Source organism: Panicum virgatum, chromosome 3N, assembly GCF_016808335.1.
Source record: "Panicum virgatum strain AP13 chromosome 3N, P.virgatum_v5, whole genome shotgun sequence".
NCBI classification, from domain to species: domain Eukaryota; kingdom Viridiplantae; phylum Streptophyta; class Magnoliopsida; order Poales; family Poaceae; genus Panicum; species Panicum virgatum.
Genome location: NC_053147.1, coordinates 14,445,625 through 14,584,085, shown reverse-complemented (window position 1 = coordinate 14,584,085; position 138,461 = coordinate 14,445,625). Strand labels below are relative to the sequence as shown.

Sequence of the window (138,461 nt, the reverse complement as noted above, 5' to 3'; positions counted from 1 at the left end):
GAGCGGAGAAGATCGCGTGGAATCGGGACGCGGCTGACGGCACGATCCGTCGACCTTCGAGTTCCCGTAGTTCTTTGGAGCCACGGTTGAAGGGAGAGTCGTGTCAGTTCACTGGCCCCCGCACGCCCTGCTTTTCATCACAGACGGTGTGCCCCCGGCTCAAGAACTGCGCTGGCTGATGTATTCGTGTATGATTACGAGAGCCTTTTCTTCCTCTTCGACTTCGACACACTACTCTGTAGTCGTACCGCTTGAGTGCCACGAGAGCATGAAGTATCCTGTAATGATGCCTGAGGAAATTTTAAAAGGGTTAGTTGGATCCATGCCACTACAACTTCTTGAAGTTGGATTTCATGTTGAAATCCATGCTATTGAGTGGCATGATTTTGAACGTGAACCCCAAATTCACGGAGTTGTGGTGGCATGAATCGAATTTTCCCATTTTAAAAATGGTGCCACCCCATCCATGACCCTGCTCTATAAAGTTCAGTTTCAGTTTCAATTCTGTCCCTGCACATAATATTTCTTAATGCCACCGCAAGATGGTGCTCGAGATGTTTCCTATCTTGTTCACACAGACCCAATTTGCTTCTTACTACTAGTTACAATAGATTATCGAGGATCCAAGGCTCGGACCTTGATCGATCTTGACATGTGCATATTTACTCCCTGGATCCGCCAGATTCCCTTTGCTTTTCCGAGAGATCGAAGCCTGCCGCAGTGCCCCGCAGGCGGAGAGCGGACCGCGCGGAGTGGAGCACGGGGAGCAGGCTGCCAGGCTCTCTGGACTGGACGAGTGATCCTGCTGCGGCGGCGGGCCGGGGAAGATGGCCCACCACGCCATATATTTTTTATTTTTATATTTTATATTTTCGTTTTTTACAAAAATATATTTTCGTTTTCGAAATTTACAAGAATATACCCGGCCGTCCCGCTGCCGGGCGGCCGGGACCTGGTTGCTCCGCTGCGGGGCGGCAAGAGCTTTTGTGCAAAAACTTTTGCGAAAATATTTGCACACAGGTCCCTGGGGGCCGGTCGCCCGGCAGCGGGGCGGCCGGCCCTGGCCGCCCCGCTGCAGGGCGACCGGATCTAGGGTTGGCTGGTCCCCCCACCCCTCATTTGCATCACTATAATTCCCAGAAACAAAGAAAAAAGAGAGAGGGAGGGAGGGAGGCGAAGCCCTGCCGAATTTTCGAGCCGGCGACTGCAGGTAACCAAAATTCTTCTACGCTTTACAAATAGATTATGTTGTAATTATTTTTGTTGAAACAGTAGATTAGCAATCAATTTAATATCATGATTGTGTGTTCAGATATATCGAGCAAGCTTCATTTTCAAGTTCATTATGGTGACTACTATATTTCTCATGATGCGTATGGAGTAGATATATCAGCTTTTGAACGAAGAGAGTGCGGAATAGATAAATCCTTAGAGAGGAGTTTTGATTCCATACGCAAATGGCTTCACGAGATATTCAATGTGAATCCAAAGACTCATTTCCTAACCGTTCAGACTGTGACGAATTGGGGAACTGAAGGGGATTTTTGGGAGTTGATGCTTATAGCAAACACCGAAGAATGACGGACTTACATGCAAGCAGCTCTTGACCGCGGGTGGCCTCTTGCAATGCTAATTTAGATTCACCAGAAGGCAGCCCATTTCGGTGAAGGGTCAACAAGTACATCATCTCATATGAACCAAGTAGTGGAATAAGAAAATGAAGATCAGAACATGCATGTCACAGAACCTGAGCCGCAAGGTATAGCTGATCAGGTAGGAGAAAAAGAAGATTAGAACATGCATGTCATTCAACCTGAGCCGCAAGGTTTAGCTGATGAGGGGGGGCGGATACCTGGAATAGTGGAAGCTGTACATAATGAAGACCAAGAGGCTCAAATGATGGAAGAATGTGGGGACTCATCAGACGATGAGGACTACCCGTTGCTAGGTGAATGGCGAGACAAGAGTTTTGGAAATCCAGTGATACATGATATTAGGAGTAATGAGTACGAATACAGAGAGAATGAGGTTGTGCAGGGGGCAAAGTATCCTAGCATTGAAGCTGTGAAAGATGCTGTGAAGCTTTGGGCTATATCGTTGAGGAAGGAATTCAGAGTTGTGAAGTCTAGCAGCAAAGAATATGAGGTGAAGTGTGTCAATGACGATTGTACATGGCGAGTACATGCCTACAAGGGCAAGTACAAGACACACATGGAGTGTTCAATTATTACACCACATATATGTAGATTAACTGCTATTGCGCAAACTCACCGTAACATCACATCCACTTTCGTGGCCAAGAATATGTATGGGGTGATTCTGGATAAAATTGATTATGAGACAAAATTGATAATTAGGGACTTCGACTACCGTTTTCAATACAAAATCAGCTATACAAAGGCTTGGCGGGCAAAACAAAAGGTGTTTGAGATGAGATTCGGCACATATGATGCATCAAATGATAACCTGTCTCACATGCTGTCAGCAATTGTGCAGAGAAATCCTGGAAGCGCGACTGATACCTACATTGTACCGAGTTTATATGAGGGACCTGAGTTTCTGCTTCGTGCTTTCTTCTGCCTTGGTGCATGTGTGAGGGCATTTATGTATTGTCTTTCTGTTCTATGTATTGACGGCACATTCTTGACAGGAAGATATAATGGGACAATACTGACAGCGATTGGAGTTGATTGTAATAAGCAGGTGGTTCCCATCGCCTTTGCTTTTGTTGAGAATGAGAACACAGAGAGCTGGTACTGGTTCCTTGAACGTGGGAAGATTCACGTTGTTGCTGGAAGGCCTGATGTTTGCCTCATCAATAACAGACATGCAGGTTTTCTAGAAGCAATAAGGCAACTACATGAAGGAAGTCGAGGACAACCTCCTCTATGGCCAGATGTTGTGAGTAGGTGGTGCATAAGTCATATGGGTGCAAACTTTTATGAGCGCTTCAAGAATAAGGAACTTATGAATTTGTTTAAGAGGTTGTGCACTCAGAATTAGCAGCGGAAGTTTGATACATTGTGGCAGGTGCTAGATAATATGTGCGCCGAGCTGCTAAAGGAACAGGCCTCAACCTCCAGCCGGAGACGTTCAGGATTGCTTGATAACGCCGGAAGGCAAAGTTTTTTGCAGATGCAAGAAGCCACAGCTTCTTCACTTACCATGCTCTCATGTCATTGCGGCAATTTCAGAATCTAGGTTGGATCTTGGGGTTTTTGTTTCAGAATATTACAGAAAAGAAACCGATGTGCACACTTGGGGCCATGAGATATATGGCATAGGCAGTCTGGGATCATTCACTACACCAAATATCTCTCCAATGTACATTCCCAATCCAGATGCTAGGAGAGGGGTAGGTCGACGGCAGACACTTCGTATCCGTAATGGAATGGATGAGTCTGAGGCAGGAAAGAAGAAAAAACGATGCAACCTGTGTGGAGCAGATAGTCGCACTTACAAGAAGTGCCCTAAAACGCAAGAAGATAATGTTGGTGCTGAGGTTGGACCTTCTGGAAATCCCACCGATGGATTGCCTCCGGATTTTGGAGCCCGCCGTGTCTAGATTTCGTTATGTGTGCATATGTATTTGAACCAGATGTATGGATATGTATTCCGACCTGTATGTGATAATTACATTTCGTTATGTCTGGATATGTATTTGCACCAGATTGTAACATGTAATATTACGAATGTATTTGTGTAGTAAGATTTCTTGGTTTCTATCGGTGTCCTGACCCGGGGGTCCCGATCCCAACTAGTAAATGCTGCGTGTTTCCTCGTCCCAGATGTTGATGCAAGAGGCAACACAGTAACGCACGGGTTTATCCTGGTTCCGGCCGCGGGGCCGTACGTCCAGCAAGAGGGTGTGCGAGGGCACTGTATTATCTTGCACCCGGAGTGCTTGTAGTAGGGGGTACAAGCGAGGCGAGAGAGGGAGGGAGGCTCCCAAGTCTCTGCTAGGGGAGAAGCTGAGCGTGGCAAGTAGCGTTGTTAGGGCTAGGAGCGAGTGTGTGCTTTGTGAGCGATGTAATGCCTAGAGAGCCGACCGACCCCCTTAAGGGAAGCCCGCCTCCTCCTTTTGTAGGCACAAGGAGGGATGGGTACATGTACAGGGGATCGCGGAAGTCGTCGTTTCTCCTCGAGCTGTGGGGATACAACAGTCGAGTACTGTGGGAAGCACACTGTAGGGTATGGCGTCCGGCGTGGTGGTCATGCTGGGCGTCGTCCTTGACCTCGCGGAGATCGCGCCGGCGTCCTACCAACCCCAGCAGGCGGCGTGGTCGTTGCTGTAGGGTGTACAGTCCTCCAGATGTGGCTTGATGTCGTTCCGTGAGCCCTGCAGGTCAGGGTGTTGCATATATACGTGCATCAGCGGTAGCAGGGCGCGTGGCGGTCCCGGACCCCCTGGATGGAGTGCTGTCGTATGCACTAAGGAGGTCCGGGAGTCATGTGGAGGTCCCAGACCCCTCGAGGGGGAGGTCCAGGCCTCCGGCTGCTAGTGCTGGGCACCCCTCTCCGAGGGGGCGCGTGGTGACACCGGACCCCACCCCGAGCAGGAGGTGGGTCCGGGGCCATACGTGTGATGAGGTGGAGTCTGAATGGTCGGAGTTGGCAGAATAGTAATGGGAACAGTTCCGAGCCCGTCTCGTCCCGCGTCGCAGGTTCCACAGTGCTGCCACAGCGTCCGGGATGGCGGAGCAGTGACCGGAGTTGGCGGACGAGACGCCGGTCACAGCCACTGTGGGGAATGGCGGCCTGACGCCGTCTGTCCTGAGCGCTGTGGAGGAGTAGTTGGCACTTAATGCCTCCGTACGACGGGCGGGTGAGCGGCAGGGCCGTTTTTCCTTTACGCCGAGGGGTGGCCTCGAGCGAGGTGGAGATGAGTTGACTGCTCGAGGGTAGGTTCGCTACCCTCGAGCGAGGCGGAGATGTTTCGCCCGCTCGAGGGTAGATTCGCTACCCTCAAGCGAGGCGGAGATGCGGGGTGCAGTCGAGGGTCTCGATGGGAGCCCTCGAGCGATTCGGAGATCGCCCCGCGGGTCCGAGGGGTGCGAATGGGCCGCATGCTGGGCTTCTTTGAGCCCTTTCCTTTCTTCCAGACTGGAAGGAGGCCATGGGCCTTTGTGGGCCCCGTTGCCTTAACATGTGCTTTGCGTTTTTAGAGTGATCTTAGTACCCCGATTAGGGTGTCCCTAATCGTGGTACCCGACAGTAGCCCCCGAGGCTTTGGTCGAGCCATGGGATTCGGCCAAAGGGTATTTCGGCGATTTTACCCCTTGACGTGATCGATCGGTGCTGTGCTTCCGCCAGGCGCACCTGGGTGCCAGCCCAGTGGATGTGACAACTCGTCGGTCGGGGTAGTGCACCTGCAGGGAGAGTATTTCGAGGCGGTGCCTTTTTTGGTTCGTTCCGGGGACAAGACGCATCCGCGTGCTGAGTGGGGCAGGGCGACGATGGCGCCTACTGCTCAGCAGCTGGCGCTTTCGTCGCGCTTGTGGCAGAACAACCTGAATTATCCCAGCTCAAGTGCGCAGGCCATCACCATAAAGGCAACACTGGCTCAAACGCACTTCAAACGGAACAATTCTTGGTCTGTCGGGTAACGTCCCGATACAACCACCGGTTCTCGGATCGAACAAGCATACCCCGCACAAAGGTGAGTCCAGAGATATTACAACCACAATTTTACAACACAGGCAAAGTAGTGATTACAGCCAGTTTAAGACATTATTACAAAACCAAACTTAGTAAACCAGTTATACAAAACATAAGGGTAAAGCTTTAGAGTTTAAACAGCGAAAGATAACACACGACAGCTACAACACGTCGCAAAAGTATACCAGGCTAGCCCAAGCAAGGTATCACTCGTCAGGGTCAAAGCCGGCCGAAGACATATCCCACTCTACGGACCAGCCAGGAGGCAACGAGCAAGGCCAAGATAAACTAGCGATCTGATCCTCCAGACTCATACCTGAAAAGGGTTTCAACAGCAAGGCTGAGTATTCTAATACTCAGCAAGACTTAACCGTCAACGGGTATACGTAGCCCACTTTAGCTAGACTATGCAAGGTTCTGTGAGGCTCTGGTTTTCCTTTTGCTGAAAAGCAATAAAGAGTAGGTCCTTACTTTCAAGTTTTAGCTTCCAAGATTCTAGTTGATTAACCATTCTATGTAAGCAACTACTATCCAATCATGGTAGAACTTTAGTCAAACATCAAGATTGATCATAGTAATGTTGCTCTTATTACTCTGTGTGGCAAAGAGATCAAGTAGTCCCAAACTGTGGGAAGCAGGCGATTCGAATCGAATTTGTTAACCTGACCAGGCAGACCTAACACACACGTTTGGAACACCGTCGGGTTGTTCCCAAACAACCGTTTGCCTTTCTTCCCGGCTTGTGGATAGGAACACTCTCCCCGACTACAGGGCTCCAAGGTCCAACCTTGTCCCTCCTAGTCGTGGTGTTGATCAACATAAACATAAAAACCTATCTCTAAAGAGAGAGTGTTAGTATATCCACTCCTCGGTCCAATCGGTTACTAGGCTTACCGCGTACCATATTTACGGCATGTGGCTAGTACGTTCAAAAACTTAACCAGCACTACCACACACCGCGACCTTAGCAAGTTCATCAACACAGATGGGGTCTCACACAAGGTCATGATATCGAACACAACCCCGTCCGTCGTCCTTATATTGATAACATAAAGTAAACAAGCAATTCCTATAGAGCTCGCGAGTGACAGGAAATCACTCGACTTTTACCGGTCCTATAAGCTTAGCAATTATTCGAACTCAGGTCTAGTGTTCAGTACATAGATTCCTAGGATCATGCATCTAGGGTTTCAATTCAAATCCTAAGAACTGTAAATGCACAAGTAAGTAATAACAGTAAATGATATTAATTTGAAATATAGGTTATGTCCGGGGCTTGCCTTCTCGGTAGTCACTAACTATTTCATCCCTGGGCTCTTCTAAACTTTGGTCCGGGGCTTCAATTAATACAGCAGTGTTCACTTGAGCTTCGAGATCACCTCCTTCGGAATCCGGGATCAGCTCGTATGTCCCGTCCGATCGAGCAGTCGTATCTATATGTGATGCAAGAACAATATTATAAACACGCTCACGATGTGGTGAAGCTAAGCAAACAAAATTTTATACACACATGGGCAATCGTTTATAGAGTAGTAACTCAACATATCTAACTACACAAGGCATCATGATCAACAGCACAAGAAAGCTATAGTAACTTCCTAAACAAGTGGGAGTAGTTCCTATAGCAATTAAATCATGGTTTGTTAATAAATCAACAACTCAGAGTACAAATAGTAATAAATTTAGAAAAATTACACTAAACATAATATGAATAGAGTAAGCTATCCTGTAAATTTCATGCCAAAACATGTAGCCATTTATTCAGAAAAATTCATTCATTCAGACAATACCTAGAACAAGATTGAATTCTACAGAACAAAACACAATATTATGAAGCTCAAAAATTTTCAGAACAGACTTCATATGATTTTAAACACCTCATAAATGTTTCGGAAGTTATTCTGGACAGAACTAATTATGGGAAAATAAACAAAACCGACATCAATTTAACAAGATTGATTTTATCTTCTGTTGTAGTCAAGAATTAGGGCTAAAACTTCATGGACAAGCTAAACTATTGAAAAATAACACTCATAAATATTTTCATAATTTATCATCAACATAAACTATTTATCATAATTAAAATCTACTAAACAAGCATTAAATCAAATAAATAGCTAAACATGAGAACTAACCACGAAATTTTTATAGAAAAACTAGAGTTACATGAACAAAGCGCCATAAAAATTTCACAGCAAGATAAGGCTTCAAACATCAGTTATGGAAAAGGTAAAAATAACTAGCATTTAAACACTAGTAACACAAATCTACTTCTACAGCAAAAAATTTCAATTAACACTCAGCATATTATGATTCTACTGCATAGAACTTTACACAAGGATTCCAGAACAACTGGATTTGCTATTTTACGAATTTTCTACAAATTTCTATGGAATTTCAAAGTTTACAGCAAAAATTACAAAGGGGCCCTTGCTGCTACTATTCAAATGAGTCTAGGGCTATTCAGATAACCCCCCGGGTTTTCGTTTCTTTTCACCCGAGGTCCCTGGCTGAGGTCAGTGCAGGGGCGCGGCGTTGACCGGCCAAATCCCGGCGAGGGGGTCGTCGACGGTGAGGGGAAAGAGGAGTGGGAGCTTCACCGGGTCAAGGCGCACCCCTGGGTGGTCTTGGGTGCGGGGAGGTGCTCGGAGGCGGCGGCTCGACGGAGCAGGGCGGCGGTGGCGGAGATTCAACAGTGGCTAGAGTGCTCCGGTGAGGATTGGGCGAGGAGAAGGGTGGGTGAGCTGCGCGGGCCCACGGTGGAGCTTGCTAGGGGGTCAGCGCGGGCGGAGCTGCTCTGAAATGGCGGGGCGACGGCGGCTTGAGCTCGCCGGCGTTCGGGGTGGAGCGGCGGCAGCGTTCTGGAGTCTGGGGGCTAGGAGACGGCAAAAGAGCGAAAGGAACAGCTTTCTGGGGTTCTTGTAGTACTCATGCGCGCGAGAGGAGAGAGCGGCGGAGGCGACGGCCGAGAGGAAGAGGAAAAGGAAGGAGAGGCACGACAAGGCGTGCAAGATTGCACGCGCGGAGGGGAAACCGCGGCCCGCCACGCCCGAATCCATGGACGACGAGGAGGAGGCCTCGGATGCCGAGGTTCACCCCCCGGGCGACGACGAGGCGGCGGCGGCGGCGGTCGCAAGTTCCCCGCCGGTCTATCAGGGGGATGGCGACGAGGCGCCAGCGACGGCGGAGCGGAGATTGCCCACGCTGGCGGCGGGTCGAGGGTCACCCTCGCCGGCGGTGGGTGGAGAATCGTCTGCGCCCGCGATAGAGCGGAGGTCGCCCCAGCCAGCGACGGGCGAGGGGGTCTCCGCGCCCACGATGTCGACGTGCGGCGATGGGTCCGCGACGAGCGCGGAGGCATTCGTGCAGATTGCCCTGAGGCCTCAGCCTGCTCCGAGGGTGACACCCTCAGATCAGGCATCGAGGGGCGTCGGTGTGCCGCGGGCCCGAAGGAGCGGCACGGGCAAGCGCAGCATGAGTGCCCGGTAAGTGTCTCTGGTTCTACTTGTCGTGTTTATTTGATCGCTCCCCCAATCCTGCTAACCTCGACCTTCCTTCCCTGATTTCCAGCTCCGGGGCCGCTGCCAAGGACGCAGCCCCTCTCGCGCTGGTCAAAGCCCTCAAGACCGGGGCACGCGCCACGCCGCACATGACGCCGCAACCTCTGCCCGTCGTAGATATCGTGGCGGAGGCCGCGAAGCTGCGGGCGGCGATGGCTCGAGGGACTCAAGTGGCGCAACAGGCTCTAGCACCGGGGAACGAGGGCAACGCTGGCCAGAGCGGAGCCGAAGCAACCGCTCCGGTCTACGCCGCGGGGGATGCCGGCCGGGGCGGCGCAGATGACGTCGCCCGGCCGGTCATCGAGGAAGGATCTGGTGGGGGTGCGCAGGAGTGCCCCGCTGGCCAGGTGGAGGTGGAGACCTTCGTCCCTGAGCCCCCGAGGGCTGGGGTCGAGGGAGTCGCAGAGGAGTCGGCGCAGAGGGCGCCGATGGTGGAGGAAACCCGCGTCTTGGCGCCCGGAGAGGCCCAGGACGGGGGTGTTGTTGCGGTAACGGCGGCACCGACGGTGATGGCACAGGCGGTGACGGACATCACGATCCCGGTGGTGCAGCTGCCGGACAGCAGCGGGGAATACGGGGATTCGAGAGACATCGACCCCGCTGCTGCGGCGAGCGCCGCCGACAAGATCGCCGAGTTCACGTCGGCCTGCGCAGAGATGCTTGACGAGGGGGCATCCAGGGGGCCCCAGCATGGGGCAATCGTTCAGTCTGTGGTCCCCCCGGAGGTCCTCTGCAATGAGCGAGAGGAGGAGGCTGTCTGGCAGGCGTAGTACGAGGCAGGTTCTCAGATTTAGAACCTCCTCGAACGAGCCCTGGAGCTCCATTGAACGACGGATTACCAGATTAGCCAGGTAAGCAGCTTCTCCCCGAGAATTGTTCATTTTTTTGGCCCTGACTTTGCCTGCTTTACCCATGCCTTCCCTTCCGCAGCGGCTGAAGGATATCTCGCGTAGAAAGAGTGCCGAGATGACCCGACTGCACTCCCAGATAGGCTGGCTCGGGCAGCACAATGCCGAGTTGGTGCTCAAGAACATCGAGGCCAACACAAGGATGACAGATCTGGGGGCGCGTCAGCGGGCGCTGGAGGAGGAGTTAGCACGTGTTACCGGCGAGCATGACGTCCAGAGGGTCGCAGCGGAGCAGAAGGCTCGGGAAGTCGAGGAGCAGAATGCCGAGCTGCAACACCTTAGTACGGCGCTTGAGCAAAAGGAGACCGAACTTCTCCAAAAAGAGGTGACCGTCGTCACGCTCTATGGGACCCTCCAGGAAAAGGGCGAAACCCTCGAGGAGAAGGAGGTGGCCATCCAGAATGTGGAGGCCGCCCTCAGGGAGAAGGAAAACTCCTTGTCCTCGCTCGAGGAGGCCGCCCGAATCCAGAGGGAGGAGGCGCAGAAGAGCATCGTGGGTAAGTACTCGAAATTTCGCAGTAGTTGGATTTTACTTTTTCGCAGCTGATCTTGATTCCTTTGATCAGAGCTGAGGCAGAGGGTGGCGGACGAGACCGCGGCGAAAGAGGCGGTAGGCACCGCGCTCATGGCGGCTCAAACGGAGTACGCTGACCTCGAGCGGACCGCCGTGAGCGTGTCGCAGATCCATAGAGGGGGGATGACAACCTGTAGATAGGCTGGGCCTCGAAGCCCATGTAATAGATTAGTGTTCGTTGTAATCGCACTTTATTTTTGTGAATAAAGAAATTCATTTTCGTTAAATCGTTGAAATCGACAGTGTAGCCCATCGAGGCCTTGTGCGTTTGAGCCTTTGTTTTCTTTACTCTACTTTCGTGTTCTCGTACGCGACTTAGGTAAACTTCTGCGAGGAATTTCGCGTTCATAAGCGACGTAGGCGTGGGGTGGTGAGGGGGGTGCCGTATCCTGGAGGCGTAGGCAGCCCCACGACTCGGCCGTTGTAAGAATCGATGGACCAAGAGGGGGTAAATTGGGGCTTTTTCAAATTTCTAAGATAGATAAAACAACCTTAACCTATGCAATGCTAGTAAGGCTCAATTCACCAACCGGCTAAACAAAGCAAACTACACAAGCTAACAAAGATATGAAACTAAGCAAGGTAGAGCTAAGCTATGATCTCTAAGGTCAAGCACATGAAAGAATGCATGAAAGTAAGTGATTGAAATGAAAGAGAGAGCAAGAGACAACCGGATTTTTTCCCGTGGTGTCGATGTGTTGGCACACACCCCTAATCCACGTTGTGACACTCACTAAGAGTCTTGTCACCTCCCATGTCACCGAGACTTGGGCGCTCACTAAGAGTCTCCGTTCACCATCCCGGCGTGGTGGAGATCAAGCCACGTACAATCTTCTTCTCCGGGCTCCCACAATCCTTGGCAAGCTACGCGAGAAACACCTCGATCACCAAGATCGCCTAGGTGATGCCAATCACCAAGAGTAACAAGCTAAGGCCTTCACTTGAGCAAGACCCGATCACCAAGAACGGATGCACACAAGCTTCTCTCTACTCAAGTCCTTAATCTTGCTTCTTGATTGATTGAATGAACAAGTATGTGAAAGATGAAGCTCAAGGTGGCTCTTGACTATAGTATTGAGTGTATGGATGTTGCCTGGTGTCAAGAGTGGCAAAATGACCCATTGGAGGGGTATATATAGGCAGCTCACACGAATAGAGCCGTTGGAGAAAAGCTGCTAGAAAACTGTGTAGCGCCGGTTAATCCGACGTACCTCCAATAGTCATCGTCGGTTTAACCGATGAATGTAAACTGCCCCTTCTGAAAACTAGCCGTTACAACTTGGGCAGATTAACTGACGTATCATCGGTTTAACCGGTGAGTGTAGTTATCCACTGATCAACTGAAAAACCAAGTCTCTGGACTACTGCACCGACGTTAACTCAAACCTATCATCGGTTTAACCGGTGAGTACAACTTCTGAAGTCCTTGGAAAAACCATCTCACTGGTCAATTGCACCGACGTCCCATTTCAAACATTGTCGGTTTAACCGGTGTATAGAACTTGAAATACCCTGGAAAAACCAACTCTGTACTAATGCACCGACGTTAAATTCAAACACGTCGGTTTAACCGGTGTATTGACTTGTCCAGACTCTGCTGACTTCGTTTAACCGACATATAGAAAATTGAGGTCGTCGGTTAAACCGGTGTTAAAGACTTTTTCTGATTTTGCCTTTTCTAATTTGAGTCTTGAATGAAATCCAAATATTCTTGAGATATAAGTTGAGAACCACTTATTTGAACTTCTAGAAACCTGAGTGACCATAGTGTGCATCCATTTTCAAATGACCATGTCCATGCTCAAGTTACTTAGCCTTAACCCCTCTTAATAGTGCGATCACTAAAAAACTATAAAACCTATACTAACCTAAGTGTCCTTCTCAACCTTATGACACTTAGGACTAGAAAGATCCTTAGTCTTGACATATAATTGAGTTGAATACGGAGATTGTCTTTTTGAATAATGAAATTGAGGGGCCTCTTTTGACATATGACCAAATGAGCGATAATGATCTATTAAGCTGCACAAACTCATTAGTCACAATAATGGTTGTCATTAATCACCGAAACATACCTTGAGGGCCTAGATGCTTACAATCTCCCCCTTTTTGGTGATTGATGACAACACAAACATAAATAACGAGAGAGCGAGAAAGATAACGCAAGATAAACACAAGCAAACTCGAAAAGAAGGACCAAAGAGCTCAACGGCTCAAACGAAATCCATAGATATGTCTCAAAGCACGGCATACTCAAGCGACAAATGTACATATCCATGAACTAACACCAAATGTGATACAAAGAATCAAAGTCCTGATAACTACGAGCTCTCTCTAGCTCTACCCTCCCCCTAACTCTGTGGCTCCCCCTAACACCTCTCCCCCTTTGGCATCAAAGCACCAAAAGGCGAGCTACGGGTCGTGCTGTCGTGGTACGGCGAGGAAGCGGTCCGGGTCGTCGTCGTCGTCGTCGGAAGGAGAACCCTCACCCTCGGTGACAGACGGAAGCTGCTGGTCTGGGTCTGAGCTCACTGGGGGAGTGACTGTCGTGGAGGCTCTCGTGCTGGCACTGCCTGGTAGAGGATCCATAGAAGTCGTAACCGGGCCAGCAGAAGAAGTATCAACATCTGAAGAAGTGACTGCTGAGGCTGCCGGCTGCGTCGACTGTGGAAGCAGGGACTCCTCTACTGCTCCTCCCCCTGAAGGTGCTGCCTGAAGTGAGGTAGGGAGGGCGACCGACTGAACTGCTGGCGGTGAGTCCTGAAAGAGTGTGGTCGCTGGCAGTGGTGAAAAGAGCGGACGACCGGCAGATCCAAAGAGTGCGGACATCGAGAACGTGGTCTCTGATGTCGCTGTAGTGGCTGGAGCTGCAGTAGGGGCTGGAGGAGGAGGAGCTGGTGTGACTGCAAGCTGAGGTACTCCAACACCCTGAAGTCCGGGCTGCTGCTGCTGTGGGGCGAGTCCGGTGTGAGAGTAAAGCTGGGAGATCATCCCGAACATCGCCATTATGCCCTGCTGCATCTGCTAGAACTGAGCGTCTGTCCTCTGTGAAACTCTGTCAATGAGGCCGACAAAATGCTCCTCTGTCGCTGCACACTCTCGGGCTGCCTCTCTCTGAATAGCCGCAATCTGAGCCTCATGGGCTCTCCTGGCCTCCTCCTGAGCAAGTCGGTCCTCCCTCTGCTGAGTCACGAGCTGCTGTAGTAGTGCAGTGAGCTCGGACGGCTGAGTCACCTGGGACTCAGAGACTGTAGCAGCTGCTGAAGTCGGAGGAGCTGGCTCTCCGGACCCTCTTGCCTCGTGGTCGTGACTGGCTGGGGCAGCTGGAGGAAAGTACTCTACGTCCTCGGAGGAGTCTGACTCAAGCTCAGACCAGTGAATCTCATCATCTCCCCCGGGAAGCTGTGCCTCCGCTGCCAGGAGTGCCTCATCCTCCTCTGCCACTCGTGCCTGTACCTCCCGTGACAGTCGAGCCATCGCAGCTCTATCTGCGTGTCTGCCCCTCCTCCTGTCCTGTGGAGTTGTGGGTCGGTAGACAGGGAACCTGGGAGCCTCGTCGTGATGGTAAGGGGCGCTGATGGTTGACTCTGCTGGCACTATCATAGAGCATATGTAACTGATCCAGTGCCCATAAGGAAACTGTCGCACCACACCCATCCCATCAGTGATCACATCCTCGATCTCAGCCAGAATAAAGTCAACTATGTCAAATGGCTCGTGAGTGAGGATGTGTAGGAGCAAGAGCTGCTGCAAACTTGTGAACCCCTCTGGGTAGCCACTCCTCGGTAACAGAGTCCTCCGGAGTGCCATGTGAACAGCGTATGCCTCTGGAGTCAGCAAGCTCGGCACTCTGGCGTAAGAGGCTGGGAACGGCTGGCGGAAGCACTGAGAGATCGCCTCGTGAGAAGGAGCAATCCCGCCAACCATCGCCCTGCGAGGTGGATCTGAGTCCCCGTAAACCCTCTCGTGCAGCGAGACGTCGACCAGGTCAACTCCAAGTATACCAGCAATGGTCGCCCTCGACAAACCAAAAACCTGCCCTCCAAACATGAAGTGCACGGCTCTGCGCTCGGGAGCTATCCATGCTGTGGCGTAGAACACTTGACCCAGTCCTCGATATAATGATTCTGCTCCATCTTTAGCAGCCTGGGCAGTCCTCTGAAGTGAGCGAAGTGTGCTCTCACGTTTGCTCCCCCTGCGGCTGTCCTCAGTGAGACCCAGTCAAGAACCCTGTGCGGGAAGATCCGGTGGCCCCTCCGCTGGAAAGTCTCGTAGAAGCTGGCCTGTAGCAGAGTCCAGAACCTCCTGTCGACTCTGCTGTCTCGGGTCACTGGGAACCAGACCTCCTCCTCAACACTCCACCTGAGCATCTTGACCTTGGCCGCATTGGCTCGGGTCAAGTTTTGGAGCATCACACCTGGCTCCAGACGCACAACAGTGTCCATACGGAACACTGCGCGCTCGACCTCTAGGGCCTCGGCTCTGCGAGCTGCTGCTGCGGACCTGCGGGGCTCCTGTGGCTGGTGTCCTCCCCGAGTCCTCGGTCCAGTGCGACGCTCTGTCGCTGGCGGGGAACCTCCCTCAGACGACTACTGTGGAGAACTCTGCCCCTCTGACTGTCCTGCCTCTGAGTCAGAACCATCTGAATCTGTCGCTGCTGCTGCTGCTGTCGCGGCTCTGGTGGCCCTAGCACCTCTGACTCTGCCCATACCCCTGCCTCTGCCTCTGCCTCTGCCTCTGCCTCTGGGGTCCTCCCTGATCTGAAACGGACGAGCACGGCCTGATGCCTGCTCCTCGGCGGCCTTGGCCACCATCTCGGCCCTCTCGGCCTCCTTCTCTGCACGAGTCCGCTTGCGAGCGGGCTTCTCGACAACGACTTCCTTCCCCTTCCTCTTCTCGCGACCCATCTCTATCAGTCAAATCCTCGAACACCTGGTGAGCGCTAATCGGGTGCTGCTGCGGCGTGAAAGGCGTGGAGGCGCGGCTGCGTGGGAGCGGCGGCTCAGAACGCGGCGGTGGCGCGGAGTAGCAGTACTGGTGGCGGCGGTGGCGGCGCGAAGCGGCGATGACGCAAGGCGGCGGTGGTGCACAGCGAGGAGTGTGGGCAGCGAGGGCGAGCGGCGGCGCGGGCGGCGCACAGCTGCGTGCGGGGGTGCAAGGCGTGACGACTGTGGCTTGGCGGCGTGCAGACGGGCGGCGTGTGGAGTGTGCGGCGGCGGCGTGAAACGGCGGCGGCGGCTCGAGTTGGGAGTGACACGGGCGAAACAGAGAGGAAGGAGGCTGGTGTCCGCGGGCAAAACACATATATGACAGGTGGGACCCGCGATTTTCTTTAACACCGGTCGATCAGACGCCTAGGGTTTGAGCGCCGGTTGATTGCGTCGGTGCAGTTCACCCGAGACTCATGCAGATCTGAAACTGAACGCCGGTTGAACCGATGATTTAAAATTTGTACTCATCGGTTGAACGCTGCTAACACCGGTTGATTGCTTGGTCTGATATGTATTTATGATCACCGGTTGATCCGATGCTCTGAAATTTGTATACGTCGGTTAAACGCCTGAAACTGCCTGAGCTGAGACCCAACTTTAGTAACGCTGGTTAAACCGATGGGTATAAATCCATTGAGCGTCGGTTTAACCGGTGAAGCCGAAAACCCCTCACTCAGCTCACTCTTCTATGCTTAGTCCAATAAACTTATAAGATTCAAATAAACTCAAGTTAATGGACTTGCATAGGCGACTTTACCCCTCAAAATAAATAGGATAGCACACTTGCTTAAATAATTTTCTTTTCAAACACAAGGAAAAGCCGCAAGAGAGACAAAAACACCAAATAAAAAGTATGAGCCATGTCATAGGAATATTGAAGATAGAAAGCTTCAAACTCATCATGACATTGCTCACTAGGCAATAATGCACCTAACACTTTGCTCTTTTCACTTTTCATGAATTAAGATCTTGTATATGAAACAAGTCTCATTTTCATCAAGTGATCTCCTTTGTGACCCTTACGCATGCAATGATAATGCAAGCTACAACCACATGCGAAAGTAAGGTAAACATGAAGTGCACATCTATATGACAGGTAATGCATAGCAAGAATTTAAATTCTACTTGTCAAGTTTGAACCCACGGGAAGCTTCTTCATGATGAGCCTTTCTACAAGCCTAGAGGAAAACAAGTGGACCACCACCTCTAGCTAAACCCTTGCTCATCACTATCTTACCATGGTTAGACAAGTGTCCTATATGTATGCATTTTTCTATATGTCATGGCAACTTACATGACATTTGCCGCATCTAACACATTAAGCTCATTCCTTAGCCTAACAAAGGTACTCTCGTCTAAAGGTTTTGTGAATATATCCGCCAATTGCTCCTCGGATCTCACACCTTGAAGGGAAATGTCCCCCTTGGCTTCGTGATCACGCAAGAAGTGATGGCGAATATCAATGTGCTTTGTGCGAGAGTGTTGAACCGGATTCTTGGCAATTTTTACGGCACTTTCATTGTCACAAAGGAGTGGTATCCTATCTAGTTTCACACCAAAGTCCAAAAGGGTTTGCTTCATATATAGAATTTGGGCACAACATGCACCGGCCGCTATATATTCCGCTTCCGCGGTGGACAAAGCCACGGAATTTTGCTTCTTACTTGACCAAGAAACTAGAGAACGCCCAAGCAAGTGGCAACCCCCGGAGGTACTCTTGCGATCCACAAGGCTTCCGGCAAAATCCGAATCCGAGTATCCCAAGAGATCTAAGCTAGCGCCTTTGGGGTACCACAAGCCTATGCTAGGGGTGTGCTTGAGATACCGAAGGATCCTATTCACAGCCAAAAGGTGTGATTCCTTTGGGTTAGCTTGAAAGCGGGCACACAAGCACACACTAAACATTATATCGGGCCTAGATGCGGTAAGGTAAAGCAAAGACCCTATCATAGAACGATAGAGGGATTGATCAATCGGTTTACCGTCCACATCCAAGTCGAGATGCCCATTGGTAGCCATGGGTGTCTTGATTGGCTTGCACTCATCCATCCTGAACTTCTTCAAGATATCTTTAGTATACTTTTCTTGATGGATGAATGCCCCTTCCTTCATTTGTTTGACTTGAAAACCAAGGAAGAAAGTCAATTCGCCAATCATGGACATCTCGAATTCCCTAGACATCATGGTAGCAAACTCATGGCTTAGGAAATCATTAGTTGAGCCAAAGATAATATCGTCAACATAAATTTGACAAATAAAGAGATCCCCGTTGACGTCTTTTGTGAACAACGTGGTGTCCACCCTCCCGATCTTGAAGCCTTGCATGATTAGGAAGTCATGAAGCCTCTCATACCAAGCCCTTGGATCTTGTTTGAGCCCATAGAGTGCCTTGTGCAACCTATAAACATGGTTAGGATTCCTCGGATCTTCAAACCCGGGAGGTTGCTCAACATAAACAAGTTCGTTAATAACGCCATTTAAGAATGCACTTTTCACATCCATTTGATATAACTTAATGTTATGATGTGAAGAGTAAGCAAGAAGGATACGGATAGCTTCAAGTCTTGCGACCGGAGCAAAAGTTTCACCAAAATCCAAACCTTCGACTTGAGAAAACTCTTTTGCCACAAGTCTTGCTTTGTTGCGTATCACCACCCCATGTTCATCTTGCTTGTTTCGAAAGACCCACTTAGTGCCAATGATATTCTTGTCTTTCGGAGGAGCTTCGAGGACCCAAACTTCATTGCGGGTGAAGTTGTTCAATTCTTCTTGCATGGCCATCACCCAATCCGAGTCCTCAAGCGCTTCCTCTATGCTAGTGGGTTCAATACAAGAAATAAACGAGTGATATTCGCAAAATGAAGCATGCTTAGAGCGAGTTCTTACTCCCTTTGAAGGACTACCAATGATTTGACCAATTGGATGATCCTTGGAGATGCGACCATGCTTCACTAGCGGTATTTGCATGGATGCTTGTTGGGGTGGATCATGGGTGACTTGTGCTTGTGGTGGAACACTTTGCTCTTCTTGTTCTTGGACTTGGGGTGTTGGCGTTGGCACATCTTCTTGAGGTAGTGAATCATCTTTTTCTTAATCTTTATCCGCTTGGGGTGCCGTGGAGGTGCTTGGTGTAGATGAGGAAGGTCCTCCCCCTTGATCATTGACTTCATGCTCCTCTTCCGGCTTGATATCCCCAATGGACATATTCTTCAAAGCTTCATCAATCTCTTTATCACCTACATTTTCATAGCCAACAACCTCCTCTTGGGAGCCATTAGATTCATCAAACTCCACATCACATATTTCTTCAACTAACCCGGAGGTTTGATTGAATACTCTATATGCTTTGGAGTTTGATGCATAACCAAGAAAGAAACCTTCATCACATCTACTCTCAAACTTACCGAGCCTTTTCTTCTTATAGATGAAGCATTTGCAACCAAAGACTCGAAAATATGATATATTTGGTTTCCTCCCGGTGATGAGCTCATATGGAGTTTTCTTGAGGAGTCGGTGAGGATACACTCGGTTGGATGCATGACACGCCGTGTTGATTGCTTCCGCCCAAAATTTCTCGGACGTGCCATAATCATCCAACATTGCTCTTGCTAGGGTGATGAGTGTCTTGTTCTTTCTTTCCATCACTCCATTTTGTTGAGGCGTGTAGGTGGCGGAAAACTCATGCTTAATGCCCTATTCATCGCACCATTCTTCAATCTTCATATTTTTGAACTCGGTGCAGTTGTCACTCCGGATCTTCACAATTGGGGAGTTGTACTCCCTTTGAGCTCTTCTTGCAAATGTCTTGAAGATTTCCGGAGTTTCACCCTTATCGCCTAGAAACATAACCCAAGTGTAACGTGAAAAATCATCAACAATTACTAGGCAATAGAGGTTACCACCAAGGCTCTTGTATGTAGTTGGACCAAAGAGATCCATGTGTAGAAGCTTGAGCGGCTTGGAGGTAGACAACATCGTCTTGATGGGATAATGTGTTGCTACTTGCTTCCCGGCTTGACATGCTTTGCATAATTTGTTCTTGTCAAATGTAACATCCTTCAAGCCGGTGATCATCCCTCTCTTGTGGGCTTTCTTGAGGTTGCTCATGCCAATATGAGCAATTCTTCTATGCCAAAGCCATCCAAGAGAAGACTTGGTGAAGAGGCATGTCATGGTGCTTGTTTGCTTTGAAGAGAAATCCACCAAGTAAATGTTGCCATGCCTAAACCCCGTGAATACCAATGACTTGTCTTTTTCATGAGTTACTACAACACCATTCTTGTCAAAGGCACACGTTAGTCCAAGATCACACAATTGAGCAATTGAAATAAGATTAAAACTAAGTGCTTCTACAAACAAAACATTAGAAATAGATAAATCTTTAGAAATTGCTATTCTACCCAAACCTAAAACTTTTCCCCTTGAATTATCACCATAGGTGACATGTTCATGATCTCCGGGGTCTTCAAGAGTGGTGAACATGCTATCATTGCCGGTCATGTGTTGAGAGCAACCGCTATCAAGTACCCAATGTTTTCCACCGGCTTTGTAGTTCACCTACACACATGAGAATCACTTTTGAGTTTTAGGAACCCAAACAAGTTTTGGGCCTTGCACATGTGTGACAAGAGCTTTTGGGACCCAAAGTTGCTTGGGGAGCTTCTTCATTGACTCCTTAGTGAGTTTGCCAATGAATTTGGCCTTCACCTTGCCCTTCACTTTACTCAAGAGAAAATGATTATTTTGAAACATTGATGAGTAATTCTTGGGTAAATTAGGAAGAGGACGTGATGGTAAAGTGCACTCCCTAGTGTGGTGCCCGGTGACTTGGCAATGTTGGCAATATGAACCAACTTCCTTGATGAAGCTAATCTTGATCTCCGGAGAAGGAGTAGTAGCTATGTTTGGCTCCGGAAATGAACCAAGACCTCTCTTGCCATAGTCACGGGCATTATTGAAGAGAATCTCCTTGTGGATGTATTCTCCTCTTGAGAGCTTCTCCACACTACTCTTGAGGCTTGCCACTTGATCCATCAATTTCTTTTCCCTAGAAGGTGCAAGCTCGGGCAAAGCATTAGTAGCATTTGCATTAATGAGTAGGTCATCACATGAAGTAGAAGCATTGACCTTCTCAATAGTTTCATGAGCAAAGTTCTCAAGACTTGGGTCAATTGCTTCATAGGCAAATTCAAGTTCTTGGTACTTGTGAGCCAACTCCCTATGCTCTTGTTTAAGCTTTTTGTGGCTCTCTTCAACTTGCTTAGTAAGTACAAGTGACTCATTGTGCTCTTTGAGCAAGTCATTGTACTTGCCAAGCAAGTCGGAGTGGGCAAGCTCTAACTTGGCATGAGTGCTCTCAAGAATCTTGACTTTGCCCTTTTCCCTCTTGATGACGGATGTATACTCATTAATGAGGTTAGTGAATTCATATAGGTCAATCTCTTCATCACTATCATCTTCACTATCCACCTCACTTACCTTGGTGTTACCTTTTGCCATGAGGCACATAGGAGGCGGAGGTGGTGGTGGTGGTTCTTCATTTGTGAGGGCGATGGTGACGATGTCTTCTTCATCACTTGAATCTTCGCTTGATGAGACATCGGTCACCCACTCTTGTTTTTCCACCAAGAAGCTTCTCTTGGTGTGCCCTTTCTTCTTTGGGAAGAGCTTGGTCTTCTTGTCATGACTCTTCTTCTTCCCAACCTTCTTGTTCTTGTTCCTTTTTTCATCCTCTTCATCATCGCTTGAATCATGGCGATGTTTGCCTTTGTTATCCTTCTTTCTCTTGTCCGGCTTGGGGCAATCGGGAGAGATGTAGCCTTTTTCTCCACAATTATAGCAAGTTTTGTTCTTGACATCTCCCCATGGCCGGAACATTCTTCTTTTGGGGTCAAAGTTGAAACCCTTCTTGTTGATCTTGTCATTCAAGCGTGTGAACTTTCTCATCATGAGAGCAAGTTCTCCATCATCTTCTTCATCGGATGAGCTCTCATGATGATCCTCTTCTTCATTGCTTGAGCTTGATTCTTGCTTGACCATCTTGAGCTTGCGGGATTTGTTGGCCTTGGTTTTGAGAGCAATTGACTTGCTTGTTGTTGGCTCTTCGGACATACCAAGGATACCAATTTCATGAGCGCGAATTTCGCCCACAAGCTCTCCCACTTCCATTGCATCAAGATTCTCTTTTTGAAGCATAGCATTGATAATGTTGTACTTGGGCTTCGGAAGGAGCATGAGAATCTTGCGGTTGATGGAGGCACTGTCAATTTTAGAAACTTCAAGAGCATTAATGTCCTTGACAATGACATTCAAGCGAGAATACATATCATTGCAATTTTCATGAGCAAGCATCTTAAAAGAATCATACTTTGCTCTAAACAAGTGATATTTTTGTTCACGGACTTTTGTGGAGCCTTCATGAATTTCAATTAGCTCTTTCCATATCTCACTTGCTAAGTCCATGCCATTTACTCTAGCAAAGACTTCCTCACTAATGGCTTCGAAAATTGCATTTCTAGCCTTAGCGTTCCATTTTAATTGCTCCGGGGTGGGAGTTCCGGTGAATCCGGTCTTTGTTGCCATCCACACTTCGGGGGCAATCGCATCAAGGTATGCGGCCATACGAACTTTCCAATAGGCAAAGTTCTTACCCTCGAAGTGCGGCGGCGAACCTCCCATCTTGGCCATAGCTCTAGGCGGTGAAGCCTAATGATCCAAATGAGCAACGAGGCTCTGATACCAATTATAAGAATCGATGGACCAAGAGGGGGGGTGAATTGGGCCTTTTTCAAATTTCTAAGATAGATAAAACAACCTTAACCTATGCAATGCTAGTAAGGCTCAATTCACCAACCGGCTAAACAAAGCAAACTACACAAGCTAACAAAGATATGAAACTAAGCAAGGTAGAGCTAAGCTATGATCTCTAAGGTCAAGCACATGAAAGAATGCATGAAAGTAAGTGATTGAAATGAAAGAGAGAGCAAGAGACAACCGGATTTTTTCCCGTGGTGTCGATGTGTTGGCACACACCCCTAATCCACGTTGTGACACTCACTAAGAGTCTTGTCACCTCCCATGTCACCGAGACTTGGGCGCTCACTAAGAGTCTCCGTTCACCATCCCGGCGTGGTGGAGATCAAGCCACGTACAATCTTCTTCTCCGGGCTCCCACAATCCTTGGCAAGCTACGCGAGAAACACCTCGATCACCAAGATCGCCTAGGTGATGCCAATCACCAAGAGTAACAAGCTAAGGCCTTCACTTGAGCAAGACCCGATCACCAAGAACGGATGCACACAAGCTTCTCTCTACTCAAGTCCTTAATCTTGCTTCTTGATTGATTGAATGAACAAGTATGTGAAAGATGAAGCTCAAGGTGGCTCTTGACTATAGTATTGAGTGTATGGATGTTGCCTGGTGTCAAGAGTGGCAAAATGACCCATTGGAGGGGTATATATAGGCAGCTCACACGAATAGAGCCGTTGGAGAAAAGCTGCTAGAAAACTGTGTAGCGCCGGTTAATCCGACGTACCTCCAATAGTCATCGTCGGTTTAACCGATGAATGTAAACTGCCCCTTCTGAAAACTAGCCGTTACAACTTGGGCAGATTAACTGATGTATCATCGGTTTAACCGGTGAGTGTAGTTATCCACTGATCAACTGAAAAACCAAGTCTCTGGACTACTGCACCGACGTTAACTCAAACCTATCATCGGTTTAACCGGTGAGTACAACTTCTGAAGTCCTTGGAAAAACCATCTCACTGGTCAATTGCACCGACGTCCCATTTCAAACATTGTCGGTTTAACCGGTGTATAGAACTTGAAATACCCTGGAAAAACCAACTCTGTACTAATGCACCGACGTTAAATTCAAACACGTCGGTTTAACCGGTGTATTGACTTGTCCAGACTCTGCTGACTTCGTTTAACCGACGTATAGAAAATTGAGGTCGTCGGTTAAACCGGTGTTAAAGACTTTTTCTGATTTTGCCTTTTCTAATTTGAGTCTTGAATGAAATCCAAATATTCTTGAGATATAAGTTGAGAACCACTTATTTAAACTTCTAGAAACCTGAGTGACCATAGTGTGCATCCATTTTCAAATGAACATGTCCATGCTCAAGTTACTTAGCCTTAACCCCTCTTAATAGTGCGATCACTAAAAACTATAAAACCTATACTAACCTAAGTGTCCTTCTCAACCTTATGACACTTAGGACTAAAAAGATCCTTAGTCTTGACATATAATTGAGTTGAATACGGAGATCGCCTTTTTGAATAATGAAATTGAGGGGCCTCTTTTGACATATGACCAAATGAGCGATAATGATCTATTAAGCTGCACAAACTCATTAGTCACAATAATGGTTGTCATTAATCACCGAAACATACCTTGAGGGCCTAGATGCTTACAGTCGTCCCCGTACCGTAGTTGCTTATGCCTCGCGTCCATTTTTCCCAAGTGTACGAGAAGCTTAAAGACGAGACAAAAGTTTTTCGAAAAAATGTTGGCGATTTTTGGGGACGTTCGGGGGTTCCCCCCGTAGTAGCGCCCCCGAGGGAGGCGTGGCTTTGCCGAGGGTAAAGCCAGATGTACCTCAGTGTTCGTGCGCATCCGAGCCCTCGAGGGTCCGGAAGGTTCCCAAAAATTAACAAGTAAAGCGTACTTGTTTATTATTTCGGGAAATTGAGAATGCGAGTACAAACGATGTACAAATAGCTCGGAATTCTAAGGATAGAAGCGACGTAGCTGCTGTATGTTCCAAGCGTTGGTGAGGACTTCGCCTTTGTTGTTCGCCAGCTTGTACGTGCCGGGTTTGAGCACCTCGGTGATTATGTACGGGCCCTCCCATGGTGGTGAGAGCTTGTGGCGGCCCCTGCTGTCTTTTCGAAGCCTTAGCACCAAGTCCCCTTTGTTGAGGTCTCGGCGTCGGACTCTCTGCGCTTGATATCTTTGTAAAGACTGCTGGTAGCGCGCAGAGTGTAGGAGTGCCACGTCTCGAGCCTCGTCCACTTGATCCAACGAGTCTTCGCGGGCTCGCTGGTTCTGCTGCTCTTGGTATGCCTCGAGCCTTGGCGACCCGTACTCCAAGTCCGTGGGGAGTATGGCCTCGGCGCCATAGACGAGGAAGAACGGGGTAAAGCCCGTGGCTCTGCTTGGGGTCATCCTCAGGCTCCAAATGACCGAGGGTAGCTCCGTGAGCCACCTCCGGCTGAATTTGTTCAACTTGTTGAAGATTCTTGGCTTCTGTTCTTGGAGGATCATGCCATTAGCACGCTCCACTTGGCCGTTCGTCTGTGGGTGTGCCACAGCCGACCAGTCCACACGTATGTGGAAATTGTCGCAGAACGCCAAGAACTTCTTGCCTGTGAACTGGGTGCCGTTGTCGGTGATGATCGAATTCGGGACCCCAAACCTGAAGACGATGTCGGTGAAGAATAGAACCGCCTGCTCGGATTTGATCTTGCCGATGGGTCGAGCCTCGATCCATTTGGAGAATTTGTCGACGGCCACCAGCAAGTGGGTGAAGCCCCCGGGCGCCTTCTGCAGCGGACCGACGAGGTCCAGTCCCCACACAACGAAAGGCCATGTGATGGGGATGGTCTGCAGAACGTGCGCGGGGAGTGTGTTTTTCGAGCGTAAAATTGGCAACCCTCGCAGGTCCGCACGACGTCGGTGGCGTCGGCAACTGCGGTGGGCCAGTAAAAACCTTGCCGAAACGTGTTACCCACGAGGGTACGTGGCGCGGCATGGTGGCCGCAGACGCCAGCGTGGATGTCGCGGATCAGCTCCTTGCCCTCGGCGATGGGGATGCATCGCTGTAAGACTCCCGAGGGACTGCGCTTGTATAGCTCGTTGTCGATTAGGACGAAAGACTTGGCCCGCCTAGCGAGGCGCCGCGCCTGAGCGCGGTTCGAGGGTAGGACCCCTCGAATCATCCAGTCAAGGTACTGGACGCGCCAATCTTGCGAAGTGGGGGCCTCGTCGATCTCCATTGCTTCGGTCTCGTCCGTGGAGGAGGTCCCGAAGTCAATATCCATGGGCTCGACCTCGTTCGCCGGGGGGTTCCCACCGGAGGGCCCGGTGGACGAGGGGCCTGGCTCGTCGGATCCTTGAATTCGACGGAGAGCTTGGTGATGTCGTGAGCGAAGATGTTCGGGGGGACGGTGGTCCGCCCCGACGCGATATTGGCTAGTTCGTCGGCGTCCTCATTGTACTTGCGCGGGACATGATTGAGTTCCAGGCCATCGAATTTATCTTCGAGGTGGCGCACTGCTTTGCAGTATGCCTCCATCTTCGGGTCGTGGCAGCTAGACTCCTTCATCACTTGGTCGATGACGAGTTGGGAGTCACCGGGCATGTCGAGGCGTTTGACGCCGAGCTCGATGGCGATGCGGAGGCCACTGAGGAGGGCCTCATACTCCGCCATGTTGTTCGATGCAGGGAAGTGCAGGCGTATCACGTATCACATGTGATCTCCAATGGGTGAGATGAAAAGGAGGCCAGCACTGGTGCCGGTTTTCATCACCGACCCGTTGAAGAACATGGTCCAGCATTCGGCCTGGATTTGTGGTGGGGGTAGCTGAATGTCCGTCCATTCAGCCACGAAGTCGGCCAAGATTTGGGACTTGATCGCTTTGCGGGGGGGCGTAGGTGAGAGTTTCTCCCATCAGCTCCACAGACCATTTGGCAATTCTACCATCGGCTTCCCTGTTGCGGACTATCTCTCCCAAAGGGAAAGACGAGACCACGGTGACGGGATGGGCCTCGAAGTAGTGGCGCAGCTTGCGCCGAGCCAAAACCACTGCGTAGAGCAGCTTCTGAATCTGCGAATAGCGTGCCTTAGTTTCAGACAACACCTCGCTGATGTAGTACACCGGCCGTTGGACGGGTAGAGCATGGCCCTCCTCTTGTCTCTCGACAATGACCACCGCGCTGACCACTTGGGTCGTCGCAGCTACGTACAGATAGAGGGGCTTGCTATCCGTGGGTGGTGTGAGAATGGGGGCGTGAGTGAGCGATGCCTTCAGCCTGTCGAGGGCTTCCTAGGCCTCGGGGGTCCACGTGAAGCGCTCGGTTTTCCTCAAGAGTCGATACAGGGGTAAGCCTTTCTCGCCGAGGCGCGAGATGAACCGGCTGAGGGACGCTAAGCATCCCATGACCCTCTATACCCCCTTTAGGTCTTGGATTGGTCCCATCCGAGCGATGGCCGAGACTTTCTCAGGGTTGGGTTCGATGCCCCGCTGGGAGACAATGAAGCCCAAGAGCATGCCTTGAGGCACCCCGAACACGCACTTCTCGGAGTTGAGTTTTACCCCTTTGGCCCGTAGGCAATCGAATGCGATCCTGAGATCGGTGACCAGGTCGTCCGCCTTCCTGGATTTTACAACGATATCGTCGACATATGCCTCTACGTTCCGCCCGAGATGGTCTCCGAAAACATGGAGCATACACCGCTGATATGTAGCTCCGGCGTTTCTGAGGCCAAAGGGCATCGTAACGTAGCAGTACATGCCGAATGGTGTGATAAAAGAGGTCGCGAGCTGGTCGGACTCTTTCATCTTAATTTGGTGATAGGCGGAATAAGCATCAAGAAAGGATAAAAGTTCACATCCTACAGTTGAATCTATAATATGATCAATTCGTGGCAAAGGAAAGGGAACCTTCGGACATGCTTTATTCAAGCTAGTGTAATCTACACACATCCTCCAGTTTCCATTCTTTTTCTTCACTAATACAGGATTAGCTAGCCACTCGGGATGGAATACCTCCTTGATGAACCCGGCCGCCAGAAGTTTCTGCAACTCCTCGCCGATCGCCCGGCGCTTGAGCTTGTCGAAGCGTCGCAGGCGCTGCTTCACCGGTTTGGAGTTGGGTCGGATATCAAGGGAGTGCTCGGCGACCCCCCTCGATATGCCAGGCATGTCCGAGGGGCTCCACGCGAAAATGTCTGCATTGGCGCGGAGAAAGTCGACGAGCACCACTTCCTATTTGCTGTCGAGGGTGGCACTGATCTGGAACGCCTTGTCGTCGGGGTGGCTCGGGTCGAGGGGCACCTTCTTGATACCCTCGGCGGGTTCAAAGCTTCCCGCGTGTCAGTGCGTGGAGTCCAAGGCCTCGCCTGCCATTCTGTCGAGGGTGGCTGCGAGGGCCTCGTCCTCCGCTTGAGCCTCCGCGTGCTCAACGCACTCGACGTCGCACTCGTAGGCATGCTCGAACGAAGAGCCGACAGTGATGACGCCCTTCGGACCCGGCATCTTCAACTTGAGGTAGGTGTAGTTGGGCATGGCCATGAACTTGGCATAGCAGGGACGTCCAAGAATGGCATGATAAGATCCCCGAAACCCCACCACCTCAAAGATGAGTACTTCCTTGCGAAACTTGGCTGTCGTGCCGAAGCAGACAGGCAGATCGATCAGGCCGAGGGGTTGGACGCGCTTCCCCGGCGCAACGCCATGAAATGGCGACTTGCTGGGGCGAAGCTTGTTCAATCCAATCCCCATGAGCCCCAAGGTATGGGCGTACATGATGTTTAGGCTGCTGCCTCCGTCCATGAGCACCTTCGAGAAGCGGGTGTTACCGATGATGGGGTCGACAACGAGCGGGTACCGTCCCGGATGCGGGACGTAGTTGGGGTGGTCCTCGCGGCCAAAGGAAATGGTATCCTTCGACCAGTCGAGGTAGGATGGCGTGGCCTTGGTGACGGAGAAGACTTCCCGGCGCTCACGCTTGCCCTGCCGAGAGGTCATGTTCGTCGTTGGTCCTCCGAAGATGAAGAAGGCGTTCTCCACCGGGGGGAACTCGTCATCTCCACCTTTGTCGCCAGCATCCTTTCTCTTGTCCTCGTCGCGATGCGTGACGCGGTTGTAATACCTCTTGAGCATCTCGCACTGCTCGAGGGTATGATTGACCGAGCCCTGGTGGTAAGGACACGGCTTCTTAAGCATGTCGTCGAACAGGCCGCCACCGCCTCGGGGGGGGCCTCGAGGTCCTTTGTGGTCTGGGGCGGCAGCGAAGGCCTCCTCGGAGTCCTCTGCCTGCCCCGATCCACGCTGGTTCGGTGGGACCAGCTTCTTTCCCTTCCTCCCCCGCTTCTGTTTCTTGACGGGGGCGTTGGGCTTGGCATTGCTGCCCTCCGCAGGCGCATCTTCCTTGCGCTTGTTCGGCTTATCGTCGAAAATGGCACCAATAGCCTCCTCGCCGGCGGCGTAGTTGGTGGCGGCGTCGAACAACTTGTTGGTGTTGGCGGGTCGGCTTCTCGCAAGCTCGTGCACCAGGTTCCTGCACGTCGTACCCTCGAAGGCGTTGATGACCTCGACGTGGGTGACGCTGGGGAGCTCGGTGCGCTACTTGGAGAAGCGCCGCAGTAGTCACGCAGGGACTCATTGGGCTTCTGGCGACACCCTTTGAGGTCCCAGGAGTTCCCAAGGCGCACGTATGTGCCCTGGAAGTTGCCCACGAAGATCTTGACTAAGTCGGCCCAGTTGTGAATCTGGTCCGCGGGCAAGTGCTCGAGCCACGTTCGTGTGGCATCTGCAAGGTGAAGAGGAAGGTTGCGGATGATGACCGCGTCGTCTGTCGCACCACCCAGCTGGCATGCTAGGCGATAGTCATTGAGCCAGACCGCGGGATCTGTCTCGCCCGAGTACTTGACGAGGGTGGTGGGCTGTCGAAAGCGCGGGGGAAAAGATGCAGTACGAATCTCCCGGCTGAACACCCGGGTGCCCGGAGGCTCCGGTGACTCGCCCCTGTCGTGCTCGGGGTCGAAACGTCCACCCCGTCGAGGGGTGTATTTCCTGCCGCCGACGATGTAGCGGGCGTCGCCGTCATCGGCGTGCCCGCGCGTGTCGTGGAGTTGCTCCCTTGCAGGAGCCTTTCCGATGCGGTCGTGGACCGAGGGTGCCTTCGCACCGGGTGCTACGGCTGCCTTGCCCTTCCCTACTGGTGGAGTGTGCACCGAAACCTCGTGGTCCTGGCGTGCAGTCCCACCGGGCTTTCGAGCGCATACGAGACGCAGAGCTCTCGGCCTGCTGCACAGCAGCTTGCTCGATGAGCGCCTGTGCCTCGCGGTGCAGGTTGCGACCCGAAGGCGGCGACGGCTTGGGCATGGCTTGGAGTAGGTAGGCCATAGCGACGAGTTTTTCGCCGGCCGTCTTCAGTTCTGGAGGTTTGTCGACATTGTCGTCGGCCAGGATGCGCTCCCGGGCAACGCGCGTCGCCGCCTGGGCATGTGCACCACGCGCGGTGCGGTGCTGCTCGAGTGCGGTGCGCAGCTCCTATGTCTGCCGGCATTGCTCGTCGAGCTTGGCTTGAAGCTCTTTGAGTTGTGCCAGCTGTGCTTGTCGCGCCGCCGAGCTTGACAAAGAAGAAGGGGTCGCAGGCGGCACCACCGGTTGGTTTGCCTGTGCGTCCGCCCCGCCGTCCCCATCGTCGCCCGAGGCGTTGTCGTTTTGCCCGTCCGCAAGATCGGCCATGAAGCACTCCCGAGTGGGATTGTACTCCCCCTCACTGGAGTCCTCAGAGCAGGTGAGGCAATAAGCCATCGCGAGCTGGAACGAGCGGAAAGCGTCGGGGTCGCGGACCCTGGAGTAGTCCTCGGTCTCCTCGGCCATGAAGATGTTCATGAAGAAGTTGATTTTGTCGGCAATCGAACTCGCCGTTTCGGGGTAGGATTCGTCAGGAGACGACGCGATGAGGTTGCGGATCGACAGAAGATGATGACCCGGCAGATCCTCATACTCGGTGAAGTTAGTGCTGATTGAAGAGGCGTAGGTGGCAGCGTTGCGCATCTCGAAGGGAAAGGGCGACGGCGAGGTCGAGCCCCCCCTGGGAGGCACTGGTACTGCAGCAGATGATGGTGCCGGCGCAGATGACGCCGAGGCGTGTGATGACGAAGCGGTGGCCCCATTGGCTGCGATGCTGAGTTGCGACATGCCAGCCTCAACCCATATGTGGGAGCTATGGCGTGCCGCACGGCTCCGCTCCGCGCGTGCTTGTCGCGAATACTGGCCCGAGCGCCTGTTGCGCTGGGCTGGTGAAGTCGGAGTGACGGGGTTGCATCTGGGCGAGAGGAGCTCCATGAGGTAACCGTTGCCAGTCGCTCTGAACTCGAGACTCCCGATCCAGATCACGTATCCCGCTAGGAGCGGATCCGAGACGCCCATGGGGAATGGGTTGGATCTGCCCGCCATCCCTGGAGATCAAATGGGAACAAGAGAGAAAATGTCACGCAGCGTCCCCTACCTGGCGCGCCAACTGTCGGTGTCCTGACCCGGGGGTCCGGATCCCAACTAGTAAATGTTGTGTGTTTTCTCGTCCCAGATGTTGATGCAAGAGGCAACACAGTAACACACGTGTTTATCCTGGTTCCGGCCGCGGGGCCGTACGTCCAGCAAGAGGGTGTGCGAGGGCACTGTATTATCTTGCACCCGAAGTGCTTGTAGTAGGGGGTACAAGCGAGGCGAGAGAGGGAGGGAGGCTCCCAAGTCTCTGCTAGGGGAGAAGCTGAGCGTGGCGAGTAGCGTTGTTAGGGCTAGGAGCGAGTGTGTGTGCTCTGTGAGCGATGTAATGCCTAGAGAGCCGACCGACCCCCTTAAGGGAAGCCCGCCTCCTCCTTTTATAGACACAAGGAGGGATGGGTACATGTACATGGGGTCGCGGAAGTCGTCGTTTCTCCCCGAGCTGTGGGGATACAACAGTCGAGTACTGTGGGAAGCACACTGTAGGGTATGGCGTCAGGCGTGGTGGTCGTGCTGGGCATCGTCCTTGACCTCGCGGAGATCGCGCCGGCGTCCTGCCAACCCCAGCAGGCAGCGTGGTCGTTGCTGTAGGGTGTACAGTCCTCCAGATGTGGCTTGATGGCATTCCGTGGGCCCTGCAGGTCAGGGTGTTGAATATATACGTCCACCAGCGGTAGCAGGGCGCGTGGCGGTCCCGGACCCCCTGGACGGAGTGCTGTCCTATGCACTAAGGAGGTCCGGGAGTCATGTGGAGGTCCCGGACCCCTCAAGGGGGAGGTCCAGGCCTCCGGCTGCTAGTGTTGGGCACCCCTCTCCGATGGGGCGCGTGGCGACACCGGACTCCTCCCCGAGCAGGAGGTGGGTCCAGGGCCATACGTGTGATGAGGTGTAGTCCGAACGGCCGGAGTTGGCAGAATAGTAATGGGAACAGTGCCGAGCCCGTCTCGTCCCGCATCGCAGGTTCCACAATGCTGCCACAGCGTCCAGGATGGTGGAGCAGTGACCGGAGTTGGCGGACGTGACGCCGGTCACAACCACTGTGGGGAATGGCGGCCTGACGCCGTCTGTCCTGACGCCGAGGGGTGGCCTCGAGCGAAGCGGAGATGAGTTGCCTGCTCGAGGGTAGGTTCGCTACCCTCGAGCGAGGCGGAGATGCGGGGCGCAGTCGAGGGTCTCGGTGGGAGCCCTCGAGCGAGGCGGAGATCGCCCCTCGGGTCCGAGGGGGTGCGAATGGGCCGCATGCTGGTCTTCTTTGAGCCCTTTCCTTTCATCCAGACTGGAAGGAGGCCGTGGGCCTTCGTGGGCCCCGTTGCCTTAACATGTGCTTTGCGTTTTTAGGGTGATCTTAGTACCCCGATTAGGGTGTCCCTAATCGTGGTACCCGACAATTGCAGTTCTAAATGTGTAGGTTGGTTCAATTAGATTGCTCACTGAATGTAGTGTACTGAAAATAGAATGGTAGTTACGAAACATAAATTTTCGGTTTGCAATACAGTTTTGTAAACAATGCTACGATTACAAAGCAGCGGGCTAAGGCGTTCGTACTACTAGGTACTTGAACAATGAAAAGCATGGCATGTGCAACACGATAACCTCGTGTTGTGAGTAAACCGAACATGCCTTAGGAAATGTAAAATGTCGGGATTACATGTTGGTACTTTACTGAGTGCACCGGGGATATTTTCTCTTCCTAATAGCTTCAGACCCTGCTTCCTTAGCACGGCGGGCCCTCTCTCGCTTCCTCTCCCTATCAGCTTCACGTTCCTCTGCCTTCTGACGTTCCACTTCTGCAATCCTCTTCTGAATCTCTTCCTGGTTTTTCTTGCGCTTCTCCTCCATCTGTTTTTCATGCAGCATTCGTTGCCACCTTTGTGCAGCCCACCTTGCTTGACGCTCCACGTGGTCCTTATCCTGCTGAGATTGCTCGGTGTCTAACCACTGCACGAAATCGCATAGAGGCGGTGGAGTCTTTCCCCAAATCATGTTAGAAGTCATTACTAAATGTGAAAGTGACAAACTCTGATAGTGTTTTGTAGTACCTTTGCTCGGTCCTTGCCGTAATGTTTGGTCGGGTCGTACTCGTAATTCTCACACATGAAGAACCTCTTGCCAAAGTCGTCCCCCAAAACCCTTGATTTCATTAGTTTGCACAAGGATCCGCAAAAACACATAGGCACCTAAACTCCTTGGGGGACTGTTTCCGTCACCTTACTCTATAGAATGTAGGTGGATCATCATGATGCCATGGTGTTGAGCCCTAGCAATCACAAGTGAGCAATCAGATTGCTAATATACTATATCAACGCTAATCATTATTAGTAACTACACCTAAATGTACCACTAATCACTCCTAATAATAATTAAACTGATTGTTAAACTACTGTTTCAACAAAATACTTTCTACAATTTTCTAACATTTTCTAAAAAAATTTAATATTATCTTCCAATTTTTAAGACTTTCTAATACTTCTCTAACAATTTTCTAGAACTTTCTAATACTTAATCTAACACTAAATGTACTGTATCAACGCTAATCATTACAAGTAATTGCACCTAAATATACCACTAATCACTCCTAACAATAATTAAATTGATTGCTAATCTACTGTTTCAACAAAAATAATTACAACATAATCTATTTGTAAAGCGTAGAAGAATTTTGGTTACCTGTAGTCGCCGGCTCGAAAATCCGGCAGGGCTTCGCCTCTCTCCCTCCCTCTTTTTTCTTGGTTTCTGTAATTTTAGTGATGCAAATAAGGGGTGGGGGACTAGCCAACCCTTATATAAGGGTGGGAGAGCCGGTCGCCTTGCAGCCGGGCGGCCAGGGCCGGCCGCCCGCTGCCGGGCGACCGGCCCCCCAGGGACCTACGCGCAAATACTTTCGCAAAAGTTTTTGCACAAAAATCCCTGCCGCCCCACAGCGGGCGAACAGGTCCCGGCCGCCCGGCAGCGGGGCGGCCGGGTAATATTCCTGTAAATTTCGAAAACGAAAATATATTTTTGTAAAAAACGAAAATAAAAAATAAAAAAAACCGCTCCGGACAAAGGCGGTTGGACCGCCCGCGACTCGCCGGCCGCCACGAGGGCCCGCGCGTGGCATGGATCCTCGGCGCTCGGCAGACGGCAGGGAGGCCCACGGGCCCCGCGGGCGGAGTACGTGGTACACTGTGTCGCTGTGCCGCGCGCGATTTCGACCGTCAGTGCCGCGCTGATGTGTGCCCCCACTGTACTGTGCTATGTTCCCTCCGGTTACTGACACGGGAGAAATGGACACGGCCACTTGCACTTGGCGAGGAGAGAATCACTGCACACCGGCCGCCTGCCCTCAATCATACTACTAGGGGACTGGCGCCTTCATTTTTTTACAGAAGTAAGTTTGGTGGCACGGCAAATACGGTCAAGTATTTGGCATTCACATGTGGATGGAAGAATAATCACACCCATATAATCCAGTGACTAGTCTGCACATTCTAGAATCTATATATAGAAAAAGAAATGATACTATTATTATTCTCTCGTAGAAGAAGAATGGTAGCAATACCAATTAACATCAAAATTTTCCTCTTTACTCATCTTATTTTGCATGTTTGTGTATCTATTGTAGCCTAACTCGTAAAAAGTAAACTTGACCCCGAATGGTGGTTAGAAGCCTTTGTTAAGAATATCTCAAAACTCATGACCTTGTACCAAAAGCGGCACGATGACCCAGAATTCAAGTAGGAACCTGCAAAAATAAACAATAAACCATCACACGTTTGAGACGGTTTTTGGACCCTTTTTGTGAATGAATGAACGATTCGAAAACCTCCATCTCGCTCTCACGTCAGGGCTAGGCGACGACTCGACACTTCGAGCTGGAAACGCAGAAATGGACATTCCAGCCATCGGACGGTGGAGAAAAACCCACCGCTGCGCCGCGATCAAGGAGGGAAAGGCAAAGACCAACCGTGAAAGCGAAGGGGACGGTGCCCCCGGGGTGGCGTTACCGTGAGCCGGGCTCCTCCCCCACATGGGCATTGGCACGGCACGGGGGCACGCGTAGCGCCAAGCGAGGCCGCGGCCACCTCCACGCTCGCTGCTACCCCTCGCACCGTTCGTCCGTCCATTGCCTCGTCTTATATATGCCACCGCCCGCTCCACATCACCACCGTCTCGCACCGTCGCGGCCACCCACATCAGCCTCCCAAGGGCCGGACCCCTTCGTTCCTCCGAGCGCAGTCGATCCGTCGTCGGCTCCGCCTCCTCCGTTCGCCGATCCGTTCCTAGGTGAGCCTCCCTTCGCTCCTCCCTTCACGATTTCTCGCGCTGGGGTGTTGCGGGTTGCCGTGCATTTGGGTTCTCTGTTCTCGAAATGGATGTATTTGTCCGTGACGCTGATCAATGGGTGCTGCGCGCGTGCAGATCCCCCCCCCCCCCCCCCCACTTTCATTGCATTGTTCACTCGATTGTGCTCTGTGTGTGGTGTTATTCGCTGTACGGAAGTTTGGCGCTGGAGATAGGAGGACGGTGGATCAGGTGGGCGGCGGGATTCTGAGTTGCGCCGGTGCGGGCACCGGCGATGTGGTGTTGGCTGGGAGTGTGGCCGTGAAGAAGGGACCAGCGCTCGGCGAGGGAGGAAGCGATCTGTTTAGAATTCTTCAGAGGAAAAGTGAGGTGGCGGCTAGAATCAGTCCTCAGTTTTTCGCGCTGTCTGAATAAATTTCCCTGAAATATTTTTTTACGATTATATTTGTCTGAATTGATGCTATTTGAGTTGATGTACAGTCTCTCCACGATTTCGTTCTTGGTTGTCGCTCCTTGAAAGGCTGTACCGGGCCTGTTTCTTGGTCCTCGCGGGGGGTGGGGGAGTCGACGTGTTCTTCCGCCATTTCTTTTCGTCTTCCAACAAAAAGGGGTCCTCCGTTTTGTTCTTGGATCCTGCGCAGCTCGTTTTAAACTTGTATTTGACTTGTGGCCAGCTCCGTTTCATCATTGTTTTGTCCGTAAACAATTCTAAAAAATGCCGGCTTTTCTTGCGTCTCTGCAGTCGTCCCATTTTTTGTGTGAACTTATTTTTGCAAATGTTCAGGTCAGCTGCACTTACTTTAGGTGACTGGGTTGCTATTCCGGGGACTGGTTGTGAGTTTGTGACTATTCAACCTTATGATTTTGTCCCTGTTACTTTTCATCACTCAGCATGTGGAGTAATTTAGACCCTTCAAGAGCTTGAATATCATTTTCATTTGAAGAGTTCTCTTATTCTACTTTGCTTCGGTTCGAGTTCAGAGGATGAAGACGGGATCCCAACCCAACCGGGGCTGAGATCTTGTGATTCACATGCACATGCCCTGAAAAGAAGGCAGAAAATCTTTTTTATGGCTTTCTCGGCTGATGTGTACTTCCATCCTTCGCTTTCAAAATCTTCGATGTGTAGGCATCATTGCACAACGCCCTTTATCCTGTCCTTTATTCCGTGACTACGTTGATGATCCTTTCTCATCACACTAGGAACTGTGAAAAAAGTGTGGTTCATATTCTTCTTCATGTGGGGATTATCAGGAACTAGGCAAGAAAGTCAGTTGCTTATCTTGTTCCAATCCAGTTCTGGCCCTGCGTTGTCTTGTACACAGTGAATAAATTTCCAAGACTGCTTGATTGCTAATGGTTGTGATATTGCAGGTGTGCTTCAGCTATGCAGTTCAGCAGTGTTTTTCCCCTGGAGGGAAAAGCATGTGTGAGCCCAGTGAGGAGGGAAGGTTCTGGGAGTGAGCGGGTGAGGATTGGGGATTGCAGCAGCACCAGGCAGAACAGGGCATTAAGGAGGATGTGTTTTGGTGCTAGGGGCACCACAAATAGCGCTCAATGTGTGCTCACTTCAGATGCTGGCCCAGACACTCTTGTAAGTTTAATACCATTGATGATCTTATTGGTGTTTCAGCACTGTCATTTGTAATTTATATTAGTTCCTTGCATCTCAAACATCTTGTATGCAAAAACTTGCAGGTTGTCCGAACATCCTTCAGAAGGAATTATGCTGATCCAAATGAAGTTGCCGCTGTCATACTGGGTGGTGGTACTGGGACTCAGCTTTTCCCTCTCACAAGCACAAGAGCCACTCCTGCTGTAAGATGATACTTTCATTTAGTTTCAACTTGATGCACCTCGACTGCAGACACAAATTTAAAATCTATGCAATTTCCATGGTGTCAATTTAACTAACCATCTTTAGGTTTATGGTATCCAATGATCTCTGTTTAACTTTCAGTTTTATTTAGTTTCAAATTGATACATCTAATTATCTCTATTGCAGATGAGAAAAAAAGAATATGTTGCTTTGCAAGAAATGTTCAATTTTATTCGCCAGTTATAAGTTTGATATGTAGACAAGAGTCTGATCTCTGTTTATTTTCAATTTTCCGCTGCACATGGTAATTGGTTTGGATTAAGTCAGTTAAAGTATAGCTCATTCAATTGCAATGTTTCTGCGTCGTGTTTAAATTATCGGTGGAAGGGGGCCAGGGGCTTTTATAGCCTCCCCCCCCCCCCCCCCCCCCAACACACACAAAAAAAAGGAACAAGAAGAAAGAAAGAGAGAAAAAATAAAAAAAAACAATGATGCCCTCCACCAACCGACATGATGTCAACTCAAGGCCATCAATGACTATCATCTATATAGTCATTTCAGCCATCTTTTAATCAGTGGTCTGAATCTTGTTTCTTTCCTTTTGTTGCATTACTTAGGTTCCTATCGGAGGATGTTACAGGCTTATTGATATCCCCATGAGCAACTGTTTCAACAGTGGCATAAACAAGATATTTGTTATGACTCAGTTCAACTCAGCTTCTCTTAATCGTCACATTCACCGCACATACCTTGGTGGGGGAATCAACTTCACTGATGGATCTGTTGAGGTAAGCCACCTAAAATTTGATATGGTTTAGTCAAGAGCTTGCAACGCATATTCTTTTCACAATTTCCATCAAATTTCTTTATCTGAATACAGCATTACTGATATAACTTTGCCATTGAATAGGTGCTGGCTGCAACGCAAATGCCTGGGGAGGCTGCTGGTTGGTTCCAGGGCACAGCAGATGCTGTTAGAAAATTTATCTGGGTACTTGAGGTAATAAATATGTCTAGTGGCTGATGGTACTTGTTGCCTGTACTTATTTGGATTCCTGAACCAATGCATCTGATGTTGTGCGTACTTCTTCAGGATTATTACAAGCACAAAACTATAGAACACATTTTGATTTTGTCAGGAGATCAACTCTACCGTATGGATTACATGGAGCTTGTGCAGGTTGGTGATTTTCTCTTGTATTCTATTGTAGGAGTATGTTTTTTATTTTAACTACCTGACCCCTGGCATTTGCCGTTTGCAGAAGCATGTAGATGACAATGCAGACATTACTTTATCATGCGCTCCTGTTGGAGAGAGGTATGTCACTACACTACATCAGGTTTCTAATTTTTATGAGCACTTCGTCCTTCTCATCAGAAATAATTGCATATGCTGATTTTATTTTCTTTGTTTTGCAAGCCGAGCTTCTGACTATGGGCTAGTTAAGTTCGACAGTTCAGGCCGTGTAATTCAATTTTCTGAGAAACCAAAGGGCGCTGACTTGGAAGAAATGGTTAGTAATCACCTTACCTCAGGGACTCAGAATAACGTATCTTACAAAAATAGCACTATCTGAAGTGTAAGCTGTTCATTGCAGAAAGTGGATACCAGCTTTCTCAATTTCGCCATTGATGACCCAACTAAATATCCCTATATTGCTTCAATGGGAGTTTATGTTTTCAAAAAAGATGTTCTTCTAAACCTTCTAAAGTAAGAACTTTGTCTTTGTGGTAATACAGTTCCCATGTAGTTATCTGTGTTCTAACTTAGCATTCTTAGGTCGAGGTATGCTCAACTGCATGACTTTGGTTCTGAAATTCTGCCCAAAGCTTTACATGACCACAATGTGCAGGTAAACCCTCTCCTTTATGATTCACTTTCATTGTTTGATAATCATGGCCCAGTTCCCAGATTTGTCACTAGTTCAATCTCTATTAGGTTAGCAGTACACTTATAGTTCATCTGACTTTGTTTGTCAGGCGTATGTCTTCACTGACTACTGGGAGGACATTGGAACAATCAGATCATTCTTTGACGCAAACATGGCCCTCTGTGAGAAGGTACTTTTTTTGTTGTTTCCAAGTTCTAATATGCTTTAACTGTCCGTGCAACTAGATTGACAATTTTTAGATTAGGGGAAACCGGCCTCAACTACCACAAGATGATAGCTTACAGCCACAACTAGATTAACAATATCTTCAGATGATAGAGTTCCATCCAGACTCTTGAAATAATTTCCATCATTGATCTCTCTAATTTGTCCATGGCAGCCTCCAAAGTTTGAGTTTTACGATCCGAAAACACCCTTCTTCACTTCACCTCGGTACTTGCCGCCAACAAAGTCAGATAAATGCAGGGTACGTGTCCCGTGGAATGATGATACCTCAATTACCTGCAATCCGTTAACTATAGTATGAGCTGTGCCTATCTGAGCTTTGAATCCATATGCAGATTAAAGACGCGATCATTTCTCACGGCTGCTTCTTGCGTGAATGTACCATTGAGCATTCTATTGTCGGTGTTCGTTCGCGCCTAAACTCTGGATGTGAGCTCAAGGTAGGGGTGTACATTGATGATTGAATTCACTCGCACGACAATGGAACAGGCGAACAGCTGAGATATGCAAACTATGCTTGCAGAATACTATGATGATGGGTGCAGATTTGTACGAGACTGAAGACGAGATTTCGAGGCTACTGTCAGAGGGCAAGGTCCCCATTGGCGTAGGGGAGAACACAAAGATAAGGTGAGTGCTTGACCTGAAACACTGTGCGCTGTTACAACTTTTGTATTATGATAATCTAAGCCTTTTCGTTCGTTGTTTTGCAGCAACTGCATCATCGATATGAACGCTAGGGTTGGAAGGGACGTTTCCATCACAAACAGTGAGGTAAGCAGATCAGAGAGGCGTAAACATTTGGGAATTCACTTTTCAGTATTCCTACCAACACGACACTGTCACACTGCTCGTCACCAATGATGCAACCGCAATGCTTCTGGCAGGGCGTCCAAGAAGCTGACCGGCCGGAGGAAGGATACTACATCAGATCCGGGATCGTGGTGATCCTGAAGAACTCAACCATCAAGGACGGGACCGTCATATAGGTGCCACCCTGGGTACAAAATTCGGCCGTTGTCATGAGAATTTGGGGTGTGTGACCTTGAATTCAGATGAGGAACAAGTACAGATAAAGGAAGATCGGTTAGAGCTGGCCAGATTGATGATCAAGAGAAAGATGTTGCGGTAGTGTTGGCACTGGTCGTTCTTCCTCGGTTACATGTCGTAGCAACGCAAAATAAGCTGGCCGAGTAAAGGTGCAGCGACTTTTGGGGGATCGGATCGTTGGTGCATCGTGTAGATAAACTCGGACGCAACACATGGAATTTGCCTGTCATCTTCCCATGTCTGTGATTCTGTTCATCCATATTCTCTGAACCTTCCCGTGCCTGTCATACTCGCTGTAAACGTTCGTTGTTCTGTCTCGCTGCCGCGCGGTAGGTGAGCGCGGCCCAGCGCGACTAACCAGAAGGTGGTTCGGGCCGCGAGCTGGCGCGGAAACTTTGGGCCTTTAATGTATCGGGCCTGACTATGCCGAACAGCCCACAAGGGTGGCGCCACCGTGGCGGTGGCAGGCACGCCGTGCGGCCGTGGCGCGGAACGACCCCGATAGATTACCGGTTTTGCCCTCTAAGGCTATTCCCAGTGCAACGTTTCACTTTGCAGTTTCCAAGGCCTGGGTAGCAGCCCGATAAGCCCCAGTTCAGTTTCTTCCGCGTACCAAGGTCTGGTAACAGTGCCGGCCTCGTTTCATCTGGACGAAACTTGTATCCTCTCTCTCCTCTTCAATTTCTTGCCACATCATCACAAAAGCTGATGTGTCATCCATGAAACGCTGAAGACATCCCGCACTGGGAATAGCACGATTTCTCGTTTCGATCCCATTTCTCCCCTCACGAGACAAGCACAAGCTCCTCCTCTCTCCCAAAACCACCACTCCGAGTTGCCGACCACCAAAACCCCACTTGGCCTCTCTCTCGCGGCGTAGCGCCGCCGCCGCCTCCTCCTCTCTCGGCGCGATCGAGAATGTTCTACTCGCACCAGCTCCTCGCGCGGAAGGCGCCGCTCGGCCAGATATGGTGCGCCTCCTCTTCCCTCCAGTCCGCGCGTCCCAATCGCCTCGTTGCTGCTCTAATTTTCTCGTTTCCCTGGACTCCTACGTGTCGCGACGCGCTTCTCTGCGATTTTCCGACAAGTTGCGCTTAATCCGCTCCTAATGCTGGCTCCGCGGCTGGTGGATTAGCCCACTAATCGCGCCCTCTGTCGTTGCAGGATGGCGGCGACGCTCCACTCGAAGATCAACCGCAAGCGGCTCGACAAACTCGACATCATCAAAATCTGGTGAGCGGATTGGGCCCACCCGTTCGAATTCCGTCCGGTTTTCCTTGGATTCTATGTTTGTGATTTTTTTTTTCTGCGATTGTTGTTTTAGTGAGGAGATTTTGAACCCGTCGGTGCCCATGGCTCTGAGGCTCTCTGGGATCCTCATGGGTGAGTTCGACTTTGTTTGCGTCCCCAGCATTTATCCTCGCATTTTTGGGATGGGTTTTGATGTGCTGTGCTGTGCTCGAAATGAGCGAGCAGGTGGCGTGGTGATCGTGTACGAGAGGAAGGTGAAGCTTCTGTATGGTAATTTATTTCCTCTATTTGCTGGATTTTTTTTACAAGTGCTCATGCTTTTGCCATCTCAAATTAAATGGGTGTTTCCTTTTGTCGCAGATGATGTGTCTCGGTTTCTGGTAAGATTAGTTGAAGTTTTGTCAGATTATTTCCTGCGTCCTGCTCGATAGATTTGATTATCCTTGTGAGTTCAGTTGGAGTTATTCTTGTGCTAACTTCTCGTGCAGATTGAGATCAACGGGGCATGGCGGATCAAACAGGCCACGGACCCCACCGTCCTCCCCAAGGGTAACGTCCAAGCTAAGTAAGTGTGCTCTCGATCTGCATCCGTTCCAGAAGCTTCTAGATGTTACATGCTGGGGTTGGGGGTCTTGTGCTTCGGTTTGAGGAAAGTTGCTTGTATGTGCATACTCGTGATGTTGTTACTGAGGAGACTTGGTGTTTGTTTCCCAGCTCCCCGTAAATGGAGATTGCTGTGTGAGTTCAGGCTTTGGATTGGCAACTGCTGTAATCCGGCTGGGATGTTCGTGGAAGTTCATAGTAGAGCGATGTCGGTTTGTTTGGGTTGAATTGGTATGTATTGCAGTGTGTGTACCGTGGGAAATGGAAATGGGATTTGCATATAGCTTGTGGTTGCAGTGGTAGCCTACTGTGCCCTTACTCACATGGCTCTTGTTGTGCTTGCTGACGGTACTTCCATCTGTTGTCTGATGTGAATCAAAATGATCTTCTCTTGCCTGGCCTAATCACCCAACTGTTTGCTCAGATTTTATCTCGGCAATGCCTATTTGGTTAGAGACTTAGAGTTGAGACGCGCTGTCTGACCTTGGGTATTCTAGCTGTAGGTATGAGGGTCTCAGCCTCTCAGGCAGGCATTATCAGCCTCTGTGTTTATTCAAATGCATCGAACATTTGCCAATCTCAGTTTCTGCTCGTAACCTCTTTTCGAATACCTCAGTTTCTCCCTTCTGTAAATAGCATGGAATAGCTATGAACTGGTGATATATGGAAGATTGTTCTTTGCTAAGAGTAGGAAAGTAATGCGGCTTTCAATATAAAGAAAGAATGAAAGAAAGTAATGTGGCATGCTTCTCTGAATTTGGAACTTCTTACAGGTACGAAGCAGTAACACTTCCAGAGAAACTTATGAATATGGAGGTGGAACAGCCCATGATTTTCTCAGAGGCTGATGCTACCAGGTTCCGGGGAATGGTAATCCCTGTCACCTATATTTCAGAAAAATGATTATATTCATACAGTATAATAATCACCACAATGCTCGCAATTTTTTTATGTGTCTACCTGATTGTCTCCAGTCTTCTAACTAAAATTCATGCCTCTTCAGCGATTGGATGATTTGGACGAACAGTATGTTAATGTCAACCTAGATGATGATGACTTCTCTCGTGCCGAGCATCATCACCAAGGTTTGTCTTTGTGCTCTTATTGATTTCTTTTGTGTTTGCTTTATGGAGTACTTTCTGACTCTAGGATATCTTCTCAGCTGAGGCTGTGAATATCACCCTGGTCGATAATTTCGAGTCTGGGCTTGCAGAAACTGATGTGTTCAACCGTTTTGAGAGGTAAAGCAAAGCTAAATATTTTTATTTACATTCTCTTATCATTTACTGTTGTATGCTTCTTTTTCTTATCTTGTGTACAGTACAAATATAATTATGCAAAAATGCCTTGTATACAGATTTGACATAGCAGATGATGAGACCACAGTCAATATCAGTCCTGATGGACACCCACAGGTTCCAAGTATGCTGGTTCCCTCTCCTCCTAGGCAGGAAGACCCTCCTCAGCAAGAAGAGCCGTATTATGCTGCCCCATCCCCTGTTCAAGAAGAACCTCACCAAGGTTAAATCAAGCACATGATTCTCTATGGTTCTATATGGAAACAAGACTCGAGTTTTTTAAGACTAGAAATTATTTCGTTTTTTTGCCAAATGATAACTCATGTCAATTATTCATTGACATGCTGTTTTAGTTGAGTGAAACTTGCATCCGAATTTTTTCCAGTTCATGGTTCTTCCTGAAAGCTAATGACAATTTGCAGACTTTGTTAGGATATTTTGGAGAATATTTTGTTTAATGAAATAGCTAAAACTATTGATGTTTTATCTCCCATTGACTATGTACATACTCAAATGGCTACATCAGAACTCTATTTCAGAATAAATGACTAGGTAGGAGGTAGCGCACTCTTGGTTGCAACTACTGAGTCTGCTAACTGCTATACGGAATATCTTACCTTTTTTTGGCACGCATTTAGTTCTCCTTCGTGATTTGTTTTGGATTTACAAGCTACCTGATACTTTTGACTGCTGAAGATAATTTGACTACATGTGTTGTTGTATTTATGCCATGTTTGAAATATCTTGTTGCAATTATTGATGGTTCTTTTGCATGGGGTTCAAGTAGAGGGGCAAGAGGAACAGAAGGTGAAGGTAAATATATCAAGCCTGATTACATCTATGGTATAATATATAGATGGAGAAGGGGTTGTTTAGTTTGTTCTTGTTTAACTGAGCTAGCACTTTTTTCTGACACAGCAACAGCAACCACCTAAAGCATCAAAGCGGAAAGCACATAGGAAACTCCCCCAGGTGATTATGGATAATGATCAGATAATGATCCCAGGAAATATGTATCAGACATGGCTGAAGGACACATCTAACCTTGTCTCAAAAAGGCGTAAAGTTAACACCGTAAGTTTTGTTTGATTAACCTGTTTTCCTTTAGATTCCCGTACCAATTCTAATAAGGAAAAATGATTTTTATCTTACTTGCAGAATTATGGTTTTATTCGATCAACCAAGATAAGTGATCTCATGAACATGCCCCCGGTTGCTCTAATATCTTACTGGGGCAAGTCACCCTCAGAATTATATTATCCTAAGCCACTTATGCAGCTGTGGAAGGAATGCACTGAAGTCAACTCTGCAAAAGCTTCATCTTCAGGTCACTGCATTATTTCTAATTTTGTGTCACTTGAAGAAATTCTACTATTTTAACATGCTAAATGCTAATTTAAAAACCTTCACTGTTTATTAATTTCTCAAAGCAGGCCAGCCATCGTCATCACAAGAAGAACATCCGAGAAACTCGCCACCTCATGAATTTCCACCTCAGGTTATTTCAGACTCTTTCATTTTCTACAAAAATAGCAGCCCTTCCCTATGAGCCAGTCATCCTGATGAGTGGTTGCATTTGCAGCCCGAAGGAGAATATGAGATGGAAACAGGAGCTCACCCAATGGACTTCACAGATGGCCTCGAAAAACGCAGAGGAGACATGAGTGCAGAGTATGACAGAGCTTATGAGACTTTGCTTAGTGACCATAGTGTTACTCCTGGAGGTCCTGGTAAGTTGAGAAGAGAATAAGTTTAGATTCGTGCTTATATAGATAGTCAGTAACATAAATCCTTCACCAGGGTTAAGTCGGAGGTCTGCTTCGAGCTCTGGTGGTTCTGGACGCGGGTTTATACCATTGGATCCAGAAGTGCAATTGCCATCAGGAAGTGGAAGGTTACTGTCCACTTATAGTAATAGCAACATGTCACCTATATTGGTACTCTGAACTATGGCTATGTGATCTTTTAGCACTGAAAGAACTTGGCCATCTAAAGGATGTTTTCGTTTTCACAAAAAAGAAACCTCCTTCAGTATATGCTTGAAAGGGTAGACACTGAAGTGTAGTGTCTCCTTGATGAAGTGTCAGGCAAACAGAATTGTTTAGCTCCGTAAGGTCCTTCAGTATCTTGGTTAGGTTCTTATAGTGCCCCGTGCCATGGTTATTGAGCAGGTCCAAGAGGCAATATTCATCTGGAAGAAGCTTGGGGAATCTTGATCCAGTTGATGAAGACTTTCCACTGGAGCAAGAAGTGAGGGGCTTCAAGATGAGAAGGCTTTCAGATTTTGGGCCAACTCCTGGTTGGTTGCATTTCTGTCCTTTATTCGCTCTGTTATATATAAACATGTGAAATTGTTTTCTCGAGCATGTGAAAATGTTGCAACCAACGTAGAATTTAACAGTTAACATTTGGTTTAGACCTTCTGGAAGAAACACCGACTCAAACCCCATACGAGAAGCGCTCTGATCCTATCGACAAGGTCACAGAATCAATCCAGTCGTAAGTATCCTGAACAAAGCTCATAGTGCCTGGGTAACTTAAGTTTGTTAAAATGAAGTACAGCAGATGCACATACATTATCTGATGCTAGAGTTATATTCATGCAGGCACCTCAAACTACACTTTGATGCCCCAGGTGCCCTGCAATCTGAATCACTAAGTCTGCTAGCTTCTGGGATGACCACAGCCAGGGCAGCTCGATTATTCTATCAAATGACCGGTATGTGTTCCTCTGTTTGCTTGTACCAGAAAAAAAAGTGTGGTTGCTCGAGTGAATAAGAACACTAGCTTTGTTGGCTTACTGACCATTCATAGTTTCTTTAATTAGTTTGGCCACACTTTGGACGCTATGCAAGATGCTTTCCTTTTGGTTACATCATGGTTACTAAGCTGATATTGCTAGGAAATTTAGCATCCTTACTTTGAATCTATACGTTATTCCACAGCTTTCTCAGAATGGTGGCAAATAATAGTTCTGATAAGTTTCACACTGTCCTACGCTATCCCAGCCAGATAACTTTGGTTTACTGAGTTTGCTTGAAATGTTTTACGCTAGAGCAATGTCTAATGGGAAGTTTATCGTAGCACTCATTCAGTTTTATTGTATTGCTTTAATGGAACATATTATTTACTGAGGAGTGCTTGTTCATGCAGTTTTGGCAACTTCTGATTACATCAAGGTTACACAGCTGGAACCATACGGGGACATCTTGATCTCCAGGGGAGCAAAGATGTGAATGTGACTTGGTGCTGAGAGTCGGGAACAGTTTTGCTGCCGAGGTTCTTGCAGTGCATACATCCGTGTTGATATTATAATTTATACAGCGCTTACATTTTGCACAGGAGGTCTGTTAGGTCATATTATTGTTTCTGCTGAAGAGAGTGATAGGAAGCAAGTTATAAGGCAGTAGACTTGTGTTTTAAGTCAAAGGAATGTTGATATTAGACGTTTGATAGGAAAGCGAGTTATTATATAGGATTGAAGTCCCATCACACACACACACACACACACACAGAGAGAGAGAGAGAGAGAGAGAGAGAGAGAGAGAGAGAGAGAGAGAGAGATGGATTTACTGCGCTACGGCTACACATTAGATTTCGTCTATATTGTATGTACGGTTCAGGATAGTTTATGTGTACCTGATCTTACCACTTTACCTTTTCAAAATATGATTATGCATGTAACGAATCTGAATGCATATTGTCAAGGAGGTATTATCGACCTGATACTCATCGATTGCTAAAAAAAACCCTTGTGAGGTCACATCACCTGATAAGGTTTATAGTGATCTCGACCATAGGTTCTTAACCAGCTAACCTTATCTGTTTGTCCATATATTATCGCTGACCAATCTGTCTTATCCACTAGTAATTCATTCAAATAATCCATTAATCCTTTAAAGCCCTAACGACGCCTGGAGCTCTTCACCGACAACAGCCAACGCGGCCGTGCCAGCCTGCCAGGACAGGTTTCTCTTCAACGACAGCGCGCGCGCGCACGTGCATGCCCCGTCATCTGTGATCAGCGTCACGTTTTGTCGGAGCAAACCGTTTTCTCATGCCTGAAGAAGGGTCCGGCCCCGAGGTAGGCCCGTGAAACAAGGATATATCCGCTTACAACTCTTCATTAATTTTTAATTGCATTAATTAACTACCTTCCTACTATATATGTGACCGTTTAAACCTTAAACCAACCTCTCCCTTGTCTCTCTCTTTCTTTCTCTTCTCTTGACCTCTTTCCTTTCTTGGCCTCCCTCTCTCCTAAGTCCTAACCCTTCCCGTTCTTGGCCTCTACTCAACCTACTTTCCGATTTCCATGGGGGGCACTGTCACTGCCAGGCCGCAGCCGCATGAGCTGGTCCGGCAGCTGCAGTTCCCTCCTGGTTACCACTTCGTGCCGACCGAGGCGGAGCTCGTCGACGTCTACCTCCGCGGCAAGATCGAGGGCCGGGAGCCGCCGCTCAACGTCGTCAACGAGGTCGCCGTCCTCGAGTGGCAGCCCGGCAGCCTCGTCGGTAAGCAAACCCGGCCCGGCCGGCGTTCAATTCTCTCTCTACTTAATAATCACCTCAGCGAGCAGGCATGCATATATCTAGTCATCATCAGTCGAAGGGTTTATTTTTAATGAGATAGTTATACGCAGATCGATAATCTTTTCATTAAAAATAAATCCTCCTACAGATGATGACCCGATACATGCATGACTGGCTGAAATTATATATATTAAACTAGTGAGGTGACTGCATTTGCGCAGCTAGTATTGATATTGTAAATATATTTTGCATTTTTTATTTAATTATTATTTATAAATTCAAATCTTTCTCATCACATGCTACTTGTTTCAGTGCTAGTATAGTTGTGTCTCCTTTTGTTTATATCTTTCTTTATTAGTGATATGGCCACATTGCAAGTGCACAGCCCTATATCACAACTGCCTATCTTCTCGATCTTAGCTACTACCATTCACTAGTAGTGGTAGTAACATGTTCCTTATCTACCAGCCCTTGCAGTAATGCTGCCCACTGCTCAGTTTATCTGACTCAATTGTTCTTTTGTTAGCTTCCCTATTTTATGATCCTCTTAGTCGTCTGTTGCTACTATGTTTAATTTTTTCGTCTGTTTCATGGCGCCATGCCTCCATGACCTAGTTTCTGTTGAGGAACAATCGATCCAAATTTCTTGTTTTTTGAAAGCCAACAAATCGCCATAGTGCAAATCGCCATAGTGCAGAGCACAAGATCCCGTTCAGAATTTTAGCAATCTATGTTCATGTTCAAGCATGATGAACTTATATACCAATCATGGTCTGATCGATATTGTCCTGATTTCTGATCTGCTTGTGGTGTTATTTTTTTGAGTTTGTGGTGTTAATTGTGAGGTACGGTGTCTTGTAGCAATGTCAGCAACAAACCTTTGGAGTAATGTCAAGGACCCTCCCTCGGCAAGGACCGGGATGCACGATACGTATCTTTATATGCAAAATGATGGATAGATTTATATTTATAAATAGAAATATATTTTAATGGCATTGTGGATAATTTATAAACATGTGTATGTGGTTTTAGGCTAAATTTTTGTGATGGTAGTGGTGCGTAATTTTAATTTTTTTTTCTCCGATTAACGTGTGAATTTCTAAACTTTGACAGCGAACGTGCAGGCTCTGTTTGTTGGCCAAATAATAAGATAACAGATAGAGCTACCTTTCGTACTGATATTAATAATTAATCTGATAGATGTTGCGGATTAGTAGCGCAGCTTGTTTTGTTGATCTCGCGCTGACCGTAAAAACGTACTGCGTGTAGAGGCGTACAAGGGGTACGGGGAGAACAAGTGGTACTTCTTCACGGCGAGGGAGCCGTCGTCGTCGAACAAGGAGGAGGAGCCCAACCGGAAGGTGAGGGTGCCGGGCGTCAAGGCGACGTGGAAGGCGACGGGGAGCCTTGTGCCCATCTCGGCGGAAGGAGGCGCGCGGCAGCGGGAGAAGGTCGTCGTGGGGACCAAGAGGGTGCTCATCTACCAGTCCAGCGACGCCGAAGAGGATGGCAAGTGGAGCATGCACGAGTACATCCTGAAAGGCCACGCCAAGGTACGCATGTGTACAAATGTACATGCATGCTTGCATGCATATGAACATATATATTAGACCATTGATTTTTCTTACACTATATTGGAAATTATTACAAAATCAGTATCTCAATAGTGATCTGAATACAAATCTATTGATGTAACTTTTGTGCACTAATATATGCATATAACTAATAATTACTGGCCTGGTTAAAATTTTTAAAGTTTGACTTTTGCAAAATACAATAAGCCTTACATTAATGTGCCTAGATGTATTACTATGTAATTTTTTTCTTGACATTTGGGTATGGTCTTCAACACGTCTTCGTCCATTACTTTTTCTAAGAGTTTTGTTGAATTTTTTTAGATTAAGGAAAATTCCGGCCTTGAACATTCATTGTTGAAATTTATTGACGATATAATTGTTTGAAAGTATTAGTCAATAAAAATAGAAACATATTTTTACATCACAAATATTAATTAGTATTTGTGTATATTTACGGTCAAGTTTATAAAGTTTGACTATGTGTCATAAGCATCTTGTATTTGAGAATAAAATGAGTATTATTTTTTGAGACATGATACAGATGTCGACACTCATGTGCACTCATGCCACCATATTCACGTGCGCGCTTACAACTTTGAGAGTGTGCATAATTTGTTGATGATAGATTAAAATATTTCTTTGGTACGTAACTGGTATAATTTCTTAAATAACAAGATCTATGCATAAAAGCATGTTAAACAATTTTAGGGAAAAATGTGAATATCAATTGTTGTGACCCACAAAATCTTTTTATTTTCCTAACCATTTGACTTAAATGCATTTATATTCATCCTTCCATGATAGAACAATAAGATAAATCTGTGCTTAATTGTCTAAATATTTTATTTCTCTATACCTAGATCATTTTTTCTTAGACCAGGAAAAATTGCAAAGTCAAATTTGGTCAAAGATCTGTTTTCCCTAATAATCACTATTGGAACATTTTTTTGCTTGAACCAGTACATTATAAATGGGACATATTATTGCCAAAAAAATCTGTTGAGATAATTAATGTTTCTCAAGGAAAATAATACACAGTTAGGACATCTAATTTTTTACTGACTCAATATATCACAATTCTAACTTGGAAGACACGATTCCATCTCCTCCTATTAGGGATGTAAGTTAGATAATTTTTGGGTTATTGAGTCGACCCAAAAAATTGATATATGAATTAGGATGGTATTATGCGTAAATAATTTGGGAGAAGAAATAAATTAGAGTGGCATGTCATCGTAATTAATTAGCTGACCCAAAAAACACCATTGGTTATTACCTACCCACTTGTATTCTTACCTTCTGTATTGATTGTTTTTCCATGACATGCATGTATGCAGATAGGGCAGTATGCCCTGTGCTCGATTCAAAGGAAGCAGCACTCGGACACCGTGGACGACAACGCCGGCGAGGGCAGCAGCCGCAAGAGGACTAGGGCAAGGAACGTGGATCCGGAGAAGACTAAGAAGAAAAGGACGACCAATAAGGCTGCCGCTACCAAGAGAACTGCTAGAAAAAATAAGACCTCTTCACGCGCGAAGGAGGGACAGCACCAGCCGGAGGAAGTAGCACCTGTCAGCCCCGTCAAGCCGCCATGTACGCCGCCCCAGAACCTGCAAGCTCTTCCCCAAACGCTGCAGCAAGAACAGAAGGCGTTGGCGGTGCACGGTGTGCCAGTCCTCACCGCCCCGCCACTGCAGGGATACCCACCTCACCCAGCAGGTGGAATGCTCGGAGATTATGCCCCAATGCATGAAGAAGACGGCAGCTTCCAGTGTGATGACGACATCTCCCAGTACCTCGAGATACAGAAGCTTCTGAGATCCTGCAACCGAGAGGAGCAGCTACCGTGTTACACTAGCAACGAGATTAATGCAGACAGCCATGCTCAGTATCAGCTCTACCAGCAGTACCAAGATGATTGCGAGTTCCTTGCAGTTGAGGACCAGCATATGTACACAGCAGCGCAATACCAGTGCCAAGACTCTGACCTTTTCCCCAGCGACGCAACACAGAGTAGCAGCATCTGGAACCATGATGGTCAGCATCAGATTTACCAGCAAGAGGTTGGAGGTGCCTTTGGAACACCAGATCAGCATACAATTGCTCAGTACTATGACCAGTTGCCTTACGAGCTCATGGGCAGCGGCTATCTGCCTGAACAAGTAGGCTATTGTTCATCATCTGACCAGTTCATTGGGAGTGTTCAGGGTGACGCTGCTGCTTCCGGAAGCGATGGTGACATGGGTCTTGCTGCTGCTGTTGATGAATTTGATGCTATGAGCATGCTGCGTGATGATGATCCCGAGGACTTGGGCGCACAGGATGGGAGCAATAATCCAGAAGCTTTGCTGAGTCAGTATCCTGGGTCAAGGGGACAACAGCAGCATAGTGCCCACGGCCACGTGTGTGACGGGCCACCCTCTCGCTCTATATCTGATTTCTGGACCAAGACACTAGGTGATGCTGTTCGTGGGTGATCTTCTTACGATCCTTGGAAGGTAAAAAAGGTGCAGCTTTTTTACCTTCCAAGGACCGTAAGTACTGAGGTTGGGGGCGTGGTGGTTGCTTTGGTGTTATTAGTTTATAGTAATTATCGGACCCTGGTGATAATTGTGGACATGGTGATGGGTGTCCCTTTTTTGCAAGTTAGTGAACTATTTGGGTGTGTCTATGAACTATTTGCGAGCACCATTTTATTTGAGTTAAATAATTACATCCTATGTTAGTAGATATAAGATATGTTATTTGACCTACCAAGTCTGTTGATAAGCTTAAGCTTAGTCTCTTGCTAGGGTGGTCTGTAAAAAATACGTCATTGTGGTGATGGTTGTGGTTGGGTGTCCGGAGCTTTTTGCTACTCTCTCTGTTCCAAATTATAAATCGTTTGACTTTTTTGACACCAAGTTTAACCACTCATCTTATTCAAAAAAATTATAAAAACATAGTCAAATTTAACTCATTATTGAAGAACTTGTATTGATGAAGTAAACCACAACAAAAGAAATGATATTTTGCATAAATTTTTGAATAAGACGAATGGTCAAACTTGGAGTGAAAAAAGTCAAACGACCTATAATTAGGAACGGAGGGAGTAATAGTTGCGGATATGGTGGGTGTCCGGAGCTTTGCTAATTGTTGCAGATATGGTGATAGGTGTGTCTCTCTATACTTTTTTTTTTGGAACAACAGTTGCTCTATACTTAGTGTTGGTGAGCATCTATATAGCATTACCTGCTGTTTTCCTTCTTTTTTTTTTGAGAGGATGCTGTTTTCCTTCTATTTAGACACGCACACACATACACCGGGCTGTAAAGCACTCTCAAACCACAGATGGGCTTACTTCCCAAAAATTTTCACCCAAAAATTTTCACTTTATCTTTGAACGCATGTATGAAGCACTAAATGTAATTAAATAACAAAACTAATTACACAGTTTGGATGTACACGACGAGACGAATCTTTTGAGCCTAATTAGTGCATGATTAGCCATAAGTGCTACAGTAACCCATATGTGCTAATGATGCGATCAAATGCCTCAAAAGATTCGTCTCGCGATTTTCAAGTGAGTTCTGAAATTAATTTTTTAATTAGTGTTCGAAAAATCCTCCCGACATCTGATCAAACATTGACGTGACACCCAAAAATTTTTGGCAAAGGGAACTAAGAGCAACTCCAGCCGGGCCCTTAAATGGGACTCTATCTCTTGTTTTAGTCTCCCAGTAGAAAAAACATCTCCAACCGAGCCCCTATGCGAGCCCCCATTTTGGGGAGGCCACTAAATTTTGGTCCAGAGTCCCTAGAACTGGAGGCCCTCTAAATTTAGTCACCCTGCTGGAGTTTGAAGCCCTTAAATTTTTATAGGCTGGCTCCTAAAAGCAATATAGGGGCTCAAATTTAGTCTCTCCGTTGGAGTTTCTAAACGCCCAGCCCAAAACTCCAAACGCGGGCCCCGAATCCCCGACGCCGTCTTCGACGGCGGCAGGCCAGCAGCACGAAGCAGCGGAGGACCGCCAGGCTCCGGCCGGCGGTCGGACGGCCTACGGAACGGCGGCGGGAGGAGGAGGAGGGTCTGGAGTCTGGACCGACCCCGCCCGCCCGCCGCAGCTCCCGATGCTGAGGCAGCTGGTCCGATCGGGCAAGCTCGCCGACGCGAGGAGCCTATTCGACGCGATGCCGCACCGCGACGAGGTCGCCTACGCCACGCTCCTCGCGGGCTACGCAGCCGCTGCCGACTTCCCCGGCGCGATGGCGCTCTTCTACCGTCTCCGCGCCTCCTCCCCGCCCCACGCGGCCGCGGACCCGTTCGTCCTCAGCCCCGTCTTCAAGGCCTGCGCTTCCGCGGCCGCCGACGCCGGGATCCTCCGGCACGCCGCGGCGCTGCACGCGTTCGCCGTCCGCTCCTCGGCCGTGTCGTCCGTGTTCGTCTCCACGGCGCTTGCGGACGCGTACGCCAAGGCCGGCCGCCTCGAGCTGGCGCTCCAGGTGTTCGACGAAATGCCGTCCAAGAACGTGGTCTCGTGGACCACGCTCGTCGCCTCGCTGGCGCGGGCCGGCCGGCGTCACGACGCGCTCCGCCGCTTCGCCGAGATGCGGGCCTCCGGCGTGGCCTGCGACTCCCATGCCTACGCTGCCGCGCTCACGGTGTGCGCGGATGCAGGGCTGCTGCTGCGCGGGCGCGAGGTGCACGCGTTCTGCGCCAAGCTCGGCCTCGACGCCACGCCCTACGTCGCCAACACGCTCGCTACGCTGTATGCGCGATTCGGCGACGTGGACCGCGCGCTAGCCGCGGTCAGCTGCATGAGGTCGCGCGATGTTGCCGCGTGCACGACACTGATTGCATCCTACGTCCAGACCGGCCGTGCAGAGGAAGCCATCGAGGCGTTTGTCAGAATGCTTCACGACGAATCATCGAATTCTGCATCACCCAATGAGTATACTTTCTCTGCCGTAATCGCTGCGTGTGCAAATATTGAACTTGTCTATCTTGGTGAGCAGATACATGCACAAGCTGCACGGAGAGGGCTGTCTCATGCCCGCTCTGTGGCGAACTCCCTCGTCAAACTCTACACGCGCTGTGGCTGTCTTTCAACTGCTACCAATGTGTTCCGGGAGAGTATTGTCAAGGATGTAGTCTCTTGGAGCGCAATTATATCAGGATATGCACAGGAAGGCTACGCCGAGGAGGCTTTTGCTTTGTTCTCTGAAATGAGGCATCATAGCAGTTGCCCTCGGCCAAATGAGTTTACTCTTGCCAGCCTCTTAAGTGTGTGTGCAAGTGCTTCAGCAATGGATACTGGACGCCAGCTGCATGCGCTTGCTGTGTCTGCTGGACTTGAACACCATGCGATGATCAGGAGTGCGCTCATTGACATGTATGGAAAGAGTGGTAGCATATCAGATGCTGAAATCATATTTTCCAATCGTACTAAAGATGATGTGATCTCATGGACTGCTATGATCGTTGGGCAAGCTGAGCATGGTCACAGCAAAGAGGCGCTTGAACTGTTTGAGGAAATGTGCTGTTTGGGGCTAAAACCGGACCATGTTACGTTCATTGGTGTACTCACTGCTTGCTCTCATGTGGGGGAAGTTGAGCTTGGGTTGAGATACCTCAACGCAATGAGCAAAAAGTATGGAGTGGAGCCTTCAAAGGAGCACTATGGTTGTGTTGTTGATTTGCTGGCCAGAGCTGGTAGAGTACATGAGGCTGAGGAGTTGATTGGAGGAATTGCTGCTGATGAAAGAGATGGTGTGGTTTGGACATCTTTGCTTAGGGCATGTGCAGCTCGAGGGGCAGAGGAAACTGGAAAGAGAGCTGCCGAGAGGGTGATGGAGGCAGAGCCATGGGGTTCAGGAGCACATGTGGCAATGGCGAACCTCTATGCCAGCAAAGGGCAGTGGCATGAGGCAGCCCAGGAACGCCATTTGATGAAGCAGAAAGGTGTTGTAAAAGGGGCAGGGTGGTCATCTGTCGAAGTTGGAAGGGAAGACAGAAGGATCGGAGTGTTTGTTTCAGGAGACCAGACAAATTCCCAAGACAATGCCATCATTGCAATGCTTGACTTGATGTACTACGGAGCTGGAATGGTTTGCCATATCCCTGATCAGCTGGATTTAGGACCAGAAGTGGAGCTAACAGCTAACTAGTAATCCTGAAAGGATCACTCACTGCAACGGAGAAGTTTACAAGGGTCCTTGCCAATTGCCATGGCGGAACATCCATTACAGGACAACATAAGGTCTGGTCATCTCGCTTATTTTGTGCTTCTGCTTTCTGGGAATTCTGAATACTAATGCTGTACTGATCTGGATACAGACCTTGATAAGGTGGATGCAAAATTTAGTATTCATATATTTAGGGTGCACTGATTTCCTGTCCAATCAAGTATTCTGAAAAAGGAATTCTATTCGAATCAAATAAAGCAGCTGTGGCAGGCTACATGCTAAGTCAGGCCAAGTTGATTTCTGCATTGGACTTGTATTGCAGAAGCTGAATTCTTTACTGTACTAAACCGACGTAACCTTGGTGTGTTGCCCAGTGGCTTGGAGCGCAGTATGAATGTGAGTGACTAGCTGCCTGGTGTTCTCTTTTACAGAAAAAGCATGGCATTTTTGAAGCCATATGCCCATATTCATTTTTCCTGTGAAGGAAGCCCAGCCACCATATGTAAGGAAATTCACTCTTCACGACAACATTTCCGTGTGCCATGCTGCCCTGCTCTGTAGTTTGTACACCTTTATCCCTTTTTGATAGAGATGGTAGTAAATTGTTTCCTGACTAACTTGTTGATTCCTTGGTATGTTGTTGTAAAGGCTGATAATGTCGATCCTCATTCTACAATAATAGAGGGGTTACCTTTTATCCCTTGTGCCAACTAATCATATGATATTTTTTAACTCTTTTACAACGTTGACGACAGAATGGTGTAATGCTTAATCATGTCTATTCTATTTTACAGCCTTTTAAACCTTGTCTCCTTGTTGTACATGATATCTCTTGAGTGCAAATTTTCAGTGCTTGGTTCAATGCGCTACTTCCTCTGTTTCGAATTGTAAGTCATTTCAACTTTCTTGGAGATTCAAAATATTTTTACGTTTGACCAAAATTATAGAAAAAATTATAAAGATTTATAGCACCGAATAGGTATACTATGAAAGTATATTCAATAAAGAATCTAACAGTATTTATTTGGTTTCATAAATGTTAATAATTTGTTATATAAATTTGATCAAACTTGAAATATTTTTGATCTCCAAGAAAATTGGAATGGCTTACAATTTGGAATGGAGGGAGTAGATGCTATCATGTGTGCGTGTTTTCTGTTAATTTTTGAAGGGCCAAGTACACTGGTTTCATGAGTAGTAATTGAATGGAATCTGGATATTCAAAGTGCATGGGGGAATTTTCGCCGTGGATCCGCGAAGCAGCCCGGTTAATCCCCTTTTGGGTATGATAATTGCGTCTTTTCTTTTTGTAAATCTTTGCAGGAAGCAGGTGAGGCCTATGAGCAGAACAAACTAGCTGCACTAACCACGCATTATATTTGAGCGATGGTAGGGCCAGGGTAGGAGCACTTGGGGTTAGAAAGGAACAAAAATCACCGGTGACAGATACTCTACTAATGGAGTGGTAGCGCAATGATGCCGCTTTGGTGATGGAGCTTAGCTTAGGCTCCGGGAGACGCTTTAACTAACCCCCGTCCTACTCATCTCTCCATCCACAGCCGTTTACAAGCTTTATCCGGCCGTGACTCCGAGGCACCAAACCCCAGGGCAGGCCCTACCGGAATCATAAGCCATGACTATGTCTCGAAAGCTCCTCAGGTCAGTAGCGTCACACTGTCACTACTCTAATCCCTTGCAATGATGGAGTCAGAGCCGGCCGATCGATCGACCTCTCCAAATTGCACTACCGGTAGAAAGAAAGGGAACAGATCATCACTAATCAAGGACAAAGCAAAGCTACCACTTTAGTGTCTAGTACTTGGTAATATTCTAGGTTTACCACTAAACCTCCCCTCGTAACCTGCTTCTAGAACTGAAAAGAAAGTAAAAAAAGGAAAAAAGAAAAGATTTCTTCGCTTTCATGTGTAGCATCTCAGGAGCAGAGGAGCTCCATTCCCATGGCTAGGATGTTAGGCTCCACTGGTACGGATCATGGAGGGAGAAGGATGCCCTTGGTAGCCGACGTGTCGAGCCCAGGGGCGACCACCTCGGAAAGGCGGGACAGCTCGAATCAGCCGATCGTGCCGCGCGGAGCCGGGGCGAGTCCGAACTCCAGGTGGCCGCCGGAGGATCGGCGATGGTTGCCGGAGGAACATGCAGCGAATAATCCGACGGGGACGAATCGAAGGCGCGCTTCCGTCGCGGCAGCGACTGTTTGACGGGGAGGAACCGGAATGTGAGGGTGCGAAAAGGGATTAGGAGGAGGATAGGAATGGGAACGGGGTTCCTGATTTGGGGGGTGGCACGGGCACTTGGCACTCGGGAAAGGATGCGCAAAGACGCTTTGGGCTGCTGGGGCAGCGGCAAGTGGCTGGCCGGGGGCAAGTAAGTGAGCACGGAAGCGATGCCCCTTTTCTGTTTTGGCTGCGGCATCGGGTTCGGATTCGATGCGTGCCACGCGATGCCTTGTTTTGTTTGCTCGCGGAGGGTATATGTCCGTTCCTTAACACGGTGTTCCGTTGAATTCGGGTGGGGTTTGGTGCCGCAGCTAGCCGGGCGAGAGCACTGCAGCAGCCAGCGTGATGGCGAGGGGCCTGTTGGTGGGAATAATAATCGCTGTTCTCGGAGCGGAAAACAGAATCATCCATGCTTATCCGTGTTGTGCTTCTGCTTCCAGCTTCAGGTATATGGTATGAGAGATTTATGTCATGAGCAGACATCAAAGCGCCTGTAGCTCAGTGGATAGAGTGTCTGTTTCCTAAGCAGAAGGTCGTAGGTTCGACCCCTACCTGGCGCGTTTTGATTGTTCCATTTTTTGTTGGTACCTAAATTTATTACTGTTTCTAAAAGACTTCATTAATTTTATAACCACGTTAATACTTTGCAAGGACATTTTTCACTACGTTATTATGGCTGGATACGTGTCATGCTTTTTTACCCCACTGCGCTGATAGTGCACTTGTGTAGATCTCTTCTGAACAAGTGCCAACTTCAGCAGACCTAAAACTAATCATACTAGTCTTTTAGGCCCCGGGCGTGCAACGGCGTAGCTAGCCATATCACCTGGTTGCCCGACATGATTACAGTAATCCTGCACCACCACAATAGTCAATCATTGCTCCCGCACTATTCAAACCCATCTTACGTGCTTCATTAGCAGCTAATCTAATCTAATCTAACCAGCAGGGGCTTTCCCCCTCTTCCACACAGCAAGGTCAAGCTTTGACGCCGGAGCTCCCCTCGCCGCTCGCGCACGGCTGCCACCACAAATCAAAAGGGCAACAGCCGACCCAATCACCGGTTAGCGACACCAAACCTGCCTCCGCTGCGACGGCGACGAGCGGCGGGTCACGCCGCCGTGTCTTCCCCCCACCAAACCCTCCTCTTTTTGTTAACATATAAACTACGCCGACCTTCTTAGAGAGAGAGAGAGAGCAAGCGAGGCGAGGCGCCAAAAGCTAAGCTGCCGGTAACATTTGCATATTTCTCGGCGATCTCCGGCACCTCACATGAGGGTGAAGACGACCCCCGCTCTGCCTCCTGCCGCGGCGCCGGAGAATAATTTGCAGCCTCCTAGCTATGTGAACTAGGTAGCGGCTAGCTGGAGCACCAGCGCCAGCGCGCCTGCTTTCCACGATGCCCGAGCTTTTGTTTTGTACTGGAGAAAACGGGGGAAAGGGGGCCACTTTTTAACCCCCTTTCTGTGAATCATGCAGGTTTTTTAAGAAAAACTTGTGCTAGTGATGCGTGTGTGTTTTTATCTTTTCGCGGACGCTAATGACGCGCATGTGCTGGGGAGATCAGAGTGCTGGGTGGTGCATTCTGTGTTCTTTATTGTAGTGTGGTGGCTGATTTTTCACTCTAGTTAATTGGCATTATCTGTTGCTGTAGTAGCAGCAGCCGTCTACTACCTTGCTAGCTAGGCGAAGGTTAGTGATCTCGGCTTTCATTAGAGAGAGGCTGAGGCGCTTGCTTACACGTAACCGGGCTGGGGCTAGGGCGCCGACGGCAACGGCCGGGGGGTTGTTCCGACGTGTCCCGTCGGCCGCTGCCTGCTGCCGCGCCCTGCGCCCATGAGCAAAAATAAAACCATCGGCAAAGCGAAAGCGGGTAACAAAAGGCACCACACGTGTGCACAGCGCCCTCCTGAACTCCGCTGTGGCTCCGTTCCGTCCTGCCGCGTCCCCGTGTCCCGGCGCGGCCCGCCCCGTCCCGTCCCCTCCTCGGCGCGCGCGGGCGCGGCGCCCCTGCCCGCTCGCCCGCCCGCCCCGCGCGGCCAAAAGCGGCGGAACTGGCTGGTTGTGGCCGGAAAGAACAGGAAGCGGGTGAACGACAGGAGCGAACAGGGAAGGGAAGGAACACGGCCGTCGGCCGCGGACGCCGGACGGCCCGGCCGGGCCGTGCCCGCACGCGTCAGATGCCTCGAGCCAAGTTGCCACGGCTCCACGGTCGCGAGACACCGATCTGACTGACCAGTCTCGTGTGGTTGGAGACTTGGAGTGTTGGACTTTCGGTCCCATCCCCCACCCGCAGGCCGCAGCTCAACGCTTTACGCCAATTTGAAACGCCGGAGTCCCGGGGATTTTACGAGCTGCCGTAGTGGTGCCGTCCGAATAAGTCCCCGAATCCCAATGTTCCAAACGAGTCCAGGACGCTGCGGCGGTTTTTTTTTTTGAATAAATCGCTGCGGCGGCTATTGCAGCCACTCCGTTGCACGCGTGGACAGGCAGGTCCACGGGCGCGCGGTGGTTCGATAAAAATGGCCTGCGATCACAGAAGAGCAGAGACTCTTTCCTTTCGCCACGATCCACGTGAGCGACATTCGTACCGGGCGCCGGCCTCGGCGCGAGGGCCCCCACCAGTCCCCCACCACCCCGGCACATGCACCACGGCAGGAGGCCAGCCAGCAGCGGCAGGGGTCATCGGCATGAAGAAGCTTGCATGCGATGCGACCTCATAATTGTGCCGTGTCTCCAGTTAATCGGGCCATCTTCCTTGCAACATTTGGTCAGAAAAACCGCCGGAAACATAAATGCGGCTGCCAAACGGCACTCCGTGCTCGCACACTGGGAAAAAAAAAAGTCGACCCTTCAGTTTCAACCCGGCGACTTGCTCCTAGCACGTCGCAGAGGATCGAGAGCTCTGTGTGTTTTTCAAACTCGAGCGGAGGATCGTGACAAGCAGCGCTGTTCCAAGCATCCGCTTCGGGACAACGGAACGGGGAAAGGGAAAGGGGGCGGGGGCGACGTGGACGCGAGCGCTCGTCGGCCGTTCCAGGCGTGGGGGCGTGCATGGAAGGCATAGAAAAAGCGTGGCCCGGGCCAGGCCGAACTCAGACCGAGACCGTCGGGGCAGAGCCAGCCAGCGGCGAGCCGAGCACGCCCTGGGGTGTGGGGCAGCCAGCCAGCGGCAAGCGTGCCCCGGGGCAAGCCGGATCGAGAAGAAGACATCCGAGTCGATCTCGCGTAGTTTGGGCTGATCGAGGCCGGCATCGGTGGCCCCGCCACACGCCCCCCGCGCACGAATCTCCGGGCCGGGCCACGCCAATGGGCAATGGCGCGCGCCCCTGCCCGGTACAGTGGCACACTGAGCAACGCTTGGGCAGACGTTTGTTTACGTGCACATGGATCGTCTCATCTGATCTGATGGGGTCCCCAGCTCCGACACTCGCAAGTCGAAACTCATGTTAGTTACTAGTTTATACTACCCCATTTAAAGGAAGTTTAGCTCAAATGGTATGGGGGAAATGGATGAAAGAATGGATGGATGGATTGCAAGGTTGTAGAAGCAGATTGAATTGCTATGTTTGCTTGTATGAACTGAATTTTCAACTAGGACGACGCCTAGTTCAAATGTACAAGTCTAATATTGGCATCCCACACCCACCAACCACTAAATATTGTACGTCCCTCTTGGATGTTGATCTAGTGATCCAGATTAGAGTTTGCACGGATAAATTAAATTGCACCTGATACGTTCCCTAATCATAATCACCGGAAAAGGAAAAGAACATGTCTCACAATATTCGGGAAATATTGTTGACCCCAGTAACTAACTACTACCGCATGAAACAATTTGGTGGCACACCACCAATCATTATTGTCTCATAATCATCACACCTCCTAAAAATTTAAGCTTCTAGTAGTATGCTGCAACACTAATGCGGGAAAGAATAAGCTTTATATCCATTCATCAACAGTACCACATTCCCCTAACAATAATTAAAATACTATATGCCCAGACAAAACACACAAAAGAAAAACAATATCTAGAGTACTAAGAGGCGGATAAATGTATTAAACACAAAAGTCCACAGATAAATGCCCCAGAAATAGCCTATATAAACCCCACATCCACCTCACCCCAGCCAAAGAATTTCAAGTAGCAGCTCTCACAACCTCTCCACTCCCTTCACTCTCCCAGACCTCACCTTCAGCTTTCGTTCCAAAACCCAAGCAGAGCCAAAGCCCCCGCGGAACGCCACCACGTGGTAGCCAGCCGGCCGGCGCCGCAAGCTGCGAGCGCTACAGCCTACAGGACACTACAGCACGGTGCCAGAGTGCCAGACAGCCATGGCGGCCGCCGGAGCAGCGCTGCGGCTACGCCTCCTGTACCGGATGCTGCGCGTGGGGGAGCTCCTCGCGCTCGTGGCCTTCCTCTCCTGGTCGTCGTCCCGCGTGCCGTCCGCGGCCGCCGCCGTGCTGCGCCTCGCGGGGTCGCTCCTCCTCAACGCCCGCTTCGTCTTCGTCCTCGGCAACGCCATCGTGCTCCTCCTCTTCGCGCTGTCCAGACACGACCTCTCCGTCTCCTCCAACCAGCAGACGAGCACGGCCAACGCGACCGCCGCAAACCCACCGCCTCCGCAGGCCGCGCCGGCCGCCGCCAGCGCCAGCTTCCCTTCCTTCGCCACGCAATCCGCGACGCCCTCGAGCACCTTGTTGGAAGAAGCCGCCTCCTTCGGCACGCCGGCGGCTCCAGCGCCCGCGGCCATGGAGGCGCCGGAGGCAGTAGTAGCAGCAGCAGCGACCCCGGCGGCGCCCGAGCCGGCGCGCGCGGGCGCGGCGTTCGAGGACAAGCCGGCGGCGCGCGCGAGCAGGCTGGCGCGCGCGCCGAGGCGAAGCAGGTCGGAGAAGATGGGCCCGCGCCTGGCGCGGCGCGCCGCGTCCCCCGAGCTGCGGCGCTCCGAGTCGGAGAACGGACGGCGGCGGCAGTCGTCCGTGACGGCGCGCGACGTGCAGGCGTGCTGGGGCATGGACGACGCGGACGAGTTCCGGCGCACGGTAGAGGCGTTCATCGCGAAGCAGACGCGGTTCCACCGCGAGGAGTCCCTGACCATGGCTGGAGCGGGCGCGCACTGCGGGGACGCCCCGGCCTTCGCCGGCGCCCTCGCCGTCGTCGAATAAAGTTGACGTAGCGGTGGAAAACACCCTGTGCAGAGTACATAAAGGAGAGGCTTCCCTCGCTGAACTTGTTTCGTGTTCATACTCTCGCCAATGGCTCTGCTGCTCCTGTTCTTCAGATCTGGTCATCTGGAGGTCCCTTTCTTTTTAGTTTCTCTTTTCTTGGCGCATTTCTTCGTCTCGTTCGCCCATAGGAAACCTGCGAATGATCGAGTGGACGAGGGGTTTTGGAGCCGCTGGATCGCGGATCCAGCAGAGCGATCGAAAGTCCTGTGGTCTGGCGACGAAGGAAATGGACTGAATTTGCATGCATGTTCTTCCCGACGGCTCAAACGACGTGAAAAATCGTCGTGAACTCGGATGTTTCGTTTCTGATGCGTACGACGATCCGAATTTCTGGAGACTTTTGGATGGATGGGGTGGAGCCGCGCGCCCGTGCGGCGGTTGAGGCGACGCGTCGGAAACCCGGAATCAGATTCGAACAGTGCGCAGCATCGACAGTAGTTTTGGAACACTGCTCACCCAGCCAGAGGTTCTTCACCGGTTCTCGGCCGTGTTTGGTTGCAGCCTGTAAATTTTTTGAAAAGACATCTTTCTATATTTGAAGTACTAAATATAGACTAATCATAAAAATAATTACAGAACCCGTCTGTAAATCGCGAGACGAATCTAATGATTCTAATTAATCCGTCATTAGAGGTTATTTACTGTAGCAATTTAGCATCTAATTACAGCTTAATTAGGCTCATTAGATTCGTCTCGCCATTTACAGACAGCAGTCGCAATGCATTTTTTATTTCGTCTAGATTTAAGTCTCCATACAGGTGCCGGAAAAAAAATTTGGAATTTGGAATTTTGTAACTGAACACGGCCCCTCGCTGGCCCTGGAGCACACGCCGGCACGGCACGGCTGCGCAGTGCCTGCCATGCGCCCACGAATTGAACCCGAGGCTGACGCGACACGCGCGGGCGGGCGGCGCGAAATGGCAAGCTCTCGCTTGCTCGATGTGTCCCGCCGCTCCGTGGACTGCCTGCCTCTGGGCGCTCCTCGGAAAAGATAGATCGGCCGCTCGTGCCCGCCGCCCGGCCGGCCGCCGGACAACGCACCTTGCGTGGAGTGTGGGAGTCCGCGAGCGGGCACGCACGCACGCACCCGTCCATCCATCCGTCCGCTGTGCTTCCCCCGGGGGGGGGGCCTACGGCGACACGGCTGCTCCGCACGAGATGACGGGAGGGGAGGGGAGGGAGAGCGGAAAGCGGACGGGGACGGAACAAATTCCTTGTTCCCCCTGGGAAGGGATTTTGATTTTTCAGCCGATTCGCCATTAGCGAAATACGCGCCCCGCCCCACCTCCACCACTACGCCCCGCCACAGCGCCACTTGGGTTGTGGCGGCGGCAGCCTCGAGGGCGGATCCCTTGCGGAACTCCGCGGGGGGAGGCGCCGGAATGTTTGGCGAAACCAGAAGATCTTCTTGGGTGCGTTCGCTTCGATCTCCCTGAAATCTGGTCTCCTCGGCGCCGGGTGATCGGTGGCTGATGTGATCCAGGAGCGAGAGGGGCGTGCCCCCGATCCGTGGCCTGCTGCTGGTGCGTTACACGGGAGGGGGAGGTTCCGGTCGTTTTCAGCGTGTTCTTGTTCGATTCGCATGTATAATATAAGGCCGCCTGCTTGCTTGCCAGTCCAATGGAATCTGCCGCCGTTGCGATTTTGTACGCGTCCGGCAGACCAGCAAGCAGCTGCATGCAACAATAATGGGCGAGGTAAAACTTGAGCTTCTTGAACTACCACCGGATGAAGGGCATGAAACCACCTCATCACTTCAGAGGGCAGCACAGCGCTTCTTGTCACGGTCTAGCCGGGGAGCTGAGTACGTAGCAAATGAACTGCTTTAACAAAATAACAAATCATCATCCGCATGCTTTCAATGATGGCTTTGAAGCAATTTCGGTGGCTAAATGTTACGAGTACATATTCTAGTATAAAAGCATTTCCTCTGCGAGTATATGTCGTTACGCTTTGGCCCTTGCTTTTAGTTGCTTTGCCCCGAATATAATTTCGGTCGCCACTACCGAGAATACTAATATCAATGTTATCCACTGCTAATAGTTTTGGCACCCTGCAGCTTGCCCCCCCTCCGAATCCATTATCCACCAAATGATTCTCTCCTGGCGTGGCAGCAGAGACAAAAGCCAGGGTCAACATCTTTCCAGGCAAAGCCCATATTCCGACGCATAATTTTAGATCTTTTGCCGCATTGCTTTGTTTGTTTGTTTTTCTTTCTTTCTTTGCTAATAACAATTGCAGCGTTTTGTTTAGTTTATTAATGGGTCATGACTGATGGGCCCCTGTTAATGCAGCCGCGCCCTTGGTTTTCAGTGGATAGTGGATGCTGCTACCAACAGGAACAAAAAATGGCTTTTGGAATCTGTCACTTTGTGTGCCTGGTTTACGGTTAGTGCTTGCCTGTTAAGTAGAGTATGCAGAGCACCACCAACCTGACCCTACCCAGCCCCTTGATGGAGTTGCATGCTGTTCTTATATGTGCGGAGATTTTGAAATGCAAGCAGTTGATGTGTGATGTGTTCGTTCAGTCGTTCTCGTTCCCCACCAGAAGGGGCACATTCGGGAGCTGTTTGTACGAAAGACGTTGGTGTTTTGTTTCTGTTGGATCGAGCGGTGGCATGATTATTGAACCAAAAAGCCCTTTCGGGTACTACGTGCCAGGCCCCGCGTCCAAGACAACCGAAACAAGGACCTGAAGCCCTGCAACCTCTTGTTCTGGTCCATCCTTGTTCACTTGTGGCGTCGTACAAACAATGAAACAAGTGCAGAGTTCGTCCTTGTTTCTTTTTTTATACACAAACAAATATACTCCCTCCGTTTTTAAATATATGATGTTTAGGAGAAGCAAATTAGTTCATTTTTGAACTAAAAAGTTTGTCCTAAATGTCATATATTTAAGGATGGAGGGAGTACTGTTTTCAGATTGTGCGTCCTTCTTTATTTTCTATTGATAGAGAAAGAGGAGACTCAGCATCATTTTCCCTTCGTTTTCTCTTTTTTTTTTGGGTCCCAGTCTCCCAGAGGACTGCATGAACACGGTATTCAACTTTCTCAAAAAAAAGGGAGGAGAAGAACTAAAAGAGCACCGGTAAAGAGGAGAAGAACTAAAGGGTCCAGGAAGACGAACATGGGCCAAAAGTGTCCACGCTTCCTTTTCGGCCCACGCAAGGCTCCTAAATACATAGAGTACCATCGGAATTCTGGGCCTGGCAGTGCGTCCCACAGTTTTGGCCCATAACTAAAAGGTCCAGGAAGACGAACATAGGCCGAAAGTGTGCAAGCTTCCTTTTCGGCCCACGAAAGGCTCCTAAATACATAGTAGTACCGTCGGAATTATGGGCCGTACAGTGCGTCCCACAGGTTTGGCCCAGAATCTGTAGCAAATTGGACCAGGAGACTTGCGTGGGCAGCACGTCCGGTTGCACCAGTCCAGCCCAAACAAAAGCCGGGCGGCGTCCGTCCGTGCATGGCAGCCGCGGGAGTCACAGAATATGCCGATTTAACGGTCGGGGTCGCACACTTCCCCTTCCACGTTTGGTGTCTAGGGCAAATGAAAGAAGCCGCAGAAACCTTAGCACAGAAGCAAGGAAAATATCCTCCCTACATATGGCATGTGGGCATAGTTCCGCAGAAACCGATAAACACCTAAACTTCGTTATTGAGAAAAAAAAAACTTATTGGACTTGTAATGTAGCGTATTTCTTAAATCCTTTTAGAAAAATTTAACATTTATTTAACAATAGTATATGGTGGCTAACCATCTGCAATTGATTGGGTGGTGTAAAACAAGACTTATATTTTGTTGTCAATACTCAAAATGAACAATATCACATCCATCGATGTAAGAGTTCTATTAATTTGTAGCTAAAAGGTTGCCACTTATTTTATCATAGTCCATTCTTTAACTATAACATATATAGTCATATGATATGTGCGGGTTGGTAATTTGTAATTTAATGTACTTATAGTGTCTATATCATGAATGAGGCAAAATCTTGTTTGATCTGATTGTTAAGTAATATATGTGTTACGTGAAAAAGAAAATGGTAAAGCGGCAATTACTAAAAGCACCGATATAGAGTAATATCCCCAAACCAGTAATGAATGTCCATATTACATCCTAAATTTCTATCTAGATGTCTAGATACTTGCTATGACGCGCATGTGGTAGGCTTGTATTTCTCTCTCTCTCTCTCTCTCTCTATATATATATATATATATATATATGCGAATATTCCTGTTAAATCCCTAAATTCCCACCCGATTGTACTATCCTAGAATGTGCCATGATGTGTATGAATTTTTTTCTTACCTGGCTAAATGCGTTTTTATGGTGCATATTGAGCGACAAAAGCGATAATTCTTGTTACTTTATACATCCTACCTGTTTGCGTTGTTTAATGATGTGTATCCTTGCTCATGTTTTTTGTATTTCACTAGATGCATTTTTTATAGCACATTCTTGTTATGTATCTGTTTGCATAGTCTAATGACGTGTCATGGTGTGCTCACATTTTTTGTATTTCACCAGACGCGTTTTTGACAGCACATTCAGTCTAATGACGTGTCATGGTGTGCTAATGTTTTTTGTATTTCACCAGACGCGTTTTGACAGCACATTCAGTCTAATGCCGTGTCATGGTGTGCTCACGTTTTTTGTATTTCACCAGATGCATTTTTGACAGCACATTCTTGTTTCGTCATTGATCCCTGCCTAGGTGTAATCCAGTGATCTAGAGATTGCCATGTTATATGTGACAACCCCATGAGAGACGATAAAGTGTTTACTATTCATTTCTCTTTCTTTCTTTCTTTTTTCGAAAGGAAACTAGTAGAGTGGTTTTATTGAATCCATCTTATCAGAGCCCACCGTACCAAGTATATGGTTTGTTTAAAAATATCTTTATTTGTTCAAAGAAAAAGTACGTGGTTTGAACGATAAAATATCACAAGATCAATCACTTCCGGCTTAACTGAAAGGCAGAGCTCGGGCTGTTTTCTCGTTTATAGAGAAAAAAAGATTGCAATTAGAACTCCTTTTCCAAGCGGCACCCGTCTGCTAGGGGACTCGTAAAACGCGGCCATAGTGCAGGAAGCATAGCCCTCAGGATTTGGGAGGCGCGAACCTGCAACCCTACGGCGTCCGACAGAGGCCCTGTTTGGGGGAGCTTCCTGGAGCTTTTGCTTCTCCAGGAAGCTCCAAAAGCCACAAGCTCCCCCAAACGGGGTCAGATTCTCCAAACCGCGGAAGCTCCAAAAGCTCTTCTTTACACTACAAGCGGAAAAGCTCCATCGGAGCAGCTTCCCGAGCTTTTGGCGTCCCTCCTCCCTTCCGCGCGTCCCCCTCCCTCGAGGTCGCCGCCCCAGATCCGTCGTCACCCGCCGCCCTCCCTCCGCGCGGCCCCACCGGCGGCTCTTCTCCTCGCCACCTTTAATGGTCTCCACCCGAGCTCCGCCCGCCGGCCACCTCCACCCGAGCTCCGCCCGCCGGCCACCTCCGCCGAGCTCCACCCGACGGATCCACCCTCGACCCGAGCTCTACCCGCCTCCACTCGAGCTCCTACCGACTCCACCCTAGCCCACCCCGACGTCCCCCTCCATTCGCGGCCGGCGAGCCGAGCTGCGAGCTCCGGCTGCCTCCACCCGAGCTCCCCGCCCGGCGGTCGCCTCTGCCGAGCTCCGCCCAACGGATCCATCCGCGGCCGCCTCCACGCCCCGGCAGCTCGGCTCGCCGGCCGCCTCCGCCCGGGAGCCCCTCCCATCTGCGTGGATCGACGCACCGCTGCCCCCTCCCCTCCGCGCGGCTTGCCCGGCCGACGCCCCTCCTCTCTGCTTGGACCGCCTCGCCGCCATCCTCGCCAAAAGCTCCATTGGAGAAGCTTCCCCAAACAGCACAGCTAGCTTTTTCCAAAAGCTGATTCCTACACCAGCGGGGTGAGCTTCTCCAGGAAGCGCTTTTGGAAAAGCTGCCGCTCCCCCAAACAGGGCCAGAGCCACCATCCCTTTTTTTTTTCTTTTCCCTTTTCGCAATCGCAATTCACGAAAGGAAACTCGAAGCCACCCCACCCCGTTTATTAGCTGAGCTCCTGCCCGGGCCGGCCCTCCATTCCTGCGTGCGTGCGTGGCTTCGGCAATACAGGGTGCGTGGGGGAGCAAGGCGGCGGCGACGAGGGTTTTGCTGCTCCCGCACCGCGCGCAGCGGCGACGCCACCGCAGCTCCTCGCTGCCCCGGATCGAGGAGGAGGAGGAGGGGGCGGCGCCTGTGGTGGCTGCGGCAGCGGCGGGAGCGGGAGCGCCATGAGGGGCGGCGGCCGTGGCGGCGGCGGGAGGCAGCCCTACCCGGCGCCGGACGGAGCGGACGCGGCGGTGATCCCGGCCGCCTCCAGGAAGATGGTGCAGAGCCTCAAGGGGATCCTTGCCGACCGTTCCGAGGGTGAGATCTACGCCACGCTCTGCGACTGCGGCATGGACCCCGACATCGCCGTCGAGAGGCTCATCTCCCAAGGTATGCTGGCGTGCTCCTCCGCTTTTTCCCGCTTCACGGGTCGAATTGTTAAGAGCGGATGTTGTCGTGTGATGCTCGTCAGCGCTAGGGTTTGTTTTTTCGCGCGGTGATTGGGCGCCGCGGATATGTGTGGCTTCGTGTCGTAACCCCCCAATCTGGACGGCTGCTATTGAATTGTTGCCCAATCTTGTCTGATTCCGCGGAAGCTGTACGCTGTGACCTGTTTTTGCTTGCCAGATTAGGTTTAACGTGACTGCGTGAAAGCATACCGGGTAGTTTTAGTTCTGTCACGCCTTTAGATTAGTGATATATCCGTTTATTTATTGTCAACAAGCAACTCTTTTTGCATTTATGGATTTTGGCTTATGGAAGATGTGGCAACTTATGATGTAAGGGGTTCAATTTAGTGCAGAAGTCCTGAACTCCTGATTCATATCCCATTGTAGTCCAGCTGTGTTGCAGAATCCTTACAGCTGGCCCATATATTATGTAATGTCTTGCATAAACATGTCTTTTCATCCTCGGCAATAGGATGGTATTTAAGTTCACTCATGTATTCTTTTCTATTTTACTATTACTATTTTATTTGTTTTTAAGTTTGCTGTCTATTTAATAACTTGGTATAGGTGCATTATTGTTTTTGCTGTTAACTGATATGTACCTAGTAATACATATTTGTTGAAATTGGAATTTCCAGTAAATTCATTGTAGAGATGCTTTGGTGCCAGTGATCTTTCGGTTCTTCATGTGCTGATAGCCTTCTGTTTGTCTTGTTCTTCAATTCTGAGGGTAGATTTTCCCTATTTTAAATGCATACCTATGCATCTGATATTTTCTCTGGTGTCAATTAATCACTGCACTTATGCCTGATGTACCTAATAAATATTAATTAATGAAACATGGCATAGCAATAGTGTCTCTAGATCATGGAGACTCTTAATTTTTTGTTTATAATTGTAATTATAACTTTTTTTATTCATATCTATTCAGATACTTTTCATGAAGTGAGGAGAAAGCGGGACAAGAAAAAGGAGGTTAGTAGATGCTTGAATTCCTTATACCCCAGCTTTTCTTTAAGTTCACACTTTGCTTTTCCATCCTTTTATTTTTGTGTGAGAGTTTAACTGCAATATGACTTGACCATTGATTATGCAAAGCTTGCATTGAATGGAAGCTTACTGTCTACTTTTCTATCTCTTGTTTTTCTTTGTGGGAGTTGTCTTTTTGCTGCAATGTGAGTTTAGGGTCATTGATTATGCAAGCTTGCATTTAATGGGAGACCTGGGTCCTCCCATGCTATGTGCTGTCTGATGTATACAGTTGCGTACCATTCTTGACAAAGAATCAGCATACTTCTGTTAACTGATCAGTTATTAGGTTAGCAGTCACATTCTATGGTACTTCCTTTGTCATGTGTATGCCTATGTTATTGCACTCAATGACCTTTCTGTGATCGTTAGTGCATCTTCGCATTTTGATCCAATTCAATGCATGTCATCTGGTTGCCGATCGTTCCCCTAACAAATTCTATCATCTGTAGACTAAAGCTTCTCAGGAATCAAGACCTCGATCATTCCAGAAACCTATGTATCGTGGATATAAGGCTGGTTCTGATCGAAGTGGGAGAGGTAGGCTGCATTTCATACTGTGTATGGAGTTTGTAGTTTTCTCAGTCCAACCACTCTGTTTTTCATCAACATGTCAACAGACTCAATGGGTGTTTTCAAAGGCCCTATCAAGAAAGATCCAGAGCTACATGCCCCACTTGACTCATCAGCTTTGGATGTCAAGACAAGCAATCCTACAGAAGCTATTTCTGCTACAGGGTAGGGGTACTAACAATTTTGCATAGAGATTATGATCTATGTGCCCATTTTTTAGTTAATGTTTTTCCTTTATATTGCTTGAGTCAATGTTCCTTCTCCTTTTCATTCTCACCCTTTTTCTTCATTTATTTCACATTATTTCTTGCAACTCTTGTTGGGTTTTATAGCTAATCTAACAATCTTGCTTGGGACAGGCTTTGTAGTTGTTGAAGCTGTTGCATTAGTTTCAGTCATTCCCCTATACTTGTTTATGGTTTTGCAACATTTGTCCATTATTTTTATAAATTACATCAGAAACAAAGAGATGTTTGGGCATAAAACCTTAATGGCTTGATTTTCATCTCTTTCTGTATTAGGGTTCTCTTCAAAAAGGTAGATAACAGACAGTTTAGGTGCCACATAACAGAGTGTCTGTATTTTTGCATATAATCATCAGTTATTTTTTTACTTGTTATCCTAGTTAATGTGCAATGCAACACAAAAATATAATAGCAGTTTCCTCGTAAAAACAGTACTCAAGTTTCATTATATTTTTGTATTTCACTAACATATGCCTAGAGAGAAAGCAATGGTAGAAAACGTTTTATTTAATGCAGTATTCATGCCCTACTCTACAAGTAACCTGCTACCTTTGGGCTTGATTATTATGAAGAGATCAATCATTTGTTCTTCTCAAACGATGTTCTTTTTTTTGCATTGTGGTCTAAATTATTTACTGTTCATATCATACCATAACCATTTTCTCAATTAAAGCGACTATATTTCAATTTTGACTAGGGATGCAAGGTAGATAATTTTTGGGTCATTGGGTCGACCCAAAAAGTTGATAAAATGAACAAGAATGGCATTATGCGTAAATAATTTGAGAGGAGAAATGAACTGGAGTGGCATGCCATCGTAGTTAATTAACTGACCCAAAAAACACCATTGGGTACTGTACAGCTTCACTCATGCAAACTAGTTAACACGTTTTTCTGATAATTTGAACAAGGTAGCTTGAAGACTTCCTTGATAGTCATCTTAATGGTTTGTGCTTCTATTTGCAGCAATGTTGCCCAAGCTGATGCAAAGAACACTCAGCCTCCATCTCAAGTGCAGCATGGTTGGGGTGGTATTCCAGGTCGCCCTTCCATGGCTGAAATAGTGAAAATGGGCAGGCCTCAAGCTAAAGTTGGGAGCAGATCTGTTGCAAGTAGCACAGGCATGCCAGTTGTTGGTGATTCAGTTATTTCCAATACACCACCCAAGGAATACAACAAAACTGATGCGCCGGAAGTAGGCCATGGCACAGCAGATAAATTACCAAATGGCGCTGTTGAAGTGTACTCTGCACCTAAAGATGCTTCCTCAGTTGACATGTTACCTCCAGCTGATGGAGCAGATGTAGCAGCTCCTTCCAATGTTGAAGATTCATCAATTCCGGATGTCAATGAAGATGGCATTGAAAAAGACGCAAATTTGGAGGAGGGCAATACAGAAAGTCTGACAATGTCTGGACAATTTTCTGCTTCTGGTAAAGATAAATCAGAATATACTGAAGTTGCAACATATCAGGATTCGGTAGAGAAAACAGATGACTACTTACCATTTGAGCATAGCCAAAGTAAGTCAAAACAAATATCATTGTTATCTGTATTTCTGCATTTGGTTGGTCAACTTTTATAATTCTGAAAGCCTACTTAGTGAATTAAGTCGGAAGCTAGCTTATTTTATTTCTATGGATGATTTTTCATTTGTTTCTTATGGTTATCAGTTATTACACCACCATATGGCTACCATGATGCGAAGTTAGTCAGTTGAAATTTCTTTCTAGAATTCTCCATTTTTATCTGCATGTACACTTTTATATTGCATTCTTGTATGCCATAATACCCAATTACACATTAGTTACTGACCTTCTGTTTCATATCGTCGTTCTACAATACCCCTTCATGACTTGCGGCCTGTGGATCCCTGGATTTTTTTTGTCTTTCTTGTACTAAACCTTTTGGTGTTGCTCATCAAGATCTCAGTTTTTATTACCATTTACCCCTTTGATGGCAGATTTGAATGACGATATGTCTGCCACGACGAAACAACTTGACCAGTTGACTCTGCACGAGGGACCAAAATCATCTGATGATAATCCAGCAGTAATAATACCTGATCATCTTCAGGTTTCAAATGCTTACTGTGCACACTTGACATTTGGTAGTTTTGTGTCTGGTACACTCGATGCATCTGTGGCCACAAAACCTCTTGAGGGTCATGGGGAAGCTGCGACAGTTCCTGATGAGCATTCAATTAACCAGCCAGATGTCATGTATGTTTTCTATTTTTCAATACTCTTCACCCCACATTTTGTTTTGTAGCGCTTATAAGTCCTTTTCTGTTTTGTTTAGAATGCATGAGGATGAAAGCAAGGCGACAGCAACTCCGGCAGCTAATGAATATGTTGCTTCCACGACAAACAGCAACATGGAGAATCTTGATGTTACATCGTTACAACAATCTGAAGTGACAAGAGCCAATTTCCTCGATGTCCCAAACACTATTGAATACACCCTATCATCAACCTCAGATTTTGCAACTTCAAGTGCAGCGGAGCAAGATTCTGCTCCACACAGTTATCTACAGGAAAACCGCCAGTTCCAGAATGTTTCTCCTCTGTCAAACTTTATGGTATGTACCCATGTATCCCTGGTTCTAACTCCACTGATATAGCTCATTGAAAAAGAAAGAGATACTATGTTTTTATTTTTTTCTAGGAGAGCTGCCTGTAAAAAAAAACATACCAAGATGTGCACAACACACATACCCCCACACAACCCACCCACCCACACATTCGAACACAACACACCCACCCTTGAACAAACACTTGAGTGTATGCCACACTCTCCTAAAAGAATTCACACAATATTATCAATTTATTCACACTACTGTTTATTTTGCTACTAACAGCTGTTTTATTACTCTGTATCTGCAGCAAATACAAAATGGTCTCCTGCCACCTGCAATCCCGCCATTACGCGAATTAGATCCAGCCTTTTCACTATTGCTCACAAACCCTCCTATGATGCATGGTACGATGTCATCGTCCATGAACAATGCAACGGTTTCTACGCAGCCCCAGGAGGTATGAACATCTCACTGAATCATGTGACTTCATCTTCATCTATGCTTTTCAGTGAAGCAACCATGTATTTCCTTCCAACTTCGTACATTCTATCTTGTTGGTTATGTTACCTGTAGGTAATTTGATGTTGCTAGGTAAACTAATCAGCAAAAGTTGTGATCTGGAAAAGGAAAAAGTATACATAACCCCCCAAACTATTAGGGTTGGAACACATCACCCCCCAAACTACAAAACCGGATATTTAACCCCCTGAACTTTTCAAAACCGGACATTCTACCCCCTGGAGCGGTTTTGAACGGCGGTTTTGCTACAGTAGCGCGGTTTTGCTATTTTCTTTTTTTATTTATTTCGATTTAATCTTTGAAAAATCATAGTAAATCACAGAAAAATCGTAAAATAAAAAATCCAATTTTGTTGGACTCCACATGAGTAGATCTACACAGTGAATATATAATAAGATATACTTTAGTACAAAATTTTTACTTTAAATTTAGATCTATTTTTTTCTATAATTAAATAGAATAATTCATAACCGCAGTTTCTATAGCTCAATTGAGGTGAAATTTTTATGATGGGCTTATTATTGTATGCTTGAATTGTAATAAAATTTTCATACTCATTGGATCATGTATAACTTAGTTATATATTTATTTATATTTAACAAGCATAAACCTAAGCATAAACGTAAATAAATATATAACTAAGTTATACATGATCCAATGAGTATGAAAATTTTATTACAGTTCAAGCATACAATAATAAGCCCACCATAAAAATTTCACCTCAATTGAGCTATAGAAACTGCGGCTATGAATTATTCTATTTAATTATAGAAAAAAATAGATCTAAATTTAAAGTAAAAATTTTGTACTAAAGTATATATTATTATATATTCACTGTGTAGATCTACTCATGTGGAGTCCAACAAAATTGGATTTTTTATTTTACGATTTTTCTGTGATTTACTATGATTTTTCAAAGATTAAATCGAAATAAATAAAAAAAGAAAATAGCAAAACCGCGCTACTGTAGCAAAACCGCCGTTCAAAACCGCTCCAGGGGGTAGAATGTCCGGTTTTGAAAAGTTCAGGGGGTTAAATATTCGGTTTTGTAGTTTGGGGGGTGATGTGTTCCAACCCTAATAGTTTGGGGGGTTATGTATACTTTTTCCTCTGGAAAAGGGTGGCATATATTTCCTTCTTTTTTTTTATTGCTGGCAAACTAAATGTCACAAATAGGATCCAGAGTTTGCTATAGAGAATGTGCCTTTCTTTCTGTTGTATTGGTTGCTAATAGTACTATGATTCGAATTGGTGGAACATTTGAATTTTTTGGCAAAAGATGAGGACATGATGCATAGAACTTACTTATCCTGCTATCTGATCATTTCCTAATCTTTAAACTTGCCATGGTACGGTAAATGTGTTAATGCTAGCACGATAAGTTTTCTTCTCTGAACTCTGCCACCCGCTCGTATTTATGCTAAGTATGTCATGAGCAAGCTTATTGTGTATTGTTTATCTTCGTATTGAATCCAACAAATATATTTTACATTCTTAATTGTGTGTTTGATTTGATTCTTGCAGAGTGCCAGTCCAGTTGGGTTACCCAACCCTCAATTGACTCAATCTCAGCCAAGCACCAGCATCACGTCAGGGCCTCCTCTCCCTCAACATCTTCTTCATCCCTATGCTCAAGCAACTCTTCCTCTTGGTCTTGGGTATGCAAGCATGATTGGCTATCCATCTCTGCCGCCAAGTTATGCATATATCCAGCCTGCTGCTTTTCAGCAACCATATATGAACAATATGTTCCACCAAGCAGCCGCTGCAGTTCCCAACTCGAGTGTGAAATACCCTCTCCCACAGTACAAAACTCTAGCTAGCTTGCCACAGCCAGCTCCTTTGCTCTCAAGCTATGTTGGTGGCTTTGGAACTGCAAACAACATGCCTGGAAATTTCCCCGGGAACCAAAACACAGCATCAGCGACCACAACTCTTGGGTTCGATGGATCGGTGCCTCCACAGTACAAAGATGGAAATCAGTTTATTTCTCTTCAACAGCAGGTAACTATATTACACCTGAGCTATGCATCCAAGATGGGCATTTATGTGATAACTAATTTTTCATTTGTTGCGGACAGAATGAGAACCCTGCAATGTGGATGCATGGAGCTGGTTCGCGAGGAATGCCCCCACTTGCAGCCAGTACGTTGTATGGCTATCAAGGGCAGAGTCACCAGGCTGGGCTTCGGCAGGGCCAGCTACCTTCGCAGTTTGGCACCGCGCTTGGGCAGTCACAGCCAGCTCTGGGCCCAGAACACCGAAACCCCAGTGATGGCAACCTAAGTGCGGCTGCTCAGGCTAACCCAATGTGGCCAAATAGCTACTGATCGATCCCTTGTCAACTTTGCTGAAGGTGGTCCTGTTGTGTGTGACGGTAGAGACGGCATTCAATGGCTTTTGGCCTGATCCAGGCAGATGGATAGCAGCTTTGTACATGAGTTGCTATCGGGACATTTTGAGAGGCCGAGAGATATATATATGTTCGAAACATGTAGCGTTTCTAGGATATGGGCAAGGTTGTAGTTCGATCTATTTATTCAAATTCTGATAGAAATAGATCGTTCCTTCTCTGTTTTATTTTTCCATTTTGCGGTTTACATATCTTGTGACAATAAATCTGAAATATCTAACACAGCAGCACCATTAATTTTCGAGGAAGCAAAAGAAGAGCCAAGGTTATCACCGGCATTTCGTGCCTGGCTTATTTCGCCTGCTTTGTTAACTCATTGCCAAGATTGTGTCTCATCCATTGCCAAGATTGTGTCTCATCCATTACCAAGATATGTCTGATCCATTGCCGTGTCAGCAGCCTTTATTATCTGTGAATCTTGGGATGAATTCCTTGGATCCATAGTTGTTTGAACAGGTCATTCACAATGTTGGTATTCATGGAAAGAAAAAAAAAGATATGGAGACCAGGCGACAAATCGTTTTACTTTTTGCGTATTTACATGTTCGATTGCACGCATGGCAGATTAAAAAGAGAAGGGAGAGCTACATCATTGAGGGCACGCAGGAAGATGCCGAAGCGCTGGCCAGATCTTGGTCCAGCCGTCCAGGCTTGTCACAAGCGGAAGCCGAAGCGCAGGAAGAAGAAGCAGAGCTTGGCGAGGACGATGACGGACTCGATCACCCACAGCAGGTAGAAGACGACGTTCTCGTACAGGATCTGGAGGAAGTCGACGCGCGGGAGGCCGCCAGCCCCGAGCCTCCGCCGGCGCAGCGCGGCGGACAGCGCCCGGACGCGCAGCGTCCACCGCGGCGACGGCGACTGCTGCTGCCCGCGCCCCCCGGTCGGGGCCGCCATCCTCATCTTCTTCCGCAGCCACTCCCGCTTCCTCCCGCCGGCCATGGGGGCGGCGGCCGGCCGATCGGCTGTGGCGTCTCCGAGCTCGATCACTACTTCGACCTGAATACCTGATCCCGTGTCGATGAAATTCTTGCTAGGCTGGCTACTCTGCCTCGAGCCTTTTATGTTGCAAGGTGACGCGTTCTTGCAGCCGCGTGTTGACGAATCACTGCACCAGTTTTTCCATAGTTTGGGATATGATATGCGAGTGGTTGAGACCAGGCGGCAAAAGGTTTGAAGATTAGCTAGCCATCCCAACTCTAACTGGTCAGGTCAAATTGCAGCACACGCCAGGGCCCAGCGCTAACGAGCCCGGTAGCTTCCTGGGAAGATCGCATGAGCGCTGTGCTGGCGACGGCGCGAGCTTGGCTTATGCAGCTGGCCTTGTGCAGTAACAAGGATAGTGATGGAGTGGTTCAGACTTCAGACTCGAGTAGAGGCGTGTCGCCAAGTGCCAACGGCCCAACAACTGCCAGCCTAACGGCTAGCGCGTGCGTGTACTCGTGCAGCTGCAGGCCGCGGCCGGCGCATGGCTGCTTCTGTGCTTCAGGCACGCGGAGGCTCCCGGCGACGGCGAGAGAGACGAAGCGTGTGACCAGGATCTCAGTACAAGAGTTACTATGTGTGACAGAATTAAAACTCTAATTAAGTTTAATGGTCGTCATTTGAATACATCGAGCGCATTAGTTTAATGGTTTAATTTGGCGATCCTTTCTCAACCCACGGCCCGATCGAAACATCACCGGTAGTCCCACGCGAAGGTGGGCGCAGATGGTACAAGCACGGCATAAAACTTGAAAATATAAACTCAAAAAAAGACGAAACAATAAGTTTTACAAACCGAGTTCAAATATATGAAATTAATTTACAAAACTTTACAATAGATGGTCTGAAGTTCAAAATCGAAAGATCATACACATATTCTAACTATCACCAGTTCTGATCCTTCTCGACCGGTCGGACCGGTTCACCCAACCGGTCGGACCGGTCGGCACCATTCTGCCGCCTCCACCGGTCAGACCGGTCCCACGAGCCGGTCAGACCGGTCTGCGCAAAACAGAGAGGCTGAATACTCTGCCCTCGAGTGTACAACCCGACAATCCCCTAATCTAAGGGTCTCGTTCCACCACCTCCCACCCTTCTGCATCCCGGCGGATGAACTTGACAAAGCAGGGGCAGAAGTCGACGTACGGATGCCCTGAAATAATATTTGTGGCAACAAACCCTGAGTATACTAATACTCAGCAAGACTTACCCGACCAATGGGTATAACTTAGCCCACATACCTAGACATGCACGGCTTTTGGCTGGTGGTTTGTTTTGCAGAAATAGCAACAAGAGGTGTATCCTTACTTTCAATGTTTTAGCCGCATATTTTATATAGATAGACTCTCACTAAGGATAGTATCCATTTTTATATCTCTAATATCCGCGAGACAAAGAGATCAAGGCCCTCATATCCGCGAGACACGGCGAATCGATCCGATTTAACCTTGCAAGGTGGACCTAACCAACACGGCACGCAAAAGCCCCGTCGGACCCCACGCACCAACTTTTCCCCTCCCCGCCTCGAACTACAGGAACCAGCCCAACGACATATGGTCAGCCGAGCTCAACGTGAGACCACCAAAAGTAAACATATGCATCCCAATTCTCCGCGACTACTCGACTCGCCCCAGGAGTTGGGTGCGGGTTCCTGTACTTTCGAAGCAAAGCAGTACTCGGCTTACCAGTTTCGACTACCTCCTACTCCCGGCATGCGGTTAGTACAATTCAATCCCCGATCAGCACTGCCACAACGACTGGTCCTTAACCGACACGGACGGGGCTAAGACACCCAGAAACCATGTCATGCTGCCAAACCTAATACCATCATCCCCGCCCGGTCTCACATCTCCCTACCCATTTCAATCCATTTCTCAAATACTGAAGTATAAAGATAATAATGTATCTCGCGAGTAACCGGCAATTACTCGGCTTCTAAAGTTTCCTGTGTCTCGCGAGTGACACAAAGTCACCCGATTTCTACCGGACTTATTTAGCCTAGCACCACTATCGACCTAGACATACTAGTAAAAACTCAAGGAAACCTAGGGATCATGCAGCTAGGGTTCTAATCAATTCCTAATACGTAATGCACAAGTAATAGATAAAACATATACATAGTGAATCATAATTTAAAATAATAGAACATGCACCGGGGCTTGCCTTGCGTCTGCTGCTCAACACTAGGGTGAGTTGGGCCTTGGGCCGACTCCCCGCGAATCTCCTCCTGCGGGGCTTGCCCCCGCAGCTCCTGTGGCTCCGCAACCACCTCGTATACGACCTCCTCCGCCGCGGCTGCTACACGTATGCATATGACATGAGAATGTATGCAAATACGACATGCAACAACAATCTTTGAAATGCCCAAGTAGAAACACTACAAATTTACCCCAAATTTACCAAATTCTACATCCAATAGTTCTAATAAAACTCGGAATATCCGGATTCATATCCGGAATATCCGGACTCCGAAGTCCGGAGTTTCCGGGCCTATACCCGGAGTTTCCCCCGGAGGGTCCCAAACCCGGAGTATCCGGGTTTATACCCGGAGTTTCGCCCGGAGTGTTAAAAAACCTGGAGTATCCGGGCTTATACCCGGAGTCTCCGGGCTTGACAGCATTTTCACCCCAAAAACTGAAATCTTAATTTTTGGCAAAACCACCCCACCAAATTTGAAACCCTCTTGAATCCTAGTTGAAGGATGCATATAGAGATGATTGACCAAAGAAAATCAACTAGAACATCCTAAAACAACCAAATCGGCGAGCCCTAGCTTCTAGTACCTTGAGCTAGTTCCTCTTGCAAGAAAACTCGAAAACGATGTCGCCCCAAGGTGGAATACTTGTAGAAGATGATCCCCCACGCCGAGTGAAGCTCCCTTGGCCTTGGAATCAAGTTGAAATGAAAGATTTTGGAATCTAGAGCTTAGGGGAGAGGGAGAGCTCGTGAGGGAGGTGAGGGAGAGAGAGGTAACGGGAGAGAGTGAGAGTGAGGGTGAGGGAGAGAGATAGTGATATTTTCTATTTAAATAATTGTGGGGTCCAGATGACCAAATTATAGAAATAGAAACTCCACGCCCGGAGTATCCGGGCCAATGGCCGGAATATCCGGGTGTTACACTATCTGTTAGTCTGTCTTCTGTACACATGTGAGTACTGACAAGGGAAACACCACTGCCAACCTGCTCGGGGTCACTGATCTGCACTTCCGATCCGGCAGATTACCTGAACATCGCCTCTGCATCCTCTCTGCCGCATCAAGTCATGGTGATCTGATCCCCACCTCACCTTCAGCCTTGAAGACGTCGCACCTTTGACACGTGGACGTACCGCAACTAAACGTCCTGCAGGGCACAGCACAACGGCGACGCGGCGGATTGGGCTGCTGCGTGTGGCGGTTCAGCCGGCCAGCGCCAGTGTGGCGATCAGGAGGCTCGTCGCCGGCGACAGGATCGTCTTCTTCTTGCTGGCGCTGATGTTGTCGCCGTAGTCCGGCGGCGACATGGACCCGTAGAGCGGCGGGGAGTTGCCGTATCCGGTGGGTGGGGAGCTCCCGTACCCGCCTGGAGGAGACCCGTAAGTTGGCGTCAGCGGCGTCGACGTGTTGAGGACAGGAGCACCGGTGCTGTCAGAGAGATTCACCCCAAAAAAACAGAAATCAGCACGTTTGTTTAACCTTGTTTCCTGCAATTTTGTTTCGGTGAAAAAGCTGCTAGAACTTACCTCGTTGCTGGATACTGACACGCCGAACTACCTGCGCACACAATTGAAAGCAGCGAATGAATATCTAGACAAAAATTTCAATTCTTTTTTCTGAAAAAAAATCACGACGTGTTCTGGATGGAGCTTGCTGATGGGTACAGTAGTTTACTTGGGTTGGTGCTGGTGAGGACGGCGGTGCCGGCGAAGTCGCAGCTGGTCTGGACGGGGTTCTTCTGGTAGTAGCTGTTGAAGGCGTAGGAGGCGTGGTCGCGGACGGTGTCCGGGTTGAAGCAGCTCCCGCCCTGCTGGATCGGGGAGCAGTCCGCGCCGCCCTGCCCGCACGCGTAGTCCAGCGCCACCTGCAGCGCCGTCGCGCTCGCGCTGGGGCTCGCCACGCACCAGCTCCCGCCGCCGCCGCCGGCCAGCGACGGCGTCTGCGTCGCCGGCGTCGCGGTGGGCATCGCCGTGGGCGTCGTGACCGTGGGGGTCACCACGGGGACGGTGGCCAGAGGCGAGGTCACGTCCCGCTCCGGCGTGTCCCCGGCGCGCCCCAGCTCGGCGTGCTCCGGTCTCTGCTCGCTTCCCCTGCCTGCAGCTGCAATCCATCTTTCAGTACTCAGTAGCTGGATGAAGCTTTCGCCTTGTGCTCAGTTTGATTTTTAGTACTGTAATTCCCTCTGGTGATTAAGAAAAAGAAAAGCAAATATTTGTTTCGTAGTTGATCCTGATAAAGTGGGTGCTTGTCTGTTGGTGCGACTTGTGACACGACACTCTGCTCGTCAGCAGCAGCAACCACGTCGGACTAGATTAAAGTGACCAAGCAAGCAAAAGACAAACACAAGATCTCAACCGAAAAACAGCGCATCTACGTAATCCCACAGACAATTCCATGTTCTCTGTAACCAACCAGCTTTGCTGTTCAAATCCAAGTTCGTTGCAAGTGAGTGACATGCCAATCAACAGATTCAGCCTCCAAAGCACAGGAGCTGCAACTACGAGACAGCAGGCAGTCGAGCGACTCACCATGGCAGAAGAGGAGGACGGCGAGGAGAGACGCCAGCCAATGGACTGGCCTCAGACCTTCCATGAGCCTCGCCCCCTCGCCTCGAGCTCGCCCAGGCCCAGCGCCTGACCACTCCGAGCGAAGCTTGCTCAGCTCTGAGCTCTGCCTCGCAACAAGGTCAGTGCTTACTAGTAGCCTGCAGGGGCCTGCTGATTCAGGAGCACGTGCAAAGTGAGCTCGCCAGCTGCTGCTGCTGCTGCTACCGCTCTTCTACTCACTGCATCTACCTGCAGAAGCTGCTGGTGTGCAGAGTGCAGACGCATGTGCTTTCTAGTTTCTTCAGCACACGGATGAATTCGCAGGCCGGGTCGGGGGATAAGAGGAAACTTGGGCGGGGAGACTGCTTGGCCAGGGGCTTTAATCCGCGGTGCTGAGCAATAGATTAAGACGAAAGGAGTGAGAAAGTAAAAAAAAAATGGTTGGGTGAGTTGGGAGGTGAACGAAATGAGAGGACAGATTCTTGATGCTATGTGGTGGGGTAGACCATACACCGCCTTCATGATGGCGAATTAGCCGCCATGATGAGCCGTGGATTTCCGTTTGGTGCAGCCGGGCACACCGGGATTAGATTATCTTGTAGTAGATCGGAGCGAATTTCTTCCAGATTCGTGTAGGAATGCGATTCCTTCCTTTTTCCTGTACAAGTACTAAATCAAATACGTGCTTAGACACGTTCGCGGAAAAAAAAGGTACATGCTGAATCATGCACTCTATATATGTATATCCTGTATTGTAACGATCATGTCTATCTGAATCACTGTACTCTGTATCCTGCTTCTCAGGTCATTGTCCCCACACAACTGCTTCAACCTCATACTACCAGCCAGATGTCGAGCTCATCGTGACATCGTTTCCTGATGGCTCGCCCGTTGCCACTACCCGTCGAGCAGGTTGGTCCTGATCGAGTTTTGCGATAAGCTGGTAAAGACTAAAGAGAACCGGAGAAGGAGACCAACTTTTCATCTGATGCCGTCTGCGGTCTGCCTGCCTGCGTCTCCTTTGTACTTTGCAAACCGCAAAGTCGGCCACGGGACTAGCCGATAGATCATGCAGTGTAAACCAGTGATCACCGGGCGTACAAACGACGCATCGAAACGGGAAAGCGCCTGACCTGACCTGGAGCAAGCCGATGCCTCCATCCAGGTTCTCCGCCCCCACGCTTTGCATCTCCTTTCGCGCGCCTTGAGCGGAGCAGAGCCGGATCGGCCACTGAAAAAGCTCGGAGATTTGCTTTTTGTCCCTCGAGCCATAGGTCCAGGACTAGCCGTAGCCGGCGCCGCCTAGGGAGGAGTAGAAGAAGAACGTGGTTGCCACTCGCCACCCTCTGAAGCCTGAGCATCCGATGAACAGTGGGGTCGGCTAAACCTAGCAGTGCCACGAGTAGATGCAAAGCCGCACTAGGCTGGTGTAAAGCCATGGAATCTGTTGCCAGTGGCCGCTGGGCTACTAGAATGTTTCCATGGAATGGCCGAAATTCTCAGACGCAGAGACTTCGTGAGGAAACGGGAAACTACAAGGAATCAAACATTTTTTTAAAAAAAAGAAGGATGGCGGTCAGACTTGGGGCAAAGCAATACTGCAGTCTGATAGATTGAATTTGTTGTCATGGAAGCAAGAAGCAAGCGTTTTAATCGTGGCGTCGTTAGTGGGATTTGGGTGTGGCAGTCATAGTCACTCGTAGCTCGAACAGGGGTCCAACACTAGTGACGAGACGAGCAACTTGTTTGCGAATTTTTAAAGCTGTCGGAAGGAAAGTTTGTGAATTTTCGTCCACGCCTAGGGGCAGGCAAACAAAGCCGCTGCCGCCGCATGCTCCCCATTTTATACTAGGGCTGTTTGCTTGGGCAGTCTAGAGCTCCCTGCCGTGCTCGGGATTGCTGCTAAGTGCTAACACTATGGATGGCGCGATGATTGCTTGGGAGTGATGGCAATGGCCCGCGGCTTAGACCAATCATCATCATAATAGAGATTAAAGACCAAATGAAAAGGCTGCCTGCTACTCTTTCGCTTTGCCTGAGCAGATTTGAGCAGAACTGGGCCAAATGTGAAAAATCAAAGAAGACAGACATGATTATTGATTGGGATCCACTGGTGCTGATAGTTTCTCCTCGGCCCAATACGAGTTGGGCCACGGCCCATCGAACTTACCGATAGGCTAAATGTTGGCCCAAAACCTATCATGGCACAGTTGATTGGCCATCTGAAAACCTGATACTGAAGAAAGTGCTGCATGAAAGCATGAGCTCATTTTATATCGACCCTGAACTCTCTCGACTTTCTTTCCCCATCGTACAGTAAACAGCGGCGACTCCGGGGCGGAAATCCGATCCGCCGCCGATTCGACCAGCGCCTTGCGTCCGATGCCCTCGCCGGTGTCGGAGGTGGAGGGTGCCTGGTCAATCGGCGGCTGGTCGTACAAATATTCTATATAGTTTAGTCGGTTTATGTAGTTTATGGTTCTCGGTGAAGATGGAAAGGTCCTCCCTCACTCCAGCCGCTGCCGTCGCCATCGGCGTCTTCGGGTTCGTTGCCGGCAGCTCGGGAGTGTTGGTGAGTAGAAATAAAATAAATTCTTCCTCTTCCTGCTCCAGAATCGTAGGGTTGGAGGGATCTTTATCAGGGATATTTTGTTTCCTCCTTGGATGCTCTAGTGGCATAGTTGTCGATGGTGTTGGGTGTCTGATGTTGGTTCATGAGAGTGTGGAGCACAGATTCGGTGTTTTAGTCAGAGGATTCAGCACCGGCGAGCTTTTCGTTGGTTTTTTTCATGCGTTGGTGCTCCAATTAATCCTCTGTGGATTTCTTGTTGCCGGGTGTGCCCATACTTTTAGCAGCCTCATCGGCCTTGATGCCAGCGACATAGCTACGAGAGGTCAGAGGAGTTTTTTCTTCCTCTTTGGTGGTCATGGCGACGTCCGTTCCATTGGTGCACCTTTTTTTCCTACCGACTCGCTGGGAAATCGGGTTGGTTTTCATCTCCTACCACTTCTGGTGGTTTGCTTCCTCGTCTGGGCGACTCGTCGTCCAACGTGCCCGGGTTGTTGGTGATTGAGGCCCCAGATCCTTTATACACCGGCGATGTGAGTCGGCTTGTTCGTTCAGCGATCACAAGGCATGTTGGTGTTCCCGATGTGCTGCTTATGGTGCAAATAAAAATTTCTGATGTTTTTTCATCGGAGAGGTGGTCGGCTTCACGATTGGCAGCTTCGACCGTTAGCGATGGAAAGACGATCGGGAGAAACTTGCAAAGATTTGGATGTAATTTGTTTTACTTTCAGAATTATCTTTGTAAGTTTTGAGATGTAAACTACTAGAAATTTATGTGAAATATAATCTCGGTTTTCTCAAAAAAAAATCATATCGACCCTAGTCTCCAACCAATTCAGGAAACTGCAGACAACTTCCATCACTTTAGATCAAGGCAGCTCATCGATCAGATCATCCACGCGGAGAAGGAGATAAGGCCAATATACTAGTAATTCTGTTTGCATCATCCACGAGAGCCACGGCCACGCCGTCCGGTCCCAGGACAGGGCTGCAGGACAAGTTGAGGGCGAACCTGACAGCAACTGTTGGAGCTGATGATCCCAAGCCGGCCACTTGTTCAAGTGATTGACACGATGCCCATACCCTGCTAGTTCCATCCATGACAGACAGCAATTGTTCGTTCAAAAAAAAAGTTACAAATCCACGGAAATGCGGCTGCAAACCAAAGCAGTGCAAAGTAGTAAGTGGCCGGCAGCTATACTCAAAGCCGTCACTCGATCGACAGCAAAGCTGGAGTTCAGTCACCCAGCCTCAATCCGTCAGGTCCAGCTGAGCAGAAATCTTGGCGCGTCGCCGGTGACCGCGACAGGAGTTCGGCATCGATCGGCCCTGCAAAGGAAGCAGCTCGCTTCTCTGCAGTCTGCACCATTGCCTCATGCATTATCAAGTTCAGACCAGTAGTTGCAACAACCAGTGGCCATCCCCGCTTTGTAACCCCGTAGCCGATTGATCAAGTCGGCGTGAGACAATCACAGCAAAACACAGGGGGATCGAGCAGAACGAGGACAGATCCTCGACCGAGTTTCCATTACAGAGTAATTTTCTTTCTTGTCTTTCAGGTCTGTTACACGGGTTAAGTACCCGACTCACATGCTGGCCTCAGGCCCACTTTACAGAGGCTCTGTTACTCAACCGGCAACAGGCGACGAAGACGTACTCAGGGCGTCGCTTCCTCCAGGCGTTGGCGCACTCTGGTGGGGTGTGACAGCTCCCCCCCCCCCTTGAGATGCGGCTTGTCCCCAAGCCGATGCAGATGGGAACCGCTCTTTGACGACGTAGTAATCTTCCCAGGTTGCCGAGGAAGCCGGTATCTTGGACCACTTGATTAGCACTTGTGGAACAGCAGTGTTTCCCTTCTTGACGAGACGGCGATCCAAAATGCATTCAGGAGCTGTGTCATGAGCAGAAAGGTCGACCAAAGTAGAAATGTCAGAGAAAACAGGTGAATGGTCAGGAAGAAACGGTTTCAGTTGTGAAACATGAAACACATTGTGGATCTTGCTATCCAACGGTAACGACAGTTTGTAAGCAGCAGTCTCCACTGTCTCCGGAATCTCAAAAGGCCCAAAGAACTTGTATGCTAGTTTTGGGTAAAGGCGATTGGCTACCGAGGATTGAGCATACGGCTGAAGTTTGAGAAGCACCTTATCACCCACCAGAAACGATCGGGGTGTTCTGTTTTTGTCAGCTTGCATTTTCATTCTATTCTGGGCAGTGATCAGCTGTTGTTTCAACAAAGCAACATGAGCTTCTCGGTCTTGCAACAACTCAGTGACCGTAGCTTCAATGGAAGAAGAATCTCCACTGACTGTGATCAGCCCCAGATTAGGTTCACAGCCATAAAAGAGCCTTGAAAGGGGAACAACCAAAAGAAGAGTGGAACGACGAGTTGTACCAAAGTTCAGCTAGGGGAAGCCAGGCTTTCCATTTTTGTGGTGATTGTTGGATAGAACACCTTAAGTACATTTCCAAACATTGATTTACCCGCTCAGTCTGACCATCCGTTTGTGGATGATAAGCAGTACTGTGTAACAGCTTAGTGCCCAGTTGGGTGAACAGATCCTGCCATACACTGCTGAGAAACACTCTGTCCCTATCATAAACCATGGTCCTGGGTACACCATGTAATTTAACCACTGAATCTAAAAGCAATTTGGCCACTTGTCCTGCAGTAAAGGGATGTTTGAGAGGCAGGAAATGAGCATACTTTGTAAATCTGTCCACTACAACCAAAATCACATTGCAACCTCCAGAGACAGGCAGACCTTCAATGAAATCCAGAGAAATATCTTGCCAGGCACCTTCTGGAATTGGTAGAGGTTGAAGCAAACCAGGAGGATGGATATGTTCATATTTAGCTTGTTGACAAACAGAACATTGCTGCACAAAATTTTCCACATATGTTTTCAGGCCTTTCCAGTGAAAGAGATGCTTGACTTTGTAATAGGTTGCTTGTATCCCAGAGTGACCTCCAATAGGGCTAGCATGAAGTGCAGCAATCACTTTAGTTTTCAATGCAGAGTTGTTGCCCACCCAAACATGATTCTTGTATTTGATCAGACCATTATCCAGGGAATAACCATTAGCATCAGGAGATTGTACAGCCAAAGACTGAAGTAAGTTATGTGCCACTAGATCTGTATGGTAAGAATTAAGTACCTCTTGCAGCCATTTGGGTGTGGGCATAGAAACTGACTGAAGAGCCATCAAGTGACCAACTCGAGAAAGAGCATCAGCAGCTACATTTTCCTTGCCTTTCCTGTAGACTACCTTGAAATGGAGACCCATTAATCTGGTCATGGCTTTCCTTTGTAAGTCAGACTGGAGGTTTTGCTCAGTTAAACAGGCCAGGCTCTTATGGTCAGTTCTAATAATAAATTCTTGATGTTGTAGATAAGGTCTCCACTTTTCAAGTGCCATTATCAGAGAAAGGAACTCTTTTTCATAAATAGATAAATGTTGATGAGTAGGACCCAAAGTTTTACTCAGAAATGCAATGGGTTTACTGTCTTGCATAAGTACTGCACCCACACCTGTGGCACAAGCATCTGTCTCCACAATGAAAGGAGCTGAAAAATTAGGAAGAGCCAACACTGGTGTGGTGGTCATTGCCAGTTTCAAAGCTTCAAAGGCTGTGGTAGCTTCAGAGTTCCACTGAAACTGCTTCTTCTTGAGAAAATTAGTTAATGGCTTGGCAATAATACCATAATAATGCACAAAATGCCTGTAGTAACCAGTTAATCCTAGAAATCCCCTGAGTTCAGTAGGAGTAGTAGGAACCGACCAGTTCAACATGGCAGTTGTCTTGGAAGGATCAGTAGCCACCCCTTGAGAAGAAATAATGTGACCTAGATACTCAATTTGAGATTGTGCAAAAGAACACTTGGTGGCCTTGAGAAAGAACTGATTGTGCCTTAATTGAGTGAGAACTGCCCTTAAGTGGAAGACATGATCAGCCAAAGATTTGCTGTAGATGAGAATGTCATCTAAAAAGATCAGGACAAATTTTCGAAGAAAAGGCTGCAAAACTTCATTCACTATGCATTGAAATGTTGCATGTGCATTTGTAAGACCAAATGGCATCACCCTGAACTGAAAATGGCCATAGTGTGTTTTAAAAGCTGTCTTGTGCTCATCACTTTGTAACATTCTGATTTGATGATAACCCGAGGTCATGTCCAGTTTAGTGAAAAACTTAGAACCAAATAGTTCATCCAAAATCTCCTCAATGATAGGCAATGGAAATCTGTTCTTAATAGTCAGACCATTCAATTTTCTATAGTGTACACAAAATCGCCAACTACCATCCTTTTTTTGAACCAATAAGACTGGTGAAGCAAAAGGACTGTTGCTATGAGTGATGAAACCAGCAGCCAACAATTCTTTGATTTGCCTTTCAATTTCATCTTTATGGTGGGGAGAGTATCTATAAGGCCTGGAGTTAACTGGGATAGCATCAGGGAAAAGGGGGATGGTGTGGTCATAGGTTCTATGAGGTGGTAATTGTGTGGGTTTTTGAAACACATCAGCAAATTAATGTAATAAAGCTGTAAGTTCAGGAAAAGTGGAAGAAGTAGGAGTGGAATCACCAATCTGTAGTGCAGCCATGGCCCACACATCATTACCCTGATGCCACTTAAGAACACTCTCAGCTGATACTGCAGCAAGAGATAGAAGTTTAGGGTGAACACCTTGCAGTTTGACAAGTTGACCTTGATGGGCAAATTCAACAGAATGTTCTGACCAATTACAAGTCATAGGACTGTTTTGCTTGAGCCAATCATAACCCAAAATGGCATCATATGCTCCAAGATCCAGTACTTGCATCTCAGTTGTGATAGTATGACCCTGGCACCACCATTCTAGAGTTGGAACCACTTTATCAGTATAAAGAATCTGACCATTAGGTAATTTGACAGCTCTGGATGGAGAAGAAACTATTGGAATGTTCAACAGTTGCACAAAAGACTGATTGATGAAACTGTGTGAGCTGCCACTGTCCAGTAACATCAGGAGAACTTTGTTTTGAACTAAAGCTCTCAACTGCAACACTTCCCCTTGAGATGTCCCAGCTAACGCATTCAGAGACAGGTGCTCAAACTGCTCTTGCAAAGAATCTTCAACAGCTAACTGCGTCAGAACTTCTTCAGAAAGTGTTTGATCAAGATCATTGATAGCCAAAGCATTCAGATGTTGTTGAGGACGTTTAGCACAAGAGGCTGCATGGGCTTTATCATATTTGTCACCACAATACATGCACAACCCGTTTGCCTTGCGATAATCTCGTAGCTGCCGTTCCTTCCATAATGGATTAGTAGAGGAAGCAGATGAGCGAGTGTATGACTTGGTTGTAATGACAGAAGATCTGGAAGAAGTGGAAAACTTGGGTGGACGAAATTTCCTCTCCTCGCCCAACTGACTCTGAATCTTAGCTAGCATGATGGCCTTTTTAACTGTCTTAGGTGCCATAGACTGAACAGTCACACGTACTTCTGACTTTAGACCTTTGATAAAATGAGTAACAAAGAAGACCTCATCGAGGCCAGTGTTGTGCATCGAGGCCTGATACTGGAGATCAGTGAAAGCAGAGATATACTCATCCAGAGAACCCTCCTGTTCTAGAGCGATCAAATCGGAAATAGAGTCACGATATGTATATGAACCAAATTGATCTTCCACAGCAGCCATGAATTCCGACCAAGTACCCAAACCATGTTTCAGTTTATACACTTGTAACCACTTGGCAGCGTTGGCATCCATGTTCATGGATGCAGATGTAACCCACATAGACTCAGGTATGTTAAAGATGTGAAAATAATCAAGACATTTATCCTTCCAGATTCTAGGATTTTCACCAGTAAATTGTGGAAAAGCCATTTTAGGAACGGCATGACAAGGCAGTGCAGACGAATCACGACCAGAACAATTGTAACCCGAGGAAGAGTGGGGAAAAGGCGGCTCACCAGAACCAGATGCATTCATGGATGGTTGAAATGGAGGACGAGTGGGACCAGAATCGGTGGTAGGGAACCGTTGGGCGAGACGCGAAACAGTCTGACCTGTAGTCTCCAACTGCTTGGCCAGAGTAATCTGATCCCGTAACACCTGGTCCATGATTTGAGCACTCAAGTCGATCTGCGCAGACATCTGGGATTGGACCCGCTTGATGTTGCCGACTCGGGCGAACAACAAATCGATGCTCTCTGTCATCTGATCCCAGTGAGAATTCTCGCACTGAGAGAAGGACTCCATCGCGTCGAGGATGAATTGGGTCTAAGCGGAAGGCTTTGGAGGCGCCGTGGTGGAATTCGTCGAAAACCTTGTCCGCGAAATGGAGATGCGCTTGAGCTTGACGAAGAACACCACAACACGAAATCCCGAGTCCCCAACTAAACCTAAGCGGCGCCGGAACTGGATCTGTGGCCGACGGCGCTAGAACAGCTAACCGTCGGGTGGCGGTGGTCGTCGCCGACTGGGAGTCGGTGGACGGGACGGGGACGCCGGAATCGGAGCGATTCACGGCGGGGCGAGTCACAGTCGCTGTGGCGGCGGACCGGACTGGGGGATAAGGTGACGAATCAAGCAGAATCGCGCCGGGGATAGCCTGAATCTGATACCACTGTAACCATGTTGCCGATTGATCAAGTCGGCGTGAGATAATCACAGCGAAACACAGGGGGATCAAGCGGAACGAGGACAGATCCTCGACCGAGTTTCCATTACAGAGTAATTTTCTTTCTTGTCTTTCAAGTCTGTTACACGGGTTAAGTATCCGACTCACACGCTGGCCTCAGACCCACTTTACAGAGGCTCTGTTACTCAACCGGCAACAGGCGACGAAGACGTACTCAGGGCGTCGCTTCCTCCAGGCGTTGGTGCACTCTGGTGGGGTGTGACACGCTTCCGGGAGAAAAAGGATAGCGCTTTTTTTTACTCTCATGAAGAAGAATGAGTGTGAAGGGCCACTGTTCTTCGATCAGACCCTACCTCCGATCGGTTCAGAAACTTCAATCCGGTTGTTGAAAAAAAAACTTGAATCCAGCACCTGTCAGCTTCTTTATAACTGAAGGCCGAAGCCAATAATTCATACTGTTCCTACTCCGCTTGATCCAAGCAAATGATTCACATTCTTACTCATGTTGATACCCATGCAGTTTTGTTCGAAAAAAAAAGGAACAGAAATACAGGCCCATACAGCGAAGCAAAGATTGTAGTTTTAAAAACGCGACACGAGAAGTCGACAACTGCTGGTTCTTGGAAACTACTGGCAACCCCTGAATCAGAATCTGCATACAGGTGATGTTGGTTCCAGGACAAGACTGCAGAGTTTGGCTGGCCGCCACATGACAGACACCAATGGGAGCTTACCCGGCCTCAAGGACCCAGCAACTCCAGCATCAGCACACACAGCCACTAGTTCAGCTGCTGATTGACAGCGTGCTTGACACTTGGGACCCCCCCTACAACATGTGCTGCGGTGAGAAACCCATTGGATGCTCCGGTGACATGATTGTTTGCTACTTTGCTCAAGCATCCTCAGCCAAGAACTTTTTGCGTGGCAGCCAGGGCAACAACATTGACCGAGGAGTTAAAGCGCACGGCAGTTTTTACGCGGCTCACAGCCGCTTACAAGCAGTTTTCAGAGGTTTCGCGTCCAGGTCTGAAAAAATTCTACGAACTACAGTCAACGGCGACACTCGGCATTATTGGGTAGAAAGAACAGGAACCTGAATTTGACAAGCGGGCTCAAGTGGCGCGCTTTTTCAGTTTTTCTTCACCTCATCATTCAAAGCCTTCATATTCCTAATTCCTTGCACACCTCCTCCTTGTTTGGGATTATTTTTGTGTTGATTGAATCTTCTCTGCATCTCTCACGAATAATATACTGTATTTTGCTCCAATGATGTCCTTCTGTGTGCTTGTATTATTGCTGTTCTTTTTTATTTTTTTCTACAGATGGTGTGCGTATGACATGGTTGCAGCAGTTGACCACATGCATGTATTCCGTTTCCAGTGGAGTGCGGTGTGGCCTGAGGGTACAAGAAACGCAAGTTGCCGTGCAAGAAACTGAGAAAGAAAAGGGAGAAGGAAACGAGCAAGAACAGCTCACATGAGCAGAATACAAGCTGCAAATTGCATGGTCTCATGCATACCATTCTCCCCTTCCCCTAAAAAAAGCCAAAATTTTTGCCAATGGCTCAAGGGCAAAATTTTACAACCATTTTATCAAAAAAAACAAATGTACAGCCATGGCATTAGCAAAGGAAAAGAGACTAACAAACAGGGGAAAAACACAAGCAACATTTTCAACGGCAGGGGCTATCCGAGCCACCACTTAGTTCAGTGTTCAGAGAGTTGACGACGAGGGCTGCAAAATTCCATGTTCTTCAGATTACGACGCACATCAACATTCATAGAAAGAAAAAAGGGGAGCATATATTTTTTTTTGAAAATAAAAAGGCGCATATCAGATGTGGAAGGACGGAGCGACAAGTTCAGCATTCGTTTCTGAAGAAGCGGAGCAGCTGAGTCCATCGGAAGCAGTCACGCTCATGGTGCATGAATTTTCCAGCGGGATGAACAGGAACCCTTTCTGGGGCCACACTACACTAGCATCCATCTCCCTACCTAGTTTATTGTACAATGTTGTCTCGCTTCGTTTCGGCGCTAATCTACCAATAATACGGCTTTATCTCTGCACTGAACAGTGGTTGGCGATTGGCGTCAATAATGTACTCCTTTTGTATTATTGTCGCTGTTCCTTTCTGATCCAGAACTCCACATGGCGCCTGACTTGGATCCATTCAGTGATCACAACTCATCGAACGCAGTGTGCCGACGGCTCAAGAAATGCTGCAAGTTGCTCCAAAGAAACTTGGGAAAACGCGGTAGCGAGAGCAACAGATACCCAGTTTTTCAGAGCAGGCTGACCTGACCTGCCCGCCCTCTCGATGCACATCACAGCACTGTTCCTCCCTTGATTCAGGGATCGCCGGCGAACTAATCAGTTGCTGCGGGCAGTGTAGCAGAAATTCCAGAGCACCGTTTCATTTTGCTCGCAAGAACGCAAACCGTTCGAAATTTGTGCGAATTCTGCTTGATCGCAGGCAACGTCGACCGGCATCACAGGACCCGTGTTCTTTGCTCTTTGGGGCAAAATTGGACGACTTGTTTTGCTTGGTGTTTTTATGGAACATTCAGCTGCTACCACAGAAAGAACGAGGCAACCTGACCTGACGCGGCTCCAACCTCACACAGGCCTTCCATTTGAACCGTGGGATCACACCTGACGTGACCCCAACCTTCACACAGGCCTCCCATTTCTTCCCCTTCTGCTACGCTGGAAAAATATCACGCCCGATCATCACCTGCGAACCACGAACCATGGATCATCCGCTAGCATCACCGACAGTGATGGATAGAACGGGCCACCAGCATCAGTGGCCCAGCGTTTTGTTTGGTCAGGAATCACGATTCCTAGAACCTTCCTCGTATCATTATCAGCAACCACGATCACCCACGTCGGCAACGAAAAATCTATTGCTCACATCACACTGGTACGACAAAACCATACTAGGATCATTACAAGCACCAGCATATGAAACTACAGTGTGACAGCGACCACTCACTCACCTCCGGCCACAATTAGGGCCGCGGCCATGCCCCACCCCGCGCTTAGCCGCTAATGGCGGTTTTAATATGCACCGGGGCGTGGCGCACATGGGCGTGTACAATACCGGAACTGCCCTTGCTTCAGACCGCCCTCACGCTGCCACGCTGGACAACGTGGAGTCAGCTGCAGCGTGGCGGCGGCGGGGTCCGTCCTGGCCGGTCGAGGACGATGTCGCCGCGCGGTAGGCCGCGCAGGCGTGGCGGGCCGGCGCGCCGAGCGCCGCGTCCACGGCGGCGTCGCTCCACCGGTCCCTCATCGCCCGGTTCAGCCGGGCGACGAAGTCCTCGCGCTGCCGCTCGAGGTGCCTCAGGAACCGTGCCGACATGCACCGGCGTCCCCCGTCGCCCGACGACGACGACAGAGGCGTCGCCTCCACCTCGGCCGCGGCGTCGCCGGCCGCGGCGGAGGCGAGGTACTCCACCATGGCCTCGGTCACGCGCGCGGGGGCGGCGCCGCGGCCGTCCCACAGCCACATGCGCGCCACGGCGCGGCGCACCGCAGCGGCCACGGCGTCGGCGGCTGCCGTGCCGGTGGCAATGCCGGATACGAGCGCGGGGCTCAGGGAGATGACGTACTCGCCGGGAGCCGCGGAGGCGTCCACCGTGGCGCCCGCGGTGAGGTTGTGCCCGGCCATCTTGACGGTGACGCGCCGGACGTGCTTGCGCGGGAACGACGCGTCCGGGAAGAGCGCGCGCTCCACGCCGCGGCTGGCGTACTGCAGGATGCGCTCGGCGCGGCCGTTGGACACGAAGAAGAGGTCGAACCGCCGGCCGGCGCCACCGCCGCGCTGGGCGCCGGCGCTCACGACGTCGATGCCGAAGCCCTTGGCGGCCTCGTGCTGCGCGAACAGGGACGCGCACGCGATGGCGATCACGGCCACGACGCGGAACACGACGCTCTGCGTGGAAGGGGAGGAGGAAGCCACCCGAGGGGCCGGGACGGCGTCGGCGGCGACGTCGTCGATGTCGACGGAGGACGAAGAGGCGGCCGCGGTGGAAACGGGGAGGAGGAGAGGAGCCTCCATTGGTGTGGTGGAGCACGGCCGGGGAAAGACCGAGCCTTTCCTTGCCGGTGCTTGTAAGCAAGGGAGCGGAGCCGACGGCGCGAAGCGAGCGTGGAACTGGCTGCCACGATAATGCGAGCGGCGCGGGTTATTTAACGGCAAACGTTTTGGCGTCCGAATGAATGAATGATTAGGTTTGTGTTAGGTGCGGTTGCCGTCCGGTGTCAGTTTTACAGATTTTTCCGGGACGCGTCCAATAGCCAGGGCTCCAGGCCAAGGCAGACAGGGTTTCAGGGGTAAGGACCCAATGGTTCTGCACTGCACAAATCTGCATTCAGGTGACTTGTGGCTTTGGAGTTACTAGAATGTCTCATTTTGAGGGACACTGACTGCAGGGTGGAGGCTCCGTGTGCAACTTAGTTTTGTCTTATCTGCAGAGAGATTTACAATTTCACAGTGGATCTACCTGTTTTAACTTGTACTGAATTTGGCAAATTGCTTTCAGCGAAAAAATTATTCAACAAAAATTGACTGCTAAGGCCTATAAAACCTTAGCTGTCCACGTGCAGATGAGGAGCTACTAGCTAGGCGTATCAGGTGCTGACTGCTGAGACTTTCTCTTAAATCAGAGTCAATGCACAGTTTTGTGAGAGAAATTCTCGAAACTGCATTTAATCTCTGGTTTGTGACTAAAACCCGCCGTTCGATAATATAAATCCCATAGCTAATCATGGCCCTGCAAAATAAAAAGGAGTTTCAAAGCTCAAAAGTTTCAGACCACTAGGATATTTTCACCCCGGAAGCACCACACAAACCCACTGGCCACCACCACGCAAACGATGCCATGCGTTCATCCAACCACCGTCTAGCTCTCATCCTCCGTAGGATTTTTTTTATTTCATTTCACGACGTTCACAAGGCATCCGACCGGATCTTCGTATTAATCAACCTGATCGCAACCCAACTTTTCTTTACACTTGTACGAGCAGAGCCCTCTCATTTTTTATGGGTTCCGTCCCTTCTGTACCTGTCTACCTGAACACCCGGAAGAAAAAATCTGACAGGCCGGCTGCCGCCGCGCGACCTACCTACCAGTTCTCCGGTGAGAGGAGCCGCCGCTTAGGCCTTCGGTCGGCCACGGCGGCGATCGAGACGAAAATCTGCACGCGTGTCGCCGGCGACCCGGCGTCCTGCACCAGAGGCGGTGAACGCTAACCGCGGCACGTCGATCGACCTGGTCGTAACCTTTCGTAAGACGCGGTGATCGCCGACGAGCGGCTGAGGCCGTACACCACGCCTGCGCGCACCGAGAAAGAAACTCCGGTCTGTTTGAGCTGAGCAGTAGGGGACGCAGATGTTTCTGCAGTTCGTTTGAGCAGGCCCTGGCCAGTCTCCATGGGCGTCCAGCAGTCCCCGGCATGGATTGGTGGTCCAACGACAAGTCTTGTTGAATTCGAATCATAGTTTCCTTGAATATTGAAACAACTATCTTTTTTAAATCAGCTGAACACAGTACTGCCAAGATTACATGCTCTGAAACATGCAGCACCTGTGATCAGAAAAGGAAACGAAAATTCAGGCATATGAAGTGCTGAAAGCCTGAAACAAGCACATGCTCTGAAACATGCAGCACCTGTGATCAGAACTCTGGCTCTAGATCAGAGAGCTCGTTATCAAAGTTATCAGTAATGCATGCCGTCTCTGATATATGAGTCAAATCGAAAGTGGATTGCCGTTGTGAGGATGATGAGTTCCGCGGAATACCGCAGTCTACAAGGATTGATGATCAATTAGCCAAAGCTAATCGTCATGTTTTCAACCCTCAGAAGTTCAGAACCACGACAGAGGAAGCCACCGGCAATTTTTGCACAGGATCACAACCACAATCTTCGAATTGATCATCGTGATTGCAATGCATCTCTGCCTTTAAACATCTGTAAACAGAGATCACTCAATTCTTTGGGGATTGCACCAATTTTGTACCTGAACGCGAGGGGACAAAAAAATTATTATTTGCCGGCCGTTTCACGACCGTGCCCGTAGGCAGTAGAAACTGGCGAGCAGCGACCTGAGCGCGATCATTGATCTCGATCCAATTTTACAACAAATTTTACAAATACATTCCTATTTTGAATCACGATCATTGATCTCGATCCAATTTTTTGCAGTGCATGCGGAGAGAGTGAGCGAACGGCGCGGGCACGACAGGCGCACAGTGTCCGCCACTCGGCTTGGAGTATGGTTTTAAATAGCGGGCTAAGGGGTTTAGCGGTTGGACTCAAAAAATAGCTAATAGCGGGCTAAATAAGACTATAGCGGACTATAGCGGCTAAAATACACACGAGTTCAAATAGCGAAACCATGTCTCAAATAGCTATAGCGGGTCATAGCAGAAGCTATAGCGGGAGATTTAAAACCTTACCTTGGAGGCATCGGCGACCGCTTCGTGAGCGTTCACTGTGCGCCCACCACAAATACACTGCCGGCTGTTTGGATTGAAAAGCAACAAGCAATCTTAAATCAGGGTGCCTCGTGTAGCAACAAACAATTCAGAGCAGAGACATGATAATTCAAGGCGTAAGCGAATACTTGTACGAGGTTACAGTTGAAATGCGTGGGCTCTGCCTGTATATTTTCCTTTTACAAGTGGAAAGCCCTTCTATGGTACAATTGTACAGGATATAAGGCTGTATTGTATCAACATACGCTAGTAGTTGCTACAACTTCCAAAGAATGCACGGATTTTGCCTAACTGTGTACATGTTTTCAACGAACAAAATGATCAAAATTTGGACTTCTATATCTGCAGCCTCTGGCATTTCAATACCCCAGCTGTTCGGATGAGCAGAAGATTCAGGCATCCCGACTATCTCCAACTGCAAGAGGGAACATTCTGAGGCCAGAGCTGAAGATCCTATCAAGCAAACATTTTGCAGGAGCAACCTTCTATCAAGATTGCTTCCTTGGGTATATCTTTCATCCCTGTAAATGCAATATGCTACATGAGTTGCATTCAAAGATAGCTTGATACGATAGACAGAGTGGACTGTTTCAGGTATAGTAAGTTCCAGATGTTACCTATACAATAGGAATCTTCAGAAGAATAAGTGAGCAGAAATACAGGCACACTGATATGGCGATCCCAGCAATAAAATTTTGGTATAGACGATTGTTATCCCTACTGGGGATAAAAGTCCCCTTCAAGACATTTGTGATCTCGAAGACACGGTATGACAGCTGCAGTATAGATCATGAAATGAGTATTCTTTTATGATTCTTGAATGAAATGGCTTTGAAGTTCGTAAACTTACAAGAAGATAGATCGCAGTTGTAAGCATGAAGTTAAGCATAGGATAATCTGGTATGAAACAAAGAAGCCATTTTGGCTGTCCATTTGGCATGCTAGACCTGCAAAAGTAGCTTGGTCACTGTGACAAAAAGTATCTCAACAGCCTTCTCTAATTTAGTCCAATAAACTACTGCAATATTAAAGAAAGATCGATTTGATCACTTTGATTTTCATTCTTTAGTCTTGACCTTATATTCAACATGCTATAGGAATATAGGTTACTTGTTACAGGACTAGCGAACACAACAGCTCAGAGTCATACCTAAGCCAAATGTGGATCTGAGAAATATAAGTCTCCAGTGTAATCTTGCCAAGCCATCTGTCAAAAATAGAGATTATAAATACTCAAAGATGGCATAAGCCAACCAAACATCTGAAAAATGTAGGTAGTAGATATTTTAATGCTTACGCAAAAAGAGCCAAAGAGGCACTCCTCAACTGCTGGGTGCAATTGCGCAGGCAGATATAAGCACTGTAAGAAACAAGGTTCTCTGTCAACTGCAAGGCAGCAAATTGATGCAACATGCCCCATTGACTAATTACATGTTAACACATTTTCTTATACGTACGTTATAGGGATCCATGACGTGTAGGGATGGTACATGTTGTACGTAACTTTGTCTAGCTTGTATATATATTCATACCACAAGTAGCCAGTCTACAAGAAGAAACAGAATACCTAGTTAGTACAACATTTTGAAGTTAACATGGTGTTGCGAGTTAAAGAAATTCAACCTAGTCGGCACAACAACAAATGTAAGAGATGGAGGAACTTACCATCAAAGAGAGAGTCACAATGGTTCCCTTGATTGATAATCTAACCTTAGTCTCAGATTCTTCCAGCTTCTCCATCCATCTTTCAACCTGTGTAGAATAAAAGGTTCTATGCTAGATTAAAACGAGCTAGACAAAAGAAATGGATGCTTAAGGTATAGAGAGGTTAAGGAAGAAATAGCCTATAACATCTCAGATGCAGTGCAAGGGAGAGCAGGGTAATATAGATATCTGAAACACTTACATTAGGGTGGAAGTAAGCATAGATCATTCCGATAATCCATATGTATCGATCAAGGCCAGATCGGAAATGCCACTCATGTAGAAGGGGTAAGTTTGCCTTAGCAGGTGATGGATCCTTATAGCCTGAATAATGATTTAAAAAAAAGTTAATATGTTTATCATTGGTCCTGAACTCCTTAGTCCTGAAACATGATCGAAAACAAATGCCATACACAATTCCAACAATAACTTACCTAGTAGAAATGTAAAGGGGGCCCACAATAGTTCAAATACCCCAGGAATTTCCCATATCAAAATTACAGACAAGAAGCAGCAAGCAATCTTAATAGCCATGACTGATGGTATCTCGTTGTATTTGTTAAACAGACCAAGTGATCCGTATACCATAAGAGTAAACAGCGTGTGCATTGGGCAGATATAATAGAGGATTAGATCGTTGTCAAGGACAATGCAACAGAATGCCACAAAGAAATTAAGCCTCCACATCATCTGCATGAAAGTATAGTTAGTTGTCCAGTGTTCGAAGGGTGGTAACAAAAAAAAAGTAGACTTAACCTCATTAGAACATAGCAAAAACTAAGATTGAGGTAGCTTAGGCACCTGAGCAAATCTTGCAATACTAAAATCTTTCTTGATATAGTAATATGAGAAGTTCCCAAATCCAGTCATCCAGACATAGCAAGCAATGAACACACGAATTGCATTGTATATTTCTGAGGCAGCAAAATAGTGGTACATCAGAAATAAGACCTGGAAATACAGAATCAACAATCAGTACACTCTTACAACCAGAGTGAGTTAATATAATACCTTTGTAAGACAGAAACCAAAAAAGAAAGCAAAAACACTAATTCAGTAAGTACATTTCAGTGCATTTTAGTTATTGTAATATACAAGCACGAGGAAACCTGTTGTGCAGTAGTTATCACAATAGAAGTGTTCCACTACCACCGATATGAAAAACATAACTTTAGTGAAATCCGTGTACATGACACTGATTGTGACTGGTGAGGGATATAGAAGGAACATCAGGACAATGGATACACTATCTATCTAGCGCAAGATGCAGATTTGGTAAAGGAAAATCGGAAGACACAACATACATGTTGTACAAAATATCAATGTCTAATGAGTGCATTTTACATGTAACCATACTCACAATTTTCTCAAATCTCTAATGATGTAGATACCTAAACATCACATCATATAGATACATAAACATCACTAACCTGCATCCACCCTTTCCATTCCTCAGTTTGGTGGCGGTTAAGATAGAGTATGGACTTCCCAGTAAATGCTGATTTTTCATGGTGCTTCTTAAGTGAAGTAAGCGCTGACGCTATGATAAGAAGAATGTACAGAAACAGAAACAGATCACGGTTGTAGTTCTGTCAAAAACAAAAAAAAAAGATTATAATCCAAGTAAAACTGTAAAAGACATAAAGAACATGTAAGAAACAGGCCATAGTATATGATGAAACTAGAAGTAACTAGGGAAATCTTCAGCAATCAGAAACATTCTATAATCAAAATGTAGTAAACAAACACCGACTGCAGTTACTATCAGGAGTAACATTATTACCTTCTTGCTTTCTGGAAATATGTTTGTCCTGTCGCAAATATAAAAATAGACCAGAACAATGCCAAATTCAGCCCTGCACAACAGTTATAGGGCAGAAAAGTATCAGCAGATGATCACATAGCCAGAAGGCTGAGGGTGCATGCCATTATTACTAAATGATCTTACATGGCTCTCAGTACAGCACGGTTTTCAAGCAGAAAAGACTCGTCCATTGTTATAAACCTACAGCTCACAACCACAGAGACATCAACAATCCACAATTGTATGCGCCATAAGGCTATAACCCTAATAGCTTGAGTTAGTCCTTTAGACAGTACCGTATCAAATTGGCTTTGGTAGACAAGTTCCTGAACTTTGTAGATGGTGATTTCGACTGGCCTCCTTCAAGTAATACCGCTTTGTCATCCTCCTTGATGGTTCCATTATCCAAATTAGCATCTGAATGACTGCAGATGAGAGAATAATAAATAACAGGGAATGTTAAAAATCAGTCCTTCAATTTATTTCCATGGTTTTAATACTGCCTGATCTAAAAAAGAGAACTCCAATTGCAGTGTCGAATAATTTCGAACGGCAGTATGCAGTTAGCCTTGAAAGTTTACTTATTAAGATCTTTTGCTTAAAGATAGATACTGGTTCAGATCTGTGGCTCTAACGCTAATTAAACCAGAGTTCCTGGAAAGAAATCTTACACTTTGCCATGTGATAGAGACTTCCTGTACTCGAGGATTTCGGAGTAGATCCAAGCGATGAGGACAGGGAATAGACCTAGCAAAAATGACACCTGAGAGAAAGCAAAACGTCAGTGCCATAGTCCATGCTACCACCCCAAATAAACATAGCTACCAGTTAGTTCACAAAAGAAAGCAACAGAATAGTAAGACTAGAATTAACATCACTTTTTTTCCTTTCATTTTTTGCACTGAGGTTGTAGTCCTCCGAAATTTTTGTTCTTAATTTGGTGATTTCGTTCCAGGATCCCTATATCCTAGCATAATGGAGATTGATACGATGGCAAATCTGTTCTAGTGGTTTTCAGCAGAAAACATACTTCCCATTGTTTTTTCATGTCACAGCTCAACTCCACATATACTGATTCAAAGCATTGATAAATAGAGGTGCAAATGAGTGCTCCTTAGGGTATCCATTGCCCCTCTTTAGTTCAAAAAATTGTACTACTTTTTCAAAATGAGCTCCCACTCTGAAAAATTAGTACAAACTTTTGAACTAAAAAGGGGCGGTGGATACCCTTAGGTGCACCTCTTTGCACCCCTATTAATAAAGTTCCTTCCATGATCAAGATGAAGCATAACCATAATGACTAACAGTAAAAATATTATAAGGAGCAGAAGATGAAATTCGAGGACCCAGTCAAAACCACAACCACAGAGCAAGAATTATGCTTCACGTAAGACATAAGTAGCATACGACTTCAATGCTACGACACCTCCCAGGAGCAGAAGTCCACCTACCAAACTTGTTAGGTACGGGGACTCATGTAGTCATGTGCCGGGCACAGATTAGTTAGTGCGCACTAGATTATCCCTGGAACCCTAGAGCTACCTTAAACCATGGCATTAAAGCTGCAACTACTCAAGACCCCGCTGCTTGTTTGTACTTCAGAACTGCCTCCATGTACACGGACTCGGAGCTTCGAACAATCTCGCCAAATTCGGTCGTGCTGGAATTCAAATTGCACTCGCCCACCGCACAGCTACTCCCCAGAGCAAAGCAAAGCAAACCAACGAACTAAGCTCGGTTAGATCTCACTGCTGAATTGCTCATGCTGACTAAGCAAAAACAAAACGAGGGGCGTGCGGATAAGAGCGTGGAAATTCGGCGCGCACGCGCGCGCGCACCTGTCCGGGCGTGACGGGGCCGAAGACCTCCATTCCGTGCGCCCGAGATCCCGCTCCTCCCCCGACTCCGCCGGCGACCGATCACCCCCCAGATCCAGAGGACGGCAGCCGCACCGACCGAGCCCGCCGCCTGGGATTCAGATCATGGCGCGCGGAGCAAACGCGCAGCAGGTAGGCGGGTGGGGAGAGCGATGGGGATGGGATTTATATACGCGCGCAATGGCGCGGGTTGGCGCTGCCGCGCTGGAGGGCGCTCGGGCTCGGGGCGGAAGAGGGGATCTGAAGCAACCGCGGGGAGCGGGGGCGGAGCAGGCGAGACGGTGGCTGGTCGCGGTCGGGCGGGGGAGGGGGACGGAGAAATGATGGGGGAGGCCGTAAAAGGGCGGAGCGTGATGGTTGGTTAGTTGAGTTGGGTTGACGGGATCGTGGTGGTTGCGTTTGGTACCAGCACCACCCTTCGCTCGCTTCCTTTTCTTCGTTTTTGGCGAGTATTTTTTCAGACTTTTCAGAGACCAGAGCGGACACCGTCGTCGCTTCCTTTTCTTCGTTTTTTGGCGAGTTTTTTTTTTCAGACTTTCCAGAGACCAGAGGGGACACCGTCGTCGTAGTGCTAGCGTGCTCGAGAGGAACGCGCCCTCCGTCAGGAACTGCGGTTGCGCTGCGGCATCGGGGATTCATCCAGGAACACGAGCTGCTGGTGCTCCTAGCCACCAACGCGGATTGATTTTTCTCCCCTTCTTTTGGCTGGGGCCTGTGGGTCTCAGGAGCTTTGGATCGATAGACAAATTGGTGAGGTGCTGGTGTACTAATAACTAACAAGGGTATTTTATTGCTTTGGTGGAAAAGGGGAATGATGGTTGTGCTGGCCCTTGGAATTTATTAGAAGAGTAATTCTTTTGAACGTGGAGAAAGCGGCTCGAATAAGTAGATGCCTTGTCGCTGTTCCAATGAGAAGCAGTGAAGCGCTAGCATGTTGCAATTATATGTTTGACCAATTTGCTGTATAGCGAGATGACAAAAAAAAACAGTAGAGCCATCGGAAATTATACAGATCCACCGAAGAGAGATTTTACGCCAAAAGATAATACCACAGGGCAGCTGCACAGGTCAAAATTGCGCCACTTGGGACGGAAACGGGTTCAGGTTTCGCGTGCACACAAACCCGCATCTCCAGGTAAATCATCAAAGCAAAAGCAATCTAATATTATATTTATATAACATCAGCAGTTGATCAAACTAGGAAGCAGTAAGATGCTTCTTTTGTCCTACATAAATAAACTGTAGAACAGTCAAGAGACAAACGGAAACTGTATCAAAATTGGTAGACAGCTACAAGAGAATTGAATTGGCCACGCTCAACCCCACCTCTGATCGTCGCCTCCTTTTCTATCAGATCCGTCGTGGTTTCCGACAATAGGGTAGGCCAATTGTTTGACAGACCCAACTTCAAGGGATACCTTAAGCCCTCTTCTTTTTCGACTCGGATCTGCCGCCATCAGTTCCTTTCCTCTTGGATTTGCCCTTCTCCTTGTGCTTCTCTTTCTTGTCTGCCTTTGATTTGTTGGACTTCACGCTAATAACACCACTTGCAGACACCTTGGCACTCTTTAGGGCCTTCTCAATTTCATTGTCATCATCATCAATTGCATACTTCTGCAGAAATTTTGGGTCCACAGGAGCTTCATTTGTGGCTCGTCTCTTTTCCTGTGTTTTGCCCAAACATAAGTGTCAATATGGGGAAAGCCTACATGATTGGTTTCATGCATGACACAATCACATGATTGCCTCTATGGCTCTATATATAAAGATGGATCAAAATCGTATAGTTGTGGTTATACTGGGCTGAACTTCGAGTTTTGCTTAAAGATAGACAGAATCTGGTTCTACACTGAATTCTAAAAAAAAGTAGAAATAAACAAGAATCTTGCTCTTCCACATATTGCACTATCAATGTGCTTGCATCTAATTAGGGTGCAGTGGTGCGCTGTGGTTCATGGAATTTAAAAGTATTAAGTGAAATGATTTGAATTCTCACCTCTACTTCCTTGGCTGCCTCTGCAAGATCCTCATCCATTGATTTGCTAAGAGGGGGCATTTCAATCTGGAAAACATAGAGTTTGTACAAAAAACAAATTACATTATATTATAGTAATGCATACCGGCTAGCATGCTAAAACAGCATGATGCCAACTTTGAAATGGAACTATTACATGGAATTATGAAGCTTACAACATGAAACTAAATGTACTTGCTTACCTCCTTCAGTCGAGGTAAGGTTGCTTCAATTTCTTTTCCTGCAATGTTATGAAGGTAACCATATAACTTCTTCATTGTCTTGATGAAGTTAGACAGAACTTGTTCCCTTTCTATCCCCAGTTCTTCCTGTCAGTATAGAAATTAAGAGAGCAATTGTGAATAATCTTGATGAGAATGTTAAGTTCTCTGTAATTGGAATTAAACCGGAGCTAACCTTTACAGCGCCTACGTCTTTGTCCTGCAGACCCATACAGAACAAAACAGCTGCTTGGGCACCATGCAATGATACTGGAAGCTTCTCCGAAAAATACTGGTGTGCAAGAATAGGGACAAGATCCAGAATCTACAATACCGAGGGCATTAAATTTGGAATGATGTCTTATTGGCACAAAGCAGATATTTTATAGCACTCCAGAAGAATAAATTCTGCGCATGCACTAAAACTGCATGTACTTGATCTTGAATAGATAATTGCATTTCTTACCAGATGATAATCAACTAAGTTGTTTGAATATGCTTCTAACCGCTTCATGTCATGTGGTGATAGCATGTCTCCCAACAACTTTGATGCGCTATTGTTATCATATTCTGAAGGTCCATGGTTTGAATAATCAATCTTCGAAGCCAAGATACTATAAAATAGACCAAACAGAAAATTAGAATACTGCCAAATGCATTGTGCCAATAGTTTGAAAGTTCATACCTCATTGCAAGCTTAAAATTGAGATGCCGGAAAGAAGTTCCCAGTAGCCGCCTGAATCTTTGTCTGAAATCTGAATATGGCTTTAAAATTTAATTAGTGCGCCAAAAATAAGACAAACAAATGAAGGCTGTAAAAGAAATAGCAAGTATACCATCTTGTACATCTACATATTACAAAGATTAGAACCCATAAATACGGAATTTCAGGTGAAGCATACTAAGAGCATTTCCAACAATGCCTAATGCATGCTCCCAAAATCCGATTTTGGAAACTAACATGAAAACCCGGGCTCCAACAGTAGCCTAACCCAGTTCCCAATTTCCCCCACGCCCAAAAACGACGGTCTCTCGAGCCAAATTTCCGCCACCGGTGGCGCACTCCCAATCGCGAAAATTAACGGAGGGAGTACTCTCGCCTCGTGGCCATACCCATGCACGCCAATTTTTGTTGCATGGCACTCCTGCGAAACACAGCCATGCCGCTGGCCGGCAGAAGATGCGGTCCCTGCCTCCATCCGCCAAGTCCATGCCCGGCCCAACAACAGCTTCGTCTCCCTTGCCGAAACTCATTTCACCTGATGTTCATGCAATCAGTTCACCAGCACTTTCTCCCACATATTTGTACTGTCCTACTGTGTGTTCGTCAATGAACAGTTTACCTGCACCCTTGTGTCTGCTTAATTAGTTCAGCTTTGGACCTATATATATGTTGCATGCTCTTTTCAGAGATAAAGAGGGATTTCTGATCCTACTATGTTTGCCGTTCTTGATGGAATTGTTATGGAATCTCAAATCAACTGTGTATTGTCGAGTGTCAAATTGTTTTACATGAAGCGTAGCACTAATTTCTCACGTTCTTGCTGATGACGCATGGTTGCATGCATGATCTGCTATGGCCAGCCTTCAGGCAGCATGTCAGCCCCTCTCCGGCAGAGCGTTCGCACATGCCAAACTCGCTCGTATATCCTGGGTAGATAAGGACTGGTGCACTACACTATCAACTGCGAGGAGTTGCAGACCGCAGGCGATCAGGCTGCTAGTGTCGGTATGTGCCAAACGCAGCAGCTTGTCCAGCGGTGACCGCTGTCTCGAAAGAAATGTGGGATGACGTGTCATATTTTGACGTTTTTGGGAACAAAAATAGGACTACTGTTGGAGAAAAGGACATTTCCTATGCCTAAATTCTTTTAGGAAGTGCCCAATCTGAGGTTATGAGTAAATATATTAGGGATGCTCTACGCAATCTCAGCTAGAAATGCAAACCATATCAAACAAAACATAAAATTCCATACCTTGATAAAACGGAACCAAAAATCCACATTTGTTTGACTCGCTAACTTCAATGTCATCACTATTTAAGGGCCTCAAAACCATACAGGTATGCTCACCAGTAACAGCACTCTGAAAAAAAAAAGCAAAACAAAAGGTGAAACGTGAAGAACTGTTGGTCTGCTGTGGCAGATCAGGTTAGATATATTACTGGAATCTGGCCCACGTAGAATGGATAGAAATTGTGCTTCCGCCAGAAGCGGAAAAGTTCTTGTGTCAGTCCAAAAGATACACCAAGGTAATGGAGCTTCTCAGGACGACGTTCACGAAGATGAACAAGAAGTGGCGGAAGATTTGCCCTAGATTTTATGTTCTCTTTTAGCAGTGAAGCCTGAAACAACATATACCAAGTTGAAATTTGTTGTACCCTAGGTTAAGTAATGTGCTGATGTTATTATAAATTCAGTGATAGCATATTAGTGCTAACAGTAGAATAATAATAATAATATAATTGATTATACAATTAAACAAAACCATATATGCAACGATATATATTGAATGCATACATACACCTATAACAAATACAGTAATCATGCATTCACTAGGCAATATACAACAAATTCAATACTGAATTGAGGTCATTCAACAAGTGTGCATTGTTTAACTCGAAGTTGAGGATGCGATATGCATAACATAAATATGGACAAAGTACAACAGTATGCCTGTATAACAGTATGGATATAACCAAATATACCCAAAGAAAAAAACTGTGCCACCACCTGGTAAACAATCATATGCTCCAGACTAAACGGTGGACAAAAATGAAAACGCGATTCTTTTTCTATGCAATATATTGGTGTGTATTAAATATATTTTTTCCTAATTAGTGTCATACAGTTAAAGATTAGCAAGAGGTTCAAGATTTGAAATATATCTAAGTTTCTTTGTAAACTTGTGCTAGTTCAAGTTATTTTCAACTTTTTTAATGAAGACATAAAAATGAATCGTTGCATAAATATAGTTGTAAGTTCGAACCTTCTCTGCAGCTTCAGTAATCTTCACTTCAGGCTCTTCAGTTTCCTCATCATCATCATCAGCAGCAAACAGTGTCATTTGCCCTTCGTAGTACCTTCAATGAAAAAAAGTACTGGTCAGATAATATGAGAAGAGCTACACAAGATGCATCCTTAGTTCAGCTATCAGCCCTTTTCATAACATAACACATAATGATATATGAATATATTTACGAGAAATGTTTCTGCATAAAAATTGTGCTTGTCAAAAAGTGCCACCATGGTTTGAGACTGTAACCGTGGTTCGTAAGGCATTGCCTAGCGACTAGGCGTCGGGCGTACTAAGGGTCCAAGGCGTCCCCGTCGCCTAGCTAGGACGTCTATGGCGTCCGCCTCAAGAGCAAGGCGTCGCCTGGGTGTCGAAATGCGTTGTCTGTGGCATCTTGGAGGACAAGGGGGTCGCCATACACGAGCATCGCATGGGAAATCGAGGGGCGCGGATGAGGAATTGAGGGGCGCAGGTGGGAAATCGAGTCGCGAGCGGAAAATCGATGAAAAGGAAAGGAAAAAGCGAGCAGGAAATTGAGGGACGGGAAAGGAGGCTCGAGCAGGAAATCGAGCCCCCCAAGCAGGTATACCTGCCAGCTGCCCAATCAAGGCACAATTGAGAGAGAGAAGGAAACGGAGAAGAAAAAGGAAGGAGGTGAGGAAGGCAAGATGGACATTGGGACTCGTGGCGGCAGATCTTCGGTGATCCCGCGCATCTCCGCTTGTCCGCGGGCACAGCACCACGCATCTCCACCGCATTCGTGAATCTTCTCCGTTCCTCAATACCATGCAGCCCTGCCTCTCCAGTGGTTCGCAATCCCGCACAGACCCGCTGGTCTGCGTCGCCTAGTCCTGTACGGCCATGCCTCTCGAGTCCGGGTGTCCAACAGCATCTGCATCATCTATGTTCCCTCTGCTCTACCCAGGTAACTATTTGCCTATTAATCTCCGGGTCTTGTGCTGGTGTCAGCCAATTTCCTCTGCTATGTGTTGTCTTCCCTCTCCTCTCCTCTCCTACTTTCTCTGCTCTACTCTTGCTTGTTCATGGCTGTGCTCTGCTCAGCAATTACTAAACCGCGAGTTGAGAGATTCTAGACTTGTCCGTGCTGCTTTTACCTTGTGTGCTACTTATGTATGTGCTAATAATTCTGCTATTATAGTATGTTTAAGATATGTATATGGTGTCGCCTTGCCGCACGCCTTATGCGCCTAGGCGTTGTGAGGGGGTGGGTCGCCACTCGTCGCCTTAACGCCTTAAGAACCATGACTGTAACTGTAAGTATTGAGTTTGTTTTAGAACCAGAAGCAGGACACCAATAATCCCTATACTAAATCAGTGTCAAGAAGAGTATAAATAAGAATCAGGATCAGAGCACCAATAATCATGTATTCATGTATGCCATACAAATGCAAACTAAATCAGTGTAAAGGAGAGTACCTTGTTAGAAGGTCCACAGCAGCTGAACCATACCCAAGCTGCATTAAGCGTTGAACATTTAGGACATATAGAATGATGTTAACATATGCAAACCAAGTCACATATAAAGGGAAAAAAGAATTACCCTCAAGGCACTAGGATGGACAGCAATTCGCACTATCCGAGCTCCTGAGAGACTAGGAAATACATTGTCTTGGAACTGTTCACAAAATTTCCAAGGTATTTGATCGCCTGAAGGTGCACGACCCTCGCTTAGGCTTTTCATAGCCGACTTTCGAGATATTTGCCCCTCCAAACAAACCTGAAAACACAAATTAAAATCTTACATATCTAGTATTTGAGAGTTACATGGTGAATTTAGATGAAATAACCTTAAAATGGACCATTAAGAAGTCTCAAGAACAAGATCAAACTGGCACAGTGTAAATCGAGGTGAAATATGAAAACTGTTGCTTTGGTGCTTGATTAGAGTGAATCCAACAGCTAAGAATGCTAGTTCTCATTACTAATCTTAACACTAGCAATCATTTGACAATTCCCATGTACACAATGGCTTAAAGAATTTTCAGCAAACGAAGGACTAAATCGATCAGTGCACAAAAGTAGCAGAGACAACATTCTGCAAACATATGCACCAATAAGGATATGGATCTGCAATAACATTTTTTTCCAAAAAACACTGATACAGTGATATGTGCGTATATATAATATACAATAAAAAATGAACATTGCTTGAGAGGTTCTAGGAGGTAATGTGCAGAAATTTCAGTCCACAGGGAATCAACTCAAAGAAAAGTCAATTAGGTCAATAAAGTAGTGGGATAAGTACAATAAAAAACAAGTATTGCCGCACTTTGGTGTCTGGACAAATGTTTCATGTGATCAGTGCTGCGCAATCAAAGAATAAAAGATAACAATGAGAAAAAAGAATCAGGAGCAAATTTCAAAAATAGTATCCTACAAGATTAACTCAAGTACACACCTGGATTACACACAGAATATCTGGGAGCTGGTTTTTGGACTCATCAACAGGGCCTAAACAAGGATAAAAAATAAGGGCCGCAAAATAATATTACCATGCCAAAAAGGTATTGTAGTGCAGGAGGCTCGTTCCATACCAAGCAAAACAAACAAATGATGAGCCGGTGCATCCGCCATTAATTGCAAATCATTAGGTGAATTTTTGTAGTGGGAAGCAACATAAAGTGCCATCATCCGCTGAAAATATCAAGGAGAGCAGTATCCATTTAGGTTGATGAAATGCATTCTCCTTCAGTTTATATAATTCCTTTTTAAGTATCAGTGAGCTAATTTCCCAAATATATGAAGGGATAGCTGAAAAGGGAACATGATTTATCTGTACCTGTAAAAATATCTCACTCTCCTTGTGATATGAGAAAAGTGTGTCCCGGTTGACATAATACAGATCACATTCTTTTGGGTGAGGTAGCCTAATAAGGAACCAGAATTCTTTGTTAGACATGCTACAAACTTGGAACAGTAAAAAGAGGGGGTATTTGGAAGATGCTCACCTACTAATATTCGGAATGTAGTTTTCAAGGTCCAAACAAAGCAAGTTATTAAGCCATGTCTCAATAGGGTCACCAGATGCATATCTAATAGATTCCTTCAATTCAATTTTCTTAAACTGCCTACCTACAGGATTAAACAAAGCAGACAATAAATGCAAAATGACAAGAAACATGGAAGTATCTTCCAAAAATAGTTCATTAAAAAGTTGAAAACTTAAACAACTCTTACTTGAATTAGATCCATTAGATTGAGTAGATGGTTGGCTTTGGGATTCTAGTTGCTGGAGAAGCTTCAAAGACAATGATCGCCCTGTTCCTTCATACCTTCAACATAAACAATCCTGATCAATTATCCTGGTGACTTACTGTACCAGATTAATAGTAACTGAAAACAAACATACCCATTGACAGTGGAAGACAGGAAAACAAGGTATGGACCAAGCATGGCCTTAACAATTGGCAATGGAATGGCAGCAGCTTCATCAATAACAAGGAGTTCAACTTGAGAAAGCTTTTCATGATCATGTGGTTTCAGATACTGCAAACATTAGCAACTCTAAGAAACGGGTACATTGGTATTAAGCAAGGTGAGTTCCAAAATGGATTTCTTCATAAATACACATTCAAGGTGGATAGGGAAAATATAAAGTTCAAGGATGATGCATCTTTCCCTTGGAATGAAATGAAACACAAAACAGATTATGCGGTCATAGGATACATGTCTCTTCATCCACAGTGATCAACTGTTCAAGTTGATGTATAAGTGTGGATTCAACATTTTTATGAATCATAAAGACAATAAGATGGTACAGGCATTTTTTTACATCATATTCATTTGGCAATTGATAAACCATAATCTCCACCAGGCAGCAAGTAACCAAAGAGTAAATATTTCATAGTAGCAAAAAAGCATCAATTGCTTTCTGTTCTGGACCCACCCACCACAACATATGTTCAAACCTAACCATCCGATCAACTACATAGGCTTATGTTGATTGTTTTTAGCCTTTCTCCTGCAATTAATAACGGAAACACCTCAAGAATAGCCTATTATGATCATCATTTCACTAATTAAAAATGTGCACTTCTCTTGCTCAGTATGATTGATGGCTTCTTGAGAAGTAATTACTTTTTGCACTCTCTAAAGAAATGAGACTAAACAAAAAAAAATGAAGCCCTCCCATACGGGATACAACTCCTACAGTTTCAGACGAAGGCTAAGATTCTTTTGTATACATGTCCTGAAGTCACCCTCCAACTTCTCAAGAAGTGAGCTTCTGCAAGAAGCATATCCTGGATGCTCTAAATATGACTATCAAACTGAAATGGTAGGGTTGGCAGTAATCAAGTATTTACCTGGATTGTCTGACGATGTTGTTTATATACATTTATTTGAATCGTTGCTTTCTTGAGTTCCGGATCTGCACTCTTCACCACATCATAATGCAAATGCTCCTGGAAGAGGAAAAATGAAGTATTATGAACATGTGGTCACACTTTAACAACAAAATCATATAATAGAAAAGCACCTTGTACTCCAATGCATTTATTCCCTTGCAGACAAAGTCAAACAGAGTCTTTAAGTTCTCTGGACTTGGAGCGGTGACAAATATATTTGAATACCTAAGAAGTCAAATGGTTAGCGCTAATAAGATAGCACATTGAACTAAACAATGAATTTCATCAGGTTGAACTTTACCCGGCTGCTATAGCTCCAGCAATGGCAAGACCAAGGGCAGCTGATTTACCACGTCCACGAGCAGCAAGCAAGGCAACCGTACTCCTCAGGGTCTTATCCAAAATAGAGCTAAGGAAGTTGATGACAGCATTACTCTGCAAGTGACTTTAAGTTTCAACATATGACACAAGAAAAATATTTTTTGGTGAGAATATTGACAGCATTAGCATAGAGTTTACCTGTTCCATTGTGCAGCACTTGCCAATCAAAGGACCAACAGGGAAGTCTTCACGAAATTGATCCTTGAGGTCTCTCAACTCCCTCTCCCGTTTTGACAATCCTTCAGAATCCTAGTAGCATGGTAAAATACGTACATGACAGAGGAATCAAATGATCTAACTGTTTAAAAAGGAACACTTAACATACGAATAAAGGAAATGGAATTATGCACCCATACCTCATTGTTTCCAACTGTGTTTATATTTTCCATGTGAGACGATATCCGCAAAATGTTAAGCTCATCGTCCATCACAATACATGCTTCGCATTCGCCTATGGACAGCAAGAACCTCTCATTGAACCTCGCAGCTGCTTGAGTATGAGACTCCGTTCGAAACCTTTCATGGACATCCTGTTGGCAAAGGATGTCCCAACTCAAAGGTACAATTCAGCACGAATGGGACTAGTAGTATAGAAGCTACAGAGACATCATCATGACCAAAAAACAAAAAAAAAAACCTATCCTGTTCCTAGGTTAATTGAATATTTATGGGTGAAAGAAATTGAAATGCAGAGGAAAAATGAAGCTCACCATGACCATGGTATAAAGGCTGGTAAGCGACGACAGCGAACGGAGCAGCAGAATGATCAAACCACCACCCTCGACTGTCTCGATGGTCCGCGCGAGAAGGTTGGGTGTCAGCGCTTCGAAGTCCTAAAGCATCAACAGCAGAAGAAAACTCAGCAACAAGCAAGCCCAGACGAGAACCCCAATTGCAAGGAAACGGAAGCTTGAGGAGGAACCTGCAGTATGCACATGCCAAAAGTGTTGCCAAGGACTCTCTCAGAGTCTCTGTAGTGGCAGTATGTGATGTCAGAGGTCTCCAGGAAGAGGGAGAACGGGTCGGCCTTCTCAGGGTCCATGAGCCCCCGCTGCATGAGCTTCTTGATCTGCTTGGTGCGCTTCTTTTTGTGGCTAAGGTACAAGATGAAATCGACGGCTAGTAAGTAATACAGCACCGACCAATTCACCAGCCCAACAGCAAGCAAGCAAGCGTGCGGCGGCGTCGGAGGAAGCAGCGGGCAGCAAGGGCATTACCTGCTGATCTCGAGCTTGTCGCGGTAGCACCACAAGACGGAGGGCCGCGAATTGACGCGGGACTTGGACAGCAAGTAGTTGAGGTTGACGATCTGGTCGCGCGACTTGTCGCCGACGATGATGAACATGGAGCGGTGCCGCTGGCGCACGCCATTGTCGATCAGCGTGCAGATGCACTGGGGAATCTTCTTCCTCATCCTGCCGCTGGTTCTATCAGCTGGCGCCGGCGGCGGATGCTTCCGAGGGCTGGGGGCGTGGTGGTTGGGTGGGTGGGGCCGTGGGGGGTTTAGCTAGGGTTTTGCCGCCTCGCGGGCGCCGGCGTGAATCAGTGGAAGCGGGGGCGGGAGGACGGAGAGTGGGGGGGGGGGGGGGGGGGGGGTGATGGGAGCGTGGACGGACGGCGGGATGGGGGCTGATTCGACGGTTAAGATTGCCTAGTTGAAATATACCAGGGGCACTGCACTGGGCTGTGAACTGGACCGATGTGAGGCCCAGACTGCACTGGGCTTTTAAGATGTATATGCGGCCCGATAAGGTAACTTTCAATGTGGCTTTAAATATCGTGAGAAATGCATAGTGATACGCCACGCGGGATTCCAGAAATATTTTTTTTGAGCAGTGAGATTCCAAAAATATTGTAAGAGTCACTGTTTCAATTATGCATCTCGTAATTTTAAATTCTATAATTTGAGAAATAAACGTACAGATTCTCCGCATCTACGGTTTAATTACAAGAAAGTGATCCAGTTCATCCACGGTATCCGCTGCTGCTTAGAAAACATGGTGACATGGTGTTAACATTTACATGAATGCATCGGCCAGCTGAACTATCTTAAGTTCTTCCTTTCACGGAATCATCGAACAGACGATGTTGACACAACATGACAACGTAACACATGAACATACCAGGGCTGCTTCAATGTTCAAGCGCTTCAATGTAACACATGAACGTCCCCTCCGCCACTGATAAAAGCGTCTTGCGGGATTCACACCTAGAAACGTCAAAGCATACATCCCCTTTCGGCCCCGCGTCGTCTCCCTAGGGGCGACTCGGGCGGCGCCTCAGCCCCACCGCCGGCACCACCCTCTAGGCCTCCTCTCCACCTCGCCGCCGCCGCAGGAGGGCACCAGAAGCCCGTGTGCCTACTAGGAAGGCGGTGGCGGGGCTTCTCCCTTCTTCCGGGGTGCGCTCGCCCCCGGATTTCAGCGTTGGTGCCGGATTTGTTGGGCGGCGGCGCCGACCCGGGGCGGCGGATCCGGCGTCCTGGGGACCCGATCCGGCACCCCCAGGGCCGGATCTACGCGGCAGCGCGGGTGCTGGGGTGCACGCTGAGGTGCACGGTGACAAGCACGGCGAGGTGCACGGCGACAAGCACGGTGAGGTGCGCGACGAGCACGGCGAGGGCGTCCGCCTCATGCCGTTGGCGACGCGGAGGGCCTCGGCGCCGAGGAGGTGGCGTGGTGCTCTGCGCGTCGTGGGCTCGACGCGGACGCAGGCTGCTCCCGCGCGTCGGAGGAGGAGAAGCGGGGCTGCCCGGCGAGAAGAGACTCGGCACCGGCCTCCGCCGGGGGTGCACGGCTCTCCTGGCCATCCTTGGCGCAGTTGCGGGCGGGCGGCGCGTCGCCGCGGCGTGCGGATGCGCTTGGGGCTGCAGGAGGCGGACGCGCGCAGGAGGCGGCATGGACAGACGCCACGGCCAGCTTCAGTCTACGGCGGGCGTGGTGGGGGCCTGGGCTGCGGTCGCGAAGGCGGCAAGAGCGGTTGCGGCACGGCGGCGGCTGCCTGTGGACTGCGGGAGCGGAGGCATGCAGGCCTGCGAGGAGCAGTGGCGGCGCCATGTTCGGCACTGCTGGCGGCGAGCAAGGCGGAGGTGGGGTTCCTGTGGCATGGTGCGTGGTGGCGCAGTGGCGGTGTCGCCCTGGAGGGGCTGTCATGGGCTTTGGTGCCGGTTTGTCATGCCGTGCGCGTGCAGCTTTGGTTTGGGATTCTCCGGGCGAAAGCCCTTGCCGGCGTTTGCTGGTGGGATGACGGCGGCGTCCTTGACATCGTTCTCCCTGTTAGGGGCGTCATTTTGGAGCGACAACCTGTAACATCCCAGTTTTCATCACGATTAAGGGGGAGTGTTGAAATTTATAATGCAAACTTCTAAAGGTTCTATAAAAATAAGGATAAACAATGGCATAATTTTGTTCACCATGACAAGGTTCTAGAATGTTCCACAAGAGTCATAAGAAGACAAGAAGTTTGGATATTTTCTTGTCATGGTAAAATTTAGAATTTTCTAGAATTAGATATTTGTAGGGAACTTAGATATTTGTAGGGAGCTTCCTAGATTGTGACAAGTGTCACTCATCCAAGAGGGTATGGGTGCCTATATAAGGAGGGTGCCACCCCTTGCCATGCCATACTACTTCACTCCATCCCACACACATCCAAGAGCATGGTAGAAGTGAGCATAGGTAGAGTGTGCTAGGTGTGTTCCTTTGTTGCTTCAATAAGGTAAGCGTCTTTATAAGTGTTAGTCTCCCGGTTAAATTTAAGTACTTAGTGTATAAGTTGTGATCCATCGAAGGTTGGCTCTGCCACCCGGGATCACAAAAGGGTCTGGGCTTCATCGAAGGTTGGCTCTGCCACCCGGAAGCCAGCTTCATCTGTTGGTAGGCTCTGCCTCCCGGAAGCAAAAGGCGGCTCTGCCGTCAAAAAGGACCCGGTACACTAAGTAATTAGAAGCTGACCGACTCTGAATTGAGTTGGTGTAGGTCCTCAACTTAGTAGGGCTGCCTCAATCACTAAAATAAAACTTATGTTGCAATTAAACTAGTAACGTAAATAATACTAACGTTATACGAGGTATTACATAACTACTAGGTAAACTATTTTATACTCTTGCCTTACATTAGTACATTCGTTCCCTCCAGTAACCAGCATACACATGCTTGCACCTACGACAAAAATCATCTCGTTTCCATAAAAGTCTCTCAAGTCACCGTACCATGCCATAATTCCCAGACAATCATAACAGCGCCTACCTCCTTTGCCATCACTTCATCATTCCCTGGAAGCCACAGAATACCCACACCATTGACCTTGAAAAGACCCGTCATGGCAGCACTCACCTCCCTAAAGATCGGGGTCGCCACGCACAGTGCCGGCCGAGATTTTTTCCGCCGAACCGCCTCACCCGCTCGCTCTCGCTCGCGCACGCGCGACACGCCGGCCCCATGACGGGACCGCGCACTGCCGCCGGCATCATGCCGTGCCGCCCACTCCCGCGTCCCCACCTCGCCCACGCCGCTGCAGCGCCCTCGCCGGCTTTGCCGCCTCGACGCCCGCGCCTTCAGCGCTGCCACTGTTCGCGTTGACGACAAGCTGCCGCAGCCCACGCCGTCGCCCGTCCTTGCGCGACGCCGCTGCTGCTTTCCTCGCCTATAAAAGGAGCAAGGCCGTGACGAGCCCCGTCACCAGCCAAGCACACCGAGCCACTTCGCTCCGCTAGCTGAACCACTCCTCCCGAGCCCAGCTCACTCACGAGACGAAGCTCCAATAGTTGACCCTCTTCCTCAAGCTGTTCCGCGCCAAGGTGAGATGGCAGGCAGCTCCCCCGACCATTAACTCCACAACAAAGGCCCAAAACACCCACCAGGCCGTGAGCACTTAATCCAAATCATTCTACCAACCAATACTGTAAACTCAATATCTCCTTCATATCAACTCCTCTTCACCTAACTCTTTTTCCTTAACTCTCCTCAAATCATATACTATCTATTCCTCCTATTTTCGTCTCCATTTGAGCTTATTGCTTGCTTGTGTTTGTTTGCCGGTTGTGCCATTTTCGCTCATAGATCACGGAGTGACCGAGGAGGAGCCTGCCAAGGAGCCAGAAGACCCGTACCACGAGCAGGAAGCCGCCGCCGCCGACGCGTACGCAAGCGAAGGCAAGTTTCATCGACCCCTACGTGAGCGGTTGCATCCATGTGAGGACGGTTAGCTGTAGCCTGGGTCTAGGATCGATTACATATATCAGTACTTGAGTGATTGAGTGTGCTCATGCATGCATCTGAGTAGTCATGCATATCCAGAACTGAGAATAGGATACGAAGGGATCTGGCTAAGACCAGGGCAGCTGGGTATGCTGGAGCCGGCGCTACCGTGGTGGTAGACTGGCAGGTGAGTGCTACCGTGGTGGTAGGCTCGAGTTGATATGTTGAGGGATGATTGCTGCCCTGGTGAACCATAAGGACCGAGTTGTTTTGACATCTCACCTAGCTTACTTTCAGTACGACCACATGAGTTTGTATGGGCAAACCCTAGCCTAATCCCACTGGCTAACCTGGTAGTCGTCCGAGGTGGATATGTTTTGGGGTGAGACCTGGATTGGTCCAGACCCGAGGGTTTGGGGGCGACTGGTCGGGGTTGAGCCACGGCTGGGTGTCGGCTATGTTGGTTGTCCGTTCGGGCAGCCGAGCGTGTGGGTACAGTGTACGACCTCTGCAGAGTGTATAATCCATTCGAATGGTCCGTGTCCACGGTATGGACAGGCTACGGTGTGGTCCTGACAACTAGTGAGCTACCTATTGTGGGTTGTGTCGGGAAGAGTTGCATATCATTAGTTGCATTGTTAGTAGAATGTGTTTATTATGTGTCGTGTATGTCAGTCCCCTCCCGTAGGGTGAGGTGGAGCTTGCTGAGTACTTTTGTACTCACCCCTGTTGATTTTTCTCCAGAGGATCCTGACTTTGTGCCAGAAGACTACGAGTAAATCGTGTCCGCACCCAAGCTGATCGAGTGGAGCCGTGATGGATGAAGAGCTAGTCCTGCATGTCGCTATGCTAGTTGTTATCCTATGGTTGTTCTGTGTAGCTTTGTGTTGTCACTTTACTCCTCATGTACTTGTTAAATAAAGCTCTGTATGACTCTGGACTCCACTTGATGTAACATGTATTATGCCGGAGACCTTATTCGGTAATTAATACATGATTTAGCCTTGATCTTCGGGTCGGGGTGCTTCACAACCCTGCTGCACGGGGTTCTCTAGGTGAAAACCCTGTCCTCTGGACGAGCGACGGCGGCGCTTTCAGCGTCGTGCCCTTCTTGGAGGCGTTGTCTCTTGAGACCCAGCTTGGTTTGTGACTTTGCCGGTCCTCTGTCCATTGAGGGTTCAGCCGGGGTCGACATCTCTGTCGCGTGCCAAGCTGGAAGGGTGTCGCCGAGCCCTCGCGGAGGCGATCACTGACTTGGTGGCGGCCAGGGGTTGTCGCCTGGTGGCCGGTTGGCTGCTTGCAGTGGACTGTGGCGGCTGGCGTTGCTTGGCAACGGTCAGTGCGGCGTGGGACTGCGTCGGAGGACGACGCTTGCGGCAACGGCATCGTGCGATAACTGGGCTTGCAGCGGACTGCGACGGGTTGCTCAGTTTGGCTGGGGCCACCCGGTGGGGTACAACGTCGGAAGACGACGCAATCGACTTTCTTGTCTTGCTGCTTTGGCGGCGGTGACTAAATGTGAGGGTGAAGCAAAAAGACGAAGTTGACCTACGGCGACGGCTTGGTGGTTTGCGGAGATCTGAGGGAGCGGGACATCTTTGCTCACCACTCCGACGATAACCTTTGAGACGGATCCGGGGCAGGGAGTACTATGGCGGGCGTGGCAAGGCCCCCACGCGTGGTGTTCTTTTCGAGGTGACACGAGAGGTGGAGTCCAACGGCGGATGCGGCGAGGCCCCCGCGCGTTGTGGTGTCGCGGCGGCGATTGCGAGGCAGCCTGCGAGTGGCCCGATGTTGTTCACTCCGTCAGGGGGGGTGTTGTTGCAACGGCATCGCGGCGATGGGTCCTGCATGATGGTGGTCTTTTTGGTGTGGTGGTGCCCGCTTCCTTCGTTTTCTGTCAGCTTTGGGCCCCGTCTAAGGTTTCGACGACTACATGAGTGTGGGATGTGGGTGGATGCTGCGGTAGTGCTTGTTCTGTGCGGCTTGCGTCGATGTCTCAATCCGACTAGCCTGAGTTGTTTTTGTTTTTTCTTTCTTTTTTCCTGATTATGACCTTTCAGTGACATAATTTTGTATTTTTTTCCTACTATATTAATAGAAACACACTCCTCGAGTGTCATTCGTTCAAAAAAAAAAAGTGAATCCGATGTCAATTGACCAACCACGGAGCTTGGAGCTCCCAACCACAAATTCCTCCTTCCTTCAGGCCGCCGTCCGCCAGCTCCGCGCAGTGCAGATGGTCCCACACGAGTCTTACTTCCTTAACGAGTTCACGGCACATTCGTATAGATTTCCATACGAGGCCATGCGGAGCGATTCATGCACATGTTCGATGTTCCGAATCCAGGGCGCGGTGAGGCGTCTGCATAAGCCTCCAAGGCCGAGCTCGAGGAAGTATACCATTGCCATGCCAGCGCCGTCTGTGGCACGTGCGGGGGGGGGGGGGGGGTTGCATCCTTGGCCCTTGGATTGCTGCACGGGCGTCGTCGCGGCGAGGGTAGTACTAGTCACCAGTCCACGGCCGTGTTTGGTTTCTCGGTAGTACCAGTAGCACAACTACTGTAGCTCATTTTGACCACTAATTAGGTATATTAAATCAAGGTAATTTACAAAACCAATTTCACAGCCCTGTGCTACTTCATAAGACGAATCTAATAAGATCTTTGACCACATGATTAGACAATGTTTACTGTAGCTCTACTGTAACTAATCGTGGATTAATTAGGCTCATTAGATTCGTCGCGAAAAGTTATGTCCATCTGTGGAAAGGTTTTACAAATAAACTTCATTTAGTACTTCATGCATATAAAATTTTTTTTCGTGCTAGTAGTACTATTCTAAACCAAACAGGGCCCACGATGGGCTGGTGAGCTACTACGCTAGCACACTGCGCTCGTCGGCAGCAGAAGCGCATCTTGGGTTGGCCGGCGCCCACAACCACAAGTCGTCGGCATCCGCACGATCTGACAGCCCCCAACCCCGGCGTCGGCGCGCACAGGCAGCTCCGTGCCGTGCTGCAGTGCCGAAGTGCAAACTCTCCTGTCTGCGAATGGCGCGCGCGCGGCTGCCTGCCGAGACCGGCCACGGACGTGTCCTTGTCGGAGTTGCGGCGTACGCGTACCGTGAACCAACCATCCTCATTCGTCCACGTCGGCCCTTCGCCCAGCACATGTTCCCTTCTGCTTCTGTGGCGCCAAGGGAACGGGGGAGCCCGTCACGAGTTTCGCTGCAACCATTTAGGCTGCCCGTGCCATGGCCGGCCTGGCCGCTGTTTTGTTCGCTGCTGCCCGTTCCCGTGCCCGGACGAGACGTGGTTAAATCTGGCACTCTAGAACTAGAAGCATTAGCCCATCGATGATGCGGAGATTTTAGGCACAAATGGAGATTTTTTTTTCTCAGGCCTTCAATCATTCACCAATCACCACGGGAAGAAGCAATGGAAGATCGTAAATAAATACTCCAGGGCCATACCGTGATCGGTGATCAGTTGATCACTGACCCCAGGGCCTGTTTGTTGGTACTTGGTAGGCGGCGATTTCGTCGTCTCGCTGAAGCCCATGCAATTAGAGAGTTTTGCAGGATCCAAACTGCAAAATGTCGCCGAACAGGGGCTATTTGTTTCACTAGCGCAACTTGCGGTACAAAAAGAATCCTATATGTATGAAGTATAAAATGAAATTTGTTTGTAAAATCTTTTTACAGATGGATGTAACTTTTCGAGACAAATCTAATGAGCCAAGTTGCACCATGATTGACTACAGTAATGCTACAGTAACCATTCTCTAGTCATGCGGTTAAAGATCTCATTAGATTCGCCTCGCAAAGTAGGGCAGAGGTTGTGGAGTTAGTTTCATAAACTGATTTTATTTAATATTCTTAATTAATAGTTAAAATTGTCTAACTACTAATCCAGAGCCGTGTCCGAAGCCTGGATTCTATGGCTCCTGGACTCTATGGCCAGCATGGATTGGATACACGGTTCCGCCTTTCGCCTCCGCATGCTCCATCCATATTTAAATCCCGCAGGCCCCCAGCCGGAGCTCCCACTCCACCTCCGGTCGGCAGCGAGAGAGGGGGGAAAATCTCAACCACCAGCAGGTTGACTGATTGATTCCCACGAAGAGGGTCTCTTTGGGGGTGTCCGAAGATTTTGTCATCCGTGGTCCTTGGAGCTCCAACTCCAACTGATTTCTTGCTGGATTGCTGCGTCTCTTGCTCTGCTCGAGATGCTGTCTCTGAGCTGCCCCGGGGTGTCCATGAGCAAGAAGGCGTTCGATTTGGGGGAAGCTGGCATCCTGCCGCTGCAGCTGGCCCGTCACCCGCGCGGCGCCGAGGCGGCGGCGCACGCCATGTGTTTGCTTCGTTGCCTTACCCGCCACCCAGACTGGTATGTTGTTCCCCTCTGTTTCGGCTGCTCAATTACTTAATTATTACTGCTCCCTAGTGCTTTAGCCTGATTTCAGTAGCGGTGCTGGACTGGAGTGAGGCCCTAGTCACTTACACCGATGTGTTTGTTCAGGCCTTGCTGCAGTTGGCGTGCCCCCGCAGACGATTCCTACTGCGGCGGCAGCGAGCGTCCCTGAGCGCATTTCTGTTTCATCGCTGCTGGAGGTCGTCTCGGACGACCTGCTGAACCTCAACAACAATCTCAAACCGGTGAGCTTCGTCTAGTAGCTACATCATTAAGGGTCCTTTTCCAGAGAGTGCATGTTTAGGCTATGCACGCGTGACTTACAAGTGTCCCCTTTTCTTTTCTGAGTGCAATTGATGACCACGAGTATATAGTTGTGATGTGACTAAGTATGATAAAGGCCAATAATGCATACTCACATTCTACATATCTGCATCCAAAAAGTTGCATATATAGTTTGGTTTTGTTTAGAAGTGCTCGGGATGTTATACCCGGCATGCTGTTTACTGGCTATATCATCTGAAATTGACTGTCTCTGACATGTTCCCGAGTTCTCATAGTTCATGGAAGGCAAAATATTCAGAAATTCCAAAGTAAATAAGTAACCATCATATGCTATCAGCAAGTGTGCATGGTCGCACCAGTTCTTGAAAGGGCCTGCAAAATGACAGGAATCTAGAGATGATTAAAGACATCAACAGTTGCCTCCATCCCTTTCAAGGCGACATTGTCTTCATATATTGGCCTCATATTTTGATGACTTGAGTTTAGAACAACACAAGCGGACCGATGGATTTTGCAGTTTTGCTGGCTGTTATTATTTTTTATGGCATCCATGACTTCTTTTGCTGCCTCTTTGAGTGTTTTGTCTTTTCCTGCAAACTTTAGTTCATTTCTTGAATTTTGACATGCCCCCCAGAATTTATAATTTTTTAACTTTAGTTTTATGCATCTATTCAATTAAAATCTCAAGTAGCTGGCTGAAAAATAACAAGTGCACATACTTCCACTGCCCTAGACCTCCTCATGTCTATGATATTGACATGAAGTGGTCGCAACTATTATTCCTAACATATCATGGCCAAGTCTCAGACTAAGACCTTGAGCTTTCATAACATAATAAGTTTCATGCACAAATCCGCTCTTGCAAAAGCTTAAGTTTCTGGGAAAATGTGGGCGGTATACTCATAATAGCATTTTTTGTTATGCTGAATACAAAAGGGTCTTACTTAAGAGCTATCCAAAGACGGATTCAAAGGCTTCATTCATAGTTCATTTTCTTTGTATAATTAAGGAAGATATTTAGAGCATTACAATCAAATATGTATGCCTGCACTTGCAATATGTAACTGCTATACATGGCTATTGAAGATTTTGTTTTCTAACTGCTCGTGTTTAGTGGGATCCTATATGCCACATTAATAACTGATATAGCTTCAACAGCTTGTTGGTGCAGAAAATCCAGTTTTAGTTTCTGCTGCGGAACAAATTTTTGGTGCTGGTGGGAAGAGATTACGACCAGCTTTAGTTTTTCTGGTGTCCAGAGCAACTGCTGAATTAGCTGCTTTGTCGTAAGTTCCTTTCACCATATCGGACCTATCACTTTGTATTAGAATCTTTAATATTATGTACTCAGATATTTTGGTTTTGCCATTCAGGGAGCTAACTACAGAACATCAGCGCTTGGCAGAGATAATAGAGATGATTCATACTGCAAGTTTAATACATGATGATGTCATAGACGATAGTGGGATGCGAAGAGGTGTGTAAAATGTTTATTCATTAAAAAGTCAGTCATATTCTCAGTAGTCATCATGCTATTTTTTTTGTTTTTGTTAAAACCTCTTACAAACATTTGTTTAATGTTTTCTGGCCATGGCTGTGCATGGTACATCTATCTTCTAGTGATTTCTGTTGTCCCTTCTGCTTTGGAGACATGGGTTACTTTGGAAATAAGGATTTCATTTTTGCATCTCTCTTTTCTAATTTTCCTTGTGCATTCCTGATGCAGGAAGCTTCATATTTCTTCCCTTTCCACTCAGTGCTATTCATCATAATTTAATGGTTTGGTGAGGGTATCAATAAGTTGACCAAGTTATTCTAAGCTAGATCTGATCGTTTGCAGGAAAAGAGACGATCCATCAGCTTTATGGCACACCGGTGGCTGTGCTTGCTGGTGATTTTATGTTTGCGCAGTCTTCTTGGTTTCTTGCAAACCTTGAAAACATTGAAGTTATCAAGCTCATCAGCCAGGTACTAAAGGACTTGGGAGCGAGCTCTCATCTTCTTTCAAAATCCTAAATGCTTTCTCTTCAATAACAAAAGAATGGTGTGTACCAGGTAATCAAGGATTTTGCCAGTGGTGAGATAAAACAAGCATCCACTCTTTTCGACTGTGACGTCACCCTTGACGATTATCTGCTCAAGAGCTATTATAAAACCGCTTCCTTGATCGCAGCAAGCACAAGGTCTGCCGCCATATTTAGCGGTGTCGACACCACTATATGTGAACAGATGTATGAATACGGCAGGAATCTTGGGCTCTCCTTCCAGGTAGTGGATGACATTCTTGATTTCACCCAATCAGCTGAGCAACTCGGCAAACCAGCAGGCAGCGATCTGGCCAAGGGAAACCTGACAGCCCCAGTCATTTTCGCGCTCCAAGAAGAGCCGCGATTACTGGAGATAATCGATTCTGAGTTCAACGAACCTGGCTCCCTTGGCACAGCAATGGTGCTGGTTCACCGGAGTGACGGGATCAGAAGGGCCCAGGAGCTCGCGAAGGAGAAAGGCGATCTGGCCATACAGAACCTGCAGTGCCTTCGAGGAGCGAGTTCAGAAGCACCCATGAGAAGGTGGTGCAATTCAATCTCCAGAGGATTGAGTAGGTTGCAGCTTCACTCGGTTTCAATGAAAGATCCGGTATGGCCGTACAGGGCTCCATGTGGATTTAGAGTAGCTCCCTGCAGAAATCCATGTTTTTTAGTGGTATCATGTTGGCTCATGGGAGATCATTGGTGCAGCAGCCATCACATGCGAGTATGCAACCGACACTGCCGCATACCCACCAACCTCGTGGGAGCATTTGCTTTTGCAGCTCATGTATGTATGTATCTGCAAGGTAAATAAAAAAAGAAGCATATTGTATAGTTGATCTTTTTTTTTCATTTCTTTTGGTCCTAGCTTGTTGTAGCAACTAAAGCCAGATAAATTGTTCTGGACAACTACGAAAATAACGCGTTAATATACAATTGTATATTGTGAAATTGTGATGAGCAACTCATTCTGGAGTCCTTTACCTGCATACCCTTATGTAAATTGGTCGTTACCTGCATATCTCTAAAATATTTAGTCGCACCTTTATACCCTCGCTTAAATTTTTGTTTACCTCTGTACCTTTTGGACTCGCTTAAATTTTTGTTTACCTCTGTACCTTTTGGACTCGCTTAAATTTTTGTTTACCTCTGTACCTTTTGGACGGAATTTACACTAATGGTGTCAAATGGAGTAAGGAAAAGACCATTTTGCCCTTCTGTGTCCACGTCGTGCTAAGCGCTGGTGCCGCCTCATCACGGCCCCCGCCATCCGCCGCCGCTTCCGCGGCCTCCACCGCGGCCCCACCCGATGTTGGGCTTCCTCCGCAACGAACTGCTCTACGCCCGGCTCCGGCACAGACGACGGCTCCGCCCGCTTCGTTCATACCGCGGCCTCGTGCCCGCCCATCGCCGCCCGCCGCGTCTGGCACACGCTCGACGCCCGCGCCGGCCGCGTCCTCCTCCATCGCGCCGCCGCCGCGGCTCCCGCGCAGGCGCCGATCCGCCCGCCATCTGGGACCCGCTCGCTGCCGCAGACCACGCGCTCACCACGACGGAGGACGGCGGCTTGGGGTTTGCGAGGATGGAGGGCTACCGGCTCTGCCTCTGGTTGTCCATGGAGGCTAGCGGAAGTGCCATGGAATGGACACGAGGCAGAGTGATTGACCTCGGGACGCTGCTCCCCGTCATCGATTTGCTAGGATTTGCCCATGTCCTGGGCATCATCTTGGTGGGGACGTTTGATGGCTTCTTCTCATCGGATCCAAAGTCTGGCCGGATCGACACGGTAGAAGACGGCCCTGGCTTCTTCTTAGATGTTGACATGTTCCCTGCGTGAGCTTCTACACTCCAGGTACAGACCCATTGCTTAATGCTTCGTTTACTTGACAACACCATCTCATATTAATGGTTGAGTATAGCATGCTTCAATTGCCAACAACTTGCGGCGGCTGGCGGCCCCGAGCGCAGGCAGCAGCCACGGCTCCCCGCGCGCCGGCGGTGGGCGAGGCTCGGCGCGGCCCTGCGTGGACCCGGCGGGCGCGGCTCCCCGCGGCGGCGAGCGGGCTACTGGTGGCGGTGAGCGGCTACCGGCGGCGGCGGCGCGGCTCCAGTGGCCGGCGGCGGCGGGTCTCTGGGCTAGGATTACGGGATGGAGCTCATAGAGATGCGGCCGCCTGTATGTGCGCGAGAACGAGAAGGAAGAGGAGTCCTGCGCAGGGATGAATGGATGGACAGAGGCAATATGGTCATTGTCAATGGTAGATCCTACTATTATCTTTTAATAGAATATGCACGGAAGGACATAGAGGTAAATAGAAGTTTGGGCAAGAGTATAGAGGTGCGAGTAAACTAGGTATGGAGGTAACGACCAATTTACATAATGGTATACAGGTAAAGGACTCCTCATTCTGGAAGGCTGAGATGCACATGAGTGCGTTTTCATTTCATCATTGCATCGGCTGATAATTGATTATTCTGTGGTGTCCATATCAAGGAGGAACTGGTGCTACATATCAAGGAGGAAGATGTCTGGTTATTAGCAGGTTTTAAGCACATCGGTGCTTTCCCAGCAGCTTTTAGTCCGGTTGCAGACTATTAAGCCTGTAATGTAACTTTTACTTTCATTGCCTGAGCTTGGATCTCTGTTCCTAGCATATTGTTTTTAAAACTTTGCTTCTTCTTCTTAATAAAAAACGTGTTGAGGTATAATCGTGAAAAAAAATTCTGTGGTGTCCATTGCCTGCCTATCACTCTTTTGTTCTGCGGTGCCGTGGCGCGCGCTTGTGTGGTGTGAATTAGGCGCCACTTGACTCTGCACCCGCCCGGGTTGGGTTTCTTTTTTGGTGGCCGGTGGCGGACAAGCGATTGTTGTGTGTGTGAAGGCCATTCCGACGCGACATCATCTAGCAGATTCTGTGACGGGCACGGCCGGGGTCGTCCTCTTCTTTTGCAGACGACGGGTCGACGCCAGAATTACTAGCGGCCAGCTAGCAAACATTTCATTTTCTCCTTTTGTTGACGACGACTCCGTGGCGGTAAATACCAACCGCGGATAAGAGCCGAGAGGCGGTACATCCACGAACTGTGCGGCCTCCGCATTTTGCCCCTCACGGCTCACGGCTGCGAAATCTGAATGCCAGAATCAAGGCCGAGATGGGCACCGATCACGACCAGGCGATCAGGAGGAGTTCGGGACGCGGTCACGCGCCCCGCCGCCCCCCGCTTAGATCGAGAGCGCGTCGGCCTCTACCTGTCCGTGGCTATAGCGCGCCGGCACGTGATGCGCAGCGCTCGCAGTTAGACGCGCCCATGTGTTGCTGTTGCATTGCGTCCGGCGTACGTAGACACGCACGGAGAGGTTCGGCAGGATGCGGCTGGGTTTCGGGCTTTCGGTAGATTTCTCCTCTTTGCAACAGGGACTGGTCTAGCAGAAGAGACTCTCTGGACTCCAAGTCCAGAGGCTGGTTTTCACTTTCAAGCAAGCCAGGCCGAAGTGTGATTTGAAGGCAAGGTTACTATTTAGTTGGCGTTTCAATTCCATCACAGGTGCCCGCCACCTAATTAAACCCGAGCCACACCACGAGACCGACCCCAAATCCCAACCCGCACCGACCGCGGATGCAAGTGCCATGCGCCGACACTAACGCAACAGAGACTAATTATCCGCTCAATTTAATACTGCGTTTATGGTTTTAGTCGGGTGCTAGATTAAATTTTAAATTCCAAAATGAGATTTGGACAGTGCGCTTTCGAAAGCCACCAGCCAGGCGTTGGTGAAGTCGAGGGGGTAGATGGGCGGGCGGTGGATCACGCAAAGATGCAGATCGGACGGCGGGGAGCCGGCCAGCGAGCCACCCACCCGCACCCACTGCGGCCCGCCCGGCCCCCACCATCATATAACGGCAACAAGCCACGAGCACACGGAAGAAATCCTCCTCCCCCCTTTCTGCATCTTTCTTTCCCCGACCCCCGTCTCCGCTTCTCTTCTCGAGAGCGCCCGCCGCACGCGAGATCGGGAGGAGGAGCCGCGGCGGAGGAGCCAGCGCCCCGCATCCCTGAACCCGTCCCCGCCGGGTGCTGTTGCGGCCGCTCCCCCACCCGCGTCGGCGGCGCGGCCTCGCGGACGCAGCGCCACCCCTGATCCCCTCGGCCCCGCGCGCGGCTTCTTTGGTGGGGCAGCGAATGCCGTGTGCTGCCGCGTAGGGTCCGGTGGTTGCGAGGGCTGGTGTTGAGTGCTGCAGAAGGGAGGGAAGCGGTGCTTGGGCCGTTGGGCGGCGGTTCGGTGGGAGATCCGGTGAGCGGGGATGCAGCAGGAGCAGCGGAAGAAGGTGGGTGCGGGGGTTCCAGCGATTCCTGCCTCTTTGATGTTTGTTCATGAATTTCCGGGTTATCTTGTGTTCCTGGGCACCGCGTTGATGCTTGATGTCGATTCCAGTTCTAGGCTGCTAATAAGCGTGAGCCGTCGATTGCTAATGTTCGGATCAACTTTTTTTTTGAATTTTTCTGTTTGTTTTTGTATGTTTTGACGGGACTCGTTGATGTTCATACCATTTGCGGAATCTGAATTTGATCTGGGTACTGCTGTGACGCAAGAGGTCAAATGCCGCGTGAGCTGAGCGGTGAGTTGCGGACAGCTCTGATTTCACATGCAAAAGTTGACCATTTTCGTGCCGCTTCGAGATGCCATCTGTCCCAAATTAAACAGAGCCGCGTGCTGCTGCCTTGTCCTGTCGGCGCGCAAAGTAGTTCCCTTTGCTTGTGGTGTTCTTCGGACATGCCCACGAGGAAACGATTTCATTTGTAAAACTGTCCATCTCATGCTCACGGTAACTGCTTGGTGACGTGTTCTGTTGCATTGTGTCCGCTCCGAATCTATGCCTATCTCCATTGGTTTTGCAACCCCACCATTTATTGCCCCTTTTCAGTTTCCCAAATTGGCCTTTGAAATTACTCCGTATCTGTAATGGAGGATTTTTTTCAAACAGTTCGTTGGTTCAGCGTGTGCAATTCGTATTGCAGAGTTCAGCAGAGGCCGAGTTCTTCACGGAGTATGGAGATGCAAACCGGTACAAGATCCAAGAAGTCATTGGTAAGGGAAGCTATGGTGTTGTGTGCTCGGCCATTGATCTGCACACTCGACAGAGAGTGGCCATAAAGAAGATACACAATATATTTGAGCACGTCTCTGATGCTGCAAGGATCCTTCGGGAGATCAAGCTTCTCAGACTACTAAGGCATCCTGACATTGTTGAGATCAAGCACATTATGTTACCTCCCTCGAGAAAGGACTTCAAGGATATTTATGTTGTTTTCGAACTTATGGAGTCTGATCTCCACCAAGTTATAAAGGCCAACGATGACTTGACGAAGGAGCATTACCAGTTCTTTCTCTATCAACTACTCCGGGCTCTCAAATACATTCATACTGGTACGAAACTATGAAACCATTCCCTCTATATATATTATATTTGCTTGCCAACCATTCCATGAATGCCCCATCTGGGTTTCCACATCATGTCCACTTATGTTTAGACTGATCACATTCCCTTTCATCTCCTTTTAGATAGCAACTCACAGCGACCATTTTACTGCATATTGTATTTTACATTCGTAGCCATCATTTGAGCTGATACTGAGCTTCTGTAATTGCAGCTAATGTTTATCATCGTGACCTAAAGCCCAAGAATATTTTAGCGAACTCTAACTGCAAACTGAAAATATGTGACTTTGGACTAGCACGAGTTGCATTCAATGATACCCCAACAACAGTATTCTGGACGGTATGCAAGGAACAAATTTTTTGTTCTTTTGTTTATTGTATCGAATTATAATAGATATCATATTTGATACATATGCCCTGCAGGATTATGTCGCAACAAGATGGTACAGAGCTCCTGAGCTTTGTGGATCCTTCTTCTCCAAGGTGAGCCCTATAGTTATATCATACAAATGCTCACTATATTGACAGAAGAGTTCAGTTTGGGTTGGAAAAAGCTACGTTTGATCGTCCCATTATATAAGTTAGCAATTACGATTATTTGAGCACATTATTCTTTTTCGCCCTTGACAATGAGTTCTCATGGCATGTTATTACATTTCACCAGTGCCTTGTTAAACTCTGTATATATTTTATGTGTAGATTAGTAGATATAAATGCTCGTTTTTCTTGTTCTGTATTTCATTTTTGTTATGTGGTTTTATTTTTCATGCATGATCAATCTGATTTGTATTTATCTTTTTATTCTGTATTGTGCACAAATAGGAACCAATGACCTGTTGAATAGCAGCTTTACAATAATAAAATGAGCTTTTCTTACTATTCAGAATGCTAAAAGCATTTTACTGTTATTTAAATCGTTGTCAGTATGCTTATAGTCTGTATGTTCTTTACATTGTTGTCTCCCCAAAAATGCAGTATACGCCAGCTATTGATATTTGGAGCATTGGATGCATCTTCGCTGAGGTGTTGACAGGGAAGCCATTATTTCCTGGTAAAAATGTTGTCCATCAGTTAGACTTGATGACCGATCTTCTAGGCACACCATCAATGGATACAATTTCTCGGGTATAGTGCTACAACCAGGGGAAACTCTCCTTTAGTTTGTGTCTTTCTCCAGTGACTCCAAAGTTGAACCTGTTGATTTTTTAATTCCTTTTCAGGTTCGGAATGAGAAAGCAAGGAGGTACTTGAGCAGCATGAGAAAAAAAGACCCAGTTCCGTTTTCTCAGAAGTTTCCCAATGCAGATCCTTTGGCACTTAAACTATTGGAAAAGCTATTAGCGTTTGACCCAAAGGACCGTCCAACTGCAGAAGAGGTATTCCTTTGGTGCTCTGTTACCTTAATTTTTTCTGCTGCCTCAGTTCATTTTCCTCTATGTAACTAGGCCTCTTGATGTTGCTTGCAGCCTTACTTGGTAATCCTAAGTGTTTGTGACATTCTTTAAATGCTTGTTTTGTGTCAGGCATTGCGTGATCCATACTTCAAAGGTCTTGCCAGGGTTGAAAGGGAGCCATCCTGTCAGCCAATCAAAAAAGTGGAATTTGACTTTGAGCACAAAAGAATGTCAAAGGAGGAGATAAGGAAGTTGATATTCCGCGAGATATTGGAATATCACCCGCAGTTACTGAATAGCTACACAAACGGCACAGAGAGGACAACCTTTCTCTACCCAAGGTTCTAGTTTTTCTGTATTTGCACATGTATGGTGCTTCGTGCATGCATGTATTTACTCATGTATTCCTTCGTTTCAACTCTTTGATGGGAATACTCGCTGGCTATGTTACACAGTGCTGTTGATCAATTTAAGAAGCAGTTTTCTCATCTTGAAGAAAGCGGTGGTAATGGCCCATCTGTTCCAATGGATAGAAAACATGCATCCCTTCCCAGGTAATATGGGTATCATAGTCCTGATTCATCTTCTGGATTGGGTAGGAGGTCATTGTCAGGATGTTGGAACTTGAGAGTGAAGTGACCAAGGCTAGATGATCACAGGAGTTCAGGGATACAATCGTAGTTGACCTTGATAATTCAAAAGTTCTGTAAATGGCCTTGACTGCAGAATAAGACCAGATGCGTTTCTGGGAATATTCAGTAGTGCCAATGTTCTAGACTTGGGGTGCTCATAATTGATAGGTAGGTTCTTGAAATTTCAAGTCAACTGTACAATCTTGGTCAATATTTACTAGTCAGGGTTCTTGTATAAAAACTGAGAGTTGATTAGCATGTGCTGAGAATGCTTATAGACCTGTGTTTCTGTGCTTTTGCCAATTCAGGGAAGATTTTACCTTTTGCTAATCTGTCAGCTTCGTTTTTGCAGGACTACCATTGTTCACTCGAATCCAATTCCTGCCAAGGAACAACCTCTTGCTGCCTCATCGAGGGTTAGACCAGTCTCTGATGATTCATGCAAGAATCCTTGGGAGAAAGAAAGAGGTCCTGCAAATGTTCCCAGGGCATCTCTGCCCCCACAAGGGCTGCAAGCACAAGCAGGTATTTCTCTGTTCATTTATTATAGATGGCTTACTGATATATAGTTTCAGACTCTCGATGGGCCTTTTTCTGAGATTATTTCCTTTTTGACAGCAGGACCAGGAAGAGTTAATGGCTCAGTGATGAATTCAGGGTATCCTTCCCATCAGCAAATCCCACAAGCGTACGGTTACCATCAAATGCCTGCAAGATTGGACAGTACCAACCAATCACAAGCCATGGGTGGTTATACACTGCATTCGCAGGCCCAAGCTTGTGCAAACAGCAAAGGCACGGCCGATGTTGCTGTAAACATGAGAGCGCCCCCATTCCATGTTCCAGCTGGCCCCAAGAATAACCCGCTAGATAGAATAACATCAGGGACTGACATATACACACGATCTCTTAACGGCATTGTTGCTGCCGCAGCAGCATCAGTTGGCACTGGTACTGGTACTCACAGAAATGTTGGTGTTGTGCCCTCCGGCATGTCAAGGATGTATTAGCTTGCTGCAGTGGTTGCAAATCTTAGCTATATGGGTCACAGCTTCATCAGGACTAGCCTGGAAGAAGTGGCATATGCTATAAGCAATTCATAAGAGGTGACCCCTAGAGTCTTGGACTCCTGTTCTCTTTTACCCGTTGTTGGTAAGCCATCTAATCAGGCGGAAAATGGTGCCCATTTGCGCACAACTGAAGTATCGATTAATTGATTTTTTAATGGAAATTACTACTTTGTTGAATTTGGTGCCCATTTGTGCACAACTGAAGTATCGATTAATTGGTTTTTTTAATGGAAATTACTACTTACACCAGTGAAAGGTTTAACTTATGAACTGAAGATATTTTTCATAATAATGCAACAGTTGCGGATGCGGTTTGGCTTCCCTTTGGAACGTCCAGTCGTTGCGGGCGAGACGAGACGGGAAGTTGGACTGTCGGAAGTCGGATGCCTTCTTTTTAGGAGGTTAACGCGCCACCCGTCACACAGGAGGCGCAGCGCGCGACACCCCTGCCTTCTACTTTGACTTCTACGTACAGTATTAAATTAAAACTACACTAATTTTTTAAATACAAAATGACATTCTAAAAAATATTTTATCTTCTTCGTGCGAGCTCCGTTTTAAATACCGATTGCACCGTTGTGTTCTACGTGATGAGACGGTCAAAACAAGATCTCACTTGCATATATTTTGACAATATTTTATAAAGGTAGCAAGTTGCTATATATTATACAATAAGTTGCCACAAAAACAAAAGATTTCATGCACATGAGTTGCCATACATATAAGATATAAGTTGCCACACATATATGATAAAAATTGTCATAAAAATATTTATAAATTATCACAAAAATAGTGCCACATAAGCAAAATATGTTGTAAACATCAATTGCCACGAACAATCATATACATAAGTTATCGCAAATACAAAATATTATACAAATAAGTAGTAAAAAAGTAAGTATCGAACTTATAACTTTATATATAAATTATCATAAACATAAAAGTTGTCATAGAAGTAAAACGAAAGTTGCCATAAAAACAAAATTTATGATGACATGAGTTGCCAAACATATAATATATGAGTTACCGTATATGTAAGATAATAATTATCAAAAAGAAATATTATAAGTTGTGAAAGAATAAAGTTGGCAAAAAAACATAATTTGTTAAAATAGAATCGGTCATACGCAAAAATAAAATCAGTCATATATGTAATATGAATAAGTTGTTACAATGATAAAGTGTTGTACACATAAGTAGTTAAAAAGGAGTAACTTATCGTACACATAAATTTATATACAAATTGCTATAAAATTTAAAACACAAATTTATATACAAATTGCTATATAAATAAAAATATTCGTACATGTAAAAATAAAAGTTGTCACAAAATCAACATCTATCGTACACGAGTTTCCCCACATATAAGATACAAGTTGCCGCAAATAGAATTAATCATACATTGATACATATGAGTTAACACAAAATAATAGTTGATATACACATAAGTTGTTACTATATTAATATAACATACATTTAAGTTGCTACAGAAAGAGAGCAAGTGATCATATAAGTTGCTATAGTGAAAAACATCGTTAAAACATATGCAAGTGGGGTCTAGTTTTGTCCGTCTTGTCGCGTAGAACACATTGGTGCAATCAATTCTCGAAACAGAGGTACTATGAAGTAGATAAAATATTTTTAGGAAAGCTTTATATATAGAAAGGGGTCCATTTCCTTCCATGAATGCTATGTGCGTGGCCAAACAAAAATGCAACAGCAACAACGTGCAGAGGTGCGTGGGTTGCTGGGTCATAGGTGTATAACACAGTCTGGTATATGGGATTTGCTGGGTCGCGGCCCGCGGATGCATACTAGGCCGTAGGCAGGCCTGCGCACGGTCGCGCGCTCGCATCTTAGCGCGACTGATCGTAGGATAGCTTTTTCCTTGTTTTTAACGATGGGGGTGGGGCGGGTCGAACTGTTGAGTCGCCGAACCGGCCCACCAAAATAAACCTAATGGGCCCCGTTTAGAAACCATCAAACTAGTATGGATCGGTGGATCAAATTTACTTGCACCCTAGGCTCGAGCGGTTCGACCCACCTGCCGCCGCCGCCACCACGGGGGCACAGCTGCGCATGCACCGTCGCGTGACTTTCGTGGCCAGCGCGAGCTCGCGAGAGAGAGGCTGACGAGGAGGCCGGCGAGCCACGGGCGGAGGCAAGGGAGCACCGGCCAGAGCGGAGACGGCGCGGCCTGCCAAGCTGTGTTTGGTGGCCGGGCGAGCGGCCGGGCCACTGCATGCTGAGGCGGCGCAGGCCACAGGAGACAGGACGCAGGCTCACATGCAGAGGCAGGAAAGCCGTGTTTGGTGGCCGGGCGAGCGGCCGGCCGGTTGCGTGCAGAGGTGGCGCAGGCCGGCAAGCCACGAGCGGCCCGACAGAGGCCGGCTGTGTGCGGAGCCAGCGCATGCCGCAGGCCGGCGAGCCACGGCGGAGGTTGGGCGAGCGGCCGCGGGCAGAGGCCGGCCAAGCGGTAGGCGAGCTGCGGGCAGAGGCCGGACGAGCGGCGGCACTTGCTCACCCGACGCTAGCCAAGGATGGAGTTGCCGAGGGGAGACGGCCGCGCGTATGGCGGAGAGCGGCCAGCTCTTGGACGGGGTCAAGGCCTCACGGGGAGCGGGCCAAGCAGAGATGCAGAGGATGAGGTGGAGGCTGGGTCGACCCACGTGACCCTTTGGATCATGGGTGCTATCCTCGCCGAACTGAATGGATCGATCCATAAATCTGCAAAACACGGTTGGATTGCTGTGGATCGAGCCGGAGCCCCTTAGGTGCATCCACGCCCATGCATACTTCTTTTTTGAGATGGATCTCAAATGTCTTAATCAGCTGGGATTTGTAGGCTGATCTGCATGCTCTTTAGCTCAAAATTTTGGTATCTTGAAATGAATCTATTGAGTCATTCGAGTTGCAGTTGCCAACAGCCAGTGTGCAAGGCTGTGTTTAGATCCGCAAAAAGTAGTAAAAAGGTTCACATCGGATACTGTAGCATACTGTAACACTTTTCGTTTGTTTGTGATAAATATTGTCCTACCATAGGCTAACTAGGCTCAAAAGATTCGTCTCGCAACGTACATCAAAAATATGCAATTAGTTTTTATTTACATACATTTAGTACTCCATGCATGAGGGAAAAAAAATTGTTGTGATAGGTGAATAGTGAAGTTTGGAGAAAATTTTTTTGCAACTAAACACAGCCGGTTGCGGAGCGTGACGCGGACTGGCGGAAGGCCATGATGGAGGAGATACGGTCAATCGAAGACAACCGCACCTGGGAGCTGGTCGATCCACCGGCGGGATGCCGGCCGATTGGCCTGAAATGGGTCTACAAGGTAAAGCGGGACGAGCGTGGCGCCATTGTCAAGCAAAAGGCTCGGCTCGTTGCCCGTGGTTTTGTGCAGCGTGAAGGGATTGATTTCGAGGTGTTCGCGCCGGTGGCTCGGATGGAGTCGGTGCGGTTGCTGCTAGCTCTTGCGGCGGCAAAGGACTGGCAGGTCCATCACCTCGACATCAAATCGGCGTTCTTGAACGGCGACCTGGAGGAGAAGGTCTACGTCAAGCAGGCACCGGGCTTCGCGATGCCGGGGGTAGAGCACAAGGTGCTCCGGCTGTGGAAGGCTCTGTATGGGCTGCGCCAAGCTCCCAGGGCGTGGAACGCCAAGCTCGACACCATGGGTGAGCTTGGGTTCGCACGCTGCGCCACCGAGCATGCGCTGTACACACGACGACGGGGGAAGGAAGAGCTCATCGTCGGCGTGTACGTGGACGACCTGATCGTCACCGGAGCTCGGGCGCAGGACATTGAAGCGTTCAAATGCGAGATGGCGGCTCGTTTCAAGATGAGCGATCTTGGCGCACTCTCCTACTACCTCGGCATCGAGGTAAAGCAGGGGAGGGACTCCATCGCGCTGGGCCAGCGCGCCTATGCGCTCAAGCTGCTGGAGCAGGCCGGGATGACGGGCTGCAAGCCCATGGCGACGCCGATGGAGGAGCGGATCAAGCTGTCGAAGAACAGCACGGCGGCGAGGGTGGACGCAACGCGTTACCGGAGCATCGTCGGCGGGCTGCGGTGGCTGACGCATACGCGGCCGGACATCACGTTCGCAGTCGGGTATGTGAGCCGTTTCCTCGAAGACCCGCGGGAGGACCACTGGACAGCG

At 48.1% G+C, this 138,461-nt stretch overlaps 12 protein-coding genes, 1 non-coding gene and 1 pseudogene across 24 annotated transcripts; 8 read left to right on the top strand and 6 right to left on the bottom strand.

Moving 5' to 3' along the window:
- Positions 1 to 35,089: 35,089 nt before the first annotated feature.
- On the top strand, positions 35,090 to 40,477 carry LOC120664518 (glucose-1-phosphate adenylyltransferase large subunit 3, chloroplastic/amyloplastic-like). The gene is made up of 16 exons (XM_039943778.1): positions 35,090 to 35,203; positions 36,596 to 36,815; positions 36,920 to 37,039; positions 37,658 to 37,828; positions 37,951 to 38,040; positions 38,134 to 38,220; positions 38,303 to 38,358; positions 38,461 to 38,554; positions 38,639 to 38,751; positions 38,821 to 38,893; positions 39,021 to 39,101; positions 39,312 to 39,398; positions 39,493 to 39,597; positions 39,681 to 39,787; positions 39,871 to 39,931; positions 40,045 to 40,477. The coding sequence occupies exons 2-16, from the start codon at positions 36,609 to 36,611 to the stop codon at positions 40,144 to 40,146; spliced, it is 1,554 nt and encodes a 517-aa protein (XP_039799712.1). The 5' UTR covers positions 35,090 to 35,203; positions 36,596 to 36,608; the 3' UTR covers positions 40,147 to 40,477.
- A 466-nt stretch (positions 40,478 to 40,943) lies between these two features.
- Positions 40,944 to 47,091, top strand: LOC120664516 (sister chromatid cohesion 1 protein 1-like). Of its 4 annotated transcripts, none has more exons than XM_039943777.1 (20): positions 40,948 to 41,178; positions 41,372 to 41,440; positions 41,532 to 41,590; positions 41,684 to 41,728; positions 41,819 to 41,838; positions 41,947 to 42,023; positions 42,835 to 42,931; positions 43,065 to 43,146; positions 43,224 to 43,302; positions 43,419 to 43,582; positions 44,147 to 44,172; positions 44,284 to 44,433; positions 44,518 to 44,686; positions 44,793 to 44,857; positions 44,942 to 45,089; positions 45,160 to 45,253; positions 45,531 to 45,658; positions 45,777 to 45,858; positions 45,966 to 46,078; positions 46,513 to 47,091. In XM_039943777.1, exons 1-20 carry the CDS (start codon positions 41,126 to 41,128, stop codon positions 46,593 to 46,595), a joined length of 1,803 nt encoding a protein of 600 aa, XP_039799711.1. In that variant the 5' UTR covers positions 40,948 to 41,125; the 3' UTR covers positions 46,596 to 47,091. The 4 variants fall into 4 exon arrangements, with proteins under 4 accessions (XP_039799709.1, XP_039799708.1, XP_039799711.1 ...); XM_039943776.1 differs by having other exon boundaries at positions 40,949 to 41,178; positions 44,278 to 44,433; XM_039943775.1 differs by having other exon boundaries at positions 40,944 to 41,178; positions 41,684 to 41,838.
- Positions 47,092 to 53,403: 6,312 nt separating this feature from the next.
- Positions 53,404 to 56,439, top strand: LOC120664515 (putative pentatricopeptide repeat-containing protein At3g47840). The gene has a single exon (XM_039943773.1). The coding sequence runs from the start codon at positions 53,579 to 53,581 to the stop codon at positions 55,613 to 55,615; it is 2,037 nt and encodes a 678-aa protein (XP_039799707.1). The 5' UTR covers positions 53,404 to 53,578; the 3' UTR covers positions 55,616 to 56,439.
- Positions 56,440 to 58,357: 1,918 nt separating this feature from the next.
- TRNAR-CCU lies at positions 58,358 to 58,430 on the top strand. The gene has a single exon. It is a non-coding gene; the product is annotated as a tRNA-Arg (tRNA).
- Positions 58,431 to 61,989: 3,559 nt separating this feature from the next.
- On the top strand, positions 61,990 to 63,357 carry LOC120664514 (translation initiation factor IF-2-like). The gene has a single exon (XM_039943772.1). It carries the CDS (start codon positions 62,206 to 62,208, stop codon positions 63,034 to 63,036), a length of 831 nt encoding a protein of 276 aa, XP_039799706.1. The 5' UTR covers positions 61,990 to 62,205; the 3' UTR covers positions 63,037 to 63,357.
- A 5,844-nt stretch (positions 63,358 to 69,201) lies between these two features.
- On the top strand, positions 69,202 to 77,298 carry LOC120664512. Its single transcript, XM_039943770.1, has 10 exons — positions 69,202 to 69,604; positions 70,595 to 70,638; positions 71,145 to 71,232; positions 71,313 to 71,430; positions 72,477 to 73,033; positions 73,474 to 73,732; positions 73,812 to 74,091; positions 74,396 to 74,545; positions 76,132 to 76,611; positions 76,689 to 77,298. The coding sequence occupies exons 1-10, from the start codon at positions 69,397 to 69,399 to the stop codon at positions 76,935 to 76,937; spliced, it is 2,433 nt and encodes an 810-aa protein (XP_039799704.1). The 5' UTR covers positions 69,202 to 69,396; the 3' UTR covers positions 76,938 to 77,298.
- A 101-nt stretch (positions 77,299 to 77,399) lies between these two features.
- LOC120664513 lies at positions 77,400 to 78,353 on the bottom strand. Its single transcript, XM_039943771.1, has one exon. It carries the CDS (start codon positions 77,960 to 77,962, stop codon positions 77,675 to 77,677), a length of 288 nt encoding a protein of 95 aa, XP_039799705.1. The 5' UTR covers positions 77,963 to 78,353; the 3' UTR covers positions 77,400 to 77,674.
- A 2,646-nt stretch (positions 78,354 to 80,999) lies between these two features.
- On the bottom strand, positions 81,000 to 83,296 carry LOC120664510 (PLASMODESMATA CALLOSE-BINDING PROTEIN 3-like). 2 transcript variants are annotated; one of them, XM_039943769.1, is made up of 4 exons: positions 82,729 to 83,296; positions 81,875 to 82,294; positions 81,727 to 81,757; positions 81,000 to 81,628 (listed from the first exon to the last, which is right to left on the bottom strand). In XM_039943769.1, exons 1-4 carry the CDS (start codon positions 82,790 to 82,792, stop codon positions 81,403 to 81,405), a joined length of 741 nt encoding a protein of 246 aa, XP_039799703.1. In that variant the 5' UTR covers positions 82,793 to 83,296; the 3' UTR covers positions 81,000 to 81,402. The 2 variants fall into 2 exon arrangements, with proteins under 2 accessions (XP_039799703.1, XP_039799702.1); XM_039943768.1 differs by having other exon boundaries at positions 81,875 to 82,300; positions 82,729 to 83,291.
- An 11,541-nt stretch (positions 83,297 to 94,837) lies between these two features.
- Positions 94,838 to 96,348, bottom strand: LOC120664509. The gene has a single exon (XM_039943767.1). It carries the CDS (start codon positions 96,010 to 96,012, stop codon positions 95,080 to 95,082), a length of 933 nt encoding a protein of 310 aa, XP_039799701.1. The 5' UTR covers positions 96,013 to 96,348; the 3' UTR covers positions 94,838 to 95,079.
- A 2,178-nt stretch (positions 96,349 to 98,526) lies between these two features.
- On the bottom strand, positions 98,527 to 104,174 carry LOC120664508 (protein REDUCED WALL ACETYLATION 3-like). Its single transcript, XM_039943766.1, has 16 exons — positions 103,799 to 104,174; positions 102,632 to 102,723; positions 102,257 to 102,385; positions 102,105 to 102,161; positions 101,940 to 102,012; positions 101,587 to 101,745; positions 100,958 to 101,107; positions 100,591 to 100,846; positions 100,359 to 100,480; positions 100,118 to 100,204; positions 99,910 to 99,998; positions 99,750 to 99,812; positions 99,603 to 99,659; positions 99,303 to 99,399; positions 99,070 to 99,228; positions 98,527 to 98,973 (listed from the first exon to the last, which is right to left on the bottom strand). The coding sequence occupies exons 1-15, from the start codon at positions 103,829 to 103,831 to the stop codon at positions 99,070 to 99,072; spliced, it is 1,623 nt and encodes a 540-aa protein (XP_039799700.1). The 5' UTR covers positions 103,832 to 104,174; the 3' UTR covers positions 98,527 to 98,973.
- Positions 104,175 to 104,973: 799 nt separating this feature from the next.
- On the bottom strand, positions 104,974 to 115,397 carry LOC120664507 (RNA cytidine acetyltransferase 1-like). 2 transcript variants are annotated; one of them, XM_039943764.1, is made up of 25 exons: positions 115,053 to 115,397; positions 114,758 to 114,929; positions 114,546 to 114,668; positions 114,192 to 114,365; positions 113,974 to 114,084; positions 113,756 to 113,889; positions 113,586 to 113,679; positions 113,413 to 113,511; positions 112,458 to 112,594; positions 112,286 to 112,380; positions 112,057 to 112,180; positions 111,888 to 111,975; positions 111,643 to 111,742; positions 111,507 to 111,559; positions 110,649 to 110,825; positions 110,525 to 110,562; positions 109,061 to 109,154; positions 108,237 to 108,416; positions 108,049 to 108,157; positions 106,758 to 106,827; positions 106,539 to 106,686; positions 106,269 to 106,397; positions 106,055 to 106,180; positions 105,834 to 105,899; positions 104,974 to 105,502 (listed from the first exon to the last, which is right to left on the bottom strand). In XM_039943764.1, the coding sequence occupies exons 1-25, from the start codon at positions 115,247 to 115,249 to the stop codon at positions 105,257 to 105,259; spliced, it is 3,084 nt and encodes a 1,027-aa protein (XP_039799698.1). In that variant the 5' UTR covers positions 115,250 to 115,397; the 3' UTR covers positions 104,974 to 105,256. The 2 variants fall into 2 exon arrangements, with proteins under 2 accessions (XP_039799698.1, XP_039799699.1); XM_039943765.1 differs by lacking the exons at positions 104,974 to 105,502; positions 105,834 to 105,899; positions 106,055 to 106,180; positions 106,269 to 106,397 and adding an exon at positions 107,186 to 107,331 and having other exon boundaries at positions 115,053 to 115,374.
- Positions 115,398 to 116,465: 1,068 nt separating this feature from the next.
- Positions 116,466 to 116,891, bottom strand: LOC120667579 (predicted GPI-anchored protein 58). Its single transcript, XM_039947626.1, has one exon. It carries the CDS (start codon positions 116,889 to 116,891, stop codon positions 116,466 to 116,468), a length of 426 nt encoding a protein of 141 aa, XP_039803560.1.
- A 6,177-nt stretch (positions 116,892 to 123,068) lies between these two features.
- Positions 123,069 to 126,723, top strand: LOC120664506 (annotated as a pseudogene).
- A 2,959-nt stretch (positions 126,724 to 129,682) lies between these two features.
- Positions 129,683 to 134,475, top strand: LOC120664504 (mitogen-activated protein kinase 10-like). Of its 7 annotated transcripts, XM_039943762.1 has the most exons (11): positions 129,698 to 130,090; positions 130,356 to 130,381; positions 130,782 to 131,190; positions 131,415 to 131,542; positions 131,626 to 131,685; positions 132,178 to 132,327; positions 132,423 to 132,578; positions 132,726 to 132,937; positions 133,052 to 133,150; positions 133,581 to 133,753; positions 133,847 to 134,475. In XM_039943762.1, exons 3-11 carry the CDS (start codon positions 131,028 to 131,030, stop codon positions 134,236 to 134,238), a joined length of 1,533 nt encoding a protein of 510 aa, XP_039799696.1. In that variant the 5' UTR covers positions 129,698 to 130,090; positions 130,356 to 130,381; positions 130,782 to 131,027; the 3' UTR covers positions 134,239 to 134,475. The 7 variants fall into 7 exon arrangements, 5 of the variants coding, with proteins under 5 accessions (XP_039799694.1, XP_039799697.1, XP_039799693.1 ...); XM_039943760.1 differs by lacking the exon at positions 130,356 to 130,381 and having other exon boundaries at positions 129,683 to 130,090; positions 133,850 to 134,475; XM_039943763.1 differs by having other exon boundaries at positions 129,686 to 130,381; positions 133,850 to 134,459.
- Positions 134,476 to 138,461: the final 3,986 nt, after the last annotated feature.

Coding starts and splice junctions, on each gene's coding strand:
- LOC120664518 (XM_039943778.1), top strand. CDS start 36,609: ATGCAGTTCAGCAGTGTTTTTCCCCTGGAGGGAAAAGCATGTGTGAGC. Junction 37,040..37,657: donor GCACAAGAGCCACTCCTGCT/GTAAGATGATAC, acceptor TGCATTACTTAG/GTTCCTATCGGAGGATGTTA. Junction 39,788..39,870: donor GGGGAGAACACAAAGATAAG/GTGAGTGCTTGA, acceptor GTTGTTTTGCAG/CAACTGCATCATCGATATGA.
- LOC120664516 (XM_039943774.1), top strand. CDS start 41,126: ATGTTCTACTCGCACCAGCTCCTCGCGCGGAAGGCGCCGCTCGGCCAG. Junction 44,858..44,941: donor CTCATGAATTTCCACCTCAG/GTTATTTCAGAC, acceptor TTGCATTTGCAG/CCCGAAGGAGAATATGAGAT. Junction 45,254..45,530: donor TTGCCATCAGGAAGTGGAAG/GTTACTGTCCAC, acceptor GTTATTGAGCAG/GTCCAAGAGGCAATATTCAT.
- LOC120664515 (XM_039943773.1), top strand. CDS start 53,579: ATGCTGAGGCAGCTGGTCCGATCGGGCAAGCTCGCCGACGCGAGGAGC.
- LOC120664514 (XM_039943772.1), top strand. CDS start 62,206: ATGGCGGCCGCCGGAGCAGCGCTGCGGCTACGCCTCCTGTACCGGATG.
- LOC120664512 (XM_039943770.1), top strand. CDS start 69,397: ATGAGGGGCGGCGGCCGTGGCGGCGGCGGGAGGCAGCCCTACCCGGCG. Junction 69,605..70,594: donor CGAGAGGCTCATCTCCCAAG/GTATGCTGGCGT, acceptor ATATCTATTCAG/ATACTTTTCATGAAGTGAGG. Junction 74,546..76,131: donor TTTCTACGCAGCCCCAGGAG/GTATGAACATCT, acceptor TGATTCTTGCAG/AGTGCCAGTCCAGTTGGGTT.
- LOC120664513 (XM_039943771.1), bottom strand. CDS start 77,962: ATGGCCGGCGGGAGGAAGCGGGAGTGGCTGCGGAAGAAGATGAGGATG.
- LOC120664510 (XM_039943768.1), bottom strand. CDS start 82,792: ATGGAAGGTCTGAGGCCAGTCCATTGGCTGGCGTCTCTCCTCGCCGTC. Junction 81,758..81,874: donor CCTCACCAGCACCAACCCAA/GTAAACTACTGT, acceptor TTGTGTGCGCAG/GTAGTTCGGCGTGTCAGTAT. Junction 81,629..81,726: donor TGTCAGTATCCAGCAACGAG/GTAAGTTCTAGC, acceptor TCTCTCTGACAG/CACCGGTGCTCCTGTCCTCA.
- LOC120664509 (XM_039943767.1), bottom strand. CDS start 96,012: ATGGAGGCTCCTCTCCTCCTCCCCGTTTCCACCGCGGCCGCCTCTTCG.
- LOC120664508 (XM_039943766.1), bottom strand. CDS start 103,831: ATGGAGGTCTTCGGCCCCGTCACGCCCGGACAG. Junction 102,724..103,798: donor GCCCCGTCACGCCCGGACAG/GTGCGCGCGCGC, acceptor GCTTTCTCTCAG/GTGTCATTTTTGCTAGGTCT. Junction 102,386..102,631: donor TCTCTATCACATGGCAAAGT/GTAAGATTTCTT, acceptor TCTCATCTGCAG/TCATTCAGATGCTAATTTGG.
- LOC120664507 (XM_039943764.1), bottom strand. CDS start 115,249: ATGAGGAAGAAGATTCCCCAGTGCATCTGCACGCTGATCGACAATGGC. Junction 113,890..113,973: donor AGTGCTGCACAATGGAACAG/GTAAACTCTATG, acceptor AGTCACTTGCAG/AGTAATGCTGTCATCAACTT. Junction 110,826..111,506: donor ATATTCTGTGTGTAATCCAG/GTGTGTACTTGA, acceptor TTGTGTTTTCAG/GTTTGTTTGGAGGGGCAAAT.
- LOC120667579 (XM_039947626.1), bottom strand. CDS start 116,891: ATGGCGCCGCCACTGCTCCTCGCAGGCCTGCATGCCTCCGCTCCCGCA.
- LOC120664504 (XM_039943759.1), top strand. CDS start 130,067: ATGCAGCAGGAGCAGCGGAAGAAG. Junction 131,191..131,414: donor TCTCAAATACATTCATACTG/GTACGAAACTAT, acceptor CTGTAATTGCAG/CTAATGTTTATCATCGTGAC. Junction 132,579..132,725: donor ACCGTCCAACTGCAGAAGAG/GTATTCCTTTGG, acceptor GTTTTGTGTCAG/GCATTGCGTGATCCATACTT.